Source organism: Peromyscus eremicus, chromosome 8a, assembly GCF_949786415.1.
Source record: "Peromyscus eremicus chromosome 8a, PerEre_H2_v1, whole genome shotgun sequence".
In the NCBI taxonomy this organism is placed as follows: domain Eukaryota; kingdom Metazoa; phylum Chordata; class Mammalia; order Rodentia; family Cricetidae; genus Peromyscus; species Peromyscus eremicus.
In genome coordinates this window covers 26,981,163-27,124,745 of record NC_081423.1, presented here as the reverse complement: position 1 = coordinate 27,124,745, position 143,583 = coordinate 26,981,163, and the positions used below count along the sequence as shown (strand labels likewise).

Sequence of the window (143,583 nt, the reverse complement as noted above, 5' to 3'; positions counted from 1 at the left end):
GCTGGAGCTCCTGGAGCATCCGGCAGGCGCTGTAGTCCCTATCTCCAGAACTTCACAGGGGAAGGGTCCAGAGTGCATTACTGGGTGGTAAACGTTATTTTGGGCAGAAAGCCTTTGAATTCCTGGGGACTGAACCAAGGGCTTTGTGCAGAGGGGGTTTTGTTTGTTAATTTGTTTTTGAGACAGGGTCTCATTAGGCATCCTTGGCTGGCCTGGGACTTCCTATGTAGACCAGACTGCTTGGAACTCACAGAGGTCCAACCGCTTCTGTCTCTGTGTGAGCCACCATGCCCCAAAAGCTTGGTGCAACGTAAGCAAAAGCATTCTATCACCAAGCTACTGAGCTACATCCTGGCCTGAGTTCCTGAAATCGTGCATTGTCTGAAAGCAGAGCCCTCCCTCCAAATCATAATGTCCCAAAGCTCTTCCCAAGAGCAACCAGAGAAAATTGCTTCGCTCTCTGGAGACTGGAACTCATCACATTCGGACAGATACTGTCACAAAATTATCTTCCCTATCTAGTCGGTGAAGGGCCCATTCCTGTTCCACTAAGTCAGAGATTCTCAACCTGTGGGTCTGGACCCCCGGGGGGGGTAAAATGACTGTTTCACCGGGATTGAATGTCAGATATCCTGTATATCAGATATTTACATTCCAATTCATAACAGCAGCAAAATTACAGTTATGAAGTAACATTGAAAATAATTGTATGGTTGGGGGTCACCACAACACGAGGAGCTGTATTAAAAGGTCGTGCATTAGGAAGGTTGAGAACCGCTGCTAAAGTGCTCTTGGCCTTGACCCCTAGCCTCTATGAGGAGGATAGTCTATAGGCCCTGAGCTCTAATTAAGTCTATCATTTTTCTCTTTCGAGGTAAGGATTGAACCCAGGACCTCATGGATATTAGACAAACTCCACCACTGAGCTACATCTTAATCCCCTAGCTACCCTCTCTCTTTCTCTTTAAGATTTATTTCTATCTTAAGTATATGAGTGTTTTTTCTGAATCAGGTGCCTTTGGAGGCTAGAAGAGGGCATGCGCTGGAACTGGGGTTGTAGACAGTTGTGAGCCTCCGTGTATGACATGCTGGGAACTGAACGTGGGTCCTCTGCGAGAGCGGCTGCTCTTACCAGTTTCTTAACCTATCTCTCCAGCTCGCCAGCTAGCCTCTTGCGTCATATTTTTCTGTGAACTTCTGCGGGCACCAGGTTACACTTGTTTTGTTTGTTTGTTTCTCCGGCCAATCTGTCTTTGGTCAGTTAAATTTGCAAGACCCAAAACACTAAGCCTAAGAGGGTAGAGGCAGACAGACGGTGGTAGCACACACCTTTAATCCCACTCAGGAGGCAGAGGCAGGCGAATCTATGAGTTCAAGGCCAGCCTGGTCTACAGAGCGAGTTCCAGGACAGTCAGGGTTACACAGAGAAATCATGTCTTGGAAAAAAAAAAACGGAGTTGGGGAGGAGAGAGAGAGAGAGAGAGAGAGAGAGAGAGAGAGAGAGAGAGAGAGAGAGAGAGTAGAGACATAGACTGGAGAGATGGCTCAGCGGCTAGAGCTCTTGTTGCTATGGCAGAGGCTCTGGGTTCAGTTTCTAGCACCCACATGGTGGCCCACAACCATCCATAACTCCAGTTCCAGAGGCCCATAAACATACATGTGGTATACATTAGACAAAATGCTCATAAAAAATAAAAATAAGTAGAAAGAATGTAAAGGCAATTTTTTTTTTCTTCTTTCAACTATATGAACAAAAAAATCCCCTTCTCAGAGAAGTTTCCATGGCTGAGACCAGGCTGGCCTCTAACTCAGAGATCTGCCCACCTCTGTCTCCTGAGTGCTGGGATTACAGGTGTGAGCCGCAATGTCCAGACCATGTTGGAGGCTCGAAAGATGGCTGACCAGGCAGAGCACTTGTTACACCATTTTGAAGACTTGAATTCAAATCCCCAGAATGCGTATAAAGCCAGAAGTGACAGCTCACACCTGTAACCCCAGTGTTCCTGCAGTGAGAGAGGAGGCAGACAGGAGAGTCTATGGAAACCCAAAATCAGCCAGCCTGATGTTCACAGCAGCAAACACACTGTCTCCAACAAGGTCAAAGTATACATGAATGCCATGACATCAGATTACACCCTCCTCTTTTTTTTTTTTTTTTTTTTTCTCTTAAACTTTTCATTTTGAGACAGGATCTTGCTAAGATCTGCAGGCTGGCATTGAATTTGTAAGCCTCTTGCCTCAGCCTCCAGAGGAGCTGGGAATTCAAACCTCTGTACCACAAGGCTCAGCTGAAGGTTAATAAATGGCCCAGGTAGAAGCAGCCAGGATTGCCTGACCCTCAGGGTTCCTTACCTTTATCCAAGTCATTTCCTGTCTTCACAGGCTGCAAAGGGTTCACGTACAAGGAAGTGGGGAATATCAATATCAGGGGAACGTCCTTGGATCACAGGTGTATACCACTCTGTCTTGCTTATTTATTTATTGACCTTTGACAGGGTTGGTTTTTTAACTATTATTATTATTATTATTATTATTATTATTATTATTATTATTATATCATTACTATTATGTTTTTTTTTTTGAGACAAGATCTCACTAAGTATTTTTGCAGGCCTGAAAAGTCACTGTGTGCACACCGCTTTCCTCAGGTATGTGTCCTAGCAATGACTAAATATGTCTAACACATCTCCCTTCTCCCCTTTCCTTCTCCAAATGGTTCCACCCCCTTTTGCTTTGGCCTACACAACCAGTGGCTGGCTGTGTGTGTGCTTCCCAGTTTCAAGGATGGCCTGGGGGCGAAGGGAATGTGGACAGATAGGTCAAACCGCCCAGTGTCCCATATGGTGCATCAGCAGAGATCCTGGCCTGACGACCCAGTATGATTTGGATCAGCCTCTGCAGAAGTTGGAGTCAGACTGACCCAGCTTGAGTCTCTACTGCTCCGGGGACCTCGGAAAGGTCGCTTTATCTCTCCCAGCTTTTGTTTCCTTGTCCGTGTTACCAAGACAATAATAGCTCAGCTCCCATCTCTCTGAGAGAAGTATTAAGAATTAAGTGAGGGAAACTCCTGATACTAAAATATAAGCGTTTCACAATCGCTTAGACCAGTTGATCTTCATGATGAGCCTGTGTGCTCAACACTATTTTGCCTACTTTATGGATGAAGAAATTGAGACACAGAGAGACTGACATGCATGGAAGCAGAACCCTGGGTGCCTAGGGATGTAGCCCAGTCAATAGAGTGCTTGTCTAGCAGGCAGTAAGCCCAGTGTTCAATCCCCTAAAATTATATGAAGCCCTGCTGTATACACTGAAACAAGCTGATCTTTAAGATAAATTATTAATTTTTTTTTTTGTCTCGAGACAGGGTTTCGTGTAGCATGGTCTATCTTCAAACCCATTATGTATCTGAGGATGAATTTGAACTTCTGACCCTTGTGCTTCCATCTCTGGAATGCTGGGATTCCAGGCAGGTGCCAGTGTGTCTGATGTTTGCTGTGGTGCTGAGGGTAAAATCCCAGGCTTCATATATACTAGATAAGAACTTGACCAACTGAGCTACATCTCAGCCCTAGATAAACTATTAAGTGAAAAAAGGCAAGATTAAGAAGAGTATGTTGTAGTTGGTCTTTCTTGTCTTTCTTTGGACCGCCAGCCCCCAAATAATGATACAGAAATATATTATTATTTATGAAAGCTTGGCCTTTAGCTTAGGCTTGTTCCCAACTAGCTCTTATAACTTAAATTAACCTATTTCTATTAATCTATGTTCTGCCACATGGTTTCTTTACCTCTCTTCCATTCTGTAAGTCTGACTTCCTCCCTGTCTCACTGGAGTCTCCTGTGTGTCTAGATTCTAACCCTGAGTTCCTCTCTCTCTCCAGAAGTCCTGCTATTCTTTCCTGCCCAGCTATTGGCCATTCAGCTCTTTATTAAACCAATCAGAAGGTGCCTTTACAGTGTATAAAAAGATTATCCCACAACAGCATGCTTTTTTTTTTTTTTAAAGTAAGCGTGTGTGTGTGTGTGTGTGTGTGTGTGTGTGTGTGTGTGTGTCTGTCTGTCTGTCTGTCTGTCTGTGTGAGGGCTCAGTGGGTAAAGGTGCTTGCTGCCAAGCCCGACACCCTCAGTTCCATTGAGAGGCACCACATGGTAGAAGGAGAGAATGACTCCTGTAAGTTGTCCTCTGACCTCCATACATGCAACTTAGTGCACGGGCACCCACCCAACGCACAACAAACAAACAAACAAACAAATAAATAAATAAATAAATAAATAAGTAAGTAAGTGTTTTAAAAATAATAATAATTCATGAGCAGGAGTTGATGTCCCTGTTAGACCTGAGCAGCTAGGTAGTCAGAACAATGAAAAGAAGAGAAGTGGAAATAACATCATGTGGTTTTCAAGGCTAGGTCATAACAAGACATTCAGCTATTTCTGGTTCTTTCCGGTGCTTGTTTTTTGGATTTTTGTTTTGTTTTGTTTTGTTTTGAGGCAGGGTTTCTCTGTGTAGCCGAGGCTGTCCTGGAACTCACTATGTAGAGCAGTCTGGCCTGTAACTCACAGAGATCTTCCTGCCTCTGCCTCCGGAGCACACACCCTCTGCTGCACTTAAAGGTGTGTGCCGCCGCCCCCTGGCAAGTGGGTGCTAGTTCATGTTGGCATTCGGTCTCTCAGACCCCAGGCAATGAGGAGTGGCCCTTGGAGACCAATATCATAGGCCACCTGACTGAGTGTGCTAAGAAAGATATTCAGTCCTGTGAGATGTTCAAAGGACTGCACTGCCAGCTGCCTGGGAGCCCACCACCACCAGGAGGCTAGGGAAGAACTGAACATCTGTTGGAGTTTTATGAGACAGGGTTTCACACATGGCAGTTCGTTCTCCTGCCTCAGCCTCTCACGGGCTTACAGACACGAACCATCGAGTGCTAAGACGACAGGCAAAATGCTGTTATTGTTGTGTTTGTTGGTGTGTTTTACTGCAGGGGCTTACACTGTACCTCAGGATGGCCTGGTACTCTGTAGCCCAGGCTGGCTTGAGCTTTACAGAAGCCCTTCTGCTTCAGCCTCCTGATTATAAGTGTGAACCCCCATACTCAGCTCCACAGTGGTATCTTTAGCCACTAAATTTTGGGTGTGTTTGAATATTTATTAGAACATTTATATTTCTATGTTTCCTTTTCAAAATTAAGAGTTTTTGTTTTGCTTTTTAGTTTTTCGAGACAAGGTTTCTCTGTGTAACAGCCAGCTGTGGCTACCCTGGAACTCAAGGACAACTTGGGTGCTAGGGATGGAATCCAGGTTGTCTGTCCGGCTTGAATTTCTTCACCTCAGTGAGCCATTCCCGAGGCTCTAGGTTTGTTTACTTGTTAAGAGTTTCTTACATACAGGAATGGTGCTCAGTGTTCCGTGGGACGTGTCCATTTGTTCTTCACCAGACTCTCATGAGAATCGGGGTCTATAGGAGAATCTTTGCGGTCAAAGTTATACAGCTGTAAACCAGGCTTTTCCATTCAAGGTTGTCACTCATGGGTCCTGGCTCCAGTTCTCGCTCATCTTTAACTTTACCTCCCAGAGGGGGAGTGGGGATAGGGCGGGGTGGGGGGAATTCAAAGCCTCTGGGGGCTCAGTGTGTAACAAAGAGAAAGCCAGACCAGGGTTGCTAGATCTTTGGAGCTTGCTTGTTTGCTTTTGAGTTTTTGAGACAGGGTGTCTTTGTGTATGTAGCCTTGGCTGTTCTGGAAGTAGCTCTGCATGCAGATCAGGCTGGCCTTGAACCATATAGATCTGCCCACCTCTGCCTCCTGAGTGCTGGGAATAAAGGCATGTGCCACTAACGCCCTGCTCTTCGTTCTTTTTAATAATAATATATATATATTATTATATATGTATGTATGTGGATGTTTTGCTTGTATGTATGTATATGTACTTCATGTGTGCCTGCTATCCTGAGATGTGAGCTACCATGTGGCTGGTGGAAAGAACCTGGGTCCCCTGCAAGAGCAGCAAGTGTTCTTTTTTTTTTTTTAATTATTTTTATTTTATGTGCATTGGTATTTTGCCTGCATGTATGTCTGTGTGAGGGTGTCAGATCTTGGAGTTACAGACAGTTTTTGGTTTTTTTTTTTTTTTTTTGGTTTTTTCGAGACAGGGTTTCTCTGTGTAGCTTTGCGCCTTTCCTGGGACTCACTTGGTAGTCCAGGCTGGCCTCGAACTCACAGAGATCCGCCTGGCTCTGCCTCCCGAGTGCTGGGATTAAAGGCGTGCGCCACCACCGCCCTGCCAGACAGTTTTGAGCTGCCATATTGGTGCTGGGAATTGAACCCAGGTCCTCTGGAAGAGCAGTCAGGGCTCTTGACTGCTGATCCATCTCTCCAACTCCCCCCAAAAAATTTTAAGTACAATCTATTCCAGTTTAAATGTTGGGAATTACTTTTTTTTTTTTTTTTAATTGTTCAGATCGAAAAGCAAAACCAAAACAGAAGGCGAGGGCTGGACTAGAAAATCTCTGATGAGCCTGACTCAGGCATCTTGACTTTCAGCAGAACATTTCACAGAGGGAGACAACACAAATTCCTCTCCCTAGAGGCCGGGATGGAAAGAAAACCAGGCAAGTGGGAGCTAGGCATGGAGAAACTCAGGCTCTCCCAGGCGATCCCTACCCGGAAGTGCTGGGGGCAGCCGAGGGTTCGGGAAGCCAGGCCACCAAGTCGGGGGGTCTGACAAAGCAGACCCTGCAATAAATCACCTCCGCAACCTGCCTGCTTTCCCGGGCTGTCAGCTTGCTCCCGGGAAGGGACAGGGTGGGGGTGTGCTGCAGCTGGCAGAGCACCAGAAGAGACGCAATTTTAACTGCAATAAGAAACCAACAACTTCCACCTCTACTCCTACCCCCTAGCCATTTTCCTTTTTCTCCTCCCTTCCTTCTTTTCCGATAAAAATCCTCCTCCCCTAGTGGGCCTTCCTCAGCTGAGAGGGATCCATTGAGACTTCAGGCCTGCAGTCCTTCTGGTCCTTCCCTGCCTCCCTCATAGTGGGTTCGATTCCCTCCAGAGCTCCAGGCCATTCTATCTTCAGCACGCATGGCTTATTCGGAGAGCCAGGCTGGCTGAGTGCAGCCGGATGATTGATGAGACAAGACACTAGGGCTGCCAGGCAAATGGCAGCTAGCCAGAGATAGGACTCGAGCCACCCTGGAGAGAACCTACAGCTACCAGAATATGATGTTCCCTGGGTGGGTGCCGCCCGCCCTGGATATGCGCCCCTCCCTTCGCCCCACCCAAGCCTGGGCAGCTGCTGGTGCTGGCAATGCTGGGCAGAATAGAAAACCACAAGGCCCTCTAAGTCCAGTACTTAACACACAGTCCTCCTATAGTGTTTCCCTCCTTTCTGAATGCCAAAAGCAGACCCCCAGAAGATGCCACGGAGCTGCTTAGAGGGGGTCAGGTTGTTTATTACAGTGTGCTACTCAGTGCAGGTGTCTGTAATCTGTCCGCTCATTCATCCATGCGTGCGGTGTGAGAGCTCTCTCCAGAGCTCAGCTGCCAGCCGTGAGGCTCGTGTGGTGTTAGAGGGGCAGGCTGGTGTGAATACAGGCTCCAGGCCCTCCTGGCTGTGTGACCTTGGCCAGGTCACTACACCTGCCTGAAGAGCAGTTTATCTCCACAGGCTTCTGTCAGACGATGCTGGTAAATGGCTTGGAACAGAGACTGGTTTGCGAAAGGTCTATGCATGCTTTCATTCACCCAACAGCCCATAAGTGTGTGGTGTGTGTGTGTGTGTGTGTGTGTGTGTGTGTGTATGTATGCGCGCGCACACGCACACTCGCGCGTGTGCTGTGCGGTGCTGTGCCAGGCTCAGGGGCCACAGCCATGAACAAGTCAGAGGGGGTTCTTGGTCTTAGGGAGAAGACTGAAGATAAACACATGACTGAATGAACAAACAGGGAAATGCAGGCAGAGGGAGGAGACTGGAGACGGGAGGTGGTGAACAATAACCAGGAGGTGCAGACCACCATGTGACCCGAGGAGTGAAGGGCAAGAGAGCTCCAGAGATAGATAGACAGACAGACAGACCAGAACCCAGAAAAGCCAGAGCAGGGCAGCTTGAAGGCAAGGATGAAGATGTTATTTTAAACACAGTAGGAAGTGAGTGCTTTTTAGTTTTTGTTTTGCTTTTCAGCCCTCACAGTTGAAAAAAAAATGAGTTGCCAATATTTTAAGCAGGGGAGGGTAAAAAGGGGGAATTTGGAAGTGAGTGTCTAAGCAGCTACTGTGGTGGGGTAGGCGAGCAGAAAATGACTTCCCTTCCCTGCTAGTTACCTTGGCAGAGCTGATCATTAAGCTGACACCAGGCAGAGGAACAGGGGAAATGCTACATTTAATTACATACTCAGGTAACTGACAGCCTCTGAACCACAGAAGGGAGCAGGGGTTTCCAGCCTCTGAAGGAGATAGAGATGGCAAGAAGACAAGGGGATGTGTGAGGAATAAAGGCTGTATTCTCATACAGACAGGTCTTCCATGGAGGAGTCTCGGAGAGGCCCTGAGATGAGCAGGGACTAGGCTGTCTGGGCATGGTGGTGGAGCCAGGGATGGTGGTACATGCCTGCCGCCCGCAAACTCAGAAGGGAGAGGCTCCTGAGCTTGAGGCCTGTGGGTAAAGATGGTTGTCTAACACAGGGCTGATCCTGAACCCGGGAAAGAAAAAAAAGGTTTCCAGGGAGGAAATTCATGACAACTAAGTTCTGTTTAAAGGATCTTACTATGTGTAATATTTATATTAAACACACACATACACACGCCCTTCTTTTATTGAAATAGGATTTCATTATGTAGCACCAGCTGGTCTCAAATGTGTTATATTGATCAGGCTGGCCTCAAACTTGCAGCAATCCTCCTGTCTCTGCCTCTTAGGTTTTGGGATTCCATGTCTGCTATCACACCCAACTGTTCTGTATTCACTTTTTGTTGTTGTTTTATTTTTATGTTTATTATTTGTGGGGGTGGGTTCATGTGTGCCATAGCATACTTGTAAAGGTCAGGGGACAATTTGTAGGAGTTAGTTCTCATGTGGGTCCTGGAGATTAAACTCCATAGTTCTGGCAACAAGCACCTTTACCTCTTGAGCTATTCCCATGATGCTTTGTTTTTAAAGATGGGGGTCTCACGTAGCCCAAACTGGCCTAAAACTGGATATGTAGCTAGAGATGACCTTGAACTTTGAATTCTCCTGCTGCCACCTCTTGAGTACTGGAATTACAGGTCTGTGCCATCATGCTCAGCAGCAGTGGACTATTGACAACCAACACATGAAGGCCATACCATCTTTAGGCAAGCGTGGCTAGTGTGGGATGCTCATAGAGAACCTCAGCATGCCCTGGTTGTCCCCCAGATGCCCTTAATTCAGAGGGTCCATGTATCAATGTGATTTGGGAGTGGCATGTTCTGATTTCAGTGGTCTGGTCAGGTGGCATCCGAAGCAGATGATTTCACAGTGGCTTAAGAACAAGACAAGGCAGGTATTTTCCTGAGTTCCTGGGAGGAAGGAAACAAGAATCAGTGTAGCAGGAGTCTTAAAAGTTCTTATTAATAAAATCAAACCTGAGGCCAGTTATTGGGGTGAATGCTGGAAGATCAGAGAGACAGAACAGGCCACAGCTACCTCACCTTGCCAATTCCTCAGCTAATCCTGTTTCCTCAGACTGGAAGCCTCTGAGTCCTCATCCAGAATGAATCTCAGCTGAACTGCTTCTCAAAAGCCTGAAACCTTAACCCGCCAAAAGCTTCTAGTTTCTGGTCTTCACGCTTTATATATCTTTCTGCTTTTGCCATCACTCCCTGGGATTAAAGGCTCACTTCTTGGGATTAAAGGCGTGTGTCACCATGCCTGGCTGTTTCCAATGTGGCCTTGAACTCACAGAGATCCAGAGGGATTTCTGTCTCTGGAATGCTAGGATTAAAGGCATGAGTGCCACCATTTTCTAGCCTCTGTATCTAGTGGCTGTCTGTTCTCTGGCCCCAGATAAATTTATTAGGGTGCACAATATTTTGGGGAACACAATACCACCACAAATCAGGATGCAAGCCGGGCGGTGGTGGCGCACACCTTTAATCCCAGCACTCAGGAGGTAGAGGCAGGCGGATCTCTGTGAGTTCGAGGCCAGCCTGATTCACAAAGCGAGTTCCAGGAAAAGCACAAAACTACACAGAGAAACCCTGTCTCGAAAAACAAAAAAAACAAAACAAAACAAAAGAATCAGGATGCCCAGGGTGATTCTGCGGTTTTCAGGTGAGCTGCTCTATAGCTGTAGCACCGTTCACCGCCACGGGTAGACTGTACCGATAGGGTCAGGAGGCTGGTAAGGATAATCAGTACCTTGCTTTTTGCAGGAAATTGAAAATGGAGGGCTCTGAGGTCGAGGATGTTGCTCAGCTGACATGCACAAAGCCCTAACATGGTCCTCAGTACCACAAAACCAGGCACTATGACACATGCCTGAAATCCCAGGTGCAGGTAAGAGAATTAGAAGCTCAAAGTCACTCTCAGCTACCTAGTGAGTTTGAGACTAGCCTGGTTTCACGATATTCCATCTCAAAAAAGAAAGAAAGGAGGGCTGAATAATTTAGAGAAAGATGTCTGTGTACGGATAGAAATAAGAAGGCAATGATCATCCAAAAGGACTAAGGGGCTGTGGTTGGAAAGAACCATGGGGTGGGGAGAAGCCATGGTTCCAGAAGAAGAACCTTCTCAGACCCTGCAGCCTCTTCTGCCCCTCCCACTCTCTGCCCCTCCCATTCTCTGCCCCTCCCACTCTCTGCCCCTCCCACTCTCTGCCCCTCCCACTCTCTGCCCCTCCCACTCTGCCCCCTCCCACTCTCTGCCCCTCCCACTCTCTGCCCCTCCCACTCTCTGCTCCAGCCACACTGGTCTTTCTGGTTTTTTTTTTTTTGAGACAGGTGCAGAGGTTTGAATAAGAATGGCCCCCATAGGCTCATATATTTGAATGCTCAGTCACCAGGGAGTGGCACTATGTGAAAGGATTGTAAGGATTAGGGGGCGTGGCTTTGTTGGAGTAGGTGTGGCCTTGTTGGAGGAAGAGTGTCTCTGGGGGTGGGCTTTGAGGTTTCAAAAGCTCACGCCAGGCCTAGATCTTTTCTCTCTGTCTATGGATTGGGATGTAGCTCTCAGCTACCATTCTAGTGCCTTCCTGCATGTCACCATGTCCCCTGCCAGGATGATACTGGACTAAACCTATGAAACTGTAAGCAAGCCCCCAATTAAATGCTTTCTCTTTTAAGAGTTGCCTTGGTCGCCGGGCGGTGGTGGCGCACGCCTTTAATCCCAGCACTCGGGAGGCAGAGCCAGGCGAATCTCTGTGAGTTCGAGGCCAGCCTGGGCTACCAAGTGAGTTCCAGGAGAGGCGCAAAGCTACACAGAGAAACCCTGTCTCGAAAAACCAAAAAAAAAAAAAAAAAAAAAAAAAAAAAAAAGGCAGACAGACTCCTAGAGAGGACTGAACTAGACTGGACTGCAGTGAGAAGTGAAACTGGAGATTTGGCAAGGGGCTGGAGTCTGGGCTTTATCTCAGAGACGTGAGTGGTACGCCCGTATTAGCCATGGTGATATAGATGTGCATAGAAAGCCTGAGGTGTGAGGGGAAGTGTGCACAGTGGGGGGTGTCCGGAGGCTGAGGATCCAGTATGGAGAGGGTGGGTGCCTGGAGGCTAGTTCTGTGGAGCTTGCAAAGAGGAGGAGACAAGGGCAATTGTTCAGATTCGGGACTTGGGCCAGCTGGAGGCTTGGTTTCTTACTGGGATGACAAGACAAGGCCATGGAGGGGCTGAGAAGATAAGGGTGTGAGGAAGAGAAATCTGGGGAAAGAGATAAAAATCTACTTCGAAGTGCAAAAAAAAAAAAACCCCAAACCAAACCAAAACAAAATCAACAGGGCTGTTAAGGTGTCTCAGCAGGTAAAGCCCTTGGTGTCATAACAGTTTAAACCTGAGAGCCAGTGGCGGAAGGAGAGGACCCATTTCCTAAAAGCTGTTCTTTGGCTGGCTTCTGAGGAGGGCTGACAGGCTCAGAGCTTACAACTCCAAGCCCCAAGAACTGGATATATAACTCCTGGCTTTAGAAGCCAGAGATTTACACCTCTAGGTGGTCAGGTTGGAGGCTTTGATTCTCAGCGAGCCAGCACCCAGCGCCCCGCACCCAGCAGCTAGTTGATTCTGCCTGAGTTTCCGCAACAGCTTGTGGCAGCAGCGGCCAGCGGCAGCTAGTGTTAGAGTGTGTAACCTCCAGGTGTCAAAACCGTGAAGGCTTGGCTGTTTCCTGAAGCTCTTCCAGAATCTGAGGTAGAGTCCTTCACTTTCGCCTCTCCGTCATATTCTTCCTTCTCGGTGCTGATACCGCTACCCCTTCATCTCTGCCTGCCCTCCCCAGTCTAGCTGCTCTGTGGCATTCTTCAGCCACCTTCTTGATTCTTCTTTTTGTCCCAATGTTATTTCCTGTTGGTGTCTGCTCTCCGCGTGATCACAATATGGAGCCAAAGAAAGACTATTCAGGAAAAGCCTTTTTGATGGGCACCAGGGGGAGGCCTAGGGCAGTGAGCTGAAGGTAATAGGCATGGTGATGCACATCTGTAATCACACCACTTGCAAGGTGGAGGCTGAAGAGTCAGGGGTTAAAGATAGCCTGGGCTACATGAGACCTTTTCTCAAAACAGAAAAACAAGAACAAAGAAGTGAGGTGTGTAGACCGGTTATGTAGAAAGAAGGGGTGTGCAGGTGCACTGTGGTATGGATGATGTGATATGAAAATGAAGAATTGTATTTGCACCAACCACAGCATGATTTACAGTTCCACCAATTAGAGGCCCTGCATAGGGACCAATAATAAGTCTTAAATGTCAATCTCTGATATTTAAAAATTTTTATTTATATTATTGTTATTATTATTTGTGTGTGTGTGTGTGTGTGTGTGTGTGTGTGTGTGTGAACTCAGGTCCTTAGGCTTGTTTCACAAGCATTTTTGCCCACTGAGCTATCTCACTGCCCCCTGATTTTATAAATATGTATATAATGTACATAACATTTATATATATATAATTTATATAAAGTCTTATATATTTATATATATTCATAGATATATAACTCAATAATATGTGTATATATACATATACATAAATATATATTTGAGATAGGTCTCATGTAGCCCAGGCTGTTCTGGAACTCAATATATAACCAAGGATCACCTTGAAGTTTGATCCTCCTACCTCCACTCTGCAATACTGAATACTGAGATTACTGGTGTGAACTGCATTCATTCTGGGTTCACACATCACTTGGATTCAAATCCAGGGTTTCATGAATGCTAGGTGAGAACTCTATCTATTGAGGCACATCCCCAGCTTGAAACCTGATCGGAGAAGTGTTGGCTTCTTGCCGAGGCACTGAGGAGATGCTTCTCCTCCCATCTTGAGACCCAAAGGTCAAAGGTTACCTAAAGGTCCCCAGGCTTGTCTTGCCTGGAGGGCCTACATAGCTGTCTGGGGTGGGTGTGACTAGAGCAGTGCTCTCTGGAGCAGGAGAGGCACTCTGTTGCAGTGGTCCCCGAAGCTAGCAGGTACTCAGAAAGAGCAATTGGAATGTGACCAACCCAGCCAAACTGCCAGTCCAGCCTCCTGCCAGCAAGAGGCTTCTTGACCGACACTGGCTCACTCTGGGCTTAGTTAGGGTTTCTATTTCATGATAAAACACTGGCCTAAGCCGGGCGGTGGTGGCGCACGCCTTTAATCCCAGCACTCGGGAGGCAGAGCCAGGTGGATCTCTGTGAGTTCGAGGCCAGCCTGGGCTACCAAGTGAGTTCCAGGAAAGGCGCAAAGCTACACAGAGAAACCCTGTCTCGGAAAAAAAAACAAACAAACAAAAAACAACAAACAAACAAACAAACAAACAAAAACACTGGCCAAAAACAGCTTGGGGAGGAAAGGGTTTATGTCATCTGACACTTCCAGTTGAGGGAAGACAGAGCAGGAGTTCAGTCAAGCAGGACTAGAACCTGGAGGCAAGAACTGAAGCAGAGGCCATGGAGGAGCGCTGCTTTGCTTCCTGGATGGCTTGTTCAGATACTTTCTTATGCACCCCAGGGTCACTTGCCCAGGGGTGGCACCACCCACAATGAGTGGGCTCTCTCATATCCATCACTAATGTATGAAAACATCCCATTGGCTTCCCTGCAGGCCAGTCTACGGAGGCGGTGTCCCAACTGGGATTTCCTTTTCTTGGATAACTCTAGATCGTGTCAAGTTAACAAAATACTAGCCTACACAGCTACCATTCAAAGGCCCAAACAACTTGCTTCCAGAGGCATGGCTCATTCACAGAATCAACAAAATCATATGATGTTTGGGATAAGGACTTACAGGTAACATTCTCAACCACATTTGATGGTGCTTCACACATATCCCAGGGAGCTGGGTAGAAGGGGGTCCCTCTAGCTGGGCGGTGGTGGCGCACGCCTTTAATCCCAGCACTCGGGAGGCAGAGGCAGGTGGATCTCTGTGAGTTCGAGGCCAGCCTGGTCTACAGAGTGAGATCCAGGAAAGGCACAAAGCTACACAGAGAAACCCTGTCTCGAAAAACTAAAAATCTTGAAGTCACTTTTGGGCGGTGGTGGCGCACGCCTTTAATCCCAGCACTCGGGAGGCAGAGCCAGGCGGATCTCTGTGAGTTCGAGGCCAGCCTGGACTACCAAGTGAGTCCCAGGAAAGGCGCAAAGCTACACAGAGAAACCCTGTCTCGAAAAACCAAAAAACCAAAACAAACAAACAAACAAACAAACAAACAAACAAACAAACCGGGCTGGAGAGATGGCTCAGAGGTTAAGAGCACTGACTGCTCATCCAGAGGTCCTGAGTTCAATTCCCAGCACCCACATGATGGCTCACAACCATCTGTAATGAGATCTGGCGCCCTCTTCTGTATATCTAATCAATCAATAAATAAATAAATAAATAAATAAAAAGAAGGGGGTCCCTCTGATGTGTCTCCCACATCTATTCTGTGCTCATCTAGCTGTCATAAGGAAAAAAAAACCATAGTCAGGAGAGGGCAGTAAACAAGAGGCCAGGCTGCATTGGGAGCACGAGGAAGCGGTGGCTGGTGATGGGGAAAGCCTTGACCTTTAAGGGGCAAAGAAGGAGTTTAAGGTCTGGAGCTTCCCTGGAGGCTGTGGGACACTTGGTTCTGAGCACGCACTAGAAGCACCAGAGACATTTTAATCACAGATCTGGAGGGCACCATCTTTGTCCCCCTTTTAAGACAATGAAATAAAGTGCTTCCCTTGGGCACGCACAAAGGAAGTAACATTGTATAGCATACTTTCTTTTAGGCCACCCACCAGCTCCCAAATCACGACATGGAGACTTGTTATTAGTTATGAATGCTCGGCCTTATCTTAGCTCTTGTTTTAATCTGTTTCTCTTTATCTACGTTTTGCCTCAGGGCTTTTTATCTTTCTTTCATTCTGCATGTCTTACTTTCCTGTTTTCCTCCCTGTCTGGCTGGCTGGTGGCTGCCTGGCTTCTGGCCCCAGCATCTCCCCCTTTTCCCCCTGGTTCTCTCTTCTCTCTCATCCTCTGAGCCTAGATTTCTCCTTCTATTTATTCTCTCTGCCTACCAGCCCTGCCTATCCCTCTACTGCCTAGCTATTGGCCAGTTCAGCTTTCTTCTAGACCAACCAGGTGCCTTAGGCAGGCAATGTGAGACTGCAAGACATCTTTACATAATTAAACAAATGCAGCATAAACAAATGCAACACACCTTTGCACAGTTAAAGTAACATTCTGCAACTTAAACAAATGTAACATATCTTTATATAGTTAAAGTAATTTTCCACAACAACATTGAGCTTCCCATATGGGTAACCAGTAGTACAACGGTCCAGGGGTAGGAAATTCTTTTTTCCTTTGACAACACCTGGGGAGTGAGGGGACTGATGTGTTGGGGTTCAGAGCAGGAAGCAGAGATGAGAATCCAAGCAGAGGGAGGGGAGGATCTATGAGCTCCAGAGGACACCCTTGAAAGATGGTTTGAGAAGGTGGAGCCAGGATGCAGACAGATCTAGCTGGAAATGCTGAGTCACGTGGGAACCTCGAGGGGACCAGTTCCCAGCCACTCTCTTAAAAACAGTTCTGGGGGGCTGCAGAGATGGCTCAGAGGTTAAGAGCACTGACTGCTCTTCCAGAGGTCCTGAGTTCAATTCCCAGCAACCACATGTTGGCTCACAACCATCTGCAACGAGATCTGGTGCCCTCTTCTGGCCTGCAGTCATACATGCTGTAAACCTAATAAATAAATAAAATCTTAAAAAACAAACAAACAAAAAAACAGTTCTGGTTTTGTTTTGTTTTATTCTGAAACAATGTTTTACTGAGTAGCCTGCAATTCAGTATGTAGACCAAGCTGGTTTTGCTCATCCTATCTCTGACTCCTTGAGTGTTGGGATCACAAACAAGAGAGCCCGCACTTGACTTTTCCAACTTTTTCCATTATCTCCCCAGGCTCCAGAGAGGCAGCCTCCAGAATTCCTCCAGGGTAGCACTCTCCATTCACTCCACAAGGAAACCCTCGGTATGCTGCTGGATCCCAGCAGGTGGGAAGCCAGGCTGGAGATGAGGAAAACAGCCACTGAGTGTCCAGGGCTGCCCTCCCTCCGTTTCTCTGCTTTTCTTTATCTACCCAAAGCAGATCAGATGTTGCTTCAGAGCCCTGGGAAGCAGAGTGTGTCTTCTGTGCTTTGAAGGGGGGGGGGGGGGTGAGGGGGGGGGAGAATCTTTGTAAATCCCTGAGCCCAGGTAACAATCTGACTGTGGAAACCAAGGGTTTAGCTCCAGAGTCAATGTGGGTGCTGTGCCAAGAACCGAAGCATGAAAGGCAGCGAGGCCGATTTTACAGGCACCTCCCCTTTCTCATGGAGAAATCACAGCTGAACAAAACGAGGCCGCTGGGCTCCAAGGCACAGTTGGACTGCACATTATGACTCCCTAGGTCTCCCAGTTTATGTGTCTCCCCAGCTAAGAGAGAGACAGCTTCCAGAACTTGCTGTTCACCACCTTCTGTGTGGCCCCTGGGATGCTGCAGCCTTAGCTGTTCTTATTTAAAGGGAGGAGACTGAACTGCGCTTGATTTTCTGAAGGTCCCTCCTAGTTGAAGCTCCCCATGGTGTCTTTCTTGGTCTGCTTCAGTGACTTCCCTCCTCTAGAGTCTCCCGGGGACCTTGGGTCTCCTCAGACAACATTCTTCCCATGGTGGGCAGGTATGGTTTCAGGCAGAGGTCCTTGTTAGGTCTCAAACTCGGGAGAAATGGTTAACTGAGGTGTCCATTAGCATATCAACTCGGACCTGGCTGCCAGGTTCTCTCTGCATCTCTCAGTCTCTACCTGTTACAGGATATGGCTAGCATATCCCACCCCCTACCCTAAACTTCTCCAGCCCAGGAGCTGGGCTGACCTTCCCTATAGAATCCAGCCATTTTGGTTACTTGGCCTTTTCATTTATTCTTCCCTTTCCTGGTCTCTTGGCTTGGCTGTCTCCTCCCTGTCCTCCTCACATGTTCCAGCTCAGTCTGGTCATATCCACTCCGGACTCTCCCAGATGCCCCTGCCTCTGGCTATGCCCTCCCTTTTATCTACAGTAAACTTTCTCCTCCACCATACTGGGAGCGGTCATGTCCTTTCTTTTTTATTTCTTTTTCACTCAGTTCTCACTCATCCCTTTGCTCTCAGGGGCTGGAGAAGAAATGTTTTAAGCTTTTCTTGTTCAAGGCCTCTTCATGATGACTCAGCTCTGCAATTATAACAAAAGCAGCTGGGTAAGGTTTGAACGAGTAAGTGTGGATGTATTCCCACAAAACTTTGTCTATGGAAGCTGAATTTAAATACTTTCAGTTGTGACTTAAACTTGTTTTTTAGGTTTATTTTATGTGTGTGAGTGTTTTGTCTGCATATATGTATGTATGTGCACCACATGTGTGCCTGTTGCCCATGCAGGTCAGAAGAGGGAACTGGAACTGGAGTTACATACAGATGGTTGGGAGCCACCATGTGGTATTTGGAACTGAACCTGGGTCCTCTGCAAGAAAAAGTACTCTTCTTAACTGCTGAGCCATCTCTCTGGCACCTTCATAAATTTTTTTAAATTTTATTTTATCTGTATGGGTGTTTTGCCTGCATGTATATACCACATACATGCAGTGCCCACTGAAGCTAGAAAAGGGTGTAGACTCCCCCAGAACTGGAGTTACAGACAGTTGTAAGCAGCCATGTTGGTCTTGGGAATGGAACTAGAGTCCTCTGAAAGAATAGACAGTATTCTTAACCACTGAGCCTTCTTTTCTTTTTCTTTCTTTTTTTTTCTTTTTTTCTTTTTTTCTTTTTTTTTTTTTTTTTGGTTTTTCGAGACAGGGTTTCTGTGTGTAGTTTTGGTTCTTGTCCTGGATCTCACCCTGTAGACCAGGGTAGCATGGTGACCTAGGACCCACACTTATCCCTTTTCTTTTCCTTTTGCTTTTTTCTGTGTTGTTTTTTCAAGATAGGGTCTTGCTGTGCAGTCTAGGCTGGCCCTGACCTGGTGGCAGTCCACCTGCCTCAGCCTTCGGAGTGCTGGGGTTGCAGACAGGTGCTACCACGCCAGGTTTGCCCCATTTCTTAAGTATGTACGGTGAGACAGCCACTTGTGCTAGTTCCTAGTATGTACTACCTCGGTCATCTTGGATAAAGGAGATAAAAAATATGTAGTCCCAGCTGGGCGGTGATGGCACATGACTTTAATCCCAGCACTCGGGAGACAGAGCCAGGCAGATCTCTGTGAGTTTGAGGCCGGCAGAGTGAGATCCAGGACAGGCACCAAAACTACACAGAGAAACCCTGTCTCAACCTCAAAAAAAACCCCTCAAAAACACCAACAAAACAAAACAAAACAAAACAAAAAAAAACACCAAAAGTGTAGTCCTAATTTATAGGGAAGAAGCTGAGATCAGAACCAAGTGTTTTTATTTGTTGATGTTTTCTCTTTTTAGATTTTTCAAATAGTGCTCTTACCCACTGAGATCTCTCTCCATCACCCCTATCCATCCCCGCGCCCCAACACACTTTTTGCAGTGCTGGGGATGGAGCCCAAGACCTCATACATTCTAAGCAAGTTCTCTGACAAGTATTTTGGTATTTCATTCCCAGGTATTCTGATTTTTTTTCTTCTTTCCTTTCTTTTTCTTTTTCGTCTTTGTTTTTTTTTTTTTAATTTTTTAATTTTTATTTTGCAATACAATTCAGTTCTACATATCAGCCACGGATTCCCTTGTTCTCCCCCCTCCCCCCTCCCCTTCCCCCCAGCCCACCCCCTATTCCCACCTCCTCCAGGGCAAAGCCTCCCCACGGATTGAGATCAACCTGGTAGACTCAGTCCAGGTAGGTCCAGTCCCCTCCTCCCAGGCCAAGCCAAGTGATCCTGCATAGGCCCCAGGTTTCAAACAGCCGACTCATGCAATGAGCACAGGACCCGGTCCCACTGCCTGGATGCCTCCCAAACAGATCAAGCCAATCAACTGTCTCACCCATTCAGAGGGCCTGATCCAGTTGGTGACCCCTCAGCCATTGGTTCATAGTTCATGTGTTTCCATTCGTTTGGCTGTTTGTCTGTGCTTTATCCAACCTTGGTCTCAACAATTCTCGCTCATATAAACCCTCCTCATTCTTGCTAATTGTACTCCCAGAGATCCACCCAGGGCCTAGCCATGGATCTCTGCATCCAGATCCCTCAGTAGTTGGATGGGGTTTCTAGCACGACAATTAGGGTGTGTCTTTGGTTTTTTGAGAGAGGGTTTCTCTATGTAGCCCTGGCTGTCCTGGAACTCACTCTGTGGCTGGCCTCAAACTCACAGAGATCCGCTTGCCTCTGCCTCCCAAGTGCTGGGATTAAAGGCGTGCACCACCACTGCCCCGCCCATTACTATATTAACTATGCATAACAATGGTTTCATCTTGACATTTTCATATGCACATGATGCATTTGGATCGTATCCACTCATTCCTTTATCTCCATTTCTCCTTCTTCCCTAGATGCTTCCTATCTTCTTCCCAATTGTCCCCCTTCCATTTTCCTGTCTTTTTAAATTTTTACTTATTTATTTATTTTTTTGGTGACCAATAGTTCCACTAGGGTTGTTTACAGGACCCCAAGTAACAGTTTGTTTATAGCTTTAAAAAACATGTATTCATGTATTTGTGTATGTGTATCCGTGCACCGGACTGCATGTCACAAGTATGTGGAAGTCAGAGGACGGAGTCAGCTCCCTCCCTCCTCCTTGTGGGTCCCTGGGATCGAACTCAGGTCATCAGGCTTGAAAACAGGTACCTTTGCTCCATTGTGCCGGCATTGGTTTCTCTTTTATTCTTTTCCTAATTTTTAAAATTTTATGTGTATGGATGCTTACATTTATACCTATGAACCACATGCTTACCTGGTGCCTGTGGAGGCCAGAAAAAGAAGAAGGCATCTGACCTTCTGGAGCTACAGTTACAGCCAGTGGTCAACGGCCATGCAGATGATGGGAACTGAACCCGGATCCTCTGGAAGAGCAACCAGTGCTCTTCACCATGGAGCCAGCTCTCCAGCTCTGGTTTGTTCCGGCTTTTGTTTTGAGATAGGGTCTTAGTATGTAGTCCAGACTTTGACCTCACTGTGTAGGCTAACACGCTGGTTAATGTTTCATCGCCTTGACGCAAAGGAGAATCATCTGAGAAGAGGAGACCTCAACTGAGAAAATACCTTCCGTCAGATTAGCCTGTAATCAAGCCAGTAGGGGCTTTTTCTTGATTAATGTTTGATGTGGGAGGACTAACACACTGTGGGTGGTACCACCTGTGGGCAGGTGGTACTGGGTTGTGTAAAAAAAAAAAAAAAAAAAAGCCAGCAGGCAGTGTTCCTCTGTGGGTTCTGCTTCAGTTCCTGCCTCCAGGCTCTTCTCTGGAGTCCCTGCCCTGACTTTCCTTTTAGGTAGACTGGAAGCTATGAGATGAAACAGGGCCCTCTCTCTGGAGCCGTGTTTGGTCAGTGTTCTATCACAGTAACAGAGGGCAAACTAGGGTACCCATCCCCAGAACCGAGGTTATAGACATGCACCACTGAGTCCAGCTTTTCCCAGCTGATTTGAAGTCAAACCCCAGAATGTGCCTTGGGACACTGTGACACCGACACCTGGCCTCTCACTGGTCCGATCCCCCTGCTCTCATTTCTTTTGCTCAGCCTCCACGGTGTCATTTCTGTCTCTCTAATTCCCCAGGGAGCCAGATCCCCTCTCCTCACTTTGGACCTGTCGTCCTGTCCACAGGTCTTCATATGGATGGTAGCTCCAGACACCTTCCCAGCCAGGTTTTCCTGGCCACGCCTACCCGCCCTCCTAGCCCACATCCCGTTTTGCCATGTTCCCAGCAGTCACCCCCATCTCTAGAATTGTCCTGCGCACACTATTTCTCTTCCAGTCCCCAGCAGTTCCCCCAGGGATGTCCCACATCTGGCACACTTCTGTGTGTGTAACTGTCATTGTGCTGAACACATATCTGATGTCCCCTGCCTCTGTTCTCTCCATGACAGATCGTAACTTGGCACCGTGTCATCCAATGGGCATTTTGCCCTATCGTGTGTCTCCAGCTGAGGCAGCAGAGCAGCTCCAGGGAAACAGAATCAGTCCTGGACTGAGAAACTCTGGGGACAGTCACAAACAATAAGGCCACACATGGCTTACGGGCCCTGAATCTGCTGAAAGACAATCTGGGGGGCAGAGGGTGGCTATGGCAACACCAACGAACAGCCCCATCAAACAGCCCCATGCTTTCTAGGTCCCCCAGTTGGACCGCTTTCTCACCTAGAACTCTACTGGCTGAAACACCATCCTCCTTGGCACCTCAACTCCTTTGGAAAAGCAGGATGCTTGACCAGGCCCAGTGCAACTAAGCGCATAGTAGGCTTGACTATGTGTGGACAGAATGAACAAATGTGCAGAGTTCTGAGGTCAGGACAAAGACATGGGAAGCAGAGTGACCTCCCCTCCCCCAACCCCAACTCCCCTAGTCCCAGCCCTGTCTCAAGTGTGTTTGCTGGCCTGGCTACTTCCCCATCTAAAGGTTCCTAGTACATAGTGATCCTTTCTCTCTCTCTCTCTTTTTTTTTTTTTTTTTTTTTTGGTTTTTCGAGACAGGGTTTCTCTGTGTAGCTTTGAGCCTTTCCTGGATCTTGTAGACAAGGCTGGCCTCGAACTCACAAAGATCTGCCTGGCTCTGCCTCCCAAGTGCTATGATTAAAGGCATGCGCCACTTTTAATTTTTTTGTTTAAAATTAGGCTGGTGATAGTGCACATTTCAGGAGGCTTAGAAGGGTGGTTTCTCCTCCTCCTTGTCCTCCTCCTCCTTGTCCTCCTCATCTTCCTCTTTTTCCTCCTCCTTAGAACAGAGCATGTGTGAAGAAGTCCCCTGGGCTGGCCTCCTGTTTGTGGTACTGTATTCACCAAAGGGAGGCCTGCAGCCTAAGTCTCCAGGCTCTGATAAACCACAGGGACCAATCCCCACAGTGGGTGGAGCCAGCTCAGCATCCCAGGTAGGGGAATAGAGTGGGTTCACTCTATAGTGGAAGATCCTAAGCTCTTGAACAGCTTGGGGAGTCTATACACAGAGAACAGTGCCTCCTGTCTGCTGTCCAGGGCCTCTGTTGATCCTGTTGGTTAACTATGGAAGGATGAGGACCATGCTAGGTAGAAGAAAGATGCTTCTTCAGGGTGCAACATGGAGAAAGTCATCCCCCTCTAGACCCCCACTGCCAGTTCTAGGCCTCAAATTACTATGTATTATTATTACTACTATGCCTATTTTTGATGTTTTAGGACAGGATCTCACATAACACAAGCTGGCCTCAAACTCAGTATACAGCTGAGGATGACCTGGAATTCCTGATCCTCTGCCTCCACCTCCTAAGTGCTAGGATTACAAGTGTGTGCCACCATATCCTACTCTATTATTGTTAATCCTATGATTTTTACTGTTAGCACTGTGGTTCACACCCAGAACCATGTACTGGTTAGGCCACGTACCAATGAGCTCCCCAGAACTTACTTAGGAGGAGTGAGAAGGGGGGGGGGCACACTACAGACCCTCTCTGTCCAAACAAGAATCCAAGCAAAATGAGGTTTAGACGAATAACAGGAGGGCCCAAAGGAAACCTGGCAGTGCTCTGGGGAAAGAGGTCATGGGTGGGTGGATGCTTTCCTGAGGCAACCCGAATAGATAGGCACTTCATTGTGTTGTTTTGGGGACACAATCTAGCATGGGCTGTCCTTTAACTCACTGCAACCCCCCTGTCTCAGCCTCTAAGGTTCTGAGATGACATATATAAGTCACCACACCTGGCAGTTTTGTTTTGTTTTTCCAGTAAGATGGACGGTTTCATTTGTGAGTCACCATTCAGTTGCAAGGTGTGGGGAGGGGCAAGACATCCAGTCAAACTTCATTTCCCACCATGTCTTCGGGTAGTGAAGCCAGACACTACACACTCACAGGCACTAAACTATGTCCCGACCCAGACCTTATTGACTTGGGAACCTTGTCTGCCGTGTTGGCTAGGTGTTTGTGTGTGTGTATGTTTGGTCAACACAGGCTAGACTCATCCTGAAAAACAGAACCTCAATTGAGCAAGTGCCTCCATCAGATTTACCTTTAGGCAAGCCTGTGTGGGGCATTTTCTTGATTGATGATTGATGTATTATGTCTTAGCCCACTATGGACAGTGCCACCCCTGGGCAGGAGGGCCTTGGTTGTATAAAAAACCAGGCTGAGCCAGGCATTGGTGGCGCACGCCTTTAATCCCAGCACTCGGGAGGCAGAGGCAGGCGGATCTCTGTGAGTTCGAGGCCAGCCTGGTTTACAGAGTGAGTTCCAGGAAAGGCACAAAGCTACACAGAGAAACCCTGTCTCGAACCCCCCTCCCCCCCAAAAAAAAACATGCCAGGAGGCAGCACCCCACCGTGGTCTCTGCTTCAGTTCCTTCCTCAGCTTCTCTGAGGACCATACCCTGTAAGCCAAATAAATCCCTTTCCTCTCCAGAGATTCTTTCGGTCAGTGGTTTTTTTTTTTTTTTTTTTTGGTTTTTTTGAGACAGGGTTTCTCTGTGTAGTTTTGGTGCCTGTCCTGGACCTTGTGCTGAAGACCAGGCTGGCCTCGAACTCACAGAGATCCGCCTGGCTCTGCCTCCCAGTGCTGGGATTAAAGGCGTGCGCCACCACCGCCCGGCCCTTGCGCCACTACTGCCCAGCCCTTTCGATCAGTGTTTTTATCCCAGCAACAGAAAGCAAATTAAGACTTTTGCTAAGCAGTATGTGTTCACACCCAAGACAAAACCTGATGCTTCCCCCAGCCTAATCTTTCCCAGCCTCATAAGGTAGTGGCATCCCCTGGCTCTACGCAGTGTTTCATTGTGCAGCCTGGTGGAGTGGCCCTGCTGGAGCACACAGATGCTCTCAGAGGCCCTCCCACACTGCCTCAGTCCAGGCAGTTCTTATCTCCTATGCACATTGCACTCACCAGGAAGATACACATGGCTTGAAACAGCGTGTTCCTTTGCTAAGAGCAGTGCCACAAGCTGCAAAAGCCCTTTCACTAGAGAGAGGCCAGCTAAAGCACGGTCTCACTGTCTGTGGGGACCTTGGGCAGAATACTTCTGCCCATTCCGCAATGGAAAGGACAGTGTCAAGACAGCATGACCGCACAGCTCCCACTGAGAGATGGCTACATGCTGACAGAGGAACCTCACGGGAACACAGCCTCTGCCAGCTGTGACAGCAGAGCCTGGGGCTGGGTCTCAGCCTCAGCGTTGTTGACATTCTGTGTCCTGAGGGCCCGCCCAGTGCAGGCATGATGCCCACAGCCCTATTCTGTGCCAGACCTATTGCTTCTCAATATGACAACTACAAATGGTTCCGGAAATTGCCAGAGGTCCCAGGGAGACAAATTGGCCTCCCATTGTGAACCGTGGGTTTGGGGAGGAGCTCTGCAGTGAGCCAGCCATGAGGAATGTGGAAGGCAGAGAGCTTCAGACACCTCACAGAAACAGCAGTTCCTCCAGCTGCCTTCCTCCTGATAAGCCCCCCTACCCCTGTGTGCATGCCTGCGTGCATGTGCGTGCGTGTGCATGGGGGGGGGGATGGGAAAGGAACTACAGAGGGAAGGATAGAAAAGGGAGGAAGAGCAGAGAGGGGTGGGTGTGGGGAGAGGGGTCGCACACAAAAAGAGTTGTATGAGGGTCCTTGGGTCTCCACATTCTGAACATTCACAAGTTCTAGCCTTGTGGGCCTCCATTCCCTCCTGCCAGAGTCTTGGACACTTCCTCCTCCTCTTGGTGACCTGGGAGATGCTGAGTGGTCTCTCCTCCCTCCCCCACCCCCCTAGCTGGGAGTAGGAATGGAAAGACCAAAGTCTGTTCTGTGCCCCCCTGCATTCAAATGCTCCCCTGCAGGTCCTGTCCACCTTGCCTTTTTTGTTGTTGTTTTTTTTTTTTTTTTTTTTTTGCTTTGTTTTGTTTGTTTGTTTGTTTGTTTGTTTTTTGAGGCAGGGTTTCCTTGTGAAACAGCCCTGGCTGTCCTAGAACTTGCTTTGTAGACCAGGCTGGCCTCGAACTCAGAGACCTGCCTGCCTCTGCCTCCTGAGTGCTGGGATTAAAGGTCATATCTCCCAGCCCCCACCTTGCTTTTAAATTCACTAGGGACCATCAGCGTTGTATCTCTTCAGAAACAATGTAACTTGTTGTCTGGCCCTCCAGCTCTTGCTGCCACGCCTTCCCCAGCAACTGTGAGCCAAAGTAACTCTTTCCTTTAAAAAAAAAAAATCTTGCCAGGCGGTGGTGGCGCACGCCTTTAATCCCAGCACTCAGGAAGCAGAGCCAGGTGAATCTTTGTGAGTTCAAGGCCAGCCTGGTCTACAGAGTGAGATCCAGGAAAGGCGCAAAGCTACACAGAGAAACCCTGTCTCGAAAAAAACCAAAAAAAAAAAAAAAAAAAAAAAAAATCTTTACGGTTTTGACTCCTGATCACAGAGCTTCATTGGTTTTCCAGCTTCCGTGCTCACTCACTGGTTATAGCACTTTTTTTCTCCACAAAGCAGATGGAAGAACCTGTTAAAATGGAAGTCAGCTCCTTTTCATGGCACCTCCTAGTTGATGAACCGTGTTAGGATGAAGCTGAGTCTCTCCTTCCCAGCCGCCAGCTGTCAGGAAGTCATTGATGTGGATGAGGGCCATAAGCTTAGTAAGAAACACACGGCTACAGAAGTAGCTGCTGATGCTCTGGGTGAAGAGTGGAAGGGTCATGTGGTCCACATCAGTGGTGGGAACAACAAACAAGGTTTTCTTATGAAGCAGGGTGTCTTCACCCACACAGAGTGTGCCCGCTGTTGAGTCAGGCGCATCCTTGTTATAGATCAAGGAGAACTGGAGAGAGGAAGTGTAAGTCTGTTTGGGATGCATTATGGATGTCAATCTGAGTGCTCTCAACTTGATTATTGTAAAAAAAAAAAAAAAAAAAAAAAAAAAAAGGGTGGGGTGGGGTGGGGAGAAGGATTTTCCTTAACAGACAGATGCTACTGTGCCTTAGAGGTTGGGGACCAAAAGAGCTAGCAGAATCTAAAAAAGCTTTTCAATCTCTAAAGAAGACCTTGCCCACCAATTTGTTCATCAGAAAGCCCTTAAACCAAGAAGGGAAGAAACCCAGGACCAAAACACCAAAGATTCAGTGTCTTGTAACTCTGTTTCCTAAAACACAAACACTGGCCTATTGCTCTGAAGAATCAACACACTAAGAAAAATGAGGAGACTGCAGAATATGCTAAACTTTTAGCCAAGAGAATGAAGGAAGCCAAAGAAAACAGCCTGGAACAGATTGCCAAGAGATGTAGTCTGTCTCTGCTGAGAGCTTCTACTTCTAAGTTTGAGTCTAGCCAAAAATAACTAACAAATAAGTCTTTAAATGTAACAAATAAGTGATCAGACCTTGGGGGGGGGGGAATAACATCAGAAAGCCCTTGGGAGACAGTGGCAAGAGGATTAGAAATTCAAGGTCATCCTTGGCTACATAGTACAAATCCAGCCTGGGCTACATGGGATTCTATCTAAAAAAGAAAGGAAACAAACAAGCATGCTCAAGTCAGGTCAAATGTGGTGACTCAGTCCTTGACTCCCAGCTGTTGGGAAGCAGAGGCAGGAGGGTCCCAATGTTCAGGGCCAGCCTGGTCTACACAATGAGTTCCAGGCTAACCAGGGCTATCCCGGAATCAATCAATACATCAGCCAGTCAGTGCAAATCTACTCAAGCCATCTCCGCCCCCAAAGCTGTCCAATGGCTGACTTGATCCTCAGGAGCAAATCCAAAGCCCTGGACATGCGCAGTCCACAGTGTCTCGCTGTAGCTAATCTCATTTTTCTCTTACCATCAAGCTTCAACCACACTTCCCTTCCATTCACGCACTCGGGATGCTACACTCCCACTGCCTCAGCTTCTGTACAAGCTGAACCTTTGCCTGAACCCCCTCTTCTAGCCTCCATTCTGCATCCTCTCCTCATAGTGTCTATACAAACATTCCTTGTCAGACCAGGCCCTTCCTTTCTCTCCCAATCTGAAAATGACCTCTTCAAGTATTTGTGCACCGTCCATTGTACACTCCTCCTTTTTATTGGGAACCCAGGCTAGGCCCTGAGCATGCTGGGCAAGTAATCTACCACCGAGAACCATCCCCTGCTTTTTATTTCATGATCCATCCCCTGCTTTTTATTTCATGATCAGGCTCTTGCTCTATGGCCCAATTTAGCTTTAAATTATTGAACTAATCTTCCTGCCTCTACTTCATAGATGCTGGGATTACAGATGTACATCACCACTTCTCTTTTGAGACAAGGTCTCATGTAGCCCAGTCTGGCCTCAAACTCAGTGTATAGCCAAGGAGGACCTTGAACTACTGATCCTCCTGCCCCCACCTCCTGAGTTCTGGGGTTACTGACCTGTACCAATGCACCTGGCTTCCCCCTTCCCCCGGCTGGTTGTTCTGGACAGGGTCTCACAGGGAGTTGCTGCATAGCCCAGGCTGGCCCCACCCTGCCTCCATCTTTTTTGTGTGTGTCTATCTTTGCTGTGCCCTCAGGATCTGCAGTTTGACACGCACGGTGGACACTCAGCACATATTTGTTGAGTAGACAACTGAACAAGGCTCTTGCTCTATGGCCCAATTTAGCTTTAAATTATTGAACTAATCTTCCTGCCTCTGTTTCTGGTCTCTGGAGGTCTTTGGTGTTTTGGCTCTGCATGCCATTGGTGTAGTGTCACATCTTGCTCTGTGGTGTGTATGGGCTGGCCCCATCAGAGGTGACCAAGCCAATGATACAGGTGTTTAGGAGGGAAGAAGCCATTGGAGGCAAATGAAAAGAAGTCCCAGGTCAAGGAAGCTTGGGGACTCTTGCCACGTGATGCTGAGAAGAGCATTTCCCTCCTTCCAGCTGTCTATGTGGCTCTTTTGCAGGGATATGGTTGTTGTTATTATCAGCTGGCTTCCCTGGGGTAGTTGGTGTGTGGTCCTCTTACCCTTAGCAGGTAGGGTTCCCGTCCACCAGGCTAGCACCTCCCTGGGGGGCAGGCTGTATGGAGGTGACCACTAGAGGGGGCTCCAACTCAGAGTATTTGTCTCCAAGGCTGCCAGCTGCCTGGGAGGCTTGCTATCTTTGTTTCTGAGGCCTTTCTTCCTCTCTTCTCTCTGTTCCTTCCTGTCCTGAGTCTTTCTCTCCTCTCTCCAGGGTTTTCCTTCCTACTTGACTCCCAGTTTTTCTTGTCAATCTCTATCAGCACATCTAGGCTGGCCCCACAGAGTGATCAGCCCTAGGGTCAGACACAGAAGGGACAGAGACATGTCACAGCGGGACCTTTCTGTCCACCAGGGAGCTCATAGTTTAACCTGAATCCCGCAAAGCCAGAAAGCCATGATGCTTCCTGGGAGGCCTGCCTAGGAGGAATGGAAGGGAGACTTGATCTTCTTACCCAGGGGCTCCACAGCCCTTTCCACTGAGCACCCAACACCTCATTTCCTGAGAGGGAAAGCTGAGGAAAAATAGGACAGCTTTGCCTTAATGAGGGATAAACTGCGGCTCCAGCCCAAAGTGAAATATGGTGTTAAGTGGGTTCGAAACTGCATTCCGCTGTTTAATGAGCTTGGACAGGTTGCTTAACCTCTGGGCTCAGTGTGTTAGGGCTGTGAGAGACATGTATGTGAATGCTTACAGCTGTGTCTGGAGTTAGTCCTTAGGCCAAGGCGCCCGCCCAGCTGGGGTATCAGAACTGGGACCAATCCCCGTCTTCGAACTCTCAGGCTGAAAGTCTTCCTTGTGGGCAGAGGCCACAGGAAACAGAATGCTCCCTCTGACTGGGCTCTTTGGGGACAGGTCTCTGTACTAGCCAAAGCATAGGGACTCCTGTCCTCGGGCACATTATCTGTCTTTTTGTGCCACGGATTTCTCTGGGGAGGGTGCTACCCTTCATTCTGACCAGGCTGTACCTGATAACCCCTCACACCCAGCTCAGGTGGGAAGGCAGAAGAGGTGGTTTCAAACACTGCTGGGGGGAGGGGGCGGGTGTTGACTAGCAGAACCCTCACAGAGGACACACTACCAGTGATCTTTGACCTAGCCGCTCCACTTGACCGGCTTGGTCCTATAGACAGACTCTCACGGATGGGAAGTAAAAGGATGCACGATGTTTCCAGCTACCATTTACTTGCTATTACAGAATATTCAAAGTCAGGCATGGTGGTGCACACCTATAATGATAGTTACTAAGGAGATGGGACAAGGCTAGCCTCAGCTACATAGAAAGTTTGAGGCCAGCCTGGGCTACATGAGGCCATGTCTCAGAAATGACAATAAATACCCTCTATTTTCCTCAAGGATCAACTTTGCTACCCCCAATTGCCATTGTACTTCTCTCCTCTTTCTATTCAGTTTTTTTGTTTGTTTTTGTTTTTGTTTTTTAAATACAAGAACCCATTATGTAGCCCCAGGATGGCCTTGAACTTAGGGTGATCTTCCTGCCGTAGCCTCCCAAGTGCTGTAACTACAACCACACACCACCACATCCATGCCTGGCTTTCTTTTTCTTTCTTTCCCTCTCTCCCTTCTCACTCTCTCCTTTATCTTTCTCATTCTTTTTTAATTAAAAATGTTAAAAATTGGATTTATTCATTTATATTTTTATGTATGAATGTGTGCTTGATGCCCAAGAAGGTCAGAAGGGGACACAGGATCACATAAAACTGGAGTTACAGATGGTTGTGTACCACCATGTGGGTTCTGGGAATCCTGAGTCCTCTGCAAGAACAAGTACTCTCTCTATTTTTTTTTTTTTTTTTTTTTTTTGTTTTTCCAGACATGGTTTCTCTGTGTAGTTTTGGTGCCTGTCCTAGATCTCGCTCTGTAGACCAGGCTGGCCTCGAACTCACAGAGATCTACCTGGCTCTGCCTCCCGAGTGCTGGAATTTAAGGCGTGCGCCACCACCGGCCGGCCAAGAACAAGTACTCTTAATGCCGGTACCATCACTCTTGCTCCCTCTTAAATTTTTTTTTTAATTTAAATTTGTGTGTGTGTGTGTGTGTGTGTGTGTGTGTGTGTGTGTGTGTGTGTGTGGTGTGCACATGTATGAGATCAGAGGACAACATGTGGCAGTCTGTTCTCTCCTTCTACCATGTGGGATCTGGGGATTGAACTCATGTCATCAGGCTTGGTGGTAAGTGCTTTTACCCGAAGAGGTTTTGTCTTTTTGCCTCTCCTTCCCAATTTTAGACAGGGTCTCATTCTGTAGACCAAGCTGGCTTGTCTACAGGACTAAACCTATGATCCTTCCGCTCAACCACCTGAGTACCTGGATTACAGGCCTGCAGGAAGGACCACACCCAGCACCCTTGGATTTCCTTATTCCAGAACACATGGTGAATGAAGGAGAAGCCTTCCCCAGGCAGGAGGCCTCACCCTGCTAGCAGCCTTGAGCTCTGGCTTCCTGATCTTCCAGGAGTGAGAAAGCATTCAGGAGCTTTACCGCACCGTGGGTGGGGCCGGAAGGGGGTGACAGTTGTAAAGCTTTCCCATTGGCTGTTCGGCCTGGAAGTTTTTCTGGGGATGAAAGAGAGGTGGACTTCTACTTTTTTTACTGCTGGCGTGGTGGTTTTGATGGGTTATGACAAGGGCAGTGTCTTCCGCTTGGCTGGGGACCCAAGGCCTCCCAGGGAAGGACAAGATACCAGTAATGATTACTTTGTTACCTCATCTAAGACTAGCTCTCAGGGATCCCAGCCAAGAAAGATGCTGCTAATGAGGGTCAGCCCTATGAACTTCCCCTACTAAGCTCGCACACATTTCCTTTTTCCTTCTGATACAGCCCCTAGCTCGGGACAACAGAGAGACCCGTGTGTGCCCACCTCCTTATATGTCTAGGCAGACACAGTTCTTCACTTGTGCACAAACGGGCTTGCCTGTTAAACCGACAGGTGCACACACACGTATAAACATGCACATACACATGCTCCCATTCGGCGCACACTTTCAGAACACAGTGTGTTCAGACAGCCACCCTGAGGTTCAGTACAAATTCCCACGGCAGCAGTTTCCGAACGTGGCTGCCAGCAAGCCTTGTCTCGTCGTCGTCCCCACCATCTGTCAAGAAGAAAATCGTTTATCCGCCTCTTGATTATTTGTGGTACAAGCAATGCTCGGACATGTCTGAACCCATGCTTGAAGAAGACGGGGAAGGAGCCATCTAGGAATGAATCCAGCCATCCCGAGGCTGCCATGTTGGGAGGAAACCCAAGCAAGTCACATAAAAGAGAGAGGGGAGCCATACTGAGGAGCACTGGGATGTTGGACATCTGAGTGAAACCAGCCCAGCTGTTGGTCATTAAATCCGTGGGGGTGCACTTGACCATCCAGCTACACACTGATCAAATTCTTGATCTACAGAATCCTGGGAAATGATTGTTTGGTTTTTTTGAGACAGGGTTTCCCTGTGTAGTTTTGGTACCTGTCCTGGAACTCACTTTGTAGACCAGGCTGGCCTCAAACGCACAGAGATCTACCTGCCTGCCTCTGCCTCCCGAGTGCTGAGATCAAAGGCATGTGCCACCACTGCCCTGTGGGAAATGATTTTTTTTAAACGCTGTTTTTTTGTTTTTTGTTTTTTGTTTTGTTTTGTTTTGTTTTTTTTGTTGTTGTTGTTGTTCTTTCAGAGACAGGGTTTTTCTATGTAGCTTTGTGCCTTTCCTGGAACTCACTCTGTAGCCCAGGCTGGCCTCGAACTCGCAGAGATCCACCTGGCTCTGCCTCCAGAGTGCTGGGATTAAAGGCATGCGCCACCACCGCCTGGCTAAAATGCTGTTTTAAACCTCTTTTACTTGCTTGTTTTTGAAACAGGTGATATATATTCCAGGTGGGCCCTTTGTAGTCAAGGATGACCTTGAACTCATGGTCCTCCTGCCTGCCCCTTTGCAGTGCTGGCATTTTAGGCACGCATTACCATGCATCCAGGGCTTCATTGTATGTCAGGCAAGTACTCTATCAAAAATCAGCCCTTTCGGCTGTTTGAAACCTGGGGCCTATGCAGGGTCGCTTGGCTCGGCCTGGGAGGAGGGGACTGGACCTACCTGGACTGAGTCCACCAGGTTGATCTCAGTCTGTGGGGAAGGCTTTGCCCTGGAGGAGATTGGAATGGGGGGCGGGAGGGGGGAGAACAAGGGAATCTGTGCCTGTATGTAGAACTTAATTGTATTGCAAAATAAAAATTAAAAAAAAAATCAGCCCTTGTTTATGTTTTTGAGATAGGCATTGTTAGGTCATTCAGAGTGGCCTGAAACTGTTGGCAATCCTCCTGACTTAGCCTTCTAAGTACTGGGATTACAGACATGTACTACCATGTGCGCTCTCTCTCACAGTGTAGTCCCAAGCTATTAGCTAGCCATAAATTGATGTAGTCAGGGAGCCCTTGCAAGACTTGGTATGCCATTTGAACTTGGAGCCTCCAAAATTACGAACAAAGTAGATTTCCTTTCTTTTTAAGTTACCTCTCTTATTTTGTTATAGCAAGAGAAAAATAGAATAATATACAAGGCAAGAAAAACACATGGATAAACTATTAGAAAGGGCTCCAACCTCTAACATTAGCTCTAGGTGGAAGTATAAGTCATACATACCTGAAAATCATAGTTGGCAAGAAATGAGAGGTAAGTGGAAAGAATCCACCTGGCTGCTGCCAGTGGGTACCAGTTTGGAACTCTGTTGCCTCACCTCTGTGAACCTCAACCTCCTTATCTATCAAAGGGGTTTAGTGATAGCAAATGGTATTCTCTGATGATCAGATGAGATAAACTATCTCTGACTGCCCTGTGGACTCTGGTATCAGCCTGGAACAGAACTTCAAATACAAAAGCATCCTTCCTTATGTTAGTGATTCAGGCCTAAGCAGCAGACAGGGGGAGTGTGTGTGTGTATGGATCTTCTAGGGACAGGGTCCTTTGAATGCCACTAAAACATTTTGACCTTCAGGTACCCCAAAGAAAGAGAAAAATAGGTGTGGCCAGGCCACTTCTTGGCATTCTCTATATGTCCGATCCTTTCCATAATTTAGCGCTTGCTCTACATAATTACTTGTCTTTGCTTCTGAGCTTGGAGCAATAGTAGTTCCCAATAACTAGAGGCTTAATAGGGCTAAGTCATAATGAGTGTCCTGCAGAATTACACACTGCATTAACACCAAATGAGTTCATTAGAAATTCATTAGGCATGATTCCTGTGGCTGCCACAGGAATTAATCACGGTTAGCCAGCGGCAGGAAAGTGGGTGATAGATAATTGCAGGCAGAGTGGGAAGATCTTTTGGCATCTGACTTTGGCCCGAAGCAGTTTTTTTTGGGGGGGAGAGGGGAGTCATCGATTGCTTTAGGTGTAAGTTTGGAGGTGAGTTTCCTTGGGTGTTGTTGGAACTCCTTCACTCTTCCTCCTTCTCCCACTGGGGATGGGACCTATAGACACGGAGTTAGGCCACCTTCTCTTCCAGTGTGATTTTAACAGGTAAACTTAGCACGACTGACTTCATGATGGAAGTACCACTCAGGCCATAAAACCTAGCATGTCGACAGCACCACCTGCCAAAATGAAAACAAAGACCTGATCCATCCAAGTCCATAGTTCTAGGAAAGTCTCTAAATGTACTAACCTTGCCTTTTGGCTTCTGTAGTTCAACTTCTGGCTAACTGTTCTTGTTAACTGAAGTATGTCGATCCAAGATATGCTTTTTTGTGTGTGCTTAAAAGCTCACCCTAAGAAAGGCTCGGGGCCACACTAGGATCTCAGAGACCCAGTGTAGTGGCCCGCCAGCTAATAACGACTTTCTATTGGCTTAAACCTGTGTCCGAGCAGTCTTCTCTGGTGGGTAGTCCTCAACACTGAGGAGCTGGGAAGTCACTCACACTAATCTGGTCTCCACAGTATCAATCTGTTCTCTTCCAACACAGTCCTACCATGTTCCTCAAAGAGCTGATCTTTGAAGATCCTGCAGCCTGTGAATCTTCATGGAACTACCCATCAAGGCTCCCCTTACCCCAATACACATGTCTCTCCCTAGGCCGATAGTATTTTCTTTTCTTTTTTTTTTTTTTTTTTTTTTTTTTTTTTTTTGAGACGGGGTAGCCTAGACTGACCTCTAGTTTGCTGTGTAGCCAAAAATGAACTTCTTGCCTCTACTTCCAGAGTGCTGAGATTACAGCCCTGTGCAGCTGCTGTGCAGAAGTTAAAATAACAATGTATCTTCATAGTCGATGACAATGTGACTGTCAAAAACAGTGAAACAGTGTCTTGGTTGGTCAGTGGTGGAGCACCCATTTAATTCCAGCATTCAGTTTGAGGCCAACCTGGTCTACAGAGTTCCAGAACAGCCAAACCTGTTCTTATACAGAGAAACCCTCTCTTAGAGGGAGAAAGAGAGAAGAGAGAAGAGAGAAGAGGAGAGAGAGAGAGAGAGAGAGAGAGAGAGAGAGAGAGAGAGAGAGAGTCTTGATGTGGTGGTGCACTCCTGTAATCCCAGTACCCAGGATGTTGAGGCAACAAGAGGGTTTTGAGTTCAAAGCCAGCCTGGACTACATAGTGAGAGCTTATTTCAAAATAAAACACAACAACAATGTTGTGGCATATGCCTGTAATCCCAGCACTGGAAGGCTGAGGCAGGAGGATCATGAGTTTGAAACCAACCCAGGTGTATTAGTTATTTTCTGTGACAAAATCCATGAGAGAAATAAATAACTTAGAATACAGTGATTTTGTCTCCTGGTTTCAGAGGGCCTCCGTCCATTGTCGCGGAAAGAGCATGGAGACCGGAGTGGCTCATTCTGCCGTGGCAGGGGTCTGTGACCACCGCTGCTCACAGGGTCGAAACCAGCACACAGAGGAAGGAGGCCAGGAGCAGTAGTGAGCATAACCTTCAAAGACCTTTCTTCAGTGGTCTGCTTCCTCCATCCTGATTCCATGCACTTAAGATTCCAAAGTCTTCAAAATTGTGCCACAAGCTGGGGTCTGGGTACTTAAAATGTGAGCCTGTCTGAGATCTATGCAGGAGAGCCAGAGGTGGTGGAAATACGGTTTCCAGGCCCAACAGGCCTGGTGAGCATATATATGAACTCACAGAGACTGTTGACAGCATGCACAAGACCTGCATAAGCTCAAGGCAGACAAAATTCAAGCACAGAGGTCGGGAAGTGGGCACCAAGTCCCACCCTTAACCAAGAAGCTATTTGCAATTGATAACTTCTGGGAGAGAGAAAAATCTTCTCTTCAATGGAGTGAAATTGAGTGTATCAACTTCACTCCAGGGCAGACCCTGTGCCCAGGAGCACTTAGTAACACCAACTGGACTCCATGGTTCTGTTGTTGGTTTTGGTATATGTGTTTGTTTTGTTTTAGGAGAGAGAGAGGACATGAATTTGGGTGAGCAGGGGAGTAGGGGAGGATCTGGGAGCATTTGGGAGAGGCAAAGAGTACCATCAAAATATATTGCATGAAATTCTCAAAGAATAAATAAAAAACATTATAAAAAGTGAGTCCGTAGGGGACATTCTAGACTCCAACAATAATCCTGGGCTACGTAGTCAGTTCCAGGTCATCCTGGGTCGCAGCCTAAGTCTCTAGATAGTTGATCTGGGTGGCCGCAGCTGGTGGGAATGTGGTTGGAGGGCTGGTAGGAAGATGACGTTTACTCCACGTCAGTTGTTATGAGGAGAAGAGTGGGGTCAACTCTGCTGAAAGGAAGGGGAGTTGAGCCATTCTTGAGCTGGGATGTAGCTCAGCTGGGAGAGCGCTTGTTGCCAAGGGTGCGTGAAGTCCTGAGTTCAATCCCTGGCACCACTTGGAGTGTTATGGCTCCTGCTTGTGACCCCAGCACTGGGAAGGTGGAGACAGAAGCAGAAGTTTAAGGTCATCCTTAGCTACATAATGAGATTGAGGCTAGCCTAGGCTACATGAGCTCTCCTCCCCACAACCCCCTTCCCAAAAGAGAAAAAGGAGACTCTTGAGGGAGGAAGTGGTTTGTTCAAAGGTCAGACAGGGAAGTAAGCTAAAGGTTAGGGGCTAAGGAGGGAGTGGGGGAGGGGACAAACTGTCAAGCTAGACACAATCCGCTGTATCACTATTCCCTCACGCATAACCCGGGGCTCAGGCAATTGCGTGAATTAATTGACAAATACAGTTCACATGTCCATGTGAGAATCTGGGACCCAAGGACCCAGGTCCCCATTCCTTATCCTGCATATTCTTCGCAGGGTAGTGGTGGCTGTTTGAGACACAGCCAGAGTCCAAGTGGGAAGTTGGGGGTGCCCAAAAGGAGTAGCCTTAGGCTTATTCTTATCTCCACGGGGGTATATTTGCGAAGATGGTTCAATGGCCCCATAAAACCTGCAGTTGGAGTTCATTTACCCTTCCTTGGAGGCTGAACGTTCAAACAGATGAACCCCAGAATAAGAGGAAAGATATAGGTGTGGGTGGATGGAGGGTGGCAGGTCAGATGCACCTTGGGATGAGAGTGTAAGTGAGTCAGGCACCCGGGTGCCAACCTTGTCCTTTCCACACCTCACCACTCCCATCCTGTCCTTGATGCTGAGCAGCAGTTTGGAAGAAGCCAATTCTCCCCATTTGGGAGAGGCTGGTGGAAAGGGAGCTAAGTGGGGGCTGGAGAGGCCAGAAGTCCGTCCTGCCAGCTTCTCAGCCATGTCTTCTGGCACCACGGCTCTGAACTTCAGTTTGCAACTTCACACACTTGTTTAGAGGAATCAAAGAATGAGATCAGCCATACACGCACAATGCCTACTAGCTGTTCTTACCATTGTTATTTCATCATCATTATAATTATGGAGGGGAGATTCTCACATGGCTATGGGAGAGAATGTAAACCACTCTAGTCTTTCTGAATGACAGTGATAGCTATAAATACTTACTCTTTCTTTCTTTCTTTCTTTCTTTCTTTCTTTCTTTCTTTCTTTCTTTCCTTTTTTTTTGGTTTTTTGAGACAGGGTTTCTCTTTATAGTTTTGGTGCCTGTCCTGGATCTCACTCTGTAGACCAGGCTGGCCTTGAACTCACAGAGATCCTCCTGGCTCTGCCTCCCGAATACTGGAAGTAAAGGCGGGCATGCGCCACCACCGCCTGGCTACAAAAAATTATTACCCTGTACTTATTTATTTTGTGTGTACATTTGTATCTGTGTGTTGTTGGTGGAGCCCACCAAGGTTTCCTAGTGGCTTTACCCAGCAGGACTGCATAAGAGGATGATGGGGCCTTGGGCCTGGGTACCAGGTATTTGGAAGGGTCTACATTTGGCTGTATCTAGCAAGGGGGAGGTCTTTGGCCCCTCCCCTTGGCATTGTTATAAAAAACCCTTTTGAGTAAAGTTTTGGGCCAGTGGATAAGGATCCAGGCCCACCCGAGGCTATCCTGTGTGTCTATCTGTTTCTCCCCTTCATATTTCTATCTAAATCTCTTACCCCTCACCCCTCAAGAGTCCCTGGGGTAAATAAATGTGAGAGCTGGTCTCCTACAGTGTGTGTGTGTGTGTGTGTGTGTGTGTGTGTGTGTGTGCACATGCCACAGCACATGTGTGCCAAAGGGCAACATTGCTGGGGTTAGTTCTCTTTTCCTATCATGTGGGTCCTGGGGATTGAACTCAGGCCATCAGGCTTGGTGGTGAGTACCTTAACCCAATGAGCCATCTTGCTGGCCCTATTTTATTATTTCTTAAATTAATCAATTATTATTTTTCTAAGACAGTGTCTCACTCTGGAGCACCAGCTGTCCTGAAATTCTAGATAATCCTCCTGTCTCAGTCTCCCAAGTGCTAAGATTACAGGTACGCACCACAATGCCCTTCTAGATACATTTTAAATACAAGACCCTTTTTGTGTGGGTGGTGGCATATACCTTTAATCCCAGACCTGGGAGTCAGAGATAGGCAAATCTCTGAGTTCAAGACCAGCCTAGTCTACACAGTGACACCTTGTCTCAGAGCGATTTGTTCCAGGAATATTATGCTTAGTAATCCACCACTTTATTTTTTTATTTGTTGTACAAAACAATAAGGGTTTTGTTCAACATACAGAGCTTTCATATGTATCTCAGTTTGATTGGTTCTTCCCACCTCTCCTCCACCCCCAGCTCTCATCCCTCTAGCACTCTTCCCCATTGTACCTTTAATCCCAGGATTTGTCCCTTCCATGTTGCTCTATTGTCTTCCTTACCGTCTCCCTTGGAACCTTCCCCCTCACCCTAGTCATATGGCCCCTGTCTTGCTTAGGAATCCATCCTTAGCAGGTAGTCCTAGCTCATTATCTGATATACACCCAGAGGTATTAACAATAATTACTTAATTATAATAGAAAAGGATTGCAAACAACCCAAAGCTCATGATAAAAAGTAAGTTATCCATAGACTAGAATGTGATTGATTGATTGATTGATTGATTGTGGTGCTGCAGATAGAACCCAAGACCATGCCCATGCTAGGCAAGCTCTCTACCACTGAGCAATTTAAAATGATATAAACACTAAACGTATTGGTGTGTGTCTGTAGTTCCACTTTTTGGGAGGGTAAGACAGGAGGGTTGGGTGTTTAAGGTCATCCTAGACTACATACGGAGTGTGAGGCCTGTCTGGGCTGCTTGAGACTCTGTCTCAGAGAGAGAGAGAGAGAGAGAGAGAGAGAGAGAGAGAGAGAGAGAGAGAGAGAGAGAGAGAAGGAGGAGGAGGAGAGGAGAGGAGAAAGGAAGGAAGGAGAGAAGGAAGAAAGAAAGAAAGAAAGAAAGAAAGAAAGAAAGAAAGAAAGAAAGGAAAAACTCATTGGGATAATGAATTCTAGGACTGGAGACTGAAGAATGGGAAAGCATGTGTCAAAGCTGACTTTCATCAGTTTAGAAAGTACTGAGGGTCAGTGAGATGGCTCATCAGAGAAAGGCACTTGCTGCCAGGCTTGACCTGAATTCAATCTCTGGGCCCCACATGGTAGAGACAGGGAACTCATTTCTGAAAGTTGCCTTCTGACCTACACACACACACACACACACACACACACACACGGCACACATGAGCACATACACACTCAAAAGAAAGAGAGAGGGGTGGGGGACAAACAGAGAAACCACTTAGTCTCAGGTTTGGGAGTCAGCAACTGTGGTCAATTCTGCTTTGAACAGAAATGATGGGCTCTCATAGAGAGGAAACCCCAGAAAAGGAGAGTTTTTATTTGTTTGCTTTTGGTTTGTTTCTGAAACAGGACCTTACTCTGTATCCCATGCTGTCCTTGGCCTTCTGGCAATCCTCCTGCCTTAGCCTGCCAAATACTAAGGCTATAGATGTGAACCACAATATCTGGCCGAAACTTTGTAATTAAAGTAGTAATGATGAAGATGCTGATGAGGGCCTTTGTAGATACATTGCACTGCTATTTTTGTGTGGCCCAGGAGCCCCCCAACAAGCAAAGCAGGCAGCTGTCACCCCAAAGACTGGAGCCTCCATTTGTAAAGTGTCACAGACACTGGGTGCTTCCTGGGAAAGACGCATGCCTCATTCTTCTGGGTCACCACATACAGTTCAGTGCACAGTGCTTGGTGAATGAAGGCTAGAACGAGTAAGCGAAGGATGAGGAGAGCATGGGAAAGAGGCATGGTAGGGATGAATGGAGGGTGGGATGAGCAGAGAGGTGAACGACCACACTCGATGGCAGCCCTGGCCCTGACCTTGCTGACAGTGGTAGTGGGGTTGCAGGTGATTTCCCCAGGGTGAATAACCTGAGGGCTCTGCCCCTCCATGTCCTGCCCATATCATAAAATGGCAAACACCTCCTGATTAGGGGCAGGACCGAGAAGTGGGGTGACTTTGGGGCTGAGCCTTGGCAGTTGGGAGTGTTTATAAACTGGGACTCCAGCCTCCTCAGGACCAACCTTCTTCCTCAGCTCGCTGCTCTCTGCTGCCAGCTCCAGCTCCCTCCCAGCACTATGGCTTTCAGCGGCAAATTCGAATTTGAGAGTGAGAAGAATTATGACGAGTTCATGAAGCGCCTGGGTGAGTTCTTTTATATCCCTTCCCTGGGGCTGGCTGCTTACAACCAGCTCTGGGATAGGAACCTAAACCCTTGGGGTAGAGTGGGACAGAATTCCATCCATCCATCCATCCATCCATCCATCCATCCATCCATCCATCCATCCTCACTTTTGCTGAGTATTCTGTCCTGTCTCCGAGGATAATCGAAGCTGTAAGACATCCTTTGATTTGAAAAGACTTAGAATCTTACTATTTCTAGTATCTTCGTATCTCCAGTTTGAGCTTGAGGCTCAGACAAGTCACATTAATATTCCAAGTCACATAGTAGTGATGGGTGAGGTAGAGATTTGATTTTAGTCATTCACATGTTTGTTGTTGTTATTAGAGATCTGAGAATCCTATCAAAATTTCCATGCACTAGCATTGAGGCCACAGAATTGTCAAGGGGCAGATGTAAGATGTAGCTCAGCTGGTAGAGGGTTTGCCTAGCATGCATGAGGCCCTGGTTCCATCATCAGCAATGCACAATCTAGGCATTGTCATGAATGCCTATAATCCCATCACTCTGGAGACAGAGGAACGAAGATCAGAAGTTCAAGGCCATCCTCAACCCAGGGCACTTGAGAACTTTGCCAAAAGAAAGAAAGAAAGAAAGAAAGAAAGAAAGAAAGAAAGAAAGAAAGAAAGAAAGAAAGAAAGAAAGAAAGAAAGAAAAGAAGGAAAGCTCCATGAGACCTGTGGGCCTTCCTCTTGTGGTCACATCTGTTGTGTCAGAGTGGCCCTGAGAGCAGAGCCTTGTCCCCGAGGCCTTGTGGACAAGCTCCTTTCCCTTCTGGGTCTTCATTTCTTTGGTGTGTGTGTGTGTGTGCTGAAATTTATTTCTATATGTGTTATTTTATATGTGTTTATATGAGTTTTGCCTATATATATGTAACCGCCTGATGTCCCCAGAGGCCAGAAGAGGGCACCAGATTCTTGCAACTAGAGTTACAGATGGTTGCAAATTGCCTGTGGGTTCTGGGAACTGAACCCTGGAGCTCTGCAAGAGCAGTCGTCTCTCCTCAGCTCCAGGTCTCCATTTTCTCATCTGTAGAATAAAAGTATTAGAAGACTGAATCTTGAGCACTACATCCATTCCAGAACTTTCTGGCCTTTGCAAGTTTCTGCTATATTGGTATATTACTGTAGGAAGATTTGCTATTATTATTATTTTTTTTAAAAATTTAGATTTTTTAATGTATATGAGTGTTTTGCTCCTATGTATGTCTGTGTACCACAATGTTACAGATGGTTGTGAGCAGCCATGTGGGTGCTGAGAATTGAACCCGGGTCCTCTACAAGAACAAGTGCTCTTAACTGCTCAGCCATCTCCTCAGCCCCTAAGATTTGCTATTTTTGAAGAGCACCAAGTAGTTGTGAAGTGCTGTAGAGACACAACCACATTGAACTTAATTCTCACAATGGCTCTAAGAGTCAGACCTTACTGTCACTGTTTTGTAAACGAAGACAGTGGGGCAATGTCCTGCTCAAGCCACGGGTCTCATGACAGAGCTGGGATTTGAACCATGTGCTATCTATGTCTCAGACACTGTTATTAGACCTGCAGGGTTATAAGGAGATCCCATGTGAACTCTCTGCTTGTCACTGGGCCCAGGTCTTCCAGGAGATGTGATTGAAAAGGGACGTAACTTCAAGATCATCACAGAGGTCCAGCAGGATGGACAGGACTTCACCTGGACCCAGTCTTATTCTGGGGGCAACATTATGACCAACAAGTTCACCATTGGCAAAGAATGTGAAATGCAGACCATGGGGGGCAAGAAGTTCAAGGTGAGAGGCCCCTGGCTGCCCTTTCCTGTCCCCCCAGGCCAAAGGCTAGCTTCTCTATTTCAGATATGGCTCCTCTGCTCCCCAGGCTGAGGCTTCTGTCTATAGTTTAGCCTTCAGTATGAAAAGCTTTCTTTCTTGGTATTTTTAATGCTGGGTAATGGCTGCCATTAGAAAGGAACACAACACTGAGACACAAATGGCTGATGTGCTGCGTGTGATGGTGCATGTCATTAATCCCAGCACTTGGAATGCAGAGCTAGGAGGTTCTCTGTGAGTTCCAGGCCAGCCTGGTCTACACAGTGAGTTCCAGGACAGCGAGGGATACATAGAGAGATGCTGTCTTAAACAAACAACCCCAAAACTCAAACAAACAAACATAGTCTAATTTTCTGAGCATGGCGCATGCTAGTAGTTACAGCACTTAGGAGGCAGAAGCAGGCCATCTCTGTGAGTTCTGAGCCAGTGAAGACCTCTTCTCAAAAAGAACAAAAAAAAGCTGGGCAGCGGGTAGCTCACGCCTTTAATTATATATATATATATATAAAATTTTTATTTTTCGAGACAGGGTTTCTCTGTGTAACAAACAATCCTAGCTGTCCTGGAACTCACCCTGTAGAACCAGGCTGGCCTCAAACTCACAGAGACCCGCCTGCCTCTGCAGGATTAAAGACGTGTGCCACCACTGCCAGGCCTACATGCTATTTTTAAAAGACTTTAATTGATGCCTAAAGACTTGTTAGGCTTTGTGTTCAATGCTCTGTCTCTCTCCCAGGCCACTGTGAAGATGGAGAATGGGAAGGTGGTGGCAGATTTCCCCAACTATCACCAGACCTCGGAGATCGTAGGTGACAAGTTGGTGGAGGTAAGTTCATAGAGGTTCCTATTATTTCTATTTCATTATTTATTTATCATTATTTTATGTACATTGGTGTTTTGCCTACATGCATGTCTGTGTGACAGTGTTACATCTTGGAGTTACAGACAGTTATTAGCTGCTATGTGGGTGCTGGGAAATGAACCCAGGTCCTCTGGAAGAGCAGTCAGAGCTCCCAACAGCTGAGCCATCTCTCCAGCCTCCTATTATTTCCGTTTTTAAAAGGTGCTTTATGAGGCTCAGAGATAGCATGTGACCTGCCTGAGGTCACATAGATAGCACATTGTGGGGGCAGACCCTCTTAGCTGATTTCTAGAGGAAGTTCTCAGCCTTTCCTCGAAGACCAGTGGGTCTCTGCCACCCTGCCATGTTTCTTTCTCATAGAATTAAAATACATCTGATCATGGTGGCAAATGCCTGTAATCTCTGGAGGCCAAAGCAGGAGAATCTTGAGTTCCAGGTCAGCCTGGACTAGAGTGAGACACTGATCCCTCAAATCACACCCACCCACCACCACCACCACCACCACCACCACCACCACCACCACCACCACCACTCACCACTCACCACTCACCACTCACCACCACCACCACCACCACCACCACCCACCACCATCACTACCAGGGGATATATTTCAATGGAAACTGTATGCTTACTTGCATAAGGTTCTAGGTTTAACCCTCAGTACTGCCAAAATCAATACTATTGAATTGATACAATAATACTACAATAAGAATTAGAAAATAAATGTAGTAGTGTTGAAACAAACAAACAAACACAAACAAACAAAAAGGTGGTCCAAAGGATAAATTGCTTGCCACCAAGTCTGAGGATCTGAGTTCGATTCCTGAGACCCACATGATGGAAGGAGAGAACTAACTCCTGCAAGCTGTCTTCTGAACCCTGTGCACACATGGCACAGGTGCCCACACACGTGAAAAGAACAAAGGCATCTTCTGATCTGGGTGAACACTAGCCCATTGGGAGATTTGATGAGAGTGTCCAATGAAATGTCAGTCAGTGGGTCCTGACACCCAAGGTTCCCAGGCCTGAGGTGTGCAGGGAGAGCGGAGGGCAGGAGACTTGAAGCTTTGTGTCCACAAGACTTAATCTTCACAGGCTGAATCAACCCTCAGTTTGCTCCCCTGTATAATGAGAACAACCCCCTGGGGCTCTTGGGAATTATAGATGTGGATAATGTGAAGAGGGGCCTGGCATGCAAGAGTCAAAAGGAGCAGTGGTAGAATGGGGTTAACATACCCCCAGCCCATCACTCTTGCTTCTTCTGTTCAGCATATGACCACATTTGCTCTGCAGTGGCTCCCGTAACTGACACGGAATCTAAGCCCCAGAATGCAGTGCGGCCTGCCTTGCATCCACTAGCAATGACAATGGTGGCTGGCCTTGCTTCCTCTACACCCCATGATCATCTCAGGGCCGCTGCCTGGGGGAGTAGCACTGACATCCTCTGTTCTGGTTTCTTCTTTCAGATCTCCACCATTGGGGGTGTGACCTATGAGCGCGTAAGCAAGAGGCTGGCTTGAGCCACAAGGCTGGGCTCTGAGGGGCTGCAACCCACCAATAAAAGTGCTCCATGACCTACCATTGCTGACTCCCGAGTTTCTTTGTTTCCGTTTCCTGGTGTCTTAGGGCAGCCCTTGCCTGAGTGGGAGTAGGAAAGCATCCCAGGATGGCTGCACTGACCAAACGTTGGCCCTGAGATGCCTGTGCGTTCTACCATGGCAGAGGGAGGTGTGAATGTTCAATCTGGAGTGCAGTGCCCCCCATCCTTGGGAGTGGCCACAGGGGGGAACATGGTGGCACACTTCTGTGGACCATCTGCCACTGTCTTGTTTCCAGGCTCCTTTAAAGACACAGTTCGGGGCTAAAGAGATGGCTCAGAGGGTAAGAGTGTTCGGCAAATGTGAAGACATGAGTTCAAACCTGAGTAAAAAGGCAGGTGTGGCTGTGCTTATGCCTATAACCCCAGCTCTGTGAGGAGCAGAGACTGGAGAAGCTTTGGGACTTCATGGCCTCCAGCCTACCTCCAGGTTCCGTGAGAGGTTCTGGCTCAAGGGAGTAAGACAGAGGGATGGAACAGAACACCCATATCTTCCTGTGGCTGCCATGTGTGTACACAAACACCACACACATACCCCACACACAGATACACACCTGTACACAAGGACACTGTTGTGCATGCCTGACTGTCCTCTGAGCCAGGCAATCGAAATCTTGGGGAGTTCAGCTGTGCCCACTTGCGAAAGGATTTTCTTAGCTGGGCTTGTTGACTGTTTACAGCCCCTCGTGGAGGGGGAAGGAGGGTCATAGGACCCTTAGAACACAGCTTATCCCTACTTCCTGTTGCATGCAATGCTGTCTTAACTGCATACGGCTCCAGGGAGGGGCTACTGGTCCTGGAAGACTAGAGAAGGGAGGCTGCATCTTTGAATGGGGGAGCCTTCATCTCTGCTGGGCAAGGCTTTCCAGGTACAGCCTGTTGGGGAGGGAGCACCCACACCCCTGTAAGTAACCCCTCAGCAATGCTCTGTAAGGTCCAATAAACTCACTGGTTCCCCAGAGTGAACTTTGGAAGAATGGAGCTTGGGTTTGTTCCTGGTACTTAGGTAGGGGTAGACATTACCTTACCTATGTCTTCCGCCTCCACCGGCCCCAGGGAGGAACGTTATCAACAGACACAGTTGGTCTGAGAAGGGTGACATGATTGCCTGTCCTGACTCCTGGTGAGAAGGTGTGGGGTGGCAGTTATACCTTAAGGAAGAGCCCTGCCTACCAGGCTCCAAGCTAGGGCAGACACGGACTCTTTAGCTCTTACCCAGGGAAGCCATTTCAGCTTGGTTGTGCAACTGCTGTCCTTTGGCCTCGGTGTATCCACTGGTACAAAAGGGGCTGTACGGATCACCCCGGGCTGGAAGAGAACAACAGCCTAGGATACGGCAAAGGTTCTTAGATGTGGCGAGAGAGACTTCCCCAGATGTCCTGGGCTGGAACCTGGTGTCTGGGAGGAAGTGCTAGGAAGCGTGGGTAGGAGGCTGCTCACTCCGTGGTGGGTACCGGAGCCATGGGCTGAGAAGGATGCTGAAGTGGTGTTTGGGTGTAACAGCTGGTTTGTGACTGCTCATGGGAAACTCAGGCTGTCCAGGCACGGAGCAGAGCAGGCAGCCTGCTGGTCCCCTGGCTAACCCAGAGGACAGAACGGCTCTGCTTCCATCTTCCTCGCTCCCTTGGAGTGCTCGCCACATCTGGGTGTTCACTCAACTTCTTTTTCCCCACTACTTTTTGTTTTGTTTTGCATGAAGTATCATTTAGTTTTATTGTGATGGAAACGTGAGGTCACTTTCCTTTGTGGAAACTCTAGCTCATTTGCTATTGGCAAAGCAAACTGTAAAGAGGTCAAAGATGAGTGATGTTGACTTTGCAAGCAGGATTGTTACCCCAGCCCTGAGCTGAGAGAGAGAGCCATATCAGTACCCACTGGGATGCTTACTCTTTTTTTTTTTTTTTTTTTTTTTTTGGTTTTTCGAGACAGGGTTTCTCTGTGTAGCTTTGCGCCTTTTCCTGGAACTCACTTGGTAGCCCAGGCTGGCCTCGAACTCACAGAGATCCGCCTGGCTCTGCCTCCTGAGTGCTGGGATTAAAGGCGTGAGCCACCACCGCCCGGCTACTGCGACACTTTAATACAGTTCTTCACGTTGTGGTGGCCCCCAAACATAAAATTATTTCATTGCTACTTCATAACTATAATTTTGCTACTGTTGTGAATCATAATGTAAACATCTGATATGCCATTCCAAACGGGTCATGACCCACAGGTGGATAATCACTGATACAGACCACTAAGCAAGTCTGAAGTCAGCTGGGGCTAGCAAGAGTTCAAGGCTAGCTTGGACAACTTAGTGTGACCCTATCTAAAAATAAAAAAGTACAAAGAGGATGGAGAATGGAGCCCAGAGGCAGAGAATTTGCTCAACATGTATGAGGCCCTGGGTTCAATCCCCAGTGCTGAAAAAACAAAGTTGAATTATCAAAGGCAGGCAGGCACACTGAGATTATCTTGGATATACAAATACTGCATGACAGACATAAGAAGTAAGGTGTAATTGGGCATGGTGGCACATGTCTTTAATCCCAGCACTGAGAAGTAAAGGTAGGCATCTCTCTGTGAGTTAGAGGCCAGCTTGGTCTACATACATCGCAGGCTTCATGCCAGAGAAGGATACACAGTGAAACCCTGCCTCCAAAAAAAAAAAAAAAAAAAAGTTTACCTAGCACCCATGTAGCAGCTGGCTTGCAGCACAGCTTACTAAGTGGCCCTTAAGGCACTTCTCCTTTCATGTAATCTCCAGTCTTTTGTTTTCAAGGCTTCCTTGACTTGGACAAAAGTTCTGCCCAGTTCACTGGTAGTGTCCCTAGGGGCTTTCCTTACTCTATCAAGACTTTGCCCATCTTTTCAAGGATAGCGTTCAGAGTCTCCTACCCACCCACCCAGCAGGCCACGAATTCCACCGTTTTTTGCCAAAACTTACTGCTAATTAAATGAACTAGGTAAGCATTAAATTAAAGGAGTACATCACTGTTTCCCCTCCAGACTGAATAATGACTCATAGTGGGCTTGGATGATAAGTCGCTGAATAACAGAGTTAACCATAATTAGGCTGAAAATCATAAGAGGGAGAGGGAGAAAGAAAGGCGAGAGCCGAAGAAGGAACAGAAGTGGGGAGGAGGTAGGGAGAGAGGGACAGAGGGCAGGAGACAGAGGACAGGAAGGTAGCAAAGAGTTCATCATTGTAATTGATTCAAAGATAAATTCAAGGGTTGGGGAGATGGCACAGTTGATAAACTGGCTATCCCCAAAAGCATGAGGTCCTGAGTTTAGATCCCCAGAACCCAAAAAAGCCAGAGACGGTGGCATATGCCAGTAACCGCTCTGTTAGGTGGGTAGAGATAAGTGGATCCCTGAGGCTCGGGGCTAGCTAACATGGATAGTTAGTATAACCTGAGGTTCAAAGAGAGACTCTGTCTTAAAAATAAAAGAAATTAACCAGATCCAAAGACTACAGCTTAATGAACCTATATAGTTAGAATTCACATTCAATTTTTAATTTTTAATTTGGTGTGTGATGTTCTCATTTAGTTCCAAGTTTTTGTTGTTTTTAGTAATAAAAACAAACAACAAAAAAAGCAAAAACACCTGAGGTTGAACTCTGGCCTCCATATGCACGCCCACACACATGCATGTGTAATTGCACACACTCACACTAACAAGTACACACTCCATACACAAACACCATACATGTGCGTGTGTATATACACACACACACAAATAAATAAATAAGTAAATAAACAAACAAATAAATAAATAAAATAAATTCAAATAGCTGAGGGAGAAGGAGAAAGTCTTAAGTCTGTGTTGAGAGTCTCCGAGACCCAGGAAATATGTAATCAAAGAACCTCAGCTCATGACTGAGATACATCTCACAGATACAGAAACAGGTTCACAGCTGGGGAGAGGTCCACTTAAGGTCATACAGCAGGAAGCAGGATATGTCTGTGAGTATTGGGACCGGGCTTCATTCCCTAATGGAGACCACAGTTTTGCAGGTAAATGGAGTGAGGGACCAAGGGTAAAGTGTCACCTTGCTAGCCTGCTAGTGGGTAGGGGTTAAGAACCTCCACTCTGGAGTTCAAGTCCCTCTTCTGCACTGCCAGGGTTCAAGTCCCTCTTTTGTCACCTAGTAGCAGCGCCGTCTTCCAGAGTCCATCCCTCCCCTGGGCTTGTCTCTTCAGCTGTAAGTGGGGATAAGAGGTGAACATATCCAAATAGAGTCTCACCACCAGCACCTCCATTGTCACAGCAAGTCAGTGTGACCAAAGGGTCAGGAGAGCCTCTGCCACTAGCTTGTAAGTCATGTGGGAGCATCACTGGACATTGCTGATGGCTCATCCTGACCCATCTTGTCCCTGTGTTGGGGGTTGGGATAGTAAGGCCTCTCTTTCTTAGTCACAGGCAAGTAGGCCACTAGGTGTGAACTGTGGCTCTTTCCTTTACTGTTCTACTCCAAATTTTTTCTGTACTCTGATTGATGATGATGATGATGATGATGATTTTGAGACAGGGTCTCACTATGTAACCTCAGCTGGCCTTGAACTCACAGAGATCACCTCCCCCCTGCCTCCCAAGTGCTGGGCTTAAAGGCATGCACCACTATTAGCCAGGGCCTGAAGTAGAGTCAATGCTCAGCTAGCACCAGTAGCCAGGACTCCCAGCACTACCACCATCTACCGAGAGGCGGCCGCTGGAGTCTCAGCTCCTTCCCCTGTGGACTGTGACCCTACATGGAGGATGAAAACAGTAAAATCATACGTGGCAACAGTAAGAGGTTTTTAAAGGTGCAATCCAAAATGAATTAAAAATCAAATAGATAACGAACCTGAGGTTTCTGGTAGCCTTTGTCCATGCTGCCCTGTGCAACCTCTCAGCACAGATCCTTGGTTCTGAACATACAACATGCACACTCTGCACCGTGCATGCCTGCACACCAACACCACCCACCAACCAATCCTACCTGAAATACCGCAGCTCACATTCCAGACCAGTTTCTTATGGATTACGGTGTTTGTTCAGTACAGGCTTCCTGCTCCTTTTTTTTTTTTTTTTCCTTTTGTTTTTCTTTGAGACAAGGTTTCTCTGTGTAGCTCTGACTGTCCTGGAACTCGCTCTGTAGGCCTGAAACTCAGAGAGATCTACCGGTCTCTGCCTCCCAAGTGTTGGCATGAAGGATGAATGGCTTGGGTCACCACCACCGCCCCTTAAGGTTTCTATACACAGATAATGCTTCAGTTATGGGAAGCAAAGGCATGCAATATTTCCCTACCACCATTCCTCATCATGTATCGAATTAGTCTATCTTTCGGTTGTACCATGTTAAAATGTTTAATTTTTAAAAAATTATATTTATTAATTGATTGTGACAAAGCCTAGCCCAGGCTTTTCTCAAATTTACTTTATAGCTATCAAAGATGCCAGTATGTTCTGAAGTATGAAACTTTCAGCCAAAATTTTAACTTTTTATGTAAAAAAATCTGTAAGGTGTATCTGTCTTATCAGTATGCAAATCTGTGTTAATAAGTCCTAAATTATATGTGCCAAAGAGTTTTTTTTTTTTTTTTTTTTTTTTTTTTTTTTTTTTTTGGTTTTTCGAGACAGGGTTTCTCTGTGTAGCTTTGCGCCTTTCCTGGAACTCACTTGGTAGACCAGGCTGACCTCGAACTCACAGAGATCCGCCTGGCTCTGCCTCCCGAGTGCTGGGATTAAAGGCGTGCGCCACCACCGCCCGGCCAAAGAGTTATTTTTAAAATGAATATGATTTATTGTCAGTAAATGTCTTATTTGTATGCTTATTCTATGCCTCTATATACCTGGGTCACGTAAAAAATTTCTTGGGTGGAAAGGGCTTGGGGGGCAGCGAGTGGGGAAGTTCCACGCGCTCCGGCTTAGGGCGTCACTGCTACACCAAACGGACAAATGAACAAGTGCATCTTAGATTTGAAGCCGAGACAGGAGTAATGAGAGCACCCCTCGCTACTGCAGAGGCTTATCTGCCACCTACCAAGACCTCAGTCGGGCTCCTCAACTTCAGAATCCAGCCATCTGCGGTTGGTTCATCCTTTGCCATGGGGGGGAGGGGGGCGGTTTGTCCTGTACATGTAGTATGTTCAGCAGCACCCCCAATCTCTACCCACTGGGTACCAAGAGCAGATACCCTCAGTTACAGGAACACATTGTATCTCTTGATTATTACTAAAATGTTCTCTTGGTCCCAGTGTGACTCTGGCTGCAATTTGCTGGAATGATGGGAAAGGAGTCCATCTCAATGGGATGAAGTGGGAACAGTCCAGATGAGAGAGGTCAAATAGCTTTGCAGTCAGGGACCAGGCATGTATAGTATGATCCTAAAGGGAAGCAGGCTCTCCTTGGAAAAGGAGTCTGGCTGTCTCCACCCTTCACACAGCTCCCAGCTCAAAAAAATATTATATAGAATCAAGGTAGGTTTTGGGGGGTTGTTTTTTTGAGATCTCCACTCCCCAGCCTCCTGAGGGCTAGGAGTAAAGGTATGTACTCCCATACCCAGTACAACAGAGAAGCTGAGAACTCACAGGGTCCAAATGTGGGTTCTCCTCTGGGGATGGCAGCCAGGCCTTGCACATTTAATCTTTCCTTGGATAGCTGAAGAATCCTCACATCTGTGTTTATGAGGAAGCTGACTAAACATGCTGATTCTGTGTCCCATCCCAATTAGAGAAGACTCCAGGTCATTCTGCAGCTCATGCATGTCTGGTCTGCCGCATTCATGGAGATAGCAGGCCTGGGGGAGCCTTTAAGGCCTTCTCCACGCTTTGTGGCTGTTGTTTTTGTTTACAGACAGGGTCCTGCTAGGTAGCCCTGGCACCCATTATGTAGACTGACCCAGGGATCAGTCTGTCTGCTGGGATTAAAAGGGAGTGTGTGTGTGTGTGTGTGTGTGTGTGTGTGTGTGTGTGTCCATGCCCGGCCATCTCTGCTTTTCAACCTTTTCTAGTCATGATCTGGTATGGCAACAAAGTCTTTAAACAGAATACCCATGTCTGTGTGATCCCTCTGGTTGAAGGCTGGAGCTGTGACTCTGCCTCAGCTTTGCCTAGAGCTCATCTCAGGCCAAAAGTTCAATGGTCTCCATGGTAACAGATGAGGAGTAAAGCCACAGGAAAGGATGTGTCCAAAGTGAATCCATTGTTCTTGGTAAACTCAATTTATTTTATCAGCATCCTCCAAGCCCCCTGCCTCAGTGAGTCTTGTGTGCAGGGGTTGAGTGGTCCAGTTCTCTACCAATGGGCATGGTCCCCAAATGTCCTTCACAGTCTGGTCCTAATCTTCATGCCATAAAATGTCACTCAGCAAGGCATCTGTGCTGGGTGAGTACCTCTTAACCCCACATGACAGCAGCTCTCACCAATGGTCTTCCTGCAGGACAGAGCAGAGGGGCCAAGAAGAGTGGACTGGGACATTCTCCGCCATAGTTCTAGCACACACATTGTGGTTTTTGAATTAGGGTCTCAGTGTAGCTCAGGCTGGCCCTCAAAGTCACAAACCTCCTGCTTGATCCCACTGAGTGCTAGAATTACAGGCCCAGGCCACCATGGCTGGCTTGTGTTTTACCTTTTTTTAAAAAAAAATTTTTATGTATGATGTATGTTTTCCTGTGAGTGGATCCATGCCATGACATGTGTGGAGGTCAGAGGGAACTTTCGGTATTGGTCCTTGCTTGAGACTAGGTCTCTTCTTATTTGCTGCTGCATATGCCAGGCCAGAGCATCTGGAGAGTCTCATCTCCGAATCCCATCCTGTTGTCTAAATGCTGGGACTGCAGATGTACACTACTGTTTCTGGCACATAAAGAAAGACGTGTGCTCTGGAGACCTGACCTCAGGTTTTCACTCTTGAACGGTGAGCCCCTTACCCACTTAGCCATCTCCTCAGCCCCTGTTTTCCCTTTCTTCTTTCTTTCTCTGCCTTTTCCTCCTTCTGTGTTGCTGGGAGCTGTGACCAGATCTCTGTGCATGCTAGCCAAGTACACTGCCACCCTGTACTCAGCCCTGCCACCGACCTTCATTCCCAGCCCTTGGAAGGTGTCTTAGCCAGGCAGTGTCCTCCTGCATCTGTCTTTGCTACTTGGGAGGCCAAGATGGGAAGGTCAGCTGAAGACCAGGCTGGGCAATATAGTCTGCTATTATTGCAAACAAAATGCCTTTATTGTTGTAATAAATAACACTTCATCTTATGTTTGAGGAGCTGTATAATAACCACTTCTTATTAGGAGGTACTGGCCTTGGTGTACATTATATTGTTGATCATGAGACCCCAATAGCAAGCACTGTCACCACGCCCATCTTAGTAGATAAAAAGGCAGGTTGGGAGGGGCTGGCCAATTTGTCTCCCAACACCTTGGGAACCTATGGCGCTCAGTTACTTGATTAAAAAAAAACAAAAAACAAAAAACAAAAAAACAAAAACAAAAAAAACCAAAAACAACAACAACAAAAAAACAAAAAACAACTAGTTTAGGTGTTGCTGTGAAGATTTTTTTCCAGGTGTGATTATTTCTTAGATGTGTGACTTCAAGAAAAGCAGGGGAGAGGGTCCCTTCCAACCAGGGAAAGGTCTTAAGAGCAAAGAAAAGGAATTTTGCCTCCAGGCTGCAACAAAGAAATTGCCCAAGTTTCTGGTTTACTGGCCCACCTTGCAAAGTTGAGACTTGACTTGCTGTAGCAGCCTCTTTGGCCTGCTGGCATGCACTCTAAAAATTCTGGGTTTGCCAGCTTCCATGGTTGTGCGACTCAATTCCATGTAGTGAATCTATTATTGGTTTGCCTCTGGACAGTGATGATTGATGCAGGAGTAGGGTTGGAAGGTCAAGCTTCACATACTCCTGTTGTGGAATATTATTTTAAGATGTGGGACATTTGTTTCAATGATGCAGAGATGTGTTGCATTCTTTTATATTGCATTTGTTTAACTCTGTGAAACTGTGTTACTGTGCCTGTCTAAAACACCTGATTGGTCTAATGAAGAGCTGAATAGCCAATAGCAAGGCAGGAGAAAGGATAGGCGGGGCTGGCAGGCAGAGAGAAAAAATAGAAAAGGAGGGAGACCTAGGAGTGAAGAGAAGGAGGAGGACTCCAGGGGCCAGCCACCCAGCTACACAGCAAGCCACAAATTAAGAAGTAAAGGAAGGTGTACAGAAATAGAGAAAGGTAAAAGCCCAGAGGCAAAAGGTAGATGGGATAATTTAAGAAAAGTTGGCTAGAAATAAGCCAAGCTAAGGCCAAGCTTATTCTTTATAGGAAACAATAAGCCTCTCTGTGTGATTTATTTGGGAGCTGGGTAGTGTGCCCCCCAAAGAGTAAAGAGTAAAAACAACCAACAACATACTCCTTTGCCCAGGGAAGCCCAGTTCCTGCTTAGAGGCAAGGGCTCAGGTCCAGAGCAGCTGGTGTTGCTGCTGATGTCTCCAATATTGTAAAATGTCCCTCACAGGCTGACTTATTGGAACATTTGGTTCTCAGCTGGTGGCATTGTCTTGGGAGGTTATGGAACTTTTTGGAGTTGGGACCTAGCTAGCAGAAGTAGATCTCTAGGGACCCAGCCTTGACGTTGATAGCCCGGCTCCACTTCCTGGCCCATCTTTGCTCCTGATCCATGGAGATGTGAGCAAGCAGCCTCATACTCCTGCCATAGCCGTCACAGCTGTTCTTGCCCACCATGGCTTCCCTGCCACAGTGGACTGCATTCTCAAACCAGGAGCTGAAACAAACATTTTCTCCTTTAAGTTGTTCTATCGGGTCATTTTGTCACAGCAATGAGAAAACTCATTAATCCTTTGATCTCTCTAACATCTCATCCAGGGAAGACTCCCACAGAGGTGGGCTAGAGAGAGGAGGGGAAGGGCTGGCCTGCAAAGAGATGTCCAGACAAAGAAGGAAGAGACCAAGAGCAGGTGATGTATTTATTGCAGGACACCTGGTCCTAGGAATCAGGCTAGCTCTGGGGCCCCAGTGGAGATGTTTCTCACAAGCCCCAGCCCAGAACAGACAGATACAGTAACTCTAAACCAGTTGCACATAAATACAAAGAGGCTGGTAATGGGGGTGAAGGGATGGGAGCCAAAAACACAAAAAATAACAAACAAACGTGCAGGTTCCTATGCTAACTGACAAAATGGCAGCACCTCATCTGCATCCAGCTCTTTCCTTATTCACTTCCCGTGAGACATTCATCCACTCAGAAAAGTCCCATCCCTATCGCATCTGACTCAGCAGCCTGTGGCTACCTCCCTGGCTGTCCCTGCTATGGTCTCTTGGCTTGGCAAGTGAGTCAAAGAGAACCAAGATGGGAGGCAAGGTGTGGTGGCATACAGGGTAAGCTGAAGCACGAGGATCAGGAGTTCAAGGCCAGCCTTGGCTATGTACTAAGTTTGAGGCTAGCCTTAGCTACATTAGACCTGTCTCAAAATTAAAGGAACCTCCTCCCAGCCCCTGCCCCCAAAGAAAGAAAAAAGAAAATCAAAATAATAATAATAATAAAAAAACCAAGACACAATCTTTTCAAAAAGAAAACTAAAATTTGTTTTTGTGGTCTTTTGCACCTCCCTCCCAATTCTGATGGGTGAACAGCATGTCCCCTGACACAAAACAAAACCAACCACAAGAACATCTTAAGCACAGGCTATGTATGAGTCAGTCCTAACATATTGCACATGGTGAGTCTTCCTGAGCCCTCCCACTGCAGATCCCCAGACACCGGCTTTTGCTCCAGCAATCCCTTGCCTGCCAATGCTGGTGTCATAGACCATGTTCATCCCCCTACTTCTCAAATATTCCACAGTATTATTACCCTTTACTATTGACCAAACTCAAACAAAGCTGGGGGCGGTTCACCCTCAGCACTACAAGCCTGTGTGTGGTGGAGGGAAGTGAGGACCGGTTCAAACCTTTGTCTTCCTTTCCACAACGGCCCCCCACCAGGGGGCAGTGATCCAAGTTCAACAGGTGAAGCCTAGCATCCCAGGGACGGATTCTTCAGAGCCACGAGCCTGGGAGGTGCTCGCTCTCCCTGCTGTTAATACCCACCAGTTGCTCACAAGCTGGGTTCATAAAAGATACAGCCTCAACATGGGACAGACAGTGTGGCAATTCAAACTTTTTTCTCCTATGGAATTTTCAAGTATCACAAAATCCCTGACACAGTATGTAAACAAGATGGTTTTTTTTTTTTTTTTTTTTTTTTTTTTTCAGGATAGAAAGCTAGATTGTTCCGGGAAGCAGCAGCAGCATGTGAAATCTCGAGAAGGACAAAAAAGGTTTTGGGTTCAAAAACAAAAGGGCAAGATAGCCACTGTGCCTCAAGGGGCCAGTGCTCAGGCATAAACATGGGGAATGGGGCCCTTGGTGTGGAGCTAAGGAGAGAAACACACTCAGGATGGATCTTCTAGAGACACAGAGGATCTGCCAGGTGCCACGTCTTTCTTTCTTTCTTTCTTTCTTTCTTTCTTTCTTTCTTTCTTTCTTTCTTTCTTTCTTTCTTTCTTTCTTTCTTTCTTTCTTTCTTTTTCTTTCTTTCTTTCCTTTTGTTTGTTTGTTTTTCCAGACAGGGTTTCTCTGTGTAACCCTGGCTGTCTTGGAACTTGCTCTGTAGAGCAGGCTGGCCTCGAACTCACAAAGATCTGCCTGCCTCTGCTTCCCGAGTGCCTGGATGAAAGGCATGTGCCTCCACCGCCCAACTGCCTCTTCTTTTTCAGTGACATAGCTGTGAAAAGTAGTCTTTGAAAAGTCCAGATGTGCTACTGATCTCTATGCAGTCCTCAATGTCCAAGCCTCTCATCAGGTCTGATGTGCTCCACTGGATCCCCCAACTCAAGGGAGTGAATGGCCACAGTCACTTCTTTGTCCTCCAGGCACTCGTGGAAGAGGTTTCCAGAGAGATGCTGTTGGGTGAGGTATGTCCCTGGATGTTGGCTCTGGGTTGTTTGTTTGTTTAAAGCACACAGACCCTCACTACTGAAGGGTACTAGGTTCTCTGCCTCACCTGGCTGAACTCTCCCTCTTAGGTGCTCACTTCTTCAGTCTGGGTCTTCCAGGGTTCTCCATGTGGTCCAAATGTGACCTAGCTGTCAAAACAACCTGTGGGGAACATATGGCTCCCGCTGAAGTAGCTGCTTCCGTAGGTGGCTGTAAGACAGTGCCTGGGTTCAGCTGCAATGGCCATCTGCATGCTAAGGGATGCAGGGACGGGCACAGGACACATATCCAAGGGTTGGAGGGTTGGGTATGGGGTGTGGAGGGATGGACCAGTGTCTCCTGAGAGCAGGGTTCCTGAGCGATGGGCCTGTAATGAGTCCCGATAAGCCAAGCACAAGTCCTGTGCTGGACTCTGGAACTGGGCTAGTGTTGGCGGTGGTTGGCTGAGCGCAGGGTAGGCGGGCGGCTGGAACAGCACTTGGGTGGGAGCTGGTGATGTGCCAGGCACCATGGCCAATGCCTGGCTCTTGACTGTAACTGCATCCTTGAGGACATTGTCATATGCTCTGAAAGGAAAAGACTCAGGTGAGCCTTGGAGAGAAAACGTCACCAGACACCTGCTTACCTTCCTCAGTAGGTGGGACTGGGAGAATGGCACACCATGCTATACCAGTCTGTGACGGCAAGCTACAACACAGCCTCGCTTGCTCACCAACTAGACTCTGGCCCCAGGTCTCAGCTTGGAGCTGCTTCCATCCCACAACCTCTCTGATCCTGTGCAAGATCAGCTGAACTTGTCCCCGGAGCCCCAGTACCAACACATCTGGGCTGTTAAAACCTCGGAGGGTAATTTGGGTCCCATCTGCTTCTGTTCACTCCTGCATTCCAGCACTTGGCAGAGTACCAGCACTACTCTCCAGGTTCTTCTGGGCCAGTTCTGTCCCCAGCTGGGAAAATCCTTAGCTTCTGGACACCAAGGAAACATTTGAAAAGAGGGGACACAGCGGATACTTTTTGTTATTTTCCCCCATCTTAAACAAACAAAACTTTTTGAGAAAGTAAAGACAGAGTCACCTGGAAGAAAGGAGCCTATGGAGTCTAGAACTTATTTGAGCAAGGATTTCCCAGGGTGACAGCCGGCAATGACAAACAGGGCTGGGTTGGCGACTGATAATGGAGTAGCCATCAGTTGTCAAAATAAGCTGTGTTCTGACTTGGGGACTTTTGGCTTTTTGAGGGAAGAGTTTCTCTGTGTAGCCCTGGCTGTCCTGGAACTCACTCTGTAGACCAGGCTGGCCTCAAACTCACAGAGCTCCACCTGCCTCTGCCTCCTCAGTGCCGGGATTAAAGACGTGCGCCGCCACCACCACCACCACCACCAAGCTTGACTTGGGGACTTCTAAAAGCATATGATTCAAGACACGGCCTAGGAAGCAGGACTAACATTTCAGAGCAGGACTCAGGTAGCATAGCCAAGCTGCTCACATTGGGAAGCTGAGAGGTGGCTCTTCAGGGGCTGAAGAACTTTTGCTTCTGCTTCCCAGACCTCTGATCGATTAGGCCAGCACACAGAGGTCATTATTATCCGATGGTAGAAGAGGGAGTTGACTGGAGGTAGCCACTTAAGGGCTGCTCTGTCCTGTCTGCCCTCCTCCCAGCAGCCATTATAGACCTCTTGGGCCGCCAATCTCTATTTCACAGTGTTAGATCTAAGAGGACCCTTGAAAGGAGGCTGTGACCTCTTAGTTGAAGTCACTCTGGACTTGGCTGGCTAAGAGATAAGTTTTGCAGCTTGCCTGAGAAAAGGAACTACATGAGAGAATGAATTCACGATCGTTCACGAAATCACACTGGACATTAGAAATTTGCCCATACAGGATGAGTTCAGTTGATAAGAGTACTTGCCTGGTGGCACACACCTATAATACCAGCACTCAGGAGCAAGGGGCAGGAAGATCGGAAGTTCCAGGATACCCCACTAGCTACACAATGAGATTGAGGTTAGCCTAGGCTACATGACACCCCATCTCAATAATGAAACAAAATGATAGGATGAGTCCAGACATATAGGAGCAGGTGTCCCCAGCCCCACTCCTCTTTCCCCTCACTTCCCAGTGTTAAAAACACAAAGAGAAATAAGACCCACTTCTTAGGTTTTTTCTGAGACAGAGTCTCACTATTTATCCTAGGCTGGCCTCTAGCTTTCAATCCTCCTGCTTCAGCTTCCCAAGGATTACAGTTGCATACCACCATACCCCGCTTTCCACAATACCACTTCTGTCAGGGGGCACTCTGCTCCTTTACATCCAACACCTTACCTGGGGGAACTACCATCTGTCCCAGACTCAGGAACACCCCCCCCCCACACACACAACTGGGGTGGGGCCCCAAGGGCAAATAGAAGGTCAGTATTTTATAAACTTAGCCAACCAGGAGAGGACTTACACCAGCAGGATTTCGATACATGTGCTGAGATGCTCCAGGGAGTAGCTCGAGACCCTCTGCAAGTCTCTGGTCCAGTAGGGAGAAAGCTGAAGGCAGATCCTGGAGGCCCCAACACAGGCTGCAGCGACCACAGAAGGCTGGAATTTGTAAAAGATATGATCTGAAAGAGAATTGCAGAGGGTGTAAGCACTGGAAAGCGTCTCCATGGAGTCTCCTGCTTGGTCCGCCCAACAGCAGACAAATGAGTCAGTTCAAGGAAGGGCTATGCAGTGCTGGCTTTTTACAAACGGGGTAAGAAGAGACCAGGAACCATTGTTGGGTCTTAAAGGTTTTGGCGTTCAGTCTGTGGTTTCTGGCATCAGCCTAGAGGGACAATTTTTCAAAATGTCTACAGCTCCCAGAATGCTGTAAAGGTGCTTGCTGATGGGCTACAAACAGAACCATAAAGATTTCTATTCTTTTTTTGATATTATTATTAATAGACAGAGTCTGACTAAAGGTTGTATGCATAGCAACCATGTCTGGTCCTCAGCAGACACTGGAAATCGGATGAAAACCAAATGAATGGCTGTACAAGTTTGATATTCATAACTTTGTCTAGGTTTATGAAGTAACATTAAAAAGATTAAATCACATTTATTTATGTTACTGTGTAGGCATATGAAGTGTCCGATATTCATACATGTGGAGGTCAGAGGGAGTCAATTCTTTCCTTGCACCAAGTGTGAGTCAGGGATCAAACAGCCCCATCTTTCCACTGAGCAATCTCACCAACCCAAGAAATTTTATGTTCCATTAAGACATCTGAAGCTATGGTGAATGGATACAATGAGCATTCCTATACTTTTCAATGATGATACTCAGGGTCCAGTGCATTATTATCTGTTATCAATTGCTCATAACTTTCAATTACTAGAAGTTTTGCCTTTGAAAGTATCAATTAGTTAGAGTGGTATAATTAGAAGTAGAGTCATAGAGTCAGACTTCCAGCTTCAAATGCTGTCAGTGGCCTTGGGGAAGTGATTTCACTTCTTGAGTATACATTTCCTCATTTATAAAATGGGAATGACTGAAACTACTTTGAAAAGGGTCTGTCTTATTAGGGTTACTATTTTTGTGATGAAGCACCATGACCAAAGCAACTTGGGGGTGAAAGGGTTTATTTGACTTATATAGAGTCCACTGACGGAAGCCAAGACAGGAACTCAAACAGGGCAGGAACCTGGAGGCAGGAGCTGATGCAGAGGGCATGGAGGGGTTACATTCTGGTTTGCTTCTCCTGGCTTGTTCACCTTGCTGTTAACCCGGGACCACCAGCTCAGGGATGGCACCACCCACAATGGGCTTGGCCCTCCCCCATTGATCACTAATAAAGAAAATGCCCTACAGACTTGCCTACAGCCCCATCTTACGGAGACATTTTCTCAGTTAAGGCTTCCTCCTCTCGGGTTGACTTTAGCTTGTGTCAAGCTGACATAAAACTGACATAAAACTAGCCAGCACAGGGTCACTGTGAAGTTCAAATGAGTTCATGGACACAAAGGTCTGCAGGAAGGCACACAGTAAGTGCTCAACCAATGCTGGATAATGAAAAATCATCGCTATCCCTGCTCTGGGCTCTTTTGTCTTGGGGTGTGTCACTGAGCAGGTGCATCAATAGCGTCTCTGACCAGCATCTCACCTAACATCTAGATTTAAAAGTCTGGTTTGGAGGGCTGCAGAAATGGCTCACCTTTAAAGAGGGCTTACTCTTCACTCATGGAGAAGGATCCTAACCCCACAAAACAAGTTGGGCATCCTGCCATTGCCTGCAACCCCATTTCTGATGAGGGCAGAGACAGGAAGAACACTGTGGTTGGCTGGTTTCCAGCCTAGCTGAGAGCAAGCACCAGGTTCAAGGAGAGACCCTGCCTCAATGGAATGGGTTGCCCTATTGCCCTCTTTTGGCTTCTGTGTGTGTGTGTATGAGAGAGATTGTTGTTTTTCTCCAAACAGGGTAACTTGTGTGTTTTCATGTGTGTGGGTGCACTTTTTTTTTAAAGATTTTTTTTTATTATGCACACAATATGCTGCCTGCGTGTATGCCTACATGCCAGAAGAGGGCACCAGATCTCATTATAGATGGCTGTGAGTCACCACGTGGTTGCTGGGAATGAAACTCAGGACCTCTGGGAGAGCAGTCAGTGCTCTTAACCTGGGAGCCATCTCTCCAGCCCCAGCACCCCCTGCTCCCGGGTGTACATATTGGCAAGTGTGCATGTGGATGCCAGAGGTCAACCTTGGGTGCTGTTCCTTGAGAGCCCTCTACGTTGCTCTTGGAGAGAGAGTTTCATACTGGGACCTGATGTTCACTGATTATACTCCTGGCGGCTACCCAGCAAGCACCCGGGATTCTCCTGTCTCTGCCTCCCTGGCTCTGGGATTACAGGTGTAATGTCTGGCTTTCTATGTGGGTTCTGCATGTTGAACTCAGAACTCCGCATGCTTTCACAGCAAGCACATTATCACCTGAGCTGTCTTCTCAGCCCCCAAAGAAGCCAACTTACTGCTAACACAGATGAGAAGAACACTGTCACCTCTCCCCAAACCCTATTTAATCTGTGGTGGCAGCTCTTTGGGAACGAGCCACTTGTGAAAACTTCCCAGATGAGCTGCTAGTCTCTGGGTACCAGTGGCTTTTGTGTAAGCTGCTGTTTTATGTATGTATTATTCTGCAACTCTGGGTATATCCTTGCATTTCTTTGCAAAGGGGGAGTGATATGGGTGTGGGGACTCCGGGCATGAAAGAAGACCCTCTCTGATTGACACCCCTCTTGAGCCACTGCATCCCAGCCCCTGGGCTCCCCCTCCCCCCACTGCCTCTGTGCCCTCACCTTGCAGGGTAACTTCCAGGAAGTAGTGGGCATACTCCTTCAGGCACTCTTTGGTCTTTCGGAGGCAGGTGGTGGGCCAGGTGTGGCAGTGGTGGTCCTTCTGGCTGATGGAGGCCAAGAGGTAGTAGTCCAGAAAGTGGGCAGGTGTGGGCAGGCAGAGGTCCCAGCTGAAAGCCTCCAGGAGCAGAAGTTCTGTGGCCAGCAGCTCCTTCTTGGTGAGGGAAAAGTTTTGGCTGCTCAGGATCCTCGTACTGTTTATCTGCTCCAATTTGGGCACACGGTCTTCTCTGTCCTCAAACTTACCTACAGTGAGGCAGAAGCAGAATTTACTAGAGGAAACTGAACCGGGATAGTAATTTCTCCCCTGGGATATCTGGATGGCATTGGCAAAAGTGACAGAAAGCAACAGGCAGGAGGAACTGCCTAGGAACAAAAGGACACAATTGGATCGCGAATCTCCACGCCATCACTTCCTGCTGTGTGATCAGGATGAGGTGTCTCAGTCTCTCTGTGTCCCCAGTAAGGCTTTTGTTTGAGCCCACGAGAAAATGCACACTAATGCTCAGATAGGTGCCAAGAACCTCGAAGGTGCTGGAGAGCAGCCACGGGCAGCATTGAGGTTCTAGGGGCGAGGGTCCCACATTCCCTGTCCGGCCCTCACCAATTCAGGCAGAGTCATAACGGCCTCAAGTCTGACCCCATCCTTCTATGTGCAGAAGAGCCTGTCCGCCTCTCTCCACTGTCCTCTATGGGACTCATATTCTGACCATATGTAGTTTTAGTTTGGGTTGCCTAGGACACAGCTTGCTTGGAAGATGAGTTCAGAAAAGAGCAGCAAATTGGGGTAGGAAAGAGGGAAAGGAAGAAAGCCCCAAAGGAATCATTGGGAGGTGCTGCTGTGGACAACGGGAGCCTGACTATATACCAGGGGGTTCTGAGAGATGGTTAAAAGTGCAGGCTTTAGGCCTTGGGTTATAACTCAATAGCCAGAAACAGAGGGGCTTCTCCTGCACTGAGGGTTAAGACCAGAAGCTCCTGGGAGACATGGCAGGCCCACTTTGTGAGGCTCTGCAGGCTGGAAACCTCCAGACTCAGCACTCCTTTCTGGGGGTACCACTCCACATCTGGCAGTGGACCCCACCACTGGCAGTTCTTCAAAAGCACTGTGTCTCCTGGCCTTGTCTGCACAGCTCTATAGCCTGAAATACCCGTCTTCATCCCCTCTCTTCGCTCAGCCAAGCTTGGTGTCCTTCACCTTCCTTCCAAGTTACTGCCTCCAGTAAGCCTTCCCCAACTGAGTCCCTTGAGAGTCAGCCTTGGCCTGGTCACCTGTGATCTCTGAATAGCCTTACAGGGTGCGGAGGAGCTGCTGAGCAAATGTGTTGGGAAGGGCACAAGTACCTTTGTGTACCTGCTCGTGGCTGTGGCAATTGACTCCCTGACCCAATTTGTCACCAGCTTTTCCATCTCCCCAGAAAGGTAAGAAGTACCCACCCACCCGAGGCTGCTCTGCAGACACACCCATTCCAAATGCAAGGATGCCACTGCAAAGCGAAATGAAACTCTGGGCAGCCCAGGATCTGTCTCATTAGGGAGCCAGCAACAACCCTCAAAGAGGGGAAAGATGGATGGACGTGAATTCAGAAGCAGAGCGGGGAAGTGGATATACCACAGGGAGGAAGCAGAGACTACTCTGGTCAAGGGCAATCTCCTCCTAGAGTGCAGTGTGTGGCTGCAATGGTGCTGCCTGTGGAGCATGCACCCCCACGGAGAGCTGGCAGAGGTAAGGGCAAGGGCAAACTGTCCAAGTGGGAGGAGCTTCTTCTACAGCTGCGATCTGGGACCTACTGGTGTCTGCAGCCTCATATCCAGGCCTTCCTCCTCATCAGCAGGATGCAGTCCGTGGACCAACGACCCTCCCCTGTGGAGTGCTCTTTAATTCTCTCTCATCCTGTGTCTTTCAAAGCTTAGCTGAAAGGCCATGTTAACATGAATCACTACCACCAGATTCTAAGCCCTCCTGTAGGTAGACAAATGAATGGATGGGTGGTTCTCTCTGATCACTGGAATCAAATACTGTTTGTACTTTCTCTGGGGAGTTTAATATTCCCTATGGTTTTCTCCAATGACCATATATTTATTTAACTTTTTAAGTTTAAAATTTTTCTTTTTAAGAATATTATTAGTCTTTTCGTTTTTTATTTGTTTTGTTGAGATAGGATCTTATTATATAGCTGTGGCTGGCCTCGAACTCACAGAGATCCACCTGCCTCTGCCTCCTGAGTGCTGGGATTAAAGGTGTACACAATCATACTCTGCTTTTTAGTAATTTTAATTGTGTGTGTGTGTGTGTGTGTGTGTGTGTGTGTGTGTGTGTCGGTCTGGCTGGCTGGCTCTGTCTAAGTGTGGATATGTGAACATGACTACAGGTGCTGTCAGGATCCAAAGGTCAGATCCCCTGGAGCTGCAGTTAAAGACGGTTGTGGGTTCTGGGAACCAGTCCTCTGCAAGAACATCACATGCTCTTAACCAGTGAACCATCTTTCCAGCCCCGACCCCTTTTCAAGACAAGTCTATTCAGTAACTACAACAGTGCAACAGGCAAGATCATATATTTTAATAATCATTTAAAAGCAGCTATAGGGGGCTGGAGAGAATGGCTCAAAGGTTAAGAGCACTGACTGTTCTTCCAGAGGTCCTGAGTTCAATTCCCAGCAATCACATGGTGGCTCACAACCATCTGTAATGAGATCTGGTGCCCTCTTCTGTGTACATAATAAATAAATAAATCTTAAAAAAAAAAAAAAAAAAGCAGCTACATGCTCCCCCCCCCCCCAATTGCCCAGCTTTCCCTGAACCTTATACAGAACTGAGCTAATCTTGGCAACATATACTAACAGATATGACCCCCCACACCCAATTTGGTGCTAATCATTGAGTTCGCACCCTCCCACATACAAGGGAAGTGCTCTACCACTGAGTCACACCCTCGTCCCCATGAGGTTTTTTTTTTGGGGGGGGCGGTGGGGAGGCATAAAATGGCATGGTATTCAGCCCAGGCAGGATGGTACACTGTGCTCAGGGTGGCCCCGAGACCCTGGAGCAGCACTGCTGGCAGCCAGCCATCTATCTGGAGGCACCAGCTGATGTCTTCAATCAGATTAGTTTCCTCTGCCCCTCCCTGCTTTTCAAACCTTTCAGAGCCTTGCTACCAGGCCTCAGAGGATTAACCCCCAAAGGAGGGGTCATGGCTTAGGGAGAAGGGATCTCACTTCCCGGGCTCCCTCTACTCCCCACACAAGTGGGGAGGCCTCTTGGGGACTCTCCACACTGCAGGCGACAGCCAGGCAGGGCTGGGCCTGCATCCTCAATGAGTTTGCTCTGGCGCTAAAGGCATGAAACCCTCCAGGCTGTTCTTTTGTTTATGACTAGGAATATACCCCACGTGGAAAGAGAATGATCTTGCAGAATGGAAAGTGCTTCACCAGCGCCCAGTACACAGAATGCACCGTGCCTCACCATGCTGAGTCCTCAAAGGAACCCCAAGCATCCCCACGGCTCAAAAAAAAAAAAAAAAAAAAAGATGGGAGATTTGGTCTTTATCCCCAGAAGTGGCTTCAGAATCCCTGCTCCTTTTCCCTGGCCACAATGACTTCAATATACACATTGTTATCCAACATACATACACTTAGCAGTCAGGAATGGCTCTGAGTTGCCTAGCAGTGCACGTGCCCAGCAGACATTTCCTCCCCTCCTCCCACAGCCTTAAGTGGCCTAGCCCTTTGTCCCGGGTGCTGCCACCACCAAGCACCATTGCACTTAGCTGCTTTCTCCTTATGAGCAAAATGCACAGAAAACAGTTGCTTATAAGTCTTCAGGGCTACTCCCGGAGAGATGCTGGGACCCAAGTAGGAGTAAGATAAAGGCCAGGCTCTCCTCAACTTCCTTGGTACACTTTTGATTTTCTTTTTTTTTTTTTTTTTTTTTTTTTTTTTTTTTTTTTTTGGTTTTTGGTTTTTCGAGACAGGGTTTCTCTGTGTAGCTTTGCGCCTTTTCCTGGCACTCACTTGGTAGTCCAGGCTGGCCTCGAACTCACAGAGATCCGCCTGGCTCTGCCTCCCGAGTGCTGGGATTAAAGGCGTGCGCCACCACCGCCCGGCCACTTTTGATTTTCAAAGCCTTTTACTCCATAGAAATGAGAGAATGAGGACCACATCTAACCCTTCACCCAGCTGCAGACAGTTGGTCCATACTTAACTCTGTTTCTGTGTGTTGTATAGAAAATACAGGCATTGCAGGTTATAGATGGGATATGCCACTAGCCCCAGCACCCAAGCATCTCCTCCTGAAGACATTTTCATACAAATGCCAAGACATTAATAACACTAATACACCACCACTAATGCAATAACTTCCCCTTTGTTTTTGAGACAGGGTCTCATGTAGCCCAGGATAGCCTCAAATTCACTATGTTGTTGAGGCTGTCCTTGAACTCTGGTCCTCTTGCCTCTACCTCTCAAGCACTGAGTGCGGGGGGTTGGGGGGGTGAGGGGTGGGGAGGGGGTTGGGTTACAAACCTGCATGCAATAACATTTTAATGTTCAGTCCACATTTGATTTGCTCCAGGCGTTCTGAAAACATATTTACTATCCGCCTTTGTTTTGGATCCCAGAGCCAAATTAGGTTCACACCAAGAGTCTAAAATCTTTCAGTCTTAAATCTTAGTGTTTTGAGAACATGAAGTCCAGCTATATTTTAAAGTGCTCCCCATTCTTGATTGGCTGGATTGTTTCCTTGTGGATAGACACATTTTGAACAGTGTGCAGGGAAGCATAGAGGTGCCCGATCCTCCTTGCTGAGTCATACTGGGATTTACAGATCTAGTCGGGTGTATCCCAGCAACAGAAAGCCAGCTTGTATTGCTCGGCTAAGGTGGGGACACGGGTTCTCTCTGTTCTAAAGAGTTCCCCCTTTGCCCGTGAGATTCACAAGTAGCCTGTGAAGCCAAGGCGATACCTTGAGACAAAATGTCCTGTTTTCTCCACAACTTTGTCTCACTGGCTTGTCATCCATGGGTGAAGCTTTCCTGGATACATTGTTACACCAGAGCAGAAAAGGCTATTTTATATATGTTGTCAGTGCATATACATCTTTTTCTTTTAATTTTTTTCTTTGTCTCAATTTTAATAGCAAGAGTCCTCTTGACACTGTTCCAAGATTAAAAACAACCATGGACTTATAAAGGAACTCACTGTGGCTCCCAAAGGTCAGGTATGTAAGCAAAGTACCGCATATGTCCATTTTCACACCTGGCTAACTGAGTGGCAACCCCAAGGTTGGTGTACAAAGAGCTGGGGTATTCATGGCAGGTCACACTGGTGGACTAAACAGCCAGCTAGTGACCAGAATTCCAGTCCATTGGTCTAAACACCCCACCCCCCAAAGCATTTACTTTTTCTAAGATAGGGTCTCTTAAACTAGTCTAATCTGAAACTCACTATATATCTCAGGCCTCAAATTCATGCAATTCTCCTGCCTCAGCCTCCCAAGTGTTGGGATTACCAATGTGAGCCCCCATGCTTGGGTTGGCTTAGGCTCATTTTAAAGACATTTATCTTGTATGTACGAATGTTTTGTCTGCATGTATGTATGTGCATCACAAGCATGCCTGGTGCCCTTATAGGTCAGAAGAGAGCCCTGGATCCTCTGAAAATGGAATTATAGATTATTATGAACCACTGTGTGGGTGCTGGGAACTAAACCCAGGTCCTCTGCAAGAGTAACAAGTGCTCTTAAGTATGGAGCCATCTTTCCAGCTCCATTGGCCTAGACTCTGAACATTAGGCCACAGTGGTAAGACATTATTGACCCTGCTTCAGGCTAGCTTGGCTTTCCTTCCCTGCCTCCTCCCCTGGTGGTGGTGTGGGGACTGGTGTGAGACAGGATCTTACTACATAGCCCAAGCCTTGAGCTCTTAGCAGTTCTCAGGCATCAGCCTCTGAATCCTGTGCTTACGGGTTGGGGGTGGGGGAAATCTCTCTTCCTCTCACATTCTTCCTCCTTTCTAATGTGAGTGTGTGTGTGTTCAAATGTGTGCACATGTGTTGTGGGATATTTGAACAACATGTGTGCACACATTTGAACACTGAGTAAAGGTGTATTGCTATGATTGGTGTAATAAAAAGCTGAACAGCCAATAGCTAGGCAGGAGGTATCGGTGAGATTTCTGGTGAGAGAGAGGAAGAGGAGGAGGAATCTAGGTGGAGGGTGGGGGAGGCAGAGAGCCATGAAGACGTGGAATGAGTTGTACACATAGAATGGGAGAGAGGTAAAAGCCACATGATAGAACACAGATTAATATAAATAGGTTAATTTAAGTTATAAGGGCTAGTGGGACAAGCCTAAGCTAAGGGCGAGCTTTCATAATTAATAATAAGTCTCCATGTCGTATTTCAGAGCTGGCTGTCTGGACACAAAAAGACTGCTTACACACACGGGTGTAGAGGCTCAGGAGACATCAGGTGTCTCCTTCTACCACTCCCCACATTATTTGTTTTTTGAGTCAGGGTTTCTCACTGAACCTGGAACTTGAACACTAGGCCTGAGTGGCTGGCCAGCAGGCTCCAAGGACCCCGTCTCTACCTCCCATCCTCATAACTCTGGGATCACAGACACATGCTCCAGAGCCTCGCTTTTACTCCATACAGTGTGGAGTAAAACAATCTGAAAGCACTGTACTCACCGAGTCAGCCCCTCAGCCCCAGCTTTTCCTTTTGGGGGGGGAAAAAAATAAGACTGTGGTTACAAACTAAAAACCACATTACAGGAAACTGACCATTTTAAAATGTACAGTTCAGTGATATTACATACTCGACAGCCACGTAATCACCACCACACTTGTCCAGAACCCAGCACCTTGCAAACCTGAAACTCTGCCCTCATGAAACACTAGCTCCTGATTTCTGCCCACTTCAGTCCTGCCAACTGCCATTCTTACTGTCTCTATGACTGGGGCTTCTCGAACGACTGGCTAGTCTGTTGCTACTTACTTGTCCCCGCAACTGAGCCACAATGAAGCCTCGATCAGAGCCAAGTGAAGCAACATTGTTAACTCTGTTCAAAAAATAACTCACCTCTCTACTCTGGAAAATTTATGCTATAGGAACAAAAGTTAAAAAAAAAAAAAAGCAAAAACAGGAAGAAGAAGAGAATGTGTTGTAATAACCACTGTGAACACATTACTCAGCTTCTATAGTCATGGTATTTATCTATCTATATTGCCTCTGAAAGAAAAAAATTTGTAAGTTTAATTTTATTTTGCACATATGAATGTTTTGCCTGCAGGTATATATGTGTACCACATGTGTGCCTGGTGTCCTCAGAGGTCAGGAGTGGGCATTGGATCCCTTGGAATAAGAGTCATGGGTGGTTGTGAGTCACCCCGCAGGTGCTAGGAAACAAACCCAGGTCGTGTGCAAAAGGAGCCATCTTTCCAGCCCTGCTAAAAAAAAATTATTAAACAAAAACACAGACTTAGAACGAGGTTCTAAGAAACGTCAGTAATTGGCCTATCTCTGCTGCCCAGGTTCCGGCACAGTCCTTTCTCAACTGTTCAGGCTGCACCCAGTTAAGCTCCAGCATTGTTTTGTGGTTGGCAGGATACCGGACTCACTCGAGATACCTGCTGCCCATCCAGGTTCTAAGCCGAGGCTCAGAGGCCAACGTTTCTTGGCTCAAAAGAACTGGGTTTTAGAACAGCAACGGCTGGCAGTCCTTCCTTCTAAAGGCAGCGATTCTGAAAACAGACCCACCTGTCATCAGGGATGCTTTTCTCTCTGAAAAACAGCTCTCCCTCCGCTCCTCTGAGAACAAGAACCACAACTGGATCAGGAGTTGGCACTCTGTGGCAACTGGTACGGTAGCAGCTGGTTGCCTCCCGCCCAGCACGGTGTTGATGAGGGCGAGAGGGGAGCTGGGTCAGAGGGACAAAAAACTGCTCCACTATCATCCTGGCTTGGCCTCATGCCCGTGGGTATCCTGACATCTTTCCAGGTAAATGTGGGAAATACCAAGCAGCAGAGGCAGGGGCCTCCCGGGCCTCCCATGGAAAGAGCACTTGTTGCTTTTGCAGAGGTCCTGGGTTAGAAAGCCCATGGTCAGGTTGTAACCCTTGCCAGGAAGGTGAGGCCAGGGTCCCAGCAGTGGCAGCCTAAGCAGAGCAGGCTCTCAAGAAATCTTTGAGGTATCAATTTTTTTTTCTTCTTCTCAGATTCTACCCTCCTCAGAGGAGAGACGTGGTTACCATCCGGGGAACAACTCAGCCAGCTCTTTAGGGCAGTGGAACCAGTGACCAGAGAGAAGATCCTGGAAGATACTCTCCCTCCAGTCTCACGTTACCTAGCCCCGCTCCAGTTATCACTGTGTGAATTTGAGCAGTTGAGCTGATGCCTCACAGGGCAGGGGAGTGGGCTCAAGGGACATCCCAGGGAACATAACAAAGGAACCCTGGCACATGGGAAGTGCCCAGCAGTGGTAGCAGCTGCTGCTGTATTAGTTACAGAATATGATATGATTTTTTTTTTTTTCATCAAACGGGCAACTTTGAGAGACCTGTCAGTTAGGCACAGGTGAACTGTGAGTGTGATGGTTAATGTCAGAAGATACTTTCCTACAGGTTCTGAAAAGGGTGTAGAAATCATCCCAACAACAGGCACCTTCGGCTCATCCTGCTGCACAGTGGTGCTGGTGAGGAGAGTGGACGCTACACTCCCAGCCTCCTTCCTCAGGTATGGCACCTTACACTCAGCCAGTTGGTAATTACCAGGCCCAGAAGGGAGAAGTGAGACAGAGGGTAGTGCTGGGTTCGACTCTCTCCCCAGATCCATGTCTCCTCAGGGATGGAATTTCTCCCAGCTGGTTAGAGCAAGAGACGAGAGTCTGCCCACCAAGCTGGGAGCTATGGGAGGTGGAGGACACCTGGTTCTCAGCGGCAAACATGCTTCCCCATCCCCCACCCCCACCCCTGCATCCAAGCAGGATTAAGTCTGGCTGCTTGCTCCATGAGGCCAGGGCACACATCCTCCATGAAAAACACCAGAGCATAGCTTCTGGCCTAAGGATAATACTCAACAGATAGCTCTGGTTTTCTTTCATAAATGGTTCCAAAGTCTAGAATTTTCTATACCACAAGCATGGACCTCATATACACGGTCCCAAGGCAGCCCAGTTTCCAGGAATAACCCTGTGGGTGCAGGCTTCCCACAGGCGTGGGTGTGAGGCCAGCTGCTGCCTCTTCCTGTCTAGCCACTCTGTGCTCCACAATATTTTCACCTCCCATTTCCTTTATGCTAATGAGCAACTGAATTCCAAAGCTTTTCTGGGGAAGACCTCTAGGGTCAACAGGTTTTAGCTTATTCTATGCACAACAGAACTGAAGTCAAAAGGGGGACTCACTACCAAGATACTTTCTGTAGTGAAAAAACCCTTCAGCCCACCTGAAAAACACACACAACCAACCCCAACCTTTTTGGCTTTTTGTAGCTACTGAGGCAGTTAGGAAAGATGCTTCCTACTCTTCCCCAAGGGAGGCACAGCCAGCGTCTTCCAGGAACTAGGACACAGGCGGAACAATATGGCATCGTCCTCAGAAGAGATCCGTAACCACGTGGCATGCATAGCACAGAGGTCAAAACGCACCGATGACACCCATAAGGTGTCAGAGGCTCAGCCAGGTCACTTTCTGGCATACGTACTCTGGGTTGAGTATCAACCCCTTGGGTCTATGCTTTCTGCTCTGTGGCATGGGAATAACAGAGTGAGTCAGGGAGGCACGCTGGGTTAGTGCACTTAGAACGGCATTTTTCTAGATCTTACTATATCCAGAACTAGGCCCATCCTCAGTTACAGATACAATGGCAGTTAGGTTTCTGGATGGACCTTGATAAAAGGGACAAAGAAAGCCAGGGACAAAGAGAGAGAAGAACCCCTTCACATCAGTATTTGGTGATCTCTGGGAAAGAAAGAGAGCTGTGATAGCCACAGGGCTTGGGGACCAGGCAGCACCCAACCCCAATGTTCCTATGGTCCTGCTGCAGCTGGGTACAATATCTCTGGCTTCTGTAAAGATGTTGAGGTTAGGGATGTCCTGGAGGAACCAACTTTCATTACCAGCCGACCTTGGGCTTTGGAGCCTTGGGCATATCTGGCAGGAAGGTGGCCTTGGGACCCGTCTGGCTGGGCTGCCTCCTCCCTTAGGAACAAAGAGAAAACTCCCTTCCTTCCCCCATCTCTCTTACAAGCAAAGCCACTCTGTCCACGGCTGTCTCCAGTGAGTGCATACAGCAGGCTGGATAAATAATGCATGAATGGACCTACGGACGGACGGATGGGTGGAGGAATGAGAAGGAGCACATTTCCGATGGCCTGAATCAATTCCTCAGTCCCGTTCGGGGGAAGAGCCTAAGGTGAGGCTGTGACTGGCTGTTTTCTTCAAGAGGAAATTGTGGAAATGCCTCTCAGGGTTTGTGGTGGCATCTAGCCAGCTGGGTCACACACAGGCTTCCCTTCTCACTGCAGGGACGTCGCTGCCTCAGGATGCAGAAATAGGAGCGATGACTTCACCGGGCAGCTTCAGCCAATCCCTGGTTCCATTGTGTCCTACTTTATAAGTGACCCAAATAATTCCACTGACTGAAATCGAGGATTTTAGGACAGGAGCCCATTTGTCATGTGCACAGCTGGCACAGGGTTTTGGGTAAGTGCTTTGTGTGGAAGAACCGAGTCCCAGCGTGAATGACGCTCCTTTAGTAGCTGCTGAGTAGTTACTGTCCATTCCCACTTGCGGGCACTGCCTCTGGACTGTGTCTATGGGGCGTCTACTAACAACAGCAAGGCTTTCTAGCGGCGGGCCAAAGGTGCAGACACCAGACGTCCTGGATCCTTCGTTCCAACATCTGCTGGGAGCAGAAAGAAGGAACAGGAGGGGCAAGCCGTCCACTGCTGGAGGTTAGGAGGGGAGCCACTTCCAGACACGGGGATAGTCCTGAGGGCCGATGCAGTCAGTGTGGGTCTGTGGCTTAGAAAGCAGAGGACTTGGGAGCTTGCACAACCTGTCTGCTGACCTGGGTATTCTTGGTACTGCCAAGCACAGATGTCATCCATCGGGTTGAAAACAAAGGCTGCTGCTGTGGGCCAAGCCCCACCAAGCCGTTCCAAGACATTTACCTGGTCCCCCTTCCAACTAACCTAGGTGTGTCTTTTTTATACAAGTTATCTAGTCCTTGAGCCTTGGTTTCCACCTCTGTTACGTAGGGAATATAACACTTACCTCCTCAGGGTTTGTTTTGGGAATTAAATGAGTCAAAATGTATAAAAAAAGAAAAAAACTTCACATAGCACATAAACAAAATAAACATTAGCAATTCCATCTCTCACAGAAGGTTAACCCACCACCTACACATTCTGATGATGAGGACAATATAGTGAAGCAATAAGACACTTCCATTTTTTTTTTCTTGTCTTCTAAATTTCCACAAGAAACAAAAGACCACTCTCCCACAGAGGCAAAACATCTTTAACTCCTCAGAAGGCAAGGCACGCCTGAAGGGAAGCTAGACTCCAGAAGTGGCAGAATAAAACTGCCAGAGAAGGTTCCAGAATGTGAGACTGCTGAGGCCAGGAATATCCTGGCATGAACCTGCTTTCACAAGTGCCCACAAGTCAGGAGACGTCAGATTTTCCTAGCAGAGTCCCAGAAACCCCATCGTGCTGGTGACAAAGAGGAGACTTTTCCTGTCTAGACATCAAAATGCTTGTAATTAAAATTAAGACGTGAAAGGGGAAAGGCAGCGCACGCTCCCCAAAGTCAATCTTAAAACTCTATGCTGATAGAACAAACACAGAGCAATGAGTTCTCATCTCACTACCAGGCCAGCACATTTCCCCTGAGTATGAATTTTTTTTTTTGGTTTTCTGAGACAGGGTTTCTCTGTGTAGCTTTGGTGCCTGTCCTGGATCTCGCTCTGTAGACCAGGCTGGCCTCGAACTCACAGAGATCCGCCTGGCTCTGCCTCTGGAGTGCTGGGATTAAAGGCATGTGCCACCACTGCCCGGCTTCATGAAATGCTTTTTAATACTGGCCAAAACAACCAACCATATTAGCTAGGTGGTGATGGGAAGGGTCTGACGAAAGGGAAGCTTACGTGACCAAGGCTCACCCCTGAGGCTAATGAAACCTTTACTTGAGCATCCCAGAAAGCCATGTCAGGGCTCGGATCTAGAAAACCCCCAACATGGTTTTCCTGGAGAGCACAGGGTATAATAAACAAGGCCTTCTGGGCTAGTCTTTCAGGATGTCAGCAGGAAATAGGAAAATGGGGTATAGGGGAGGGAGTGGTTTAGCGATACATTGAATATGCAGCATCTGGACGTCCTGGGTTCTATCCCAAGCCATCAAAATAAAACAACAGGAGAATGGGCGTAAGATAGTCTTGGCATTAATAAGGTGCACAATGTGGTCAAGATGCCAATATTTGGGGCTAAGAGCACTGGCTGCCTCTACAGAGGACCTGGGTTCAATTCCCAGCACTGACATGGTTGGTGGCTTACAGCTACCTGCAACTCTAGTTCTTAATATTTTTTTAAGATTTATTTATTTATTTTATGAGTGTTTTGTCTATATGTATGTATGTATGTATGTATGTATGTATGTATGTGTACCATGTGTGTGCCTGGTGCCTAAGGAGGTCAGAAGATGGTGTCAGATCCCCTGGAACTAGAGTTATAGATGGCTGTGAGACACCCTGTGGGTGCTGGGAGTCAAACCTGGGTCCTCTCTAAGAACAAGTGCTTTTAACCACTGAGTCATCTCTCCAGCCCCCTGATGCTCTCTTTTAGCCTCCATGCACACAGCCAGCCACACATGGTACACAGATATTCATGCAGGTAAAAAAGAAAAAAAAAAAAAAAAACAACCCCATACACATAAAATAATGAAATCCAAAAAAACATTTTAAAAGATACAAATATTCACCACAGAGGGACTCTGTAGCTGAGCCTAGCTCCTACCAGCCCTCAGGTAGCATAGCGCAGAGAGGGGGCCCCTGACTCCAGTGTTCTGTATTCTCCCTGCTCACAATGCACACTGCTTATTCCCTTAACAGCAAGGGCACATTGTTCTCTTAGAAGGGCTTGCTCTTAGCACGTGTCCCAAGCTCTGTTGGTATTTCAGGCCTAAGCCTGCATCTTTAGGAGAGTTTTTCAGACGATGACCAACTTGAAGATAGGGACTTAGTTTGTTTTATGGACCACTCCCTATCAAACAGGTACACAGGTTCAGGGTGACTAGTCTTTATCCAGGGATGCTGTGAACATCACTTCCATTCAGTATCACTTCTCTAGAGTCCACATCATTCCTAATAGAATGGAGTGTGTGTGTGTGGGGTAACACATGTGTGCGGTGGGAGCTACTGAACACTGCATATTCAATCAGTTGAAATCTAAAACTCCTGGGGGGGGGGCGGCAGGAGCTACAGATACTCAGAACCCCAGTTCCCAGACAAACAAGTCTGGGCTCTTAACCTGTTAAGGCATTTTGTACACTTTAAGAGCTTCAGGCCCAGTCAACTGTCTGACAGGCAGCTCTCACACAAAATCCCTCCCCTGAAATAGCTCCAGGCCTGCCAGCCGGCAGAGATGGGAACAGGAAATAGAAAAATCACCATGTCCCCTGCCTACTGGGCTATCATTTTTAAGCTGGTGCCGGGATCTGCTCTGCCCAGCTCTCAGCAGAGAGGCCACCCCTTCCAGGCTGTGTGGCCACCACCCGAATGTCACCGCTGAGAAGAGGAGCTGCAGATGCTGTAGCAGCCCTTGGGTGACACCGGTGAAGGGAGAGAGAGAAGACCCCCTTGTGACCCAATCCCTAAAGTGCTGAACCTTTCGCAAACGATCCCCGTGGCAGGACAAAGGAGAGGGGGTGTTCCTTCTGGTTGCTTTTCCAAGAATTATGAGGAAATAGTAAGTCGTTTCCTGTATTTTCAGGGTCTGTTTCCTTTCGGACTTGGGTTTGACTCTAGTAAGAACTCTGACATCTTGCCAGAACCCTTGAAAAAGATCACCTGGAAAAAGATCACCCCTTTGCTTTTAATGCCCGCATCAGTGAGAGCCTTGGAGGCATCTCAAGATTCTTAGCTGAGGGGGGGGGGGCGGAGAGCTGTTGTGCTCAGTCTCCTCAGGCTTAGTTCTTCCCTGCCCACCACAAGGGATTAAGACTGCTTTCAAGTTTCTGAAATCTCCAGCAAGATCTCCAAAGGGCGGCCCCCTCCCGCTCTGTTGCCAGAGCGGCAGCGGCAGCCCGGCAGAGTGATCAAAGCAGGGGGGGAGATGCTGTGAGAGGGATGCTGGGGTTGTGTGAAGGTGATTTCCTGGGAGAAAGCCAGGCTTTTCCTGTAATCTCCTGAGACCCTTAAGCAGGAGCCTGGCAGGCATCAGCCTTCACTGGTTTCTGCCTGAAGAGACACGACTATTGATTTCTGCTTTAAGGAGCCTTAAAAGTAACTAGTATCGTTCTCTTCCTTCTCTGAACATCACAGACAGAGCCAGGAACATGTGCAAAATGGAAACGCACCGAAGAGGGCCAGCTACCAGGGCACCCCGGTGAGAGCCAGGGATAGGCAGACACACCACTCAGGTTTGACAATGTATTGCTTAGGTGGAGAATGTATTGAGGGGAGTGGTACATTGGGAGGATGAAGCAGGGAGATGGAGAGTTTGAAGCCAGCCTGGACTAAATAACAACTTCCAAGCTAGCCCATTCAATAGAAAAAAAAATTCCTCAAAACAACAATCAAAAAAGGATCACCCTCAGGAGGCAGAGCCAGGCGGACCTTTGTGAGTTCGAGGCCAGCCTGGTCTACAGAGCGAGATCCAGGAAAGGCGCAAAGCTACACAGAGAAACCCTGTCTTGAAAAACCAAAAAAAAAAAAAAAAAGGATCCCCTAGACCTAGCTCTTAGTTCAGTTCAAACTCTTGCGCGCGCATACACACACACACACACACACACACACACACACACACACACACACACACACTCAGTTTTTTTGAGACAGAGTTTCTCTGTGTAGCTTTGGCTGTCCTGGAACTCTGTAGACCAAACTGGCCTTGAACTCAGAGATCCACCTGCCTCTGCCTCCGAAGTGCTGGGATTAAAGATGTGCACCACCACTGCCCAGTTGCCAATATATTTTTTAAGGATTTATTTTATGGGTATGAGTGTTTGCCTACATGCCTGTAAGTATACCATGTGTGTGCAGTGCCAGAATAAGGCATCAGGTCCCCTAGAACTAGTGTTATTGAAATTATGATCAGGTCGTCGCTGGGAACCAAACTCAGGTCTTCTGCAAGAGCAGCAAGTTGTCTTAACAACTGGGCCACCTCTCTACTATCCCCTGCCAATATCTTAAACATGCATATACATTGTGTGTGTGTGTGTGTGTGTGTGTGTGTGTGTGTGTGTGTGTGTGTGGTAGTGCTGGAGTTTGAACCTGGGGCCTCACACATGGTAGGCAAACACTGTACCATGTACCCTCACTTGCCCTATGGCCAAAACATTCTATTTGTGGGACAGGACTTCCTCTTACAGACTCACGTAAGTATGCAGTGATGCAGGGAACAAGACAGTGGCCATCTGGCTATAAAGAGCAGGGGAAAAAGTGGGTGCCAACTGGAAGTTCCATCAATGCAGATATCATTAAATAAATGCTGCTGATAAAATGGGGGATCATAGACAACCAATGGCAAAGACCATGCCCAACAGACTGAAGAAAGCGCTTTGTGTAAGAACCCATTTAGATACAATTCATTCATTCATTCATTCATTCATTCATTCATTCATTCATTCATTATTGTGCATTCATACATGCATTTATTTATTTATTGACTGATTGATTGATTGATTGATTGATTAATTGATTATTGTGTGGGCACATGTACCACACACGCATGTGGAGGTCAGAAGGCAACTTTGTGAAATCAGTTCTTCCCTTCCACCCTTATGTGGGTCCTGGGACCCAAACTCAGGTCATGGGGCTTTTTACAAAGTGCTTTCACCTGCTCCCTGAGCCACCGTCTCTCAGGGCCCAGTTAGGTGTCTTTATCCTGATGGGTTTTGTTCTTTGTGATGGTCACATTCTATAAAGTCACCCTGGACACTGAGCCACTGCCTTTAGGAGGAAGACATGGGGTGAGGGGTCCCCATGAACCTCTGACAACCACATTTCATCGGTCCGTCAATACATAGCTTTCCTAACTTTGAATTGTTTCCACTGAACACGCTGTATGGATGACTCATTAACACTGAACTCAAGGCAAAAAGCACAAGTAACGCCTGACAAGGAAACACATGTACCTTCCCGGAGAGGCACAGCACAGCTTTCCTGAGCATGGGAAACAGGGTGATAGGACTAGGTGTGGGGGCACTGAGACAGCAGAGCCATCCATAAAAACTCACGAGCATGAGGAAACCCAGCCCTACCTGGGAACCCAGAAGAATTCTTGTTTACCACAGGAGAGATGACACAAAGGCAGAGCGCGGGCCCTTTCCATCTCAGCTGGGAATACACATACAGGGCAGTTAACAGCTTCTCCTGCTCGGCCCATGGGCATGAGTGGAGGCAACAGCATTGATTTTTGCTTATTATTATTATTTTTTTTAATGAAGGCTGGGAGTGTAGCTCAGCAGTAGAGTGTTCGTCTAGCATACACAAGGCCTTGTGTGCGATTCCCCAGCACTGGGGGTGGAGGGGTGGGGGTGGGGTGTTGTTAGACAAATTCATAAGCACCAGAATCAACGAATAATGAGGATCGGCTGACTGTGTGTCAATACAGACAGAGAATATTTCCACAAAAATATACCAGCTCAATTTGTAGGAAGACACAGAAGCCTTTTAGAGGTTTCCTCCATCCAGTTAGGTGGACAATGATTTTATTTTATTCTTTGGATCTCATTTCTAAATTATAAAGCATTTCTAATTTTTTATGATTGATTATGTATACAGTGTTCTGCCTACATGTATGCCTGCAGTCCAGAAGAGGGAACCAGATCTTATTATTACAGATGTTTGTGAGCCTCCATGTGGTTGCTGGGAACTGAACTCAGAACCTTTGGAAGAGCAGTCAGTGCTCTTAACCACTGAGCCATCTCTCCAGCCCGCATTTCTAATTTTAAAGACCTGTAATGAGGAGATGAGCCCCTGTGCAGGTAAGCTACAATTGATAGACTCACTCTAGGCTGAGGGACCCTGGCTAAGAAAGGACCGCCATTCAGACAGGGGTCCTTTCCTGACAGAGATCACATGACTGCTTCCCACTCTTCTCCTGGGGAGGGGTTAGGGGCTGACATGAAGGCCATTGAAGAACTCAGTCTCACCTGTTTAAAACTAAGGTCTGGAGCTGATGAGCTGGCTCAGAGGGTAAAGGCACTTGCTGCTAAGCATGAAGACCTGAGTTTGATCCCTAGGACTAGGGCTCAGGATGGAAAGTGAAAGCTGATCCTTGTATGAACTGTCTTCTGACCTCCACAAACACACACACACACACACACACACACACACACACACACACACACACCGTCAGAACTTGACGCTAAGAGGCAGAAGGACCATCATCCCACTACCCCCACCTTCCATGGCTTTTCAGTGGTCAGCTAGGGGCCGGATGGGCTTCCAGCCCACAGGAAACCACTGAGCAGTGAGCACTGTTTTCCCAGGGAGGGTGTGGGGTCTGGAAGTGACCACGGAAGGCAACAGAGGTCTGTGTGGACAGAGCCCGTGGATTGAGACGAAAGAAGGGCAAAGAACTGAGAAGACTGGTGAGGGGCCCCGGCACCGAGTTTACTGGGGGTTTACGAGGATATGCTAACCCATGGCTTGTCTTCCTGCTAGGAAATGAGAATGGTTTCTCTCTTCCCTCCAATTAGGAAGACACACCATGCTCACCTAGGTCAGGAAGAATAAAAACCAATTTGTGGATATAGACTCTGAGTACAGGGGGAAATTATATATACAGTTTGTATATATAATTAAAAAATATTATTGTATACGGGTACACAGATGTGTTCATGATGTGTATATGTAAGTATGCAAGCCATGGTGTAAGGTCAGAGGACAACTTTGTGGAGTGCTTTATCTACATTAACGCCTGAGGTTCGAAAACTCAGGTTGCTGGGCTCAAGCCACAGGCACGTTTACCTGCTGAGACATCTCACCGGCTCCGTAGATTTTTAAAATTTTTTTTTTAATAATAAAAACTTGTTTCATTTTTTTTTTTTTTTTTTTCTTCACCATTAGGCCTTACATCGAAGGCTGAGGGATCTTGACACAAAGGCACTGGCCTCTCTGGTTTTCTCTCCCGAGTAACTAACTCCCTTTGGTTCCTGTCCAGGGCTAAGGATTTAACAGTTCCGTTCCTTTTTTCTTTTTTGGCTTTTCGAGACAGGGTTTCTCTGTGTAATCCTAACTGTCCTGAAACTCACTCTGTAGACCAGGCTGGCCTCGAACTCAGAGATCCACCTGCCTCTCTCTGCCTCCCGAGTGCTGGGATTAAAGGCATGCGCTACTACCTCCCAGCTCAATCTAGCTCTTTGAGTCAGCTCCAGGTGACTTCAGGGTCTCTGGAGGGTTCACCACAGACAACACAGATCTGGAAAAGGGGTTCAACTGAGACCCACACCTGAATGTTCACAGCAGAAGCATCAAAGTGACAACCACCCAATAATCTGAGAGCAGAGGGTTGGATAAAGGGACTGCGTCATCCACAATGGATGCGAGTCAGCAGAAGAGCTGATACGTGCTGTACCATGGACACGGAAAACACTGTTCACATTGTACAATCGATCCTTCCTACATGAGAAGCCAGAACACACAAGTCATACAGCTAGAAGGCCGGTCAGCAGCTGCCAAGGCCGGGGAGGAAAGGAACGGCAAACGCCTATCAGGACACGTGCTTCATCACTGAGCTACACCCTCAGCACTCTTTTTACCTTTTTCCCTTTTTTGTGAGACAGGGTTTCACTAAGTTACCCAGGCTGGTCTTGAACTCACTTGAAGCCCAGGATAGCTTTGAATCTGCCTAACCCTCTGGAATATTTGTGATTTCAGGCTCAAGTTGCTATGCTCACAAAGATTTTTTCTTTTTTCATTTTTTAGTTTTCTGAGTAGGATTTCTCTGTATCCTTGGCTGTCCTGGAACTCACTCTGTAGACCAGGCTGGCTTCCAACTCAAGAAATCCTCCTGCCTCTGCCTCTTGAGTGCTGCGATTGAAGGTGTGCACCACCACCACCTGGCTGGGATTACTTTTAAAGGGATAAAAACTGTTCTAGAGCTAGACAGAGTGGCAGCTGTGCACTACATGGCATGGACACACTACAAACCACTGAACTGTACTCTTTAAAAATTATTAACTGCTGAAATTTATATTATGTTATGAATTTTACCTTAAGCATAAAACAAACTAAGAAAACAAACTGTGTGACTTTGGGGTGAGTGACAAAGCCTCTCTGAACCTAAAATCACAGGCATATGACATCATGACCACACATGCTGGTTGGGTGGACCCTGAGGAGGGCCTATGGAAAGAGACCAGCACAGAATGAAATGGGCCTCCTGTAATGGTTATTAGGATGTGCTGGAGCAACTCACCTGACGTTTGGAAGTTTCCATGTTGTCAAATGATCCTTTTAAGTAACAAGAACACCAAAAAGACAGTTGGGGGATGGAGGATGGGTAAGATGAAAGATAAAAAAGGAAGATGACCCTACTCTACAGTATTTTGTTTTTGTTATTGAGATAGGGTCTCACTATGTAGCCCCGGCTGACTTAGAACTCACTCTGTAGATCAAGTTGGCCTTGAACTCACAGAGATCTGCCTGCCTCTGCCTCTACCTCCCCAGTGCTGGGATTAAAGATGTGTGTCACCATGATGTTGATTGTTTTGGATTTTTTTGTCTTTTTGCTGGGGGTGGACACTAGGGCTTTGCACATGCTAGGCAAATTCTCTACCACCAAACTCTACCCAAACCCTGTATCATATTTATATTATGAGTCTATCCTGTGTGGAGGTAGAAGACAAATTAGTCATGGAGACTAAGGGGCCACTTTGCCATAAGTTGACTGCCTGATCACCTGAAGTTCTACTTCTTTTATGAGAGCCTCAGGACCCTAGGCAGGAAGAGAAGTTCCATATATGCAAAAGCCCTAATCTGGAAACAGCTTTGTAAACCTCAGATTTTGGAGTTGGGGAGATGACTCAGCCAGTAAAGAGTACCAAGGCTGGATCACCGGCACCCTTGTACAAGTGGCTGCGTGTGCCTGTAAACCAGGGCCGTGGAGGTGGGGACAGGCGGATACCTGGGGCTTGCTGGTCAGCCAGCCTAGTCAAATGGCAAGCTCCTGGTTTGGTGAGAGACCTCATCTCAAGAAATTAACTAGAGATCAGCTGAGGAAGACACCTGAAGTCAAGCTCTGGCCTCCATATGCAGCTGCACAAATGTGCACACGTACACACATGTGCGCGCACACACACACACACACACACACACACACACACACACACACGTGTATACACCTACACATAAGACCCTGAGAACCTGGGACTGGAAAGATGGCTCAGTGGTTAAGGTGTGTTTGCTCTAGCAAAAGACTCCAGCAGTTTGGTTCCCATCATCCACATTCGGTAGCTTACAATCACCTGCAACACCGGTTCCAAGGAGATCCAATCCTCTAACCTTCATGGACACCTGTATTCACACACACACACACACACACACACACACACACACACACACACACTATCTTTTTTTAAAAAAAAAAAAAAAGCAAAACCCTTTGAATTCACAGGTGGGGACAGAGAGGCCAGGTTTTCTTATCTCAGAGTAATTTGACACTGAATCAGCAGAACTCCAAGCTTCCCTAGGCAAGGTGACCCATCCTACCTACCCCTGTGGCTGACAGTGAGCCCAGGAAAGAGGGGAGGGGTGAATAGGATTTCAGGCTGTCACAGGAACTTTTCTTTCCCTGAGCCCTGGAACATATGGCAGGTGTTCTGAAAACTCCATTTCGGCCTCCCCAGGCTGGCTAAGGCCCATCAACATGTGGGGAGGGGGGGAGGGGGGGCGGCGTCTGCCTCTCCATCTGGAAGGCCCTCTTCCTCCACCATGGTAACTGCAGCACAATGGAGTCTCCAGTGTGAGCCTAACATCCAGGCTCCCCAGACAGACGCTGGGGGAGAACTCCAGGGCCCCAAGGAAATCTAAGTCTCCTGCGCCCAGCAGGCCTCGATGCAGTCCACAGATCACAGAAGCAGCAGGCCAGAGGCCATGGTGTGCCTGAAACACGATGCCTGAGTTGCCCTTCTCTGATGGAGACGTCTCACAGGCCTCTGCATCTCTTCCTGAGATGATAAGATGCTACAAAAGGCTGGGCTCTGAGCAAAATTAGCTCCCACTGATAACTTGCAAATTCTAGCTGGTCCAGATTAGAGACAACTTACAATAGGGCGGAGGTCCTAGGGGAAAATACGACAGGGTTTGGGAAATTTGAAAGTCACTCTCCTGCCAGGCACTGTGGCGTATGCCTGTAATCCCAACACTGGGGCGGATCGCAAAGTTTGGGGGCAGCCTGATCTATACAGGGTCTTCCAGACTCACTAGGGTTAGATAGCAAGATCCTGTCGTCATATTAGGTATGTTTTCAAGGTCAAACAGAGATATATTTTAGATAGACAGGTCATCTTCAAACACTTCAGAGATCTGCAGAATATAGCATTTAAGATGTTTTAATAACATAGGTTCCCTTTTTTTTTTTTTTTTTTTTTTTAATGACTATGAGACATGTCTGCTCCTGGCAGCACCAATCTCCTTCAGAGAAGATGATGGGCATCAAAGAAACTCCATATGGAGTTTACTTTCTTTGTGGCAAAAGATAGCCACTGGGCAAGAAAATGCCCTTGCCTCAACTGCTAACAGTATGCTATCCAAATGAACAAGTAGGACACAAAAGAAAGGACTGCAGAACCTTGACAAGACAAGGTAGGACAGCCCTTCAGAATATCCTGCATCACAGAAAAGTCTGTCAGATATCTTAGGCCTGTAGGCCAAAGATGAATGTACCAACATTGCAGAGGAACCTTGGGTGACTGTCCAGGCAGCCAGCTGTTTCTGTCATTTCTCACATTTTTTGGAAGTCAATTGCTTGTACTTCCTGCTTACTCAGTTAATATTATTTCCTTCTTGGGTCTCTGACGGAGTTGATAGTTATAGTTTTCCTAGTTAACAAATGCAGAAAAGAAACTCATTAAAGAGGTGTAAAGTGTACAAGTTTGAAAGACATCAAAAGATAGTTTTGGGTTGGTAATACAAGTTAGGATAGAAAATGAATTAGGTACAACATTTTGGACTCACCAAAACAGGATAAAGAATGGAGTATTTTCTCTAAATTTGTCATATGTTTATGAACTGGACATTGCTAATGTAGTTCTTGACTATATTATATGTAGTTATTGTATTTACTGTATATAGTTTTTCTTATATTAGTTATAACCTTTATTATTTTAGACAAAAAACGGGGAAACGTGGTGATATATTGTTTGTAATATAGGAAATAAAGCTTGCCTGGCCGGGCGGTGGTGGCGCACGCCTTTAATCCCAGCACTCGGGAGGCAGAGACAGGCGGATCTCCGTGAGTTCGAGGCCAGCCTGGGCTACCAAGTGAGTTCCAGGAAAGGCGCAAAGCTACACAGAGAAACCCTGTCTCGAAAAACCAAAAAAAAAAAAAAAAAAAAAAAAAAGCTTGCCTGAAGACCAGAGGACAGAGCCAGCCACAGAGTTAGCCATAGAGATCAGGCAGTGGTGGCACACACCTTCAATCCTACAATCCTAGCACTTGTGAGGCAGAGGCAGAGATCTGCCTGGATTTCTGTGAGTTCAAGGCCACAGTGGGCTACATGAGATTAATCCAGTCTAAAAGAGAAACAGAGCTAGGCAGTGGTGGCATGTCTTTAATCCCAGTACTAGAAAGGTTGAAACAGGAAGTAATATGGCTGGGCAGAGAAAGGAATATATAAGGTGGGAGGAGATAGGAACTCTGGCTCTTTCAGGCTGAGGAGTCGGTGAGGTAAGAGGTGGTGGCTGTGGCTTGCTCTGCTTCTCTGATCTTTCACCTTTCACCCTGATATCTGGCTCCAGGTTTTTATTATAAGGCCATTTAGGATTCATGCGACAGGGAGAGGTTTCCAATAGGGGTGGGTAGCCCAAGTTCACAAATGCAGCAAGAAGCAATGAAGGAAGAGGTCTGTGATGGGACAGAGCTTCACCAGTGTGCCTGCCATCCAGGGAGTGATGAGGAAAGAAGACATGAATCCAGAGGGGAAAGAGCCTAAGATCTGGCCATTATACTGAGGCTCTTGGTCTGTCCTAGAGTGGTTTTTAAGTAGCAAGATGGCATAGCAGACCTCTGTGAGCTCATAGAGACCTCAGGAGCTCACCCAAGCTACAGTACAGTGATAGAGCAATCCTCAAAGTAATCCTCACTAAGAAGGACAGATGGCCAGAGATCGACTGTTTTCAGTGAGGCCTCTTTGGAAGGTGTGGGCCCTACAAGGAATGTGTTCAGGCCTGGTGGCTACATCATGGATCCAAATCAAGCTGTTCTATCTCTAGACACCTCTAAACACAGTGAGTGCTAGGGCCCATTCAGAGTCCTCATGGAAAGAAGCAGGAGACACGAGGTCAAGGACACAGGCCTGGCATCAAGCAGCTACAGTCTCAAATACTATCTGTCATATACTAGCTGGGCAACCCAAAACGAGTTTCTAAGCTTCTCTGAGCCTTGATCACACCAGTTACCAAGACTGTCTTCTAAAGCCACTGTGTAGATTCATCAAGATGCAACTGTGAATATCCTTATTTGCTGTGGGACTAATCCTTCTGTGTACTGTGAAGGTGTTTTGCTCTCATTGGTTTAATAGAGAGTCAAATGGCCAAGAGCTAGGCAGAAAGAGGTTAAGCAGGAGACCCAGACTGAGAGAATGCTGGGAAGAAGTGGGCAGAGTCACCAGTCAGATGCACAGGAAGCAGGCGATGAACATGCTGTGCTGAAAAAGGTACCGCCACATGGGAGAACGTAGATAAGAAATATGGGTTAATTTAAGTTGTAAGAGCTAGTTAGTAACAAGCCTACGCTATTGGCCGAGCATTTATAATTCATAAGTCTCTGTGTGGGTATTTGGAAGCTGGCTGGCAGGACAGAAAACCCCACCTACACTTATTAGTTTCTCTGGTATATTAAAGGTGCAAAAAATATTGGCAGTTATTAAGACAGTTCCCATCCAGCAAAGGATGAACACAGAGGCCATGGGAAGTGTACGGAAATAAGTAGTGGTTTAGCAGCAACTCAGCGGGCCACAAGTAAGTTTCTACTTACTTGCCAGCAGGAGGCAGGAAACAGCCACAGTATACAGCTGCTTGGAGGTGGTGATATTGTATTGGTCCATGAAGTGGTCCAGCAGGTAGATGGCCAGGTGCCGGGCTGAGGGGCACAGATGGCAGTGTTTGCTCAGCAGGGTCAGAATGTCTACAAAGAACCGACGGCTCTTCAGGAGCGGGGAGTGGGCGCGGAAGGTAGGCAGCTTCAGTTCCTGGAGGAAAGTGAACAGAAAAGGGTCAAGGACACTAAGACCCAGGGCCTGCCTGTGGATTGGCAGGGGTGGGCAGTGATTCCCTCTACGTCCTGCTCATTTGTTTCAAACCTCAGGTGGTAGTGCTTCTGTTCTAGAAACTCTAGGTCAGTTCTCATTCACCCTCCCTAAGCACAGGCCCATGAGTCCCATCATGATGACAGAGGAAGCCAGGCATTTTCCAAAGAAAGGTACTGTGCCAATACTTAAAGCTACAAAAGAATGGTGGGTTGAAGGCAGAGACCCACATCCAAATTCTGATTCTATCCGGCAGCCAAGTCACTTCTCTGCCTTTTTTCTTCTTCAGTAGCCGAGGTTTAATGAGAATGTGTGCCGGATGTCTAGCACACAGAAACCTCTCTGGGTTCTCTGCTAACTCCCCCTGTGTATAGGATTGTGAGTGGTTGTTTCCCCCAGTTTGGGAAAAAAAATAAAAACATGACTAAACTAAAAGGTGCTGTTGGACATGACTGTAATCCCAGTACCCAGGAGGCAGAGGCAGGAGGATAGCTGAAAGTTTGAGGCCAGTCTGTTCTACACAGTGAGTTCTAGATAGCCAAGGCAATAGCAAGGACATGCCTCAGTAAACAAACAAATAGATTTGAAAGACTAGTTCGAGGAACTAGCAAGTCCTGTCCACCGTGACCACTCATGGTGGACATTTTGCCTTCTGTTTCCACCCTTACTGTTTCCCACTACAGGCTCTGAACACCAACATTCTCCTCTCTCATGGTAATTTCTACACTACCATGTTTTCTGAATTTATCTGCTGAACACAAGAAAAAACAGGGAAAGAAATATTAAATCAAGAATGTGTTTTCATTTTTGAGACAGGGTCTCACTCTACGGCTCAGGCTAGCTAGAACGTACTATGCAACATGGCCTGTCTTGAAGTCAAATTGCTGTCTCAGCTTCCCAGATACTAGATTTCAGATGTAAGCCATCAAACCTTCTTTTTAAAATTATTTTTATTTTATGTGTATGAGTATTTGCCTACATGTATATGTGGGGTGTGTGTGTGTGTGTGTGTGTGTGTGTGTGTGTGTGTGTGTGTCTACATACATTCCTGGTGCTCTAGGAGGCCAGAAGAGGGCATCAGATCCCCTGGATTAGATTCTTGTGAGCTGCTGGGAACTGAACCTGGGTTCTCTGAAAGAACTGAAAGTGCTTTTAACTGCTGAGCCATCTCTCTAGCTCCCCACTTTTGCCCGCCCCCCCAAAAAAAATAAAGGACTATGTAGCTCAGTCAGGCCTGGAACTAGTCATCCTCCTGTCTCAGCCTCCCAAGGGCTGGGATTACAGCTGTGCACCACCACAGCCTGCTCCAACGAAGATTTTTACAATAATTTTTTCTCATATACCTAAGATATTTGCCTTTTAATCAGGGTAGGTTAGATATATGTTTAGGAAACATCTCCATGGCTCTTGGCTTTAGTGCTCCTTTCCTGGTAGAAACTCTGGTGTTAGGAGAGCAAAGTGGAGGAAGAGAATGGGCAGATGGAAGCCCAAGAGAGGATGAGGCAGACAAAGGTCATATATCAGCCTGTACAGCCCAAAGGCTGTAGGCACAGAACTAAGGAATGCTGGAGGCTGGACGCTGGCACAAGCTGCTGGGCTGTCCATAATGTGTCTCACTGGATCTGGAACATCACCACCATCTGGTTGCTGAAACCACTGAGACTGTTTTGCTCACAATCCAAACAGTCCCTGTTGGTCCTCTGGCCTGGACCTGTGGCATTCTGGGCTAGCTCAGCTCTCACATGTGGCTGAATGTAGCATGTATACTTTTCTATCTCTCACACACATACAAATCTTTTTTTTTTTTCATTTTTCTTTATTAAGAAATTTTCTACTCCACATACCACCCACAGATGCCCCCTCCTCCCTCCTCCCACCTCCCAGCCCTCTCTCCCAAGCCACCCCACATCCCCACATCCCCCAAATTAAGGTCTCCCATGGGGAGTCAGCAGAGCCCGGCACACTGAGCCGAGGCAGGTCCAAGCCCCCTTCCCACTGCACCAAGCCTGAGCAAGGCGTCCCACCACAGTCACTGTGCTCCCAAAAGCCTGCCCAACACATACAAATCTTATCGGCATTCTGTCAACTAGGGAAACAGAAGAAAAAACGGGAAGGAAACTGGCAGACAAGGAATCATGAGGACTTACTAGAAACATTAAGCAAACTGGTACCTTCATTCTCTGTCAGCCCACCTCTCAAATGGTGCTGAGGATCAAACCCAGAGCCAAACACACACTAGGCAAGGCCTCCCTACTGCACCCAGCACATGCTTCTCTAACTCTTTACTCAACCAGCTGCAGACTAAGACTAGAAAGGAGTGTCTGTTCATTCATTCACTAGAGATATGAACTCACTCATTTCACTCAGTAAGTATCACGAACCTTCCACATACTAGGCATTATTTTAGGCTCTAGGGATATAGCCGAATTCAGTAAGGCAGATTCAAACCTAACTGTAGGATTTGAAACTGAAAAACTCTTAAAGGGAAATGGAGTAGATGCATATGACTTTAGACAAAGCAATGGTTTCTTAAATATGATTCCAAAAGCTGAGGCAGCAGAGAAGAAGAAATATAAGGTAAATTTTAAAATTAAACTTTCATGCTGGAGAGACAGCTAAGCAACTAAAAGGGTCTGCTCTTTTCCCAGAGAACCTGAGTTTGATTCCAGCCCACAGTCCACAGCCGCCCGTGTAAATTCAGTTCCAAGGGATCTGACACCTTCTTCTGGCCTCTGTAGGCACTTACACATATGCATACACACATACACACACACACACACACACACACACACACACACACACACACACAGAGTTACAAAATAAAAACAAATCTTAAAAATAAAACAAAAATAGGCAAAGTATGGAAAAGGCATTTCTCTAAAGAAGATTAAAAATGGCTAGTAAGCAGGGGGCTGGAGAGATGGCTCAGAGGTTGAGAGCACTGCTTGTTCTTCCAAAGGTCCTGAGTTCAATTCCCAGCAACCACATGGTGGCTCACAACCATCTGTAATGAGGTCTGGTGCCCTCTTCTGGCCTGCAGGGATATGTGCAGACAGAACACTGTATACATAATAAATAAATGAATTTAAAAAAAAAAAAAAAATGGCTAGTAAGCAAATGAAAAGACGCTGAACATTGCTAATCACTAGGGAAATACAAATAAAACCACAGACTACTTCACACTCCTTGGAGACGAGTGTTACTTAAAAAACAATGAGCCGGGCGGTGGTGGTGCACGCCTTTAATCCCAGCACTCTGGAGGCAGAGCCAGGTGGATTTCTGTGAGTTCGAGGCCACCCTGGGCTACAGAGTGAGTTCCAGGAAAGGCTCCAAAGCTACACAGAGAAACCCAGTCTCCAAAACAAAAACAAAAACAACAACAACAACAACAAAATCAAACAAACAAATAAATGAACAAAAAAAAACCAACGCCAAAAAGCACAAGTTTAAAATAAACAAGTGTTGGTGAGGAAGTGGGCAAATCGGAACTCTTGATTACGGGTACTGGGGAAGTCCCATAGGACACCTCCTGTGGGAAGCACATGGCAGATCCTCTTATTACACCCAGTCACCACAGGAGCCAACAACCCCAGTCCTTGGAACAGACCTAAGAGAAATGAAAAGCACCGTGAAAGCTGCCCCTGCATGACAACCATACTCCCTACAGGGAGGGAGGCCGGTCCGGTCCGGCAGAAGCTTGGGTTCAGATCTCCCAAACCTCTCTTCTCTTCTGGCTTGTCCTCAGAGGTCAAGAGGTCAGCATCAGCTCTCTCTACAGCTCTAGAGCTTTGCTCCTAGAAAGTGCACAGAGCCTGGATACATTTCTTCCTGTCTCTTAGTTCATGTGGGAAGAAACCTAGTTTTAAAAAAAAAAAAAAAAAATCCCTTAATCCCAAGGCTTTGCTGAACTAGCAAGAGAACCAGAGGCCAGAAGACTTTCAAAATAATGGGTTTCATTCTGACATTTTCCTGTGTGTAACATTGTATATTGCTCTGTGTGTGTGTCTCATTTAGTTTAACCAGGGCCATCTGTGTGAGCACTAGATTGGAACTCTCCCTAAGAGCCTGCCGGGGTCACCAGTGGGTACACAACTGAGCGCAATGACTTTCCCCCTTCTCCAATGCATCAGAAGCCAAGGGTCCACTATCTTGGAGCCTTTAGCTGTATCCTCTTGCAAAGGATTATCCCAGCTGGTTGTGGTGACTGTTTATAGCCACTTCTGGTCACAAGCCCCTCACCTGAGTATCTAGCCATTCTCTACCACTCTTGCATACACCCCTGCCTTAACTGCACATGGCTTCTGGGAGGGGCTAGAATATACAGGCCTGGGGAGTCTTGGTGAAGGAAGCTCTTACCTTTGCTGGGTCAAGGCTTCCCAGGTGTGGCTTTTTTGGGAGCAGGGAGGAGCACTCACACCCCTTTAAGCAACTCCTATCCTCTGTAAGGAAGACAAACTCATTTGGTTCCCCCAGGACGGACTCTAGCTGAGACCTCAGGGGAAGGGATAGACCAACTTCTTCCACCAGGAAGGGATTTTAGCAACAGTAGCAAATTCGGGAGAAAGGGATAAGGCTCTCTGAACCTCTCCTCCATCGTGCGTGACTGACAAGCCCACTCTTGTGCAGACCCAGCGCAGGCACTGGCAGCTGCTTTGAGTTCCTAATTCCGATGGCTCTGTGCTACCCAGAAAATGGCTTGTTTGTTTTTTGAGACAAGGTCTTGGGTAGCCCAAGACGGCTTCAAATTCACTGCGCAGCCCAGGATGACCTTGATCTCCTACCTTATCCACCTCCCGGGTGCAGGAATTACAGGTCTGAGTCACTATGCATGGCTTTATTTTTATGTTTTGAGGCAGTCTCTTACAATGTAGAACAAGCTGGCCTCAAACTTGCTAAATTGGCCCAGGCTGACTTCAAACTCCGCCTTAGCCTACTACCTTCTGGGATTACAAGTGTGAGCCACCATGAGCAGATCAACATTTTATTTTTGAAGTCATGAAGACATTTTATTCCCAACTTAAATTAAGGAAATGGCCTGCCGATGTTGCATGCTTTTTGTCTACATTGTTCGGTGCATTCATGTGCTACTCCAGGAGTTCTAACTCCTTTAGGGCAGATTCCAAACCCCAGCACCTTGGTGTAAATACAACAGCTGGATGCCCAATAACTAACTGTTGAGGAATGGAGGAAGGAAAACATACTCAAGGTACAGCCTGGAGTCCAGTAGATGTCAGGGGATATCAGGACATCAGAAAACAAAACAGAGAAGTTTTTCTTTGGTTTTGCTAATCTGGAACTCACTATGTAGATTGGTCTGGTCTGGAATGTTCGCTCCCCAACCCCACTCTGCCTCCTGAGCGCTGGAATGACCAATGTGTGCACCACCCGGCTAGAGAGACAAGTCTTGAAAAAAGTCTAAGAATTTGCCTCAGAAGATGCAGCATGGGAAGGTTGCTCAAGCTGCACAGTATCTGTAAAGCAGAGGTAACATCTAGTGGTTAAAAGAGCCAGGCAGGCCGGGCGATCGGTGGTGGCCCACGCCTTTAATCCCAGCACTCGGGAGGCAGAGCCAGGTGGATCTCTGTGAGTTCAAGGCCAGCCTGGTCTACAGAGCGAGATCCAGGACAGGCACCAAAACTACACAAAGAAACCCTGCCTATAAATAAATAAACGAATACATAAATAAATGAATAAATGAATGAATGAATAATAAATAAATAAATAAATAAATAAATAAATAAATAAATAAATAAATGACCCAGGCAGGCCAGGTGAGCGGTGGTGGCACACAACTTTCATCCCAGCACTCAGGAGGCAGAGGCAGGCAGATCTCTGAGTTTGGGGCCAGCCTGGTCTATAGAGCGAGTTCCAGGACAGCCAAGGTTACACAGAGAAACCCTGTCTTGAAAACCCTAGATAAAGCAGACTGGGAAGGTGGGTAGGATATGATCTGCGAAATCTACCTGGTCTGAGGCGTCTTCCATAAGATCTCTGCACCAGCCCAGTACTGGGCTCAAGGTAGGCAGTCACAGCCGTTGTGTAGGGTTGCAGCTTCCCCAGCACCCCTCCCGACCTCCAGCAGACCCCACAACCCTGCAGGCAGGCCGCCTGGGGATTCCCTCTAAGCACCGGGCTCTAAATTCAGGCCATGGGTGTCTGGCAAGCTGCAGCTGCCATATTAGCCTTTGCCAAATGACCTTTGCCCGGGGCCATGCTACCCTCATCAGCCACAAAACACAATCACATAGAAAAGTTCCCGGCTTCTCTCCCTTGGAGCTCAAGGAAGTGAAGTTCAGCGCCTTCTTCATCTACCCCCGCCCCCCAACTCCTGTCAAGTGAGAAAAGAGAGCTCCATGGAGCACCCTATCTGTCCTCATACAGGTTCCTGGGAAAAGGCTCTTTTGCCTTGAGCAGCTTCTGGAAGAGGAAACTCAAAGAAAGGTACACAGTGCATGCCAAGGAGCAGGGAAAAGGAAGGCTTTCTAGAAAAGATTAGGCACCAGCTGACAAGACCCTGGCAGCCACAGCTAGCTCTTGGAGATGTTTTTCCTACTTCATCCTGACCCTCAAAAACTTAAATGTCATTTCCTGAGAAGACCCCCTGACTTCTATTGTTCCAAGTGAGGGTTCTCCTTTCTTTCTCTCCTCACATGCAGCTTATTCCCGGGCCCCCCCCCCGCCCCCCCTTTGGAGCGGTGGTTTTATGTAGCTCACACTGGCCTTAACTCACTACTATGTGGCCAGAGGTAATCTTGAACTTCTGATCTTCCTGCTTCCACCTTCCAAGTGCTGGGATGACAGATCACGAGCATGTACAACCACAAGTGGTTGATGTGATGCTAGGGATCTGGTATGCTAGGCAAGCCCATTACCCACTGACCTACATTCCCAATGTTTGTTCTTCATAGCTCAAATTCTGCTTATTTACGTGTCTTCCCACTCAACAGCAGATTCCAGACAGCCAAGGCCAGGTGCTATATATACAGTTTGCCCCACGCCCAATTCAATGGCTGACGCACAAGCAGGTGCTGAAAACGTATGTTGAGAGGAAGAGAATGGTCGTCCTTCCTCACGCCAAAAGATGTGTGGAAGCAGCTCTGGCCGGGAAGCTGAGTTCTACTATTTACTAACCTTGGGTACAGAATTCCGACTTTCAGAGACCTTGTCTGAGAAATACGGGGTCATGTTGCTATAAATTTAACGTATTTGGCACACACCAGCGATCCAAGTGAGAATGGAGAATGGCCCTTCCTTGGAGCTGAGTAATCAAACTCCAGATAAGTGGGGTTTATCTGAGGCCTGGAGCCTAGTGGAAGGCTAGAGTACTCTCAAAGGAACTCGCTTTGCGTAGAACAAAGTTTTCTACCTTGGGGTGTGTGGACAGCTGGGGCCAAGGGAGCCTCTGGAGAAAAGGACAGCTGTCTATTAGCTTGCTCTGCAGGGCCCCCAAACCAAATGGAATTAGTCATGCTGAGCCTGAGTTTCTTCCTGTTCCCCCAGAGAAGGGCGCTGCTACTTCGGAGTAGGAACAGCGGTGGAGGGCTTGCAGCAGCAGCGGGCTCGCCCTGTTGAGTTTGAAAGTCCAGCTGATTGTGTTGCTAACCCAATTAGCAGGGGAGAGGCACTCATTCCGCGGCTTTGCCCTCAGGACCTGCATTCTTCATTCCCCAAGCGCTCCTGACCTAAGCCTTCTCAGGCTGTAGCAGCTTGAGTACAGGAAGCAGGCCTTGCTGGCGAGTGGCCTGGATTTCAGGGACAAAGGAGCAGCATGCCCAGGGCGGCTTGCAAAGCTCTCTCAAGATCAGGCAGGCGCTTGGCAGGCATCAACAACCAGCTTGGCAGGGTGGGCTGCAGGAATGAAGCCAGGCAGGGTGACCTTCCTCTCGGCGGCACCGGTATAGCCAGCAGCAAGGTTGCAGGAGGGGTGTGTGTGTGTGTGACAACAGGGACAGATGGATGGAAGGCACTCCCAGACGATCCCCACTCCCCAGATGTTGGCCCCTTATCACCTGAGCCAGGCAGGAAGCCTTCTGTCCCAGGTGCATGTAGAGATGAGCAGATGGAGGCCAGGGACAGATGGCCACGGTCACCAGAACTCAGGGAAATGTACCTTACAAAAACCTGCTTTTGTTATCATAGCCAGTTTTTGTTTGTTTTTTAATAATTGACTATATATATATATATATATATATATATATATATATATATTTTTATTAAGATACACACCAAAATGTTTACAGTGGTTATCTGGGCAGGTAATGAAATAGTGAATGGTTTTTGTTTTCAAGCTTTTCAACACTGTCTGAATAAAAAAAAACAATATGTAATTTTATAATTCAATTACTGGATTTGTAGCTAGAAGAAAAGGAGAGGTATGGACAGGGCTAGGTCACTACTGTTTTGAGGCCCAACTCAAATGTTCTCCCCTCCCCCTTAATCAGCTCTTCAATTGTGAAGCTGCCACACAATCGCACCCCCCTAAAATGCATACAGCATGCCAATGTCTTCCTCAGTAGTTGCCTACTACTGAGTAATTTTTGTTAAGTTTTGTGTTCACTGATGAATTTTAAGATTTATTTGTCTTTTTGCGTATGTGGGTGTGTGCCTCCATGAGTTTATGTGCATCATGTCTGTGCAGTGTCCTTAGAGGCCAGAAGAGGGCATCAGACACCCTGGAACTGGAGTTAGAGGCAGTTGTAAGCCACCCGATGTGACTGCTGGGTATTAAACCTGGGTCCTTTGCAAGTGCATCAAATATTCCTAACCACTGACTCATCTCTCCAGCTTTTCACTAAAATACCCAAATGATCTTTTATGACTTCTTCCCACCCCTGTGCCCACCACCACACACACAGGGTTTCTCTGTGTAGTCCTGGCTGTCCTGGAACTCAAGAGATCCACTTGCCTCTGGGATTAAAGGTGTGGGACCACCACCAGCTCCTTTATGATTCAGAGGGATTCAGAATAAAAGACAATGGATTCTCTAGAGTTTTCTTTAGACAACTTTCAGAACATAGGATCACACACAGCTTCCTGCTTCCCCCTCAGAGCAATTTTCAATGGCTGCATAGCATTTTGTGGCAATGTACTGTGAGCCCTGATTTTAGAAATGTGGGCTGCTGTTCCTCTTCCTTTGGCCCTCTGTTGTCCCAGTGTTCTTTAGAGAGACCTTCCCAAACTTCTGTCCCATATGACCGCATCCCAGTAGGGATGCCTGGCCAGGTCTGCAAAGATCTCACAACCGACAGGTATTTCTAAACAACACAGTAAGGACCGAATGAATTCCTATTGAATTAGTGAAGGCATGTGTGAATAAATGAATGGAATGTCTTTGGCCTTTTATGCTCTCCTTTTCCCTCAGGCACTCTTAGCTATCCTGCATCCTTCTCTTGGTAACCAATGCGGGGGTGTCACAGCCCACAGAGGGACTCCCCCTTTCTGTGACACAGGGGCAGCACTTCTGAGACAGGAAGAGCCAGCCATTCAGGGGGAAGCGGAAGTGGTGATGCCAGGTCAGGTTTGATTTCTTTAGAACCACGGCTCCTGGGGCCAGGGAGACAGCCAGCTCAGAAGGAAAAGGTGCTTGCCACCATGCCTGATGATCCTCGGGACCCACATTGTGAAAGATGAGAACCAAGCCCAGTAAGTTGTCCTCTGACTTCCACACAGGATGCACACATCTGTGCACACACACACACACACACACAAACACACACACACACACACACACACACACACACACACACACACACACGAGTGCATACACAAAGCAAGTGAAAAATAAATGCAATATATATTTAAAGAAACCACCGTTGGAGAACCAACCTGGGAGTCCTCCAGTAGAAAGAGCGTTACCCTGGAGGGAGAGTTCAGGGAAACAAGGATACATCAATCATAACCTGCACAAAGTCCCCACACTGAGCTACATATACAGGCAGTGGGGATGCCTGGCCAGGTCTGCAAAGATCGCAGATATGTGCCCCATCCCCTCCGCCATCCCTCCTGCTCAGTGGCACCGACCCTGGTAGAGTAGCAAACTCTTCCATGTCTGTGTTGGACTTAGAAGGGCTGACAGCACTAGGGTGCAGGGCCAGCCCCAAGTGCGGGGGCACAAGACGGGAGCCAGAGCCAGCCTTGGAGCTGCTCAGCCACGGAGGGCGATGACCCCCTGAAACCTTGGCATCTGAAGGTCAGGGCACTCTGAAGTCCAACAAGTTACCACTAGCTTCCTCTATTGGGGTGGAAGCGACACCCCCAATTTTCACCCCTGGTATCCTGGTCTGCATTCTTTCCTTCAGGCAGCGGCTTACACGTCATTTCCCTGTCAAGTGTCTGTCAGTCACTCCCTAAGCATCTCCGACTTTTTATCCACTCATGTCCATGGGCTCACTCACTCACTCTCACTGCCCCTCCCACACAGACTGTTAGCAGCATGGGGGTGGGGACGAGGCTCACGTCATTCAGCTTGTGACCCCAATACGTGATACAAAAGAGACGCTCGACAACTGCCCGAAGCTCCTATTTTTGAGAACGGCACACACTGGTAGAACTACATAGGTGAGGGCAATCTCAGCGCTCATCTCAGTGGGCAACTGTAACACGCATGAAGACCAGCGGGGAAGTCTGAGAAATTGGGTGAACTGGAGTCCAGAGAAAGAGGAAGCATTTTTCTTGCTTAAGTATAGATAGGACAGGTGCTTTCACAGAGCCTTGTGAGCCTCAAGAAGAATTATAAGTATGAGCAAAGTACAATGACTGACATGCATGAAAATATCATAATGAAACCAACCCATTATTTTTATGTACCTAGATATATCTTGTGATGTTTTTAGTTTTAATAAAGTTTATGAAGAATTTATTAATATTAGAGAAATTTCTTTTTTTTTTAAACTTTAAAAAGAACGATACAGGGGTTGGGGATTTAGCTCAGTGGTAGAACGCTTGCCTAGCAAGTGCAAGGCCCTGGGTTCGGTCCTCAGCTCCGGAGGAAAAAAAAAAGAACGATACATTATTTACCTACCAGACCCATCAAAGGCAATGTTTCCCAATGTGTGTTCCCTGAAGGCAATCAGTCTTGTGACATGCTTCCTAAAGAAAAGGGTTCCATAGGCCAGTTTGGGAAACAACGCACACCACACTGCTCACTCCTAAAGTACCTATCAACACAGTTCCTGAAACATTAGTATGGTGAAGAATCTTTATATAATTTGGGGGAACTGTACATTAAATTTATTTTGCCACAGCATACCACCACCTCTTTTTTTGGAGGGGCAGAGTGACAACATTCCAGAAAGCCTGGACTGAAACAGAGCTTTACTGATAAGCCGCGTGTGGGAAAGGGAAACTCCAGAGCGTCCTCAAGGCGGGACTCTGGCGAAAATCCCTGGCGCAGTGCTTTATAATCTGATGAGTCCTTTAAACCCAGAGATTTATGAAAAGCTGGCTGAGATTAAGAACTGCAGCTTCCACCTGCTAAACTGCCTGGGTACGAATTTCCCCGTGGCCATGATACTAGCAGACCGAGAGATGTCTTTGACATCTGGTATAAGGAAGTCCCAGGCAGCCAAGGGTTCAGTGCCTACCAAAGGTACAAGGACTAGCATCAGGATTAAACACACAGCTGTACCCTTTCTCATACATAACACTTTATACCTCACAGTCCTGGTGGCTTCCAGTCCTCTGTAAACACTGACTTGCCTCCCCCACGGAAGCCCTGTGTGTTTCAGATTGCTAGACTATGAGACATGCCGCCTTAAGGCAAGGAAGGACAGCACCTTTCTTGTTGCTCACTGAAATCCAGCTCCCCAAGCTTCTACACCTCTCCCGGGATTTCATGTGTGTTTGAAATTTCTCAGTATGATAAACAATTTTGCATCGTCTTCTGATAAATACAGAGTTCTACTGGACATTCATACAGACAGATTTAAACACAACATTTGGAAGCCTATGTGTTTATCATAAAGCAAGAGGTGAGGAAATACCATGTGCAACTAGTGACCGACAGGAAGTGGAGACTTGCAAATCTCAAAAGAAAACGCAAGAAGGGGGAGGGGGAGGGGGAGGGGGAGGGGCTTTTCAAAGGCCTCTGAGTGAGGCCCCAGCCTCCCCTCCTCCCCTCAGCCTATTGCTTCTCCTGCCTGAGGAGACAGACAGTTTCAACATTCTCCAAAAGCCAACAATGCTGGTAACATCCCCTTCTGCGGAAGTTGGGCCCGACTTCCTTCCAGCAGGGTGAGAAGTCACGCCTGTGACACCCGTCACTGGCCCCCTGGACTCCTCAGCAAATGGCAGATGGGTCAGTTCCCCATATCTCCTCATTCCTGAGAGCCACAGTTGCTGGCCCTCTAAGCAACACTCAGTACCAGGCCCAGCTACAGCCAGGACAGCGACCACACGTCACACATGCCTGTTCGCCCCTCACTGGTCTGCCATCCCACTCAGACCCCTGAGTCCCCTCTCCAAACAACCCCACAGATAACATTTAGGGTCTCCTTCATCACACCCCCAAGGTCTTCAAGTCAGCCAGCTTCCTGATATGAGCACATCCCTCATACCTCCTGGATGGAAGAGACTCCTCATCCTCCTACACCCTCTTATCTGGGGTCAGACCAATGTGACCCTGCTTCACTGCTGGCTTTCTAATTGATCCAGTCTTACAGCTAGCTCTCTTCTCTGGGTCCCTCCTCCACCACCTCCTACTCTTTCTCTTCCTCTCGACCTCCCTCCCTCTCCCCTCCCTTTAACAGCCAGCCTCACCCCCTTCTCTGTCGTGCCCCCCCCGCCCCCCCCCCGCCCCCCCCCCCGTCTGCTGGGGAGTGAACCAAGGTCTGCACGTGCTAAACCATCCCTCTGTGACGCCAGTCAGCACTGATATTCCCCTGAGGGCCCTGAAGCACCTCACTGATACTCCTAGCTCCTGTCACTCATCTTCAGATTCCTTTTATGGCTTCTCCTAGGCACCTTAGTGAAGCCCACTGTGGATGGATAGGAAATGAACTCCCACCATTACTTCCGAGTTGGGACTATTCTCCCCTGCTCTCAAATGACAGTGAGTTGACCACATGCATCAGGATCTCCTAAAGGCTGGCTTACAAATAGCGACTCCTCCCTATGCAAGGGTCAGCGGGGTCTCCTTTAAATTCATGTCGGCCTAGGACTTCAGAATGTAACCTTACTGGGACACAGAATCCTCCCAGGCGAACTTGAGTTAAAATGGGGTCATAGTGGGTTAGGACAGTTCCTCTAGAGAAAAGAAATAGGGACTAGAGCAAGGGCTCAGTAGTTAAGAGCACTTGTTCCTGCATAGGATCAGGGCTCAGTTCCCAGAACCCATACGGTGGCTCACAATTATCCATACGTTGAGTTCCAAGGGATCCAATGCCATCTTCCGACCTCCAAGGGCCCCAGGCACACAAGTGGTATACAGACATACATGCAGGTAAAACACTCACAAACAAGATAAAACAAATTTTTCATTTGTTTGGTGTCTTTCAGACAGGGTTTCTCTGTTTAACAACCCTGGCTGTCCTGGAACTCCCTCTGTAGACCAGGCTGTTCTGAACTCACAGAGATCTGTCCGCCTCTGCCTCCTTAGTGCCGGGATTAAAGGCGTGCACTACCATGGTTGGCAGATAAAATAATCTTAAAAAAAAAAAAAAAAAAACTTTTTTAAAACACAAAACAGACAGACAGAAAGAAGACAAGGTAAAGAGAGACACAGTGAAAACCCTGTTAAGACAGAGCAGGGACTGGAAAGACTCAACTAGAAGTCAAGGAGTACCACAGACTGCCATCAAGCACCGGAAGCCGGGAGAGGCAGGAACGGACCCCTCGGAGCGCTGACGCCATGATTCAGACTTGTACCTCAGCACCAGGAGATTACATTTCTGCTGTGTGAAATCCCCCAGCCACTTCTTTGATGCAGCAGCCTACGAATGACATTCATCTCTCCAGCTCCCGACTCAGGGAATCGAGAGTTCAGGAAACTGCACCAGCACTTGGCTGTACTCTGCAAGCCAGTTCAAAAAGGGTAAAAGTTTCTACATTCAAATCACAGAGGCTCCCAAGGCTTCGTGTGCAGTCAGCTGAGGGGGAAATAAAAAGTACCACATAAAAGGGCTGCTAGGAATGTTTGAGCAATTATTCTTCCTCCTCCCCCTCTCCCTCCCCTTCTTCAGACACGGTCCTCATCTATCCTAGGCTGTCTTCCAATTTGCTATGTGTCCAGAGATGACTTTGAACTTCTGATCCTCCTGCCTCCACTTCCTGAGAACTGGAATTATAGGTATGTGCCACCATGCTGTTTTATGTGATGCTGAGGATAAAATCCAGGGTTTTGTGCACGCTGCGCAAGCATTCAAACAACTGGTTCCATTCTTTGCCTCTCCGAAGTCACTTCCATAACCAGATGAAAATATGTGTACTAGGCATTCGTTCGGCAGTCTAGGGCAGGTGCCCTGTAGGCATCCAGTAAACACCAGCGACTTCCTTTAGCAGGCAGCTTGTCTTTCAACATTACTAGACAGGGTTTCCTTTTGGGACTCTCCAAGAACAATGTTTGCTGGGAAAATGCTGGGCATCCCCAGCTATGGATCCCCTTTATTCCAACCAGGGAGCAACAAGCAGCCTTTCGCTTCTGTGACCTAATGCCTAAACCTAAGGGCATACACACTTCCTGCACTGGTTTACACGCCACTGCCTTGGATGACTACAAACCCCCTGAGAACCGGGGGCCCAATAACCATGAGCCAGCACGCCTGTCTCACATTCTCCTCACAGCTCTCCACGTGCTTTGGGGATAAGGTGTAAACTTCTAGGGAGATCAGCATCCCCAAAACTCTCTTGGTCCATCCCCATCTTCCTCTAAATCACCAAGATAGTCCTCATGGGGATCATGCTTTGTGTGACTGGCACATGCTGCCCTGGGCCATGCTAGAGCAACTCTTCCATATCTGTCTCTACCTGCCCTCATCTTTCAAAACACATTCTCTATAGCTTTTCATTACTCCCCAGGCAAACCCTCTCGCCTATTGTACAGGGACAGTGTGTGTGTGTGCGGAGCCATATTGAACTTCCCAAACTACCAGCTTTGTGGTCTTAGTAAGTTATTCAATTCTCTAACTTAGCCCGTCCTATCTGTAAGATCCCAGGGCACTGGAGAGGGCTTAGCAACAGAATGGAAATCTAGCTCTTAGCAGACAGCTGAGCACTCATTAAATGGTGGCTACTACCTACAGATGTCAGCTTGTGTGCACACAGTAAGCACATGTTAAAGGTATACCGTCACTGCAGACTCGTGTGAGCCTTAGCATATGGCTGTAAGTGGTTTTATAATGTCCTTATGTATGCTAAGGTTCTCAGGCAGGGCAGATTTGGGGATATGGTTTCCCCTGGCAGAGCATCAGGAATAGTGAGTTATATACAGAGCTCATCAAACGCTGTAGATGAAGAGGCTCTGCAGTCGGCCATACTGATTGCTGTTAAAGTGAAGACAATCCAAACAGATATCCGAAGATTGCTTCCCCCAACTCAGGGGCAGCAAAGCCTAATGTGGATGCATTGACTTCTTCCCTCCTGATTAGAATCTCCTCCCTGAGAAATGTTATCTCCTGGGTGGTCCCCCACCTCGGTCAGGTGTCTCCCAGAAACTACTTTATGGTTGGGTTTTAAAGTAACCACAAGAGATGGGCAAAATTTTACAAGATTCGAATTTCGGAAGGCCAAGGCAGGAGGATGGCAAGTTTGAGGTGAGCCTGGGCTACGCAGCGACTCTGTCTATAAATACACAGACTATGAGAACTGAAGCCTGGAGTGCTCAGGGTGATGGAGAATTCTCTCGGTGGCTGGGTTCAGGAAATGCACACAGAGAAGAGCATGAGAAGGCAGAAGGGTTAAAATGTTCATGAAATCGAGTCTTCGTTTGCAGCTCTGTCTAAACCAAAGTTAGTGGGAAAGGAGCCCGATGTCAGCACCAAGTCAAACGCTTTGGACACCACCCACCTTCACGCCCAGCTCAGGGATGGCCCCGGTGTCATCTGTGTGAGGGGGGGTCCATGCTGTGCCACCCCCAATCGCTACCCTACAGTTGTAAAATTCTGCCCATCTCTTAGTACATGGGGGAGGTGCTTAGCCTTACTGCAACTTGATATGCCATGTTTTGTGAACATCCATAGGAAGCCTGTCCTTTTCTGAACAGAAACCGAGGAGGAGTGGACTGGGAGGTGGGAACAGAGGGGGGAGGGAGGAAGGGACTGGGAGGAAGAGAAAGGAGGGGAAACTGAGGCCAGAATATAAAAAAAAAAAAAAAAGGTAAGTCTTGAGACAGGTGTGGTGGCACAAGCCTTTAAACCCAGCACTCAGGAGGCAGGGTGGATCTCTGTGAGTTCGAGGCCAGCCTGGTCTACAGAGTGAGGTCTAGCTCAGTCAGGGCTACACAGAGACAACAACAACAAAGCTGTGTCTTGGCTAAGGTGCACTCCAGGGACAGTGGGTGGCAAGGTTTCACACATCTAACTTTCCTACTTACTAGGGGCCTGAAGTACGTATTCAAAGTCTTGAGGCTGCTTTTCTACCAGTATGACAGAATTACTAGTACCTAGGCTGCATGCCCCTCCAGACTGTGGCAATGGGGAAGTTCAAGGAGGCAATGTGGGCTGTGATGCACAGTCCTTGGTTGCATAAGGCGTCTGTGATGAGCATACACTGACAAGGACCCCTGTGCAACAGCACGCCCTGCTCAGGACAATGAGGTGTAGTCCTCGCCCTCAGGAGCTAACCACAAGAAGGGAGGTGGGGCAGGTGGATCCCTGGGGGCTTCCTGGCCGTCAGTGTAGGGAACAGGTGAGCTCAAGAAACTTGGTCTGATGTCTCAAGTGAGCAAAGCATAGTGGTACACGCTTTAATCCTGACATTCAGGAGACAGAGGCCAGTGCATCTCTGTGAGTTCAAGGCCAGCCTGCTCTGCATAAAGAGTTCCAGGCCAGCCAAGGTTGTAAAGTGACAGACTGTCACACACACCCAAAAAAGTACGAAGTGACTGGCTTAGATAACACCCCTCCCACCACACACACACACACACACACACACACACACACACACACACGTGAGAATCTGGGGGAGGCAGGCAGAGAGAGACAGACCGAGGAGGGGAATGCAAAATAAATTTGTCTAAAAAAAATTTAATGGGTTAAAAAAAAACCAAGGGGAAACAAACCCACAAACAAAAATCATAATGGTTAGGCTTCAGAGTCAGAGGTGCTCAGAATTGATTGGATTTTTTTTTTCTTGTGACTTTATCACAAATTGTCAACAATAGAAAAGATAAGGCTATCTATGAGGTCTACTCTAATGACTCCAGACTCTGGCACCATCTGCTCCAGCGACCTGCATGAGACCCCGAGCCTCGGGATAATTGAAACTCTGCTTCCAACGCATCCAATTACCGAGTGGCTGCCACCCGCAGTACATTGCAGTGCCAGGGTTAAGAGGGGGCAAGAGTTTTCCAGCAAAGGCTCCCGACAGCCCCTACCCAGCCCCTCACAGGGTCCTAGGCCCATTCCTTACTACAGAGGCCTAAGAGAGTGCCCTTCCCATGCCTTTGTGTTTGGGGGCATTCTCACTCTGGGGCCCTGGTCATTTTTACACACAGCCAATGAGACATCACTTTTAGCTGATCCAAGGGCACTAATTTTTTTTTTTTTTACAGGGATTCTACCTGGGCTAGCAACGTTAGTGGTAAGCAAGCTTCATCACCATCAATAGCATACATTGCTGTACCCTCTTGAGAATTTGACTGGTGACAGGCAAGGTTCTTACAATTCTATCTTGTCATGCACAACTTCATTTTAGGAATTTATCCCTAGACAGGCAGGCAGATAAGGCTCTTCACCACAGTGCAATAGGCAATTAAATGATTCACTTGAAATAACCCAACAGATAATCAAGGGAAGAATGGCTGCTCAAACTGTTATAACAGACCCCCGAAAGGCAAAATGTCACAGAAGAATCACAAAAGCATCGTGTTATGCTGAAAGGCAGAGAAGAGGGCATATGTGACTCCATTTACACGCACAGGAAATCATAGAAAAGACTAATCCTAAGCTGCAGGAAGAAGAAGTAGGTTATGGATGATCTGGGGTTGGGAGCAGGAGTGGGTGACTGAGAGGAATAGGGAGCTTCCTAGGTTCAGGTGACATCTGTTCTGATCATGCTAGTTACATGTTTATACACATCCTTGAAAACTCACAATACACTGTGAACTGTGTGCACACTTCATACCTGTGCATCCTACTATATGTCAGCATGTCAGTCACACTTGAACTTGACAAAAGCAAGTGAGCATTGGAACTTAATCCTACAGCAAAGAAATCATGGTACAACTATAAAGTTAAGCACTGTGCACGATGTTGGTAAATTCCTAAAGACACAGGCTAGACATGGTGGCATGTTAATTTCAGAACTTATAAGCTACAGCAGGAGGATCACAGGTTCATAACTAGCCTCGATCTTTTTTCTTAAATGTGTACGGATGTTTTGCCTGTGTGTATGTTTGTGTGCCAAGTGAGTGCAGTACCCAAGGAGACCAGAAGAGGGCGTTAGATCCCCTGGAACTGGAGTTACAGATGGTTGTCAGCTGCTATGTGGGTTTTGGGAATTGAATCTGGGTCCTTTGGAAGATCAGAGCAGCCAGGGCTCTTAACCACTGAGCCATCTCTCCAACTCCTCTTGTGTTTAGTTTTGAAAATTTCTAAACAGACAAATTCATATTGTCTGTCTGTCTGTCTGTCTCTCTTTCTCTCTCTCTCTCTCTGAGTGTGTGTGTGTGTGTGTGTATGTGTGTGTGTGTGTTGTGTGTGTGTGTGTGTTGTGTGTGTAAACCTCAGTATCACCTCATTCTGCTAGGTGCTCACATTCGGGAAAATCTCTGGCTGCATTTCCTTTGCCCAAGGGGATGATACATGACTTTAGAAGACAAAGAGCAAGTCAAGGGCACAGGCTCAGGGCCAGCTCCAGCCTTCCAAGCTCTGCCTTCCTTTAGCTAGTGAGTACAGGCTTCCCCAGCAACCAGGATGCCAGCCCAGTCTTTGTGTCACATGCTTCTGAGGCTGGAGGGTCACTAAAAGCACACATCCTTGTCTTCTCGCAGGGACAGTGTGTGGTCCAGAACTCAAAAGAGTTGAGCTTCCTCAAGACAAGAAGCATCCAGACCAAGTCTCCCCTGGGTGCTGTGTTCACACTTTGGTACCCTAAGGCCTGAGGTCTCACATGAACACACATTTTATCCTATCCTCTTATGAGACACTTACAAGGAGTCGAGCCTCATGGTACAGGCTGGTCATTCCAGCTATATGGAAGGCTGGGGCAAGGGGATCAAAATTCAGGCTAGCCTGGGCAACTGAGGAAGACCTTGCCTCAAATCAAAAAGTGAAAAAAGAAAAAGAGGGCTGGGGATGTAGCTCCGTGGTAGAGCACTTGCCTAGGACATATGAGGTCCTCAGTTCAATTACCAGTACCACACACACACACACACACACACACACACACACACACACACACTGAAAAAACAGATGTGATGCACTGGGCTCAGGGGCTGCACAGCTGTACAGCTGAATGCCATCTGGAATGCCACTTAGCCCCCAGCAGCTTTCCATCCTCTTTGGTCAGTCTTCCATCCCATCCGTATCCCCATCCTGGGCAGCTCAAGTCAGCTCTGCAGCTCAGACAGCAGGAAACTCTCGGTACTATAGTCTTAGTTACTTTCACTTCCAGGAAGGGGCCGCCAAGACAGCCGCTTAGAGCGACACTGAAGGCCACAGGCATGAGACAGCCCTGCTGCTACGGCGGGCTAGGGCTGGTTGAGACCAACACTAGACAGATGCCACCGTCAGCAGTGGCCAGGACATCTTCTCACTGGAGCACTGGGTGTGTCTCAGACGTATGGAAAACGGCCCCCTGTGTACAAAGGGGTTCAGAACTCAAAAGAGGAAAGGGAGTGGAAAAGCCAAACGGACAATAATAGCCAAGCTGGGCTGTTTTGTTTACTGGCCAGTTTATTTTGTTCTTTCAGGGATTTAATTTAGGGTCTCAGGAATACTAGGCAAGAACTCTTTGGCTGAGCTGAATTTCTTACCTTTATATCATTACTTACTTACTTGTTCATTCATTTATTTATTTTGTGTTTTTGAGGCAAGGCATTCCTCTGTAGCCCAGGATGGCCTGGAGCTCTCTATGTAAGGCAGACTGTCCTTAAACTCACGACAGTCTTCCTGACTCCGCCTTTTGAGTGCTGGGATCACAGACATGAGCCACCACACCCAGCTGTCCTCTGCCCTTTTTAAACTTAACTTTTGAGACAGGATGTCAGTAAGCTGTCTTGGGCTGGCCTTAAACTTGCTCTAGGCAGGCCTTGAACTTTCAATCCCCCTGCCTCAGCTTCCTGAGTAGTGGAATTGAAGGCCGGCACCACTAGGCCTGGCTCCTAGTCAGACTTTTGAACATGGACTTGGGTCACATTTTTCTTTTAGGAGACAGAGACTCAGGCCGAGTGTGAAGAAATAAAAGGAATTTAAGACAGGTGACAAGAGCCCACTGTGTCTACCCAAGGGCAGGCGGTGGCAGAGGCCATGTTTCTTCAAGGCAAGAGTATCTTACTCAGGTGAGGCCCCAAGCATGGCCAGGATCCACCAAAGAGGGTGTGCTTGACAACAGCGCTTCCGAACGCCCGGAGTGAAGCCAGCACCTTCAGCTGCTGGCATCGGAGGGTGGTTTAGGAAAAGCACAGTTCCTTGAGACCATGGCATAATGAAACAGACTACAGTGTCTTGGACAACAGAACTTAAATCCCCTTCCGGCCCAGCTTATGTTCCCACTCCTTGCTAAAACATTTTTTCAAAAGTGACTTTAAGATAGTTATTCATTCTGTGCCTTACAGGTCCCCATCTGTAAAATGGGCAGAATCCCAGCACTGGAACCAAAATGGCGGATAAACAAGATACTACGTGGACAGATGCTAGCAAGGTGTAAAATGTATAGTAAGTAGAGCAGCTGTAATAGTTTCACCATTGAACAAAACCTTTGTCGTCGCTGTGCTGGAAGATAACTGTAATAAATGCAATCACAAACTACTAAAAAGGTCCTTTACTAATCCACCGGTTCAAGACATGGTTTTGCAAAGCTGGGGACACAGCTTAGTGGGCGAATACCTGCCCGGCAATCACAGGCCCTGGGTCTGATCCCCAGCAATGCAAACAGAATCACAGCAAACAGAAACAGTCTCACAAGGGCAAGGTCTTCTCAGTGTGCAATGAAGCAGTTTCGGGAAGTAGGAGAAATGTGTCCGATAATACGGCGCTGAACAGATCTCACTCAGTCTAGGGCAGCACGAGAAGACCCTAAGGTACCCCATGACTTCCACTCCAGAAGACAGGGAGCACCTGGTGGAAAAGTGTCTAGGCTGTAGGCTCCTTAGAACCCAGAAACCTAGATCCACTATGTCATGTCAATGTGTGTGTGTGGGGGGGTGTCACATTGTGGGTTTAGGAGGAAGGACTCCATCCCGAAAACCTCTAAAGCCAGCATGAAATCACAGGCATGAGGGAGGGTCCTTAAACATTTTCTTTGCTGGCTTAATACCCCGCTCCTCCTAGTTGGAGAGTAAGGGCTACAACCTGGACAAAAATCCAGAGGAGATGAGAGCAAGCTTTGTCTATACTTGCTGCTCTTTGGGGGATAAAATTCAGGAAGGAAAATGGTTCCCCCGGCTAAGGTCTGGGAGAAATTACTCCTATTATCTGAGCTCAATCTGTAGTCATTTCTCCAAGATCACTACAGTGTACTTTGGTCCAGGCCAGGACACCTGCTTCTGTGGCTAATTGTTTTCTTACGACCCCACCCAGCATTATCTGAGAGGACAGTACCCAGGTGTCTCCGGAGCTGAGAAGGTGCCTTCCCCATGGTCCGGTGTATGACGCTTTAGCCAGCACTACGGTCAGCTCCAGCTGAACCAGGAGCCCCCACCATGCCAAAGACTAGGAATAGAAAAACACTACTGCACAGCTGTTCAACAAGTCTGAGTGAAGTCCTCGGGTTCCTTTTTCTAGACCCTCGGCATGCTGTGTGTATTAGGTGAGGCAGTGGCCCCTGAGGTCCCTCTGCACCATGATGAGGCATATCTCATGCCCACAGGCTGCTCACAGCCACGTTTGAATAGCTCCTGTATGGACAGCAAAGATCATAGAAAAGTAAATGCAAGATTAGAGAGGCTGAGACACAGTGGGGGTGAGCAAGGTGAGCCTCAAGGTAGGTGCCGTCTGTGCCCCACTTCTGTGTGCATCCCAAACTTCCGTGAACCTATTAGGTAGAAGACTGAAGACTGTATTAACTTTAAACTTAGGAGGGCACATTTTTTAGGGGGACAAAAAAAGAGCTCTAGGTTTTAATCTGATACTCAAAGGGGTATGCACCATAAAAACCATCACTACCACCATCCTCCACGCCTCCCGGGTGGTCATGATCTGCTCCTCTCTCAGGTTCAGCGCACAGGTGAGGGACAAATTTTCCTGTAGGAGTTACAGCTAGTGTTCAACCCACAGCAGACAGGTCGGAAGGGGTGAAGCTAAGGGGCAGTGTGTTTTAGGATTAAAGGGGTCTTCCATGGAAGCTTCAGGACCGAGAAGAAGGACCACAGGTGAAACTTAAGGACTTGGTGTGGGACAGAGGTGGCCTGGAAAGGGAGAAGTAGGAGACATTTCTCCAGAGACATTTGGTAGAAAGGCACCCTGCCCCCAATCCAGTCCTGAATCCTGTCTAGGCTGGGTGGAAGGTCTTTGGATGAACCATCTCATTCCTGGGTCCTGCTCTCCCTAGACACAGGGCTGTTAGCAAACTACCATGTCACTTTCACTTCTGAGTCTTACCCACCACTGTGCACTGGTCTCATGAGATGACAAACACCTTTTTCTGGGAGAAAGGGTAAGGTAAGTTCTCATGGAGTTCAGGTTGACCTCCAACTTGCTATGTAGCTGAGGCTGGCCTTGAACTCCCAATCTTCCTGCCTTCACCTCTCGAGTGTTGGTGTTATGGTTCTGTGCCACCACAAACTGCTAAGATGCCTTAAAAAAACAAACCTGAAATATGTGTGGTAAGCATGCATGTTTGTGTGCGTGTGTGCGTGCATGTGTGTGCACATGTGTGTAGAGGCCTGAAGTTAGCACTCAATGTCTTCTCCATTCACCCTTTATTTATTGAGGCAAGGTCTCTTGCTGAACCTGGAACTCCCCAATTCTGGCTAGTCTAGCTAGCCTGGTTGCCCTTAGCGTATCTTCTCTCTGCCTCCTGAGTTCTGGAATTACAAGTGGCTACCATGCCTGCCTGGATTCTATGTGCATGCTGGGGATTCGAACTCTGGTCCTCACACTTGCATGGCAAGTATTTTATCCACTGAGCCATCTCTCCAGACCTCTAAGATTCCTTTCTTACAGGGATCACTGTCACATTTAGGGACCCCAGGAGACTCTCCACAAACCTAAGCCTTAGCTGAGCACATATTATATGAAGGAGTTCACTGGGCTCCCACAAAACAATCCTAAGGGGGAAAGGAGACCAGCCACACACTTTCCACATAGCTCATATTCTTAGATTGTCTCCCTCGACCTTTAAATTCCTATAAAATATTTCTCCCCAGTTTAATGAATGATTCATTTTCCTCACTTTAAACATATAGGAAAGGCTCCATTCTAGACACGGAGGCCGCAGAACTGCATGAGACAGACTTAGGTGGACTCTTGTGAAGCATATATGTTTGGAATCAGGGGAAAGACAGCAAACTAAAAGTGGACAATTTCAGATACTAGTAAATTCTATAAAGAGAATAAAACAGGGCGATCTAACCGTGGCGTGGGGGGGATAATAAATTAGTGGGAGGATACTATGAGAATGGCTGAGAAACACAGACTACAAATGAATAGCCAGTACAAAGGCCCCGAGGCACGAAGAAACTTGACACGTTCAAGGGACGGAGAGGAAGTCAGTGTGACTCCAAGGGAGGGACACAGAGACAAGATAAGAGAGTGCTCTGTCAGGAAGTCCAGGTAATAGTGTGGACTGGGAATGTTGTTTGAATACTGTATTTATTCATAATGTGTACGGACATTTTGCCTGCATGGATACCTACGCACCATGTGCACACAAGTGCCCACAGAGACCAGAAGAGAGGGCGTTGGATGGCCTAGGACTGGAGTTACAGTTTGTTGTGAGCAGTCACGTGGGGGCTGGGAATTGAACCTGCGTCTTCCCTAAGAGCCACCAGTGCTCTTCATCACTGAACCATCTCCCCAGTCCTCTGGGAATTTTATTTTATTTTATTTTTTTTGGTTTTTCGAGACAGGGTTTCTCTGTGTAGCTTTGCGCCTTTCCTGGAACTCACTTGGTAGCCCAGGCTGGCCTCGAACTCACAGAGATCCGCCTGGCTCTGCCTCCCGAGTGCTGGGATTAAAGGCGTGCGCCACCACCACCGCCTGGCTCCTCTGGGAATTTTATTTGAAGAGCAGCAGGTCTTGAAGGAAGAAAGTGACACAATGGAATTCTGGGTATGGGGGAAAGAATGAACCAGAGCATCTGGGCCGAGAGAAGGTAAAGAGCCAGCTCAAGAGATGCCACCGTTACCAACTTGCATACAAAACCAAGACTTATTTCCACGGTGTTAAATTTTCCACATTACTGCATGACGCTACACCAGACTCTCCCATCTGATGGCGTGGGGCTCCCACTGTTCCCGAGGCGGCAGCTGTGCCCTCTGCAGCCATCAGGAGAGGATGGCTGGTAGCAGTTGCACCAGAACAATTGCACAGCCTGTATGCAAACATGCTTTGTGCTTGTCTGGCAACATTCAACCAAGGGTGAGTGTCCAGTGTGTGCCAGGCACTTGAAAAGGTGTTCTACAGTATTAAGAACACATTATTAGAGTTGATGTGTAATTTAAAAACAAAATCACCCTGTCTGGGAAAGATAATGGGCCAGCCCTTGTTCCTCAAAGACAGTAGACCAGCCGAGGTACCAGTCCCTTTACCATGCAATTTTCACTCAAAACTTGCATCAAGCCAAACACTCTTAAACATCTTTGAAGAGAGAGAAGAAATACAGCAAGAATACAGTCAGCAGGGTTTGGAGGAAGTGGGACATTGTAAGTAATGAGATTTGACCCTAAGGTCAGTTTCAAGCCTGGAATGTCTCAGGCAACTGAACTCTGAGTTACATTGTTTCCACACAGCTTTCTCTTCCCATCCGGTCCTAAACTATGTGCAGAAACCACTTGAGGCATGTTCAATCAGGAAGGCAAGTTCCCCAGTGGCCCTCACTACCTGCATTCATTCAGCCAATACTCCTAGAAAAGGACTAAGAACCTACCTCCTCTGACTCTGCTTTCTGGCCTTGACTTCTGACCTCCAACCTCGGAATGCTTAGTTAAAGGTGTGCAGTACCATGACTTGCTTTTGAAAAGAACTATTAGGACTCAATTTTGTCTCCACATCCCCCGACTGGAACATTCTATTCTGGAAAGAGCAAAGTAACATGGGAAAGCTATGAGAGAGAGAGAGAGAGAGAGAGAGAGAGAGAGAGAGAGAGAGACAGAGAGAGAGACAGAGAGAGAGACAGAGAGAGAGACAGAGAGAGAGAGAGAGAGAGAGACACACACAGAGAGAGAGACAGAGAGAGAAAGAGAGACAGAGAGAGAGACAGAGAGAGAAAGAGAGACAGAGAGAGAGAGAGAGAGAGAGAGAGAGAGAGAGAGAGAGAGAGAGATATCAACAGGTAGAGAAAAAGAGAAAAAATAAAGTATTCCTGTGACTGGAAGACACTGACTATCTGATAAGTCGTCCCCCCTCCCCCAAGAATCCGAGGACTCTTTCAACGACTGCCACAGAAGCTCAGTACACATGTGCTGGAAGGGGGACTCGATTCCACAGGGAGCCACATGCCCCAATAAGACAACTTCTGTCCTACATTGGGCTGACAAACCAGTTGAGAACACCTCTCCCCTAAATTCATGTCCACCTGGGACCTGAGAATGTGAACTTACTTGAAAGTCATATCCTGTCAGAGGTACCAGTTGAAGGACAGTTGTGTCCTACCGGGTTAGGGTGGGCTCCTATGAGAAAACGGACACAGACCCTCAGGCAGACCATATGAGATGACACCGAGGCAGACACTGTGAGGAAGCTAAGAGCACTCAGAATGCTGAGGCAACAGGGCCAGGAATTTGAGAACGGCTTGGACCATACAGTAGGTAGACAGCTAGTCTGAGCGTGCTGCACGCCAAGACCCTGTCTCAAAAGCAAGTTGGAAAGGTCATCTCTGGACCCTTCCAACATCAGAGAATAAATACATTGTTGCTGCAGGATGTCCTCCAGCTTCCAGTACTTTGTTACAGTAGCTCCACTTCCATAGGCACAGCAAGTGTCCAAACGACTCTTCCCAGCCCTGGTATAAGAGGGAAGAAACACAGAGAAGCCTCCAGTCCACTGGGCTTTTCCAGCCTCCCAGTGGCCACCAGCAGCCTGGGGAGGGGAGAAGAGCCAGGATCATGTTTCAGGCATCCCTACCTTCTACCACAGAAAGCCAACCGGCAGGGGAATTTCTGTTCTCTCCCTTGGCTTTCTAGCTTGCAACCTCTTCCAGTTAGTGTTTCTTTTCTTTCTCTTGTTTTGTGACAAGGTGTCACTAGGTAGCCCCCAGTCCTTCCTGGAATTCACCATGATGACTCCACTGGCCTTGAACTTGTGGGATCCTCCCGCTTCCTTCAGGCCTGGCTTTTAAATCCCAATCAGTTCCTACTTTAACAATGCATTCTCATCAACTACCTAATATTTCTAACTTTACTACTTTTATATAAATTTATTTAGGCATCTGCTTTACCACTGAGCTAGGCATCAGCCTAATAATTTTATCTTAAAAGCCATTGCTACATCATTATTACAATAAAAGGAAAAATCAGCATCATGTATGGCATGCAGACCTGGTGTATTATTATGTGTCTTTGAACACATAATACACACTGAAATGAGTACACAATATTTTTCTTAAGTCCATTCTTGTATCATTTAAAGTAATCTCCGGAGGTAAATCCAATGGGATAAGATAACTATTCTCCATTTAGTTGCCTGGAACTCTGCTCTCTTGAAAAACCGACTTCAAGTTCTTGGATCTCCAGGTCCTCTCCCTGGAGGAAGATCACACTCCCCCATGAAGGTAAAAGGGCCGGCGCACAAATAGGCACCAAGAGTTCCGAGTTCCCACGCGGGGCATCTTGAAAACACGTACACGAGAGCGAAAGTAATTCTAAATACCCAGTCCTTGCGAGTGACAAGGGCTGGGATGGACTGACCTTTTCGCGTAGGGTGCAGTGGACGTCCGAGGCGACGCGCCCTTCCCACCACGGCTCATCCATCACCGCCGCAGATCCGAGGCTACCGGGACCTCTGGGCGCACCCTACGAGGACACAGGGAGCTTCAGCAGCCGGAGACACTTTCCCCACCCCGCCTTCGGTCACCCTTATCCTAGTCCGTCCCTGTCCCCGTCCCGGACGGGAGCCCCCCCGCCCCCCCCCCCCCCCGCCCTGCTCTGCGGAACCGGTGGTCGCCTGCTGTCCTGTAAAGAGAGCAGTGTACCCTCCCCTCTCTCCGCCCGCCCAACCTGGGGCGATCTAGAACTGTGTGCAACAACTTGCAGAATTTCCAATGTCCCCTTCTGCAAAAGTTGCGAAGTTGCTGGCCGCAGTAGCTCGCCCGGGGCTGACTGGGTCACCAGCTCTGAGTCCCCAACTCCTCCCCCGCCGCCCAGCCTTTGTCCTGCTCGCACATCCTGCCCTCGAGCCGGGGCGAGACTCACGCATCGCTGTCCCCGCGTGGGGGGCCGCGGGTGGCGGGTCCCTCCCCGCACCGGGAGCGCTGTGCCCTCCGGCGGCCGTCCGGCCCTTGACCTCGCGTGCTCGCGACCGGCGCCTCCGCAGCCCGTCCAGCACGGCCACCGGCGCGCCCCTGCGTGCGCTCGGTCCCGCCGCGGCTCGCAGTTCGGGCCGCCGGGGGCCTCCCTCCTTCGCTCGGGGAATTGGGGGCCGGGCCTCGCGCATGCGCCGCCGGCGCCCCGCGCCCCGCGGGGCGGGGGGCTGGGAATGGCAGTCTTTCTTTCCCCGGCGCTGGGCTGAGCTTCCTGCCCACCCTCCTCCCTCGCCCAGGAGGAAAGCTAGGCTTCACCTTCCCCGAGACTCAAGGAGGGGAGGGTCCCCAATCACCCCGCCGGCTTGATCCCGGGGCGGGGGGGAAAGGCGCCACCTGCGCACGCCGCGCGTGGAACCAGCGGCCGGGACGCCCCCAGAAAGTTCTGACTTCCGCATGCGCTGCTCCTGCCAACCTGCCGGCGCTTCCACCTGTCTTTCTTTCTTTTCAGCCTGTCCTGCGATAGGGAGGTAGATTTCCAAACAATTCCCACAGGAGCCCCAGAAAAGCCACCCTTGGTTACGCACGAGTTCCTCCTTATAAAGGGGGCTCAGTGAGTATTTTATTGTGCTCTTAAGCATGCATCCATGCCGAGCATGGCAAGGAAACAGCCCTTATGGCGGGTTGCGGGATAGAAGCCCTTTTAATACACTTGTTTTCAGAACGGTATTTTCTGGAGTCAGCCGTATAATGGCATAGCATCCCGCTGTGCTGATTTTTGTGACCCCCTTTGGTTATTCCACTAATTTGGAATCAAATCCACCACCTACCTGGGTGTTTTTTGCCCAGTTCCGCAACCACTTAGAGCTGGGCTTCAGGTAATGGGGGCGGGGGATACAAATTGCAATAACCTGCTGAGGATACATTATGATTAAATGAGAAAACGCACGAAAGAGGATAACCACCAGGCCCATTAGAATGGGAACAGTCAATAAATAATTACTACGAGAAAGACTTTAGTTTCTGCCTAGTTTTCTACAAGTAAGAAAACTTTTTTTAAAATCTTTTTTCTTTTTCGAGACAGGGTTTCTCTGTGTAGCCCTGGCGGTCCTGGAACTCACTCTGTAGACCAGGTTAGCCCAGAGCTCAGAGATCCGCCTGCCTCAGCCCCCTGAGTGCTAGGATCAAAGGCGTTTGCTACCACTGCCCAGCTACAAGTAAAAATTTACTGGTTAAAAATATAATTGAGTTTTGAAAGCTTACCATAGTGGTGCATGCCTGCAATCTTAGCACTCAGAAGACTGCAGTTTAAGAACTAGGAGTTCAAGGCCAGCCTAGGTTACACAGAAGTTCAAAACCTGTCCAGAATATATGAGATTAAAAAAAAAAAAAAAGCTTGCACTGAAAAAAGTTTTAGCATTTATGAGCCCTCATAAAAATAAAAAATACTCGAGATTAAATGAATGTGATATATGTTCATGAATGTATGCATATCTTTAGACCAATGTGTAAAAACCCTAACACCTCCATGTAGAAATGGATGGAGTTCATGAATAGGTGTGCCAGCAAAGAAAAAAAATTCACAAGGACAATATGCATGCCCACAGTCACTAACAAACACAAGTTTTAAAAACTGGAGCATATCTTTATCAAGGTTGTTTTTGTGTTTCTTGTTTTTAGGTTAGCATAAAAAGGAATGGCATTTCTCACCTATGTGTCATTATACTTAGTTCTCAATCATTACCCTCCCCTACTGTCAAGGGTTTATTTTTTAGCACAAGACTCCTAAGGTTGGTAAATACACAGTGTTCTTGGGAATGCAGATGCCGTCTTTCTGAAAAACAACATAGATTGAAAAGTTTACAAGCATCATTTGATCCAACTATTCCACCTCTGTGAGTGTGAGGCCAGGCTGGTGTACATAGTGAGTTCTAGGCCAGCCAAGACTACAGAGTGAGACCTTATCTCAAAAAATAAAACACTCTCCCCCTCCCAACACACACACACACACACACACACACACACACACACACACACACAGTGGTAAAGTGTTTGAACAAAAAACTAGCTAAGAATGACCTGCTTATAAAGGTATTTTTTTTAAAGAATGACTATGTAATGAGTCAGGGTAGGGTAATATACACAAAATATGTAGTAATCAGGAGGATAGAATATGGCTTTACTACTTTCGTACATATTTATTCACACACAAAAGAAATTGGAAAATATCCATAGAAGTATTGACTATAACCAGAGTGATAATTAGGGGGAGGGGGATGGGAAGGAGCTGGGCTAGCTATTGAACCTAGGGATTTGCACATCCTAAGCAGGCACTCTCTACCTCTTCATCTTCAGTCCTGGAAATCTTTAATTTACCCCCTGCCAGTATATCTGTGTTTTCTAAATCTCCCACAAGAAACACATACTGCTTTCATAACTACAAAAAAGAGGTGAATGTTATTTTCAATACCTATGTGCTACATTTTCGGGCCAGGGGCTCCCCTGAACAACAGTTTACAGTGTTGTTTGTGTTTTGCTCACTTTTTTTTGAAATCATATTATTTCGTTTTCAGTAATCCCCCTATTCTGGGTATATGGAAAGAAGAAAGGCCTTGATTCTTCATTAGTTTATTGTCTCCCTTTCCTAAACATCAGCTATGAGTTTATCAAGGACGCTGATAACGGAAGGAGAAAGACACACTTTGGGCTTTTCTCTAGGGGCTGCTTTAAGAGGAGTCTAAACACAGTCTCCCGGCCCTCTTTTGTGTATCCTCATTTTCCCACTATCTCTGAAGAGTAAAAACACATTGCACCAATAAACGCATGCTTTTAGAGGTTGGTCACTGGCCACAGGTGCCCTCAGCAGAGGCGATTTCCTGTGCTGGCCGCTGGGAAACAATGTAGCTGGAGTTACTTCTCCCAGTCAGGCCAAAAGGTTTGGATCATTCAAAAAACTAAACTTTTATTAAGTGCTTATTATAGAGCAATGGCCACTTCTCCACCCTCCACCTCAAAAGCTGACTGTTAAGGAATCAAAGGTTTGAAGTAAAGACATTCTAGCTACCTTCCAATTTCCTATGTATAAAGTGAGAAAAAGAAAATCTCTGCCCATTACAATCTTACTTAGAGGCAAATGAGTCTAGTATTTCCACCATGTTATTATTGACTGTTAACTCTGCAATAAACTTGCCCTCTCCTTCCTCCATCTGCCCCTTTCATGTGATACAAGCTCGCCCTGGTCCCAGGCCCCATTCTATTGCTAAGGATAGCCGTTAGCTTGTCTCCTTCAAAAGTGACTTGTGGGGATCGAACGCAAGAGAGATGGCTTGGTGGTTAGGAGTACTTGCTGCCCTTGCAGAAGACTGGAGTTCAGTTCTCAGAGCACATGAGAGGCAGCTCACAGCTCCCTGTAACTCCAGCTCCAGGGGACCCAATACCCCTCTGATGCTGCCTTCTTTTTGGGTACCTGCACAAAATTGTGTGTGTTTGTGCATGCACAAAACCCCGAGTTCAATCACTGGAACCACACTAACCGGTTGTGGTGGCACACTCTTGTAATCCCAGCACTCAGGAGGCAGAGACAGGAGTATCAGAAGTTCAGCTACATAGTGAGTTCAAGGCCAGCCTGGGCTAGAGCCTGCTTTTTTTTCCCCTCAGAAGTGACTGGTGATATGGGCATGGGTATGTTGTGCTCAGATTTCGGGGACCCCCAAAGACCACCATGGAGACCAAATCCCGTATGTAAAAGCAAAGAGGCTTTATTTTCAAGCGCCAGGGCTTGGTTCCTCTGTCTGTCTGACGCAATGGTGAGAGCAGAGAGCCCTGAGCTCAGGTGGGGTAGAGTTTTTATCACAGCAGAGGTTGGGGTGAGGGGATTTCCAGGGTTCAGGACACTGATTGGCTGACATTTGTCTAGGGGTATCTATAAAACAGAAATAGGTGTGTGCTAGACTCAGGGACATCTGGCCACCTTATCTAATGGTTGGAATATTGGGGATGTCCGGTACTTCCCCTTAGATGTAGGCCCTCCCTGGATGGGATCAGCTTATGGCTTTTCCTGGGTCTGGATGTTGCCTGCCAGTAATCCTGTCACAGAAGCTGTGTCTGGGCCTCTAAACCTGTCATGGCATCTGTGTGGTCAAGCTGTTTTGGGGCCCCTCCACATTATAAACTCTTGTAATCTCATTGGTCATCAGATTGAGGCAGGAGGATTGCTATAAGTTTGAGAACAGCTTGAGCCCATTAGCAAGTAAAGGCCAGCTTGGGATATGTAACAAGACCTTATCTTACCTTCCTCTATTCTCCAAACACCACACACACACACACACACACACACACACACACACACACACACGCAGACCAACCTATGTTTACCAACGTAGAGCTTATTTCTTATTTCTCCCTTTACACCAATGGAGCATGCTGTTCACATCCTTCTGCCCCTGTTCTTTCATGGCCATGGCTCTAGAGCTGCATGGTACCCTAGTGTCTCACAGTGTGGATCCATCATGATGGGCGTTTTCTTTTGCTGGACACCACGAGTGTTCATAGCTCTTTGCTGCATTGGCCACACTGTAGAGAATATCCTGGGCCAGTAGTGGAGTGACTCAATTCCTCCAATATAGCTTCTCGGGGGAAAGTGAAGTATACACTTTGAGTAATGTTTCCTCCAGGTCTGAAGAGTTCATACTGTTTTAGTTAGAACCCAAAGTGTGAAGCCTGGCTGTATTAGTAGGGGCCGAAGGAAGATACCTGCCTTATTACCACTTTGGTCTTTAACCAAAACTAAGCAACCTTTTCAAACTGTTTCTAGCCATGTGTTCCAAGGAACCAAGAGTATTTGCCAAATCCTGTAACGATCCTGGCCTAGATAATAATTCTGCAAATTAAGCTCAACAATCAAACAGGAATCATAAAAAGCTAGTATTTTACTTCACAAACTCTAAGATGTTTGCAAAGCTGGTCCACATTACCCCCACCCCTCGCTTCTTTGTTTGCTTTGTTTTTTGTTTTTCAAGACAGGATTTCTCTGTTTACAGCCCTATTCTTGGAACTTGCTTTGTAGACAGGCCACACTGCCCTTGAACTCACAGAGATTCGCCTGCCTCCACCTCCCAAGAGCTGTGATTAAAGGCATGTGCCACACTACCCGGCTCCACATTCTTCTTTTTTTTTTTAAGTAATTTAATTTTTTTTTTTAATTTTATGTCCATTAGTGTGAGGGTGTCAGATGCCCTGGAACTGGAGTTACAGACAGTTGTAAGCTGCCATGTGGGTGCTGGGAATTGAACCCGGGTCCTCTGGTAGAGCAGCCAGTGCTCTTAACCCCTGAGCCATCTCTCCAGCCCCTCCACATTACTCTTTTAAGTTATCATCTATATAATACATTTAAGCTTTTATTTGGCAATTCTTGGGATCAAATCTAAGACCAGACTCATGCTAGCGTGCTAGGCACATGCTCTGCCACTGGACTACACCCCCAGTCTGTTGACATTAAGAGTTTGTCTTTGATTCTGTCTTCTGTAATGACATCTTCCAGAAAAGTTGAATGTATGGATAAAGCCAGCAAATACGTGCAAAAAATGTCTTCTGTTCCTGTAGCCCAATGGGATGTTACATCCCATATGCCTTGGGAGCACAGAATTCCTCCAAATCTATGATGCATGAGACTCCAGAGGAGTTAGAGGCAGGTGGGCTAAATCTACAGTCAAGCATGAGCTGGGAGCAATGGTAACCTGCAGAGGCCATGCATTCCATTTGAACCAGAACTTGCTTTGAGCGCAGAAAGAGAGCGTTTTGCATTCTAGGGTCTCTGTGACAGAGCACCTCACGAGGTGGCCTAACGTCACAGGAAGGGTTCTTTCCGTCCTGAGTGCCCCAAGTCTGGTCAGTTGGCAGCAGGGTCACGCTGCCACCGAAGACACTGAAGAAGAACCTTTTTTTCCTTTTCCACTGTTCTGTCCTCTGCTCCGTCCTCATGGTCTTCTTCCTGCCCTCACATGGACTTCCAAAGGTCTACACCAATCATATTGCACTGTGGAGCACCCTACTCCAGGATGGACTTGTTTTCTTTTCTTTCTCCATTTTCATGTGTGTATGTGTGCATGTTTGAACATGTGTGTGTGTGGGGGGGCACGTTGTGGGGTACATGTGCACTAGGCACATGTGCATATGGAGGCCTGAAACTTATGTTAAGAATCATCATTGGGGCTGGAGAGATGGCTCAGAGGTTAAGAGCACCGACTGCTCTTCCAGAGGTCCTGAGTTCAATTCCCAGCACCCACATGGTGGCTCACAACCATCTGTAATGAGATCTGGCACCCTCTTCTGTGTACATAATAAATAAATAAATCTTTTAAAAAAAATCATCATTGATCATTTTCTGTCTTATTCATTGAGGCAGTGGCTCTCAATCAAACTCAGAGCTCCGGACACGGCTATTCTCGCTTGTGGGATTACTCTGAGGAATGCTCTGTCTTTGCTTTAACCATGGGATCATCTTCCCAGTCCCCAGGCCCGCCTCATTTTAACCAATGACGTCTACGATGACCCTGTTCCCAAGATAAAGTCACTTCAGCACATTGTTTGGAGGACATGGTTTATCTCCAGAGGAAACAGCATTTTAAGAAACACTGTCATGCTGGGCAGCAGTGGCGCACGCCTTTAATCCCTGCACTCAGGAGGCAGAGCCAGGTGGATCTCTGTGAGTTTGAGGCCAGCCTGGTCTACAGAGTGAGATCCAGGACAGGCACCAAAACTACATGGAGAAACCCTGTGTCGAAAAACAAAACAAAACAAAACACAACAAAAAAGAAAAAGAAAAGAAAGAAAGAAAGAAAGAAACCATGTCATATGCTCTCTTACGGGGAAAGAGGACAATGGGACCACCCATATCTCCTTCTCTTTCAGCTCTGCTTAACTCCTCTGTAAGCTGGAGGCAGGGAGGGTTGATAGGGATTTCATGTATCAAGAAGTCAAGCAAAAGCGCTGTGGTGTTGTGTAGTATTTCTACCCCTGTAAGAATTAACATATTCATGCATGAACCACTACCAAACAGGAGGCTGTGCAGTTCAGCGATTCTGAGTGTAAGTTAAAGGTGTGTTTGCAATTAATTTTTTTTTTAAAAAATTGCATCTACTTATTTTATGGGGTGGCATGCATGAGTTCATTCTCTCTTTCTACCATGTGGGTCCTGGAGATTGGACTTAAGTCATAAGGCTTGGCAGCAAACATCTGTCTGCTGAGATCTCTAGCCCTATATTTGCATTTAAAATGAGAACTTTAATATAAGAATGAATGATAAAAATTCACACTCATAGGTCAAAATTTTCCTTATAAGCACATATTTTAAAAATGATCCTTCAGATTGGGCTGGAGAGATGGCTCATCGGTTAAGAGCACTGGCTACTCTTTCAGAGGACCTAGGATTAATCCCCAGTACCTATATGGTGGCTCACAACTGTCTATAACTCCAGTCTCAGGGGATCCGGCATTCTTTTCTGGCCTCCAAGGGCACCAGGCATGCAGGTGGTTTACAGTCATACAGCCAGACCAAGTATTCATACACATAAGATAAATAAATAACATTTAAAAAAAGGATTGCTAAAAAAACATCTAGTCAATTCGAGGGAGACAGAATGAAAGGAAAAGAAAGCCCAGATTTCTGTAACTTTTCCTGCTTTTTGAGCAAAGGCCCCATATTTTCACTTTGCATGGCTTTCCATCAATTATGCACTCAGGTTCCCACATTGTTCCCCCCTGAATTTTATCCTTGGAGGAGATCCATTTATATTTCCTTCTGAAGACGTTCCATACTGCCCTGCGTTTCACCTGAACTTTCCATTACCCTTGTGGGGGAAATCATTTGAGCAAAATGTTCCCTTTGCTTGTTTAAGAATTATTTGATTGCTATGGTAATTCTTCATGTGTGTCAATAAATATGAGAAGGTGTACCGTTGTGGAGTGCCTAGCATATACTAGGTACCATGCCGCATATGAGGTTGTCCCTAGTTTTCAAACAGCGCTCCGCCCCCTCCCTCTGCTTCTCCCCATCCATTTCTGTCTCCTCTGCTCACTCGAAGGCATGTGTATCTTTCACATTGGCATTGCTGGCACAAAGCACATGCCTATAGTAAAGGAGATGCCAATACAAGTTTCCCAAGTTAATAAACAATGGTCACACGGTTAGCAGACCAGTGGGGGCGGAGGCTAAAGGAACCACCTTGTACAAAATTACTGTCCCCATTTTCCCAGTGAGACTGGGAAACATATGTCACCTTGGGTAAGCCACATCTGCCCTGTGAACCTTCTTGATTAAATTAGTAAAAGGAAAAAAACCTTCCTTAAAGGATCTCTACAGCCGTGAAAGGAAACAGGAGTACATCCACCACAGACTACTGTTGTTTTTGTCTTTGATCAAAATAACAAGGCACTCCACAAATGGTACATTCTCTCCCACTTATTAACAAATATATTTTACATTTTTTTAAATAAAAAAATTAAAAAGTGACAAATAATAACATTTTATTACTAAAAAAAATTCTTGTGGCATTGCTCTTCAGAACCGGAAGCAAGTTCTGTGTAAAAATCCCTGTGGCACCTGGGTAGTATCTATATCCCCTGATTATAAAATATTGTTTTTCTTTTTAACTCCATGTGGGCCACACACAGTCTCAGCCCCAGCCGGGGAGCCCTGGACAGGGTGCGTATGATAGGAGCCGGCCAACCCAACTAGGCTTCTGTGTGGGGGACGTAGTGGAACAAGATGCTGAGAACTTCACGGCTGCAACAGGAGGAAATAAAAGGAGCCATTAACTTCAAAGACCCCAAGGGAGCCTTCCAAGCGTCCCTCCCCTGACAGACAGACAATGGACAGGAAGAAGGCTGAGACTGGACAGTAAAAAGTGACCAGACAAGTCTCCTTCAAGCTGGGGAGACTCTGACCGCCAGCCTCAGGGCGTTATTTCCCTTGGGCCACTAGGAAGCCAAAGATTCCAGGTGTGTAGAGAGCAGAAGGGAAAGGAGCTGAAGAGGTGGGCGTGGCCACTTAGCAGAGGAGGCTGAGGCCATAGCGGAGGAAGGTGCCAGTCGATCTATTCTTTTAAAACATAGTTGGGTGTTGTGGCTGTAAATCCCAGCACCCAGGAGGCAGAGGCAGGGGGAGGATGGAGAGGCCCAGACCAGCCAGGGTACAACGGGTTCTCCCTCCAAAGGAAAGTTATGGACAGTGAACCGGCTTTGAGTCGAATTGAAAACATGGGCTGGTAGGATCATCAGGTGGACCAGATGCGGGGCGTGAGGGAAAGAAGGGAGTTGGAACGGCTCCAGGTTTTAGTGCTAAGTACTTAAAGAGTGAAGTTAAATTAGCCTCATCTGTCAGGACGTTTCGATGTGTGGCCTTTCCTCCTGCATCCTTCGAGCCTGCACCACCGCGCTCGATTTCCACCAGCTCAGCGGGGAGAGCTAAAGCTCTGAGGAGGACCGCCTCAGATGTCACTTCTGGCTTCCGTTCCGTCCCATCAATGATTGCTGAGAAGTTTGTTGAATCCAGATTCCACATTTGCAAACCGCAACGATAACCAGTACCTTCCTTACTGGGTTATATGAAGTACAGATGATGATAGTACCCGTCATGTAGTGGGTTACTGTGTTAGGGTTCACTAGAGTCACAGAACTTATGGAACGAATCTCTCTCTCTTATATAATCTCTTATATAATATATATACATATATATATGTATATATATACATATATATATATAATTTATTGGAATGATTTACAGGTTGCAGTTCAACAATGGCTAGCTGTGAATGGAAAGTCCAAAAATCTCGTAGTTGCCCAATCCCATGAGGCTGGTGTCTCAGCTGGTCTTCTGTATATGCTGGAATCCTGAGGCAGTCGGCTCCAGTGGAGGAATGGACGTGCTGACAAGGTGAGGGCAAGCAGGAGAGAATGAATGAACTGAACCCTTCTTTCTTCCATGTCCTTACATAGGCTTCCAGCACAGGGTGTGGTCCAGATTAAAGGTGTGCCTTCCAGCCTCAAGATCTGGATTGAAGGCATGTGTCTTCCAGCCTCAAGATCCGAACCACAGGTGTGCCTTCCACTTCTGAGTTGTAGTTCATTCCAGATATAGTCAAGATGACGACCAAGAATAGCCATTACAGTTATCAAATAAATATGAGTCAAAATTATTATAGAATCATTCAATTGTTATCAGATGTATACATAGTTTACTATCCTTCTGCTCTTGAGCCTCAAATTACCTCATGAGAAAGTTTATGACACCTTAAAAAAAAACTTTCAAGAAATTTTTTTTTTTTTTTTTGAGACACGGTTTCTTTGTGTAGCCCTGGCTGTCCTAGAACTTGCTTTGTAGACCAGACTGGCCTATGAATTCACAGAGAATTTGTATCTATATCCCAGTTTGAATTCACCTGCCTCTGCTGGGATTAAAGATGTGTGCCACCACTGCCTGGCTAAAAACGTTTAAATTTTTTTTTATTAAATTTTTATTCATTTGGTGAGCATGCATGTGTGAGTATACATGAACATTCATGTGTGGAGGTTGAGGGACAATTTCCAGGGATTGAGTCTTTGCTTCCACCATGTGGGACCCAGGGATTGAAAAATATTTTAATGGCTTCATAATGTTTTAACATAAAAACTAATTGTTGGGACTGGTGAGATAGCTCAGAGGTTAAGACACTGGCTGTTCTTCCAAAGGTCTTAAGTTCAATTCCCAGCAACCACATGGTGGCTCACACCCATCTATAATGAGATCTGATGCCCTCTTCTGGCATTCAGGCAGAACACTGTATACACAATAAATAAATCTTAAAAACAAACAAACAAACAACTATTTGTTTGTTTGTTATTATACATGATAGACAAGTATGATACCACCAAGTTATAGCCCAGTCCAGCAGTGTATTTAATCAGATTGGATTTTTTTGTTTGTTTGCTTTTTTGTTTGTTTGGTTTTTTGATACAGGGTTTCTCTGTGTAGACCAGGCTGCCCTTGAACTGACAGAGATCTGCCTGCCTATGCCTCCCAAGTGCTGGGATTAAAGGCATGTACTACCATTGCCCAGCCAGTATTTTAATTGTTAAATATTTTAGAATTTAACTTAGATCTATCAGATACTCTTATGCAGATCCTGTCTTTTCTCTCTGTATTATAAACACTGAAATGAAAATCCTGAAAACATAACGGCTTTAGGCTGCTGATTTGGCTCAGCAGTTAAGAGTACTGGCTGCTTTTCTAGAGGACCCACGTTTGGTACCCAGCACCCACCTGATGGTTCACAACCATTTGTAACTTGTTTCAAGGGATCCGATGCTCTCTTCTGGCCTTTGAGGGTACTGCATGCATGAGGTGCACATACAGACATGCAGCAAAAACCACATCTATAAAATTTAAAATAGTTAAAGCCACATGTTTCAGGTTTTGTCAAATGTATCCTAAAGCTAGCTGCCTGTTCTTTTTCCTTCCTTCCTTCTTTTCTTCCTTCCTTCCTTCCTTCCTCCTTCCTTCCTTCCTTCCTTCCTCCTTCCTTCCTTTCTTCCTTTCTTCCTGTGACAGTCTCATTCTATATCCCAGTTTGGCTGGGAACTCTTGAGGACACATTTCTAGAAGTGAAAATTGCTGTGATCAAAGATATGATGGTTGATTTTGTGTGTCAGCTTGATCATGCATTGGGATGCCTACATAGTTAATCAAACATTATTCTGCATGTGGCTAGGAGTCTTTCTGGCAGAAAGTAACCTTGGGCTTAGTAGACTGAAGAACACAATCTCCTTTTAAAAAAAATATTTATTTATTTATTATGTATACAGTGTTCTGCACGCATGTATGCCTGCAGGTCAGAAGAGGACATCAGATCTCATCGTAGATGGTTATGAGCCACCATGTGGTTGCTGGGAATTGAACTCAGGGCTGGAAGAGCAGCCAGTGCTCTTAACCCCTGAGCCATCTCTCCAGCCCCCACAATCTCCTTTTACTCAGCCAATTTAATGTCTAAAATAGAACAGAAAGGCTGGATTGGAAAGAATCTTTTCTGCCTAGGTGCCTTTGAGTTGAGACATCGCTTTCTCCTGTTCTCTGAGTCTAAGCAAAACTTATTATTATTTGTCTCTTCTGGAGTCTCTAGCACTCAGAACAGAACTCCACCATGGGCTGTCCTATTTTTAGCCCTAGTACTTGTGGAACTATACCATCTACCTGGAACCTGTCAGCATCCATAAACGGTTGAGCCAACTCATTCATTCTAATCAATCATTCGTTCATTCAATGCTGTATTGGATCTAAGTCTTTGGAAAATCCTGACTTTACATAAAGTTCTTAACAGTTTTGTGACTTCTGAGACAGATCATAAATTGACCTAAAAAAAAAAACCTGTACCAAGTCGGGCGGTTGTGGTGGTGGTGGTGGTGGTGGTGGTGGTGGTGGTGGTGCACTCCTTTAATCCCAGCACTTGGGAGGCAGAGGCAGGTGGATCTCTGTGAGTTCAAGGCCAGCCTGGTCTACAGAGTGAGTTCCAGAGAAACACTGTCTCGAAAAAAAAAAAAAAAAAAAAAACCAAAAAAAAAAAAAAAAAAAAAGCTGTACCAAAACACATTCCATCAAACACCATGTTAGAAAAGGACCTTCACCAAGTCTAAGTTGTCATTTGAAATATAATGTGAATATATGAAATATATATAACTATGTGAAATATAAAAATATGTGAAATATATGACTATATGGAATATAGAAATATATGTGAAATATATATTTTATATATGAAATAAATAAATATAAAATGTATGTTTTTCAATTTTCCCTCAGATTGGTTTTGAAATTAAACACACCATTTTTGTTCATATTTCTTTGGTTTCCAGCAAAAGTAGAGTTTTAAAAATATGAGTATCTAGAGCTGCAAAAATGGCTGAACGATTAAGAATGTGAAAAACACATATTGCTCTTGCAGAGGACTCGAGTTTGTTCCCAGACCCCATATTGGACAGCTCATAATTGCCTGTCACTCCAACTCCAGGGGACCCAACACCCTCTTCTGGTCTCTGTGGGAACTTACACCCACAATTACACACACAGACACAAGCACATGCATATACACACATGAACAGAAATAAAAATTAAAAAACAATTTAAAAAAGTGTATGAGTGCCTGTCACTTTTATTTCTTCTTTTAGAAGCTGACCTTTAAATTTTTAAAATTATACTTATTCATTTTATTCTATGTTGGAGTATTTCGCCTGCATGTATGTATGTATGTATACTACATACATGCTTGGTGCTCTCAGAGGCCACTGTGGTGGTATTGTGTTCCCAAAAATATTGTGCACCCTAATAAACTTATTTGGGGTCAGAGAACAGAACAGCCACTAGATATAGAGGCCAGAAAATGGTGGCACACATGCCTTTAATCCTATCACTTGGGAGGCAGAGATCCATCTGGATCTCTGTGAGTTCAAGGCCACACTGGAAATAGCCAGGCATGGTAACAAGAGCCTTCACTCCTAGGAAGTAATGGCAGAAAGCAGAAAGGTATATAATGCGTGCAAACCAGGCTGGTTAAGCTTTCAGGCTTTTGAGCAGCAGTTCAGCTGATATGTGTTTGGATGAGGACTGAGAGGGTTCCAGTCTGAGGAAACAGGACCAGCTGAGGAAGTGGCGAGGTGAGGTAGCTGTGGCTTGTTCTGCTTCTCTGATCTTCTAGCATTCTCCCCAATAATTGGCCTCAGGTTTGATTTTATTAATAAGACCATTTAAAATTCATGCTACAGGCCACAAGAGAGCATTGAATCCCCCTGGAACTGGAGTTACCCGGATGGCTCTGAACTACCATGTGGGTACTGGGAATTGAACCCTGGTCCTCTGCAAGAGTAACAAGTGCTTTTAAACACTGAGCCCACTCTCCAGCCCCTAAAAACTGTCTTTTCTCCATCTTTGTGTTGGCATACTAGAGTCTTGATAAGGAAAAAAAAATAGTTATATATTAAAATCATTAAGTTTTGTTTTACTGAATTTCTTGCATGTGTTTTTCCTGCTGTCTTCAAATTTTATTTTGGGTTGCTTTGGGATACATGTAGCCGAACCTCTGCTTTTCTTTTGTGAGAGTGTATGTCTCCAAAGCACGGTGGCTCGCGTGCTCGTGGGAACACAGGCACCAGGCTTGCCTCTGTTCTTGCTTGCTGTGTGGCCTAGCATCTGACATCTCCTTAGCTGCATCTCTCCCATCTGTCACCGGGGAGGGAGCTGGCTTGGCCTCTGAGCTTCCTCTCTGCTCTGGCATTCTGTGATTCTAGTTTAGAGCTAGAACCCTGCGGAGCTGGGGCTTATTGACAGAAACTGTGACAACGGTCTCTTTCGTGGCCTCTTCATTTTGACTGCTCCATGCCACCGTCTTGAATTGTCTCTGCTAGCTCCAGTCTTCCTAAAGAGTAGTTCTGAACCCACTGCTCAGGGTCTCTATTGCAACGTCTAACCGTCTAACCCATTTGGTACCCTCTTGGTCCTCCTCCTGCTGTTCCCACCTTCTCCCCCATTGTGCCTTACGCACAGGGATGCTGTGGTTCAGACCATTGGTTGCCTTTGCTGGGAATGTTCCCACACACTGTCACAGGAGAAACCTTGCTTTCCTTCTAAACCTCAGATAGGGCTGTCTTTTCTGGAAAGTCTTTAGAAATGCTTCCTGGTTCAGAGGCATTTTTTTTTCTCTTTTGAGCTGCATTGTTTCTCACATGTCATGGACATTACAGTTATTGGTATTTATATCTTATTTGGGAGAAATTACTTAAATGTATTTATTTCCACTTTCTCTTGAGAGATCAGAAGATTATCATATGTTCTTTTTGGGGTTCTAGGCATTGAACCAAAGTTCTTTTTTGCGAGGGCGGGCAGTTCTCTGTGTTGTCCTGGCTATGCTAGAACTCAATCTGTAGACCAGGCTGGCCTCGAACTCACAGAGATCTGCTTGCCTCTGCCTCCTGAGTGCTGGGATTAAAAGCCACATGGCTGAACATGCCTGATAAATAAATACTCTAGACCTATAGCCCCAGCTCTCTTTTTACTTTTTTTTTTTTTTAAGATTTATTTATTTATTATGTATACAGTGTTCCACCTGCATGTACACATGCAGGCCAGAAGAGGGCACTAGATCTCATTACGGATGGCTGTGAGCCACCATGTGGTTGCTGGGAATTGAACTCAGGACCTCTGGAAGAGGAGCCAGTGCTCTTAACCTCTGAGCCATCTCTCCAGCCCCCTCTTTTTACTTTTTAAAAAATATTGAAATGGGGTCTTACTAAGTTGCCTAGGTAGGCCTTGAATTGGTGCTCCTCCTGCCTCAGCATCTCTAGTCGCTGGGCTCTGAGTCCTGTATCATGAAGTCTGCTGTGTCGTCGGTTATTAAAGGCGAGAAAACTATAGCCCACAGCCACATTTGATGTGGCCCTTTCTTTATAAATAGTTTTACTAGGACAGATCTGTAATCATCTCTTTATATGCTGCTTCCCTACTATGGTGTCAGAGATGAGACGCTGAGAGAGGAACTGGATGGTGTGGAAAGTCTGCTTACTATGGAGCACCTCACACTAGAGGTTTCCTGACCCTTGCACAACTGTGGAGCACACTGAAGGGCCCTTTAAATGGGGCCATGTAGAAGAGTGTGGTGGTGTGAAAACAAAAACAAACGAAACATGACTGCGGCAACTTATAAAAGAGTTTATTCTGGTCTTACGGTTCCAGAGAGTTAGAGTCCATGACGGTGGAACACAGACAGCAGGCAGCAGGTGACCAGAGCAGCTGAGAGCTCACACCTCGGACCACAAGCACAAGGCAGAGAGAGAGCAGACTCATTATGTTGAGTCTTTTGAAACCATCAAGCTGCTCCAAGTGACACACTTCTTCTGGCAAGGCCACGCCTCCTAATCCTCCCCAAACAGTCACCAACTGGGACCAAGCATTCAAGTGCCAGAGACTTAGGGGGAGGGGAGGCAGCCCATTCAAACCACCGCAGTTTCTATTTTCTGTTTTGTATTTCTTCAGCCATTCTGCCAACAAAACTTGCCTGTTAGCTTCGCTCGTGGAGCATCCCTCTGTTTTGTAGACATGATGTCATCCAATGGATGAGCCACTAATAACAGCCAGTCAGATCTTGGGAGGCTCACGTGGTTGACGCTTTTTCCTTTAATATAGACACTGCTGTTAGGAGGACCACCCTGTCTCCAGCCTTTACACCACCTCTGTGGCATCAGGGTGAGACCTCTCCCCACGGCGGCCTTGTGACCATGAGGAGCTCCGCCCTCCCACACCTACCTTGTTCATTCAGACTCAAATTCTCAAGGTTTGCTCTGCCTTCTTCTGACTCTGTCGCCTGCAACGCGGCTGGGCCAATCCTCTCAGAGCCTACTTTCAGCTTCTTGGCTCTTTCCCCAGGCTGAACATGCAAAATTTCCTGAGGGGGAGTTAAAAACAGCCCAAAGCCTGGGCTCCTTGCCAGACCAATTATGTGCTCTATGTTTCCCAGGTGTTTAATTTAGGGACCAGTGGCGAACCACAGACGGACCCGGAGTGCTCCTGCCTCGGAGAAGATTTGCTTCTCCGGCAGCTGCCTCGGTCGGGATGCTAGCCCCGGTTACCTCGGCACCGTGGGCTTGGATGTGGGGTGGGTTCCTCCTTGGTCCCCTTCTTTCTCTGTCGTTGTTCCTGTAAAATCTTCCGGCTGTGAATGTCATGCTGTCGGGGTACACCTCTTACCCTTTTTCTCCGTGACAGTCACCGCTCACCCGAGATTCCATGAAGAGTGTGACATCTGGCTTGCTGTCTGTCACCAGGCAGCACGGCCCCTGCTTTGATTCTTGGTGTCTTAAAGAACTCTGCCCTTCCCTGCGGTCACCCGCCTTCCATCATTTCTTGCTCTGGAATCACCTCACCCCCAAATCTCAACTTTGAATCACTCCCTGGGCTCCATTTCCCCCCCCCCCCCATTTCCCCAGCTCACTTCTAAGCCCTAGACACCGAGCAGCCTTGAAGCCCTGGATCTTTCCCCATCTCTCGGTCTCACCACCTTTCTTCACTTCTTCCAGATTCAACTCCAAGGTGACTCAGTCAACACCCCCCCACCCCCCACCCCTGCCATAAGTGACCACTTTTCGTGCCCTTGCCTCTTTGGTGGCTTGAGGTAACATGCTGTCAGCTGGAGTTCCTTCAGTTCAGGTTGAACAGTCTACTTGTAACACATCAGCCAATAAGCAGCCGAGCCTGGCTGGAGAGCCACATAGTCGCAGTGATAGCCTTCCGGTGAACTCACCACCCTGAGATGTATTCGCCGACTGTAAACCTTCCACTAAGCTGGGCAAGCCTCCTGTATTCTTGTTCAACGGCTCTTAAATGTGGTCCCTGGACCAGTAACACGGGTACCACTTGGGAATTTCTAAGTGATCAACATTCCCAGGCCCCAGCTTGGCCCTCCTGAGTCTGCCACTCGGCTTTGTTAGGCCCTCTGGGTGAGTCTGATGTGTGAATTCGAAGCGAGACCATTGTTCTAGTTCATTCCCTCTTCCTTTCTCTTAGGTGACTGTTTCATCCTGTCTCCTCTCCGGGCAAACACTGAATGCTTCCTTTTTATATGTGAGAACAGAGAAGAATGAGGGGAGTGTCTCCAAGCAGCTGCTATTCTTCTCAACATCTATAAAATGAACTCTTACCTTCTCTGGGTGAATGGGCACTTGCAGTATGCAGTATCCGTCCCTCTGTGAGTGACAGTTCCTCCGACAAGTGATGGGTGACTCACCTATGACTCCAGCTGGTACACCCGTGGCCATGCACTCTACATTTCCTTTTGTTAAGGATGTACTGGGGTCAGAGAAAGACAGTAAGATCCTCCAGCGAGCCTGCTCCACAGACATATCAAGTCAGACCTGCTTCCCATACAGCAAATTGACTTCCCCAAAGTGAAGGCAATCAGGTGAGAGAGCATGCTGTCTACTGTTAGCCAAACAAAAGGAAAAGACACATTGGGGGGTCCTAGCAGCATGGTAGGAGACACCTACAGCTTGGAGGATGGAGAGGGAGTTATGCTCAGGACTCCCATCTTGGAAGCCAGTACCAGGCTCACCATGGGGAAACCGACTTCTGGGCAAAGCCATGGGACTTCTGCTCGGTCAATAACCACATTGAGCCTTTGGAACCATTTTAGGCTCAGGTCACTGACAAAGCCATTACTCCTCCCTCAGCAACATGAGGCTGTAGAGTGTAGATTAGGGTGTTACCAATGGGGAAACAGAGCATGGAAGTCAGCATAGGCAGGCCTACCACAGTGAGATCCAATGCCTTATAGGAACTGAGGTCCCATGTACATCCCCGGGTTCATGATGGAACCCTCTGGACCGGTTCAGCATCTGACGGAGAGATGGAGATCTGTGTGCTGGTGAGATAGACTCCCATCTCTGCCCAGGCGTTTCCAGCCTTGTTGTGGGTTTGGGGACACCCATCCTTCTCCCGAGACTGTGCAAGTCACCCACACTGTGAGATTCAGATGTTGTCATGCTTACCAACCACCTTGGTGACCAAGGGACTCTCTATGGTGATATTTTATTTGTACTAAAACGTTATTTGTTTGTTAATAAATAAAGTTGCCCAGGGGTCAGAGCTATTAGCAAGCCATAGGAAAGCCAGGCAGTGGTGGTGCACGACACCTTTAATCCCAGCACTTGGTAGGCAGAGCTAGGTAAGTCTCTGTGTGTTCAGGGATACAGCCAGCATTGGATACACACGCCTTTAATCTCAATACCAACCATAGAAGACCTGGAGGTCTATATAGACAGGCAGTGACGAGGCAGTCATGTGGTTGGGTTTACAACCAATGAGAAGGCAGAACAGAAAGTCTATATAAAGACTTTAACACAGGAAGTAGCTCTCTTTTGGAGAGGTAGGACCACTGCAGGAGGGAGGGTAAGGTTTTAGCTCTTAGCTCTGACCTCTTGGCTTTCTTCTTTGCATTGGTTCTGTGTTTCTTATTTAATAAGACGGTTGGTTACATCTACAACTGTCTCCATCACCCATCCCTAACCCCAGGCTGCTTAGCTCTTGTCAGGCAGTGTCTGAGGAGGACACGGCTTTAGAACTGTCACTGACAGAGAGATGGATGCTGCAAGCTCTCACTCACTCACTCACTCACTCACTCACTCAGAGAAGGTAACCATTCATTTTATAGCACTTGAGCAGAAAGGCAGCTGTCAGAGGTGAGTGGGGTATGTGTGGGGGGATGGGAAAAGGTTGAACAATGGCCACTGAAGTACAGTAAAGCAGGAGCAGGAAGCTGTGGAGCACCATTGCACAGCAGGGTAACTGTAGATGACAATCCTATGCTAAACATTTCATAAAAACATTTTAGAAGTTGTTTTCTGAGATAGGGTCTCAAGTAGTCAAGGCTGTCCTCAAATTCACTCTGTAGCCGAGGATGGCCTTGAATTCCTGATCCTATTACAGATGTGTGCCTGGCTTGGGATGGCTTAGCTTTCCCCCCTCCCTCCCTCCTTTCTTTCCTTCCTGTGTTTCTTTGAGACAGGGTCTTGCTAAGTAAATTTTACTGACCTGGTCAGGACTCACTATGCAGCCCAGGTTGGCCTTAAACCCCCAGTGATCCTTCTGACAGTGTTAAAATTGCAGGCATGAACCACCAAACTGACTGGTTCTGAAGCTTCTCAGTAAAGGAACGATAATCTTGGAGGATATAGACAATTTAACATTATCAGAACATTATACAACATATGTATTTACCAGGCATTACATGGTACTTGTTAATGTGTTCAATTTAAATCATTTTAGGCACTTTAAAGACCTCTCCAGTACAAAATATGCACTGATGATCCAGGATTCCCAGCCAAGTCCCACCATTATCTTCTCCAATAATGCCCATGTGTGTTACATATGGCCAGTTATTCAGTCCTTGCAACTACCATATTGTTAAGAGCATCACATTTTCAAGATAAGAAAACTAAGTTGGAATGGTGCCAGGCTCTGTGTTGCCAGCATCTGAGAGGTAAAGGCAGGAGGATCAGGGGTTCAAGGTCATCATTAGGTACATAACCCGTTCTAGGCCAGCCTGGGATAGATGATATTATTCTATCTCAGCACGCGCTTAAATGTATAGTTCAGGGTCATTAATTACGGTCAAATTGCTGTAAAACTGTCAGCACTGTTTTTAAATCTTTGCCTATATATAGAAAACCCCGAGGAATCCACGCACACACAGCAACTGGAGCTAATATATAAATTTTTCAAAGTCTCAGTCCCAATCAGATCATTTTTTCCCTCCCTGCTTATGACCACCTGGTTTTAGCCAACACTGTCTTTTGTTTGGATGATGACAATGACCTCCTCTATCGCTTCTTTTGCCCTGGTCCTTTCCAGCCTATAATCTAAGCCAGACTGCATTTCTGTTCTACCCAGAACTTTCCAGTGGTTATCGTGTCTCCCAGCCCGAGGAAAGTAACATCTTAGCAGGGCCTTCATGACCTGGTGCTTGCAGCCTCTCTGATGTCTTTTGCCGCCTCTAGCACTCAGATTCTGAACTAGCCAAAATGAATTGGGGCCTAAAGGGAGCTAGCAGGATCGCCAGGGTACGTTTTGTGCCATTTGAGATTTGTAGACTCGTGTGTGTGTGTGTGTGTGTGTGTGTGTGTGTGTGTGTGTGTGTGAAGGCCAGAGGTTGATATCAGTTGTCTTTCTCGATCACTCTTTATCTTTTTCTTTCTTTTTTATAAAAACAGGTTGTCACATCCATGCACAATTCCAGGGACTTGGATCTGACTAGGGTTGGTGAGAGAGTCTGAAGAAAAGGCAGATTCGGACAGACACACAGGGTGAAAAGCTGGCATTGGGTGGTCTGGGCTCTTCCCTGGGTCCCCAGAACCTGGTGTTGTGGATGAGCGTGGGGAGCCATGTGGGTCCTGGAAATTGAACCTAGTTCTTCAGGAAGAGTAGCCAGTGCTCTTAACCACTGACCCATCTTTCCAGCTCCACAGCTGTCCTTGAACTTCCTTTGTAAGGGTGGTCCTTCCACTTCAGTCTCCTAAATGTGTACCTAATGTGATAAATCCACGGAGTCTATTTAAAGGGCAAGAAATTTATTAGGAATAAAACTCAGTATAGCACGGAAGATTTATCTCAGGGTCCTGGAAAGCCGAGCTATGGTCCACGCTGTTCTTCCACCTGGTCTGTCTCAACTTCCAAAAACCATGACGGGAGAGAGAAGGAGAGGGAGAGGGAGAGGGAGAGAGGGAGGGAGAGGGAGAGGGAGAGAGAGAGGGAGAGGGAGAGAGGGAGGGAGAGTGAGAGGGAGGGAGAAGGAGAGGGAGAGGGAGAGGGAGAGAGGAGGGAGAGGGAGAGGGAGAGGGAGAGAGGAGAGAGAGAGAGAGAGAGAGAGAGAGAGAGAGAGAGAGAGAGAGAGAGAGAGAGCACTTGTGATGCCTATGTGCATCCCAGGGCTTAAGGGTGGAGCAGTTACCTGCTGCCTCTCTAGAGGCCGTGCTTCAAGGTCATAGACAGAACAGCTACCCACTACATGTCCCACAGTATGAGGCTGTTTTGAATTTAAGGTGAGACTCATCAAAACAGTTGTGTGTTCTCTTTCCATATTGTTGGGAGTGTGTGATTTGGAGAAAAGGGGAGGTTAGGTTTAGCCAGACTTATATTTTCTGAGAATGAATGACGGGGGAGAGGGGCAAGGACATTGAAGCTGTGGTTGTAAAGGGATGCTCACTAACGTAGGATCAGAAAACCGCAGCAGGGAATGGGGACATTAAGTCAGGTAACACATAGCAAACATTTACTGCAGGGCCTGGCACATTATAAAGGTTCAAGAAACACGAGCTGTTATAACCACGAGCATCCATCCTAAGTCTAGGTGGAGTACCCTTAAGGCCCCAAATATGCCGACCCAATTACCTTCAGTACTTCACTCCGGCCTACCACCTGTAACGACACTCCGGTCTCTAAGATGGAGATGTGGCTTTGAAGATGAATCCATAAAATCTAAGACAAGGAAAATATTCAAGACATATTTACGTACTTTAGGTGAAAATAACTAAAACATAATTTGGACTTCACCACCACCAGCATCACCACCACCACCAGCACCACCACCAGCACCACCACCACCAGCATCACCACCACCACCAGCATCACCACCACCACCAGCACCACCACCACGAAAAGTCATTATTGTTTTTCCACTTAAGAATTTACCACTAACATGTTCTTTGATTTCAGTACATAAAGATACCTCTTCGAAATACTACAGCCTAATAATACTGTGGTTTTCTGTGAAATGTGCACCTCATTTTGCAAATCTTCCCTCACTTGGCTTCAGTCACGCATTCATGCAGATACTTGAGGTGCTTTCTCATCTGTGACCCGTAGCTGCCAAGTCCCAAGCTGTGGCTGACTAATTGGAAATACACGACCAAATAGAGGGACTTTATCATTGTGTTCCAGACACCCAAGGCCATGGCCCATTTTCCTCATGCTTCAGGATTATTCAAAGATTTGCCTGAAAATGTTCTGTCTTTGTTTGTGCTAACAGAGATGTGAAAGTGTAGAAGTGTAGAGTGTCAAGATCACATCGGTTCTACAGAGTGGCACTCAGCATCAAAATTCAGGAGCAGGACTGTAAAGCAAGGAGTCAGAAGGGAGAAGCTTCCACCTGCCAGTCCCAGGTCCCACTGATACAGGATTGAAGTAACCCCTTCGTGGTGGAGAGACTGATTGACACATTTCTGCTCTGGATGGGTGGAGCTGTAAGTCACTAAATGGAGGAAACTGCCAGGAGAAATGGTTATGGGTCCAAGACTTTTCCTCATTGCTTCTTCTTTATTAAAGATTTATTTATTTATTTATTTATTTATTTATTTATTTATTTATTTATTTATGTTTCTTGAGACAGGGTTTCTCTGTAGCTTTTGGAGTCTGTCCTGGAACTCACTTTGTAGACCAGGCTGGCCGCAAACTCACAGAGATCCTCCTGTCTCTGCCTCCTGACTGCTGGGATTAAAGGCATGTGCCACCACCACCCAGCCATGGATGAGATTTCTAAAGATTTATTTTTATACTAAATCAAGCATATATGCATGTCTCTTGTGGGGGTGATATGTGCATGTAAATGCACATACCCCTGAAGGGCAGAAGAGAGTGTGGGGTCCCCTGGAGCTGGAGGTTATAGGTATCTGTGAGCTGCCTGATGGGGGTGCTTGGAAGCAAACCCAGGCCCTGGGCAAGAGCAGTATGCCAAGTTCCCTACCCCTCACCATTGCTTCTAATCACAGGAGCCTGGATTTCATTATTTGTAAAGCAGATGTGGTCACTCTAAATTTCCTCAGTTCTATCATTCGTTTTTGACATTTCTTCTCATAAGAATGTGTGTGAAAATTAATCTATTTGAAGAGGTTGCCTTTTAATGGAAAAAAATCCTAAAATTGAAGGTATCTCTTATACATGGAATTGACTTAATGGAACCAAATAGCTAGGACCTAGATCATACAACTGCTGTAAGGGTTGGATTTATTTACATGAGATGCTGTCTGAAGGCTGGTGATGGAACTCAGTGGGTAGAGTGCTTGCCTGCCATGCACAAAGCTCTGGGTTTGATTCTCAGCATCACTTAAGACCGGGCATGGTGATGAAGGCCTGTAATCCCTGCACTTAGGAGGCAGGCACTGGGAGATCAGAAGTTCAAGGTGAGGTTACTACACAGTGAGTTTGAAGCCGACCTGGGCTCCAAGACACCCTGCCACACATACACAGTAACTGTAAAATGCGATGATGTTTGAAGAGCATTTGGGAGAGTGTCTGACCCTGGGGTGAGGGAAAGAAGAGAGCAGAGCTTCAGGCTCAGGGTGTCCCACTTCCCAGGCCCCGGGCTGTTAAGATTCCCATGTCACCTTATCAGAGTACGGCCGATAAAGGAGGAAGAGAGACGTCACCAGCCTGTCCTGTGGGATTACCTCTTATCTGTAATTTGTGGCAACCAGGTTCAGGGGAATGCCTGTCCATTGAGCTGTTTCCTACACACTTGCTTTTTCCTTAATCCTTATGAATCCCACTTCAGTGCACAGTCATACTCTGGTCCCTCTAATTGGCATCTCTGCAGGGAGGTCTGGAGCTGTCATTTGTTTCCTGCTTATGCCAAGTCATTTATTTAAAAAACCACTGGTCAAACCATTCCCAAGGTGAGTGTTGGATGCATGGCCCACGCTCCCTCCATGATCTGCTCCCTGAGATCTCTCTGATGGGCTCCTCTGGCCACAGTTGCTTTTCCTTCAGCTCAGGCATGCTACTGTGACAGGCGCTGGCATTTGGTGTTCCCTATGCCTGGAGAACTGTCACCGTCAGCAGCCTTATTTACACATGTCCCTCACATGTTCTCATCCTATCATTAAAATGCCACCTCCACAGTAACACCCCTGACCAGCCCCCCAATTGGCTCCCTGCCCCGCCCCTAGTTTCCTCCTGTAGCATCTGCCAAGCCATTTTACCATTTACTTGGTCATCTCTTTAGTAGAACATAGCTCCAGGAAGAAGAATGTTTCCCTGTATCATCCAGAACAGACCCAGGTATTTATGGGCACCAAGTATTTACTTCAATAGCTATTACTTATGCATTTAATATTTTTCTTCCTTTAGTTGGTCTTTGGGTCAAAGGGAATAAATAAATAAATACTTGTTTTTTTTTGTTTGTTTATGTGTGTGTGTGTGTGTGTGTGTGTGTGTATGCTCATGCCACATAATGCACTTTTGGAGGACAGAGGACAACAGTTCTCTCTTCCATGTGGGCTTTGGGGATTGAACTCAGGTCATCAGGCTTGGTGGCAAGCTCCTTCACCCACTGAGCCATCTCACTGGCCCCAATGATGGGTGTATTTTGTATAGTTCTTTATCTGGCAGCTCTATGTATTGATTGTCTGTCTGGTTTTTTTTTTTTTTTTTAACTGCTGAATAGCTTTTACTGAATAGCATCCAAGCTTGTTGAACTGCTCACCCACCTACTGAAGGATATCTGGGCTGTTTCCACTTCAGAGCAACTGAGACCAGGAACAAAGCTGCTACTGATAGTTGCTGGTGTGAACGCACTCTTTTCTCCAAGATAAAAGTTCAAGTGTGAGCTGGGCATGGTGGTACACACCTTTAATCCCAGCACTTGGGAGGCAGAGGCAGGTGGATCTCTGTGAGTTCAAGGCCAGCCTGGTCTACAGGGCAGCCAGGGCAGTTACACAGAGGAACCCTGTCTTGGGGGGGGAGGGGAGCTCAGGTATACAGTTGTTGGTTGATGGGTAGTTATGTTTCTTTCTCCAGAAACTGAACTGTTTACCAGAGGATGTGGCATTTTTGCATCTCCACCAGCAGCATAGGGATGATACAGTTTTTCTGCATCCTTGCCAGCCCAAATCTGTTCTCTCTTTTCCCCAGGGAGGCTCCCAGGATCAAACTCAGGTCATCAGGCTTGACAGAAGGCACCTTTAACCTATTCAGTTATCTAACCAGCTCTTATTGCCATAAAAAAAGTCTGTGTATGCATCTTCTGCCTACATATATGCTTGTGAACTCTGTGTTCCTGGTGCTCATGGAGGTCAGACATGGGTGCCAGAAGCCCTGGAACTGGAGTGCTGGGAACTGAACCCAGGTCCTCTGCAAGAAGAGCAAGTGCTCTCAACTGCTGAGGCATCTCTCCAACACTTTAAAAAAATATTTCCATGGGTATGTGGTAATGTGCTTCACCCTTCTTCTATGTAGGATCCTGAACATCTTTTATGTGTATTTTTGTGGTACTTCACATACATTCTTCAGTGTCATGGTTTGAATGAGAACAGCTCACATAGGCTCAGATATTTGTATGCTTAGTCTCCAGATGATGGACTGTTTGGAAGGATTAGGAGGTGTGTCCTTATTGGAGGAGGTGTGTCACTTGGGATGGGCTTTGAGGTTTCAAAAGCCCATGCCAGGCTCAGTCTCTCTGTCTCTCTCTGTGTCTCTGTCTCTCTCTCTCTGGATTATGTGAAGCTCTTAGCTACTGCTTCAGTTCCATGGCTTTCTGCTTCCCACTGTGATGGTCATGGACTCACGCTCTAAAACTGTAAGTAAGCCCCCAGTTAAATGCTTCCTTTTATAAGAATTGCCTTGGTCATGGTGTCTCTTCACAAAAAGAACAGTGACTAAGACATCCAGTGACATGTCTCTTCATATCTTTTGTTGATAGTCTCATTGGGTCTATGTTTGCTTTCTCACTACTGGATTTGATGGTTTAGACATTGCCTATATTAGTCCTTTGTCCTAGATATGGTTTGAAAGTAGTTTCCCTCCCTTTGAAGGAGTCCTTTACAGGATGAGATTTCCCCCTCCCCTTCTGTGTAAGCATGTATGGTATTGGGCACTGGTCACAGGGCCTGGCACATGCTAGGCAGGTGCTTAACCAGTGAATCACACTCCAATGCTGCTTCTTCTCCTTTTAAGGGTCATTCACAAAGTAAATTTTTTTATGATTTTTGGTGAAGTCTGTGGCAGTTTGAATGTAATTGGCTCCCATAAGGTCATAGGGAGTGGCACTATTAGGAAGTGTGGCCTTGCTGGAGGAAGTGTGTCACTGTGTGGGTGGGCTTTGAGGTCTTGTATATGTTCAAGCAATGCCCAGTGTCTCAGACTACTTCCTGTTGCCCAAGGGTCAAGATGTAGGACTCTCAGCTCCTTCTCCAGCACCATATCTGCCTGCATGACGCCATGTTGCACCATGATGCTAATGAACTAAACCTCTAATAATGTAAGCCACCCCAATTAAATGTTTTCCTTTATAAGAGTTGTCATGATCATGATGTCTCTTCATAGCAATAGAAACCCTAACTAAAACAAGGTCCAATTTGCCAATTTTCCTTAAATTGGCTATGCTTTGGTGTCAAGGCTAAGAGCTCTTTGCTTAGCCAGGTCTTCAAGTTATTCTACTGTTTCTAGCTCAGTGGTTTATATAACAGCTGTGATCCACTCTGAGGCCATTTTGAACGAGGTGTGAAGGTAGGCTGAAATTTTTTTTCTGCTTATGTATGTCTAATTTGGAACTTGCATTTTGACAAACTCTTCCAAGGCATTGGAAGCCCTGGAGGGATTCATGGTTAGACAGAGATGAAATGGTAAGTAGTAATCCACTTTTCGGGGGGAGAGGGGCACACTTCTACTCTATAAATATAACTGCAAGGGTAAAGGCAACTGCCATAAGTGGATTTCAAGTCACCGGTATGATGTCACTGAGTAGAGTGTGGGGGAAGACGTGCATACATTCAATGTTGACATCTGCACAGACAGTGAAAGGATGCAGAGGAGAGGCCAGAGCTCAGGACCTGCATCTTTCTTAAGAAGCTACTTTTTTTTTTTTTTTTTTGTATTTTTCGAGACAGGGTTTCTCTGTGTAGTTTTGGTGCCTGTCCTGGATCTCTCTCTTTAGACCAGGCTAGCCTTGAACTCATAGAGATCCACCTGCCTCTGCCTCCCGAGTGTTGGGATTAAAGGCATGCACCACTACCTGCCCCGGCCAGTGGGAGTCTTCAACGGGGACCTAAAGGGAGGGCGGGCGAATGAGAGGGACAAGAGACACAAAGAATGAGAGCAAGACAGGATGTCTGAACAAGCTCCAAAACTTTATTTTTCTCTCAAGGCATATATAGGTAGACAAAGGGGGTTGCAAGCAGGAAGGGACTTAATTATGGGGGTTGCAAGCAGGAAGGGACTTAATTATGGGCTGTTCGGCCAGCAGGAAATGTTTCTCTGAAGGTTATCTATCTACCCTTGTCTAATTGCCTAATTGCTTAACTGCAGCTCATTCACCTGATATCTGAGAAGAGGTTCTGGTATCTGTGGGAAGAGGTTCTGGTGCTATGGAGACTTATGCAAGGCCTAGATCTGAGGAAAGAGGAGAGAAGCCCAAATATGGCAGCGTGTGTGTCAAGGGTCGCTTAGGCTTATGGCTCCCGTCAACTACCACCCGGCGAAGCTACATTTTTTTAAAGACTTATTTTTATATATGTGTATGCGGGTATTCCTAAAGTTGGAAGAGGGCATTGGATCCTCTAGAGCTGGTGTTACAGGCAGATGTGAACTTCCTGATGTGAGCGCTGGGAATTGAAGTCAGGTCCTCTGGAAGTCTGGAAGATTCACCAACTCTGCAGTCCTATAAGTTACCTACTTAATAGTTCTACAGAAGTATATAAAAGTGTGTGTGTGTGTGTGTGTGTGTGTGTGTGTGTGTGTGTGTGTGTGCATGCACACATGTGTATGTGGAGTCCAGAGGTTGATAATGGGGTGTCTTCCTTGATCACTGTCTACTTGATTTTATTAAAGCTAGGCCTCTGACCCCAGAGCTCACTGGGTCTGGGTACCACAGAGCCAGCTTGCTCAGGGATCCCTGTCTCTGATTCTCAGAGTGCTGGGATTACAGACAGTTGCCATGCCTACCTGGCTTTTATGTGGCTGCTTTAGATCCAAACTCTGGTCCTCCCCACCAAGCCATCTGCCACCCCTATTTTTATTATTCCGGATAATGAGGAAGTCTGCCCTTTCTGGAGATAAACTCTATGGAAGC

The 143,583-nt window shown here is 47.1% G+C and overlaps 2 protein-coding genes and 1 pseudogene across 2 annotated transcripts; 2 read left to right on the top strand and 1 right to left on the bottom strand.

The window, feature by feature from the left end:
- The first annotated feature begins 26,273 nt into the window (after positions 1-26,273).
- Positions 26,274-27,044, top strand: LOC131915959 (small ribosomal subunit protein eS6-like; annotated as a pseudogene).
- Positions 27,045-40,634: 13,590 nt separating this feature from the next.
- On the top strand, positions 40,635-44,934 carry Fabp6 (fatty acid binding protein 6). The gene is made up of 4 exons (XM_059269262.1): positions 40,635-40,707; positions 42,341-42,516; positions 43,289-43,378; positions 44,881-44,934. The coding sequence occupies exons 1-4, from the start codon at positions 40,641-40,643 to the stop codon at positions 44,932-44,934; spliced, it is 387 nt and encodes a 128-aa protein (XP_059125245.1). The 5' UTR covers positions 40,635-40,640.
- Positions 44,935-56,564: 11,630 nt separating this feature from the next.
- Ccnjl (cyclin J like) lies at positions 56,565-114,499 on the bottom strand. Its single transcript, XM_059270365.1, has 5 exons — positions 114,408-114,499; positions 86,758-86,971; positions 62,284-62,586; positions 59,411-59,570; positions 56,565-57,531 (listed from the first exon to the last, which is right to left on the bottom strand). Exons 1-5 carry the CDS (start codon positions 114,468-114,470, stop codon positions 57,111-57,113), a joined length of 1,161 nt encoding a protein of 386 aa, XP_059126348.1. The 5' UTR covers positions 114,471-114,499; the 3' UTR covers positions 56,565-57,110.
- Between the last annotated feature and the right edge of the window lie 29,084 nt (positions 114,500-143,583).

What these genes read in the sequence shown, in the direction of transcription:
- Fabp6 (XM_059269262.1), top strand. Translation starts at nt 40,641, where the DNA reads ATGGCTTTCAGCGGCAAATTCGAATTTGAGAGTGAGAAGAATTATGAC. An exon ending in CGAGTTCATGAAGCGCCTGG is followed by an intron (nt 40,708 to 42,340) that starts GTGAGTTCTTTT and finishes CACTGGGCCCAG; the next exon opens with GTCTTCCAGGAGATGTGATT. An exon ending in TGGGGGGCAAGAAGTTCAAG is followed by an intron (nt 42,517 to 43,288) that starts GTGAGAGGCCCC and finishes TCTCTCTCCCAG; the next exon opens with GCCACTGTGAAGATGGAGAA.
- Ccnjl (XM_059270365.1), bottom strand. Translation starts at nt 114,470, where the DNA reads ATGGATGAGCCGTGGTGGGAAGGGCGCGTCGCCTCGGACGTCCACTGC. An exon ending in ACTGCACCCTACGCGAAAAG is followed by an intron (nt 86,972 to 114,407) that starts GTCAGTCCATCC and finishes ACTTTCCTCCAG; the next exon opens with GAACTGAAGCTGCCTACCTT. An exon ending in CCTGGAAGTTACCCTGCAAG is followed by an intron (nt 59,571 to 62,283) that starts GTGAGGGCACAG and finishes ATTCTCTTTCAG; the next exon opens with ATCATATCTTTTACAAATTC.